General features: G+C 47.8%; 2 protein-coding genes and 1 long non-coding RNA gene across 11 annotated transcripts; 2 read left to right on the forward strand and 1 right to left on the reverse strand.

Annotated features, from left to right (window-relative positions):
- The first annotated feature begins 11,250 nt into the window (after positions 1–11,250).
- Positions 11,251–95,290, forward strand: SLC38A10 (solute carrier family 38 member 10). Of its 9 annotated transcripts, none has more exons than XM_077458707.1 (18): positions 11,251–11,398; positions 14,726–15,321; positions 18,647–18,764; positions 27,821–27,866; positions 30,010–30,103; positions 31,202–31,345; positions 36,677–36,801; positions 49,063–49,165; positions 53,083–53,265; positions 55,585–55,696; positions 65,193–65,299; positions 72,598–72,757; positions 81,964–82,131; positions 83,236–83,814; positions 85,368–85,457; positions 87,441–87,464; positions 88,556–88,705; positions 91,405–95,290. In XM_077458707.1, the coding sequence occupies exons 2-18, from the start codon at positions 15,232–15,234 to the stop codon at positions 92,397–92,399; spliced, it is 3,288 nt and encodes a 1,095-aa protein (XP_077314833.1). In that variant the 5' UTR covers positions 11,251–11,398; positions 14,726–15,231; the 3' UTR covers positions 92,400–95,290. The 9 variants fall into 9 exon arrangements, with proteins under 9 accessions (XP_077314833.1, XP_077314835.1, XP_077314838.1 ...); XM_077458709.1 differs by having other exon boundaries at positions 85,371–85,457; XM_077458712.1 differs by having other exon boundaries at positions 83,236–83,673.
- Positions 95,291–98,680: 3,390 nt separating this feature from the next.
- On the reverse strand, positions 98,681–104,629 carry LOC143935096 (uncharacterized). The gene is made up of 3 exons (XR_013263458.1): positions 104,488–104,629; positions 102,744–102,854; positions 98,681–98,708 (listed from the first exon to the last, which is right to left on the reverse strand). It is a non-coding gene; the product is annotated as an uncharacterized LOC143935096 (long non-coding RNA).
- A 170-nt stretch (positions 104,630–104,799) lies between these two features.
- Positions 104,800–121,383, forward strand: TEPSIN (TEPSIN adaptor related protein complex 4 accessory protein; the record flags this gene model as incomplete). The annotated part of the gene is given in 14 exon segments (XM_077458717.1): positions 104,800–104,927; positions 107,221–107,293; positions 108,572–108,648; positions 108,650–108,664; positions 108,746–108,839; positions 112,283–112,350; positions 114,054–114,132; positions 114,367–114,438; positions 115,545–115,599; positions 115,601–115,743; positions 116,268–116,445; positions 117,549–117,662; positions 119,388–119,466; positions 120,978–121,383. Coding segments are annotated over 14 exon segments (1,200 nt in total). The 5' UTR covers positions 104,800–104,891.
- Between the last annotated feature and the right edge of the window lie 969 nt (positions 121,384–122,352).

Genomic DNA, 122,352 nt, shown 5'->3' on the forward strand with positions numbered 1-122,352 from the left:
TGCCTGGATACTGACTACTCTCTTGCCTGCTCCCTGCCTCCACCTGAACCATGACCACTTGCAGTATCTCTCTCTTGTTTCGACAGCATAGTCCCTGTGACCCTTTGTCGGGGTGATCCTTAGGGTCACAACCTGTGTCATCTTGGGTCACTGGCCTATTACTCTATGCAGGGTGACCTGGTGAAGACCACGTTATCCTCTGACCGCAGTGACCGGTTATTTACTACTCTCTTGACTGCGGACTGCCTCAAAATCTGCCTTGAGACTGACTTGCCTGCTACTGACTCGACCTCTACTTGGACACGGACTACTCTCTTGCTCCTCTGCCTGAATACCAACTACCCTCTTGCTTGCCATCTGCCTTGATCTCTGCCTGGATACCAACTACTCTCTTACCTGCTGTCTTCCTTAACCTCTGCTTAGATACCAACTATTCTCTTTCTCGCCACCTGCCCTGACCTCTGCCTGGATACTGACTACTCTCTTGCCTGCTGCCTGCCGCCACCTGAACCATGACCACTTGCAGTATCTCTCTCTTGTTTCGACAGCATAGTCCCCATGATCCTTTGTTGGGGTGATCCTTAGGGTCACAACATGTGTCATCTTGGGTCACTGGCCTATTACTCTATGCAGGGTGACCTGGTGAAGACCACGTTGTCACTGAGCCTTGGGAGAGGTCGCGTCACCTGCCAGGGGTGTCAACTATAACAGCATGCCACCTCCTTTTCGAGTTTGGGCTTAGCGCCTGGCACAGCAGGTGGCTTTAGCGCTCCCTGTAAGCCCCAACACCAGTGGACACTGGATATTTGGAGATGGAAAAGCCGGAAAGGTTGGGGAGATTTAAAGAGACCCTGTCGCTTCACCTTGAATGGACAAGATGACAAGGTCTCTTCATTTACATTCCTCTCCAGAAAGCAGAAGCATCACTCCCAATGTGGGGGGGGGGGGGGGGGCTCCATTTTGCTCTGTAACCTCCATGGCCGTTCCAGCTTCGCACCGCTTGCTGGAAGTCATTACCAATGTCTCCGGTGACGGCAGCCACCATCCTTCCCCCCGCCAGGCACCGCGGTGTCCTCTCCGCTAGAATCCGTGTCCTCTTTGTCCCCATTTCCCGGCTCCACACAGGGGGAACCCATGAGACCGGATTTCCCGCAGATCCTCAGAAATTCACGGGGAGCGGCCCCCGAGCGCGCCATTAGCGGGAGCTCAATTTCACACCGAACGAATAATTTTATGCAGAGAAATGTCTGGAAGTTGATGCAGAAGCGATGTGAAATCTTTTGGGGTGGGGGGCTGGGGAGGAGGAGGCGAGGGGGGGGGGAGCCTTTTGAGAAACATAATTGAGTAAATGAAGTCTAAGTGTTCATTATACAGATGAGTGCCTTTGTCACCGTGTCATTTGCATACTTACAATTTCGGTCTCCTATTGATTTCTCCTCAGAAGTCGGATCACTGCAAAGCCATTTTCTGAAAGCGCCAATGATTAATAATAAAACCGCGTTATCTGGCTCATTAGACATCAGGAATTTGGAAGAGCTCCGGGCTCCGGCGATCGCTTGACCCTTCGGCTGCCGGAGAAACGTTTAGACTTCAAATAAATGAGGGCTCCGCTCTAAATAAGAAACTATGGAAAAAAAATCAGTGTCCCCATAAAACGCGTAGATGTCAGGATCCCAAAATGCATCCAATTAACCCCTTCCGTCCTGGGAACTTTCACCCCCTTCCTGCCCAATTTCAGCTTTCAGAGCTGTCACACTTTGAATTTGCGCGGTCATGCAACGCTGTACCTATATGACGTTTTTATCATTTTTTGAGACAGCTTTCCTTTGGTGGTATTTGATCACCACTGGGGGGTTTTTTTTTTTGGTAAACAAATGAAAAAAGACGAAAGATGTTGAAAAAATAAATATTCTTTCTTAGTTTCTGTTATAAAATTTAGTAAATAAGTAATTTTCTCCTTCACTGATGTGCACTGATAGGCTGCACTGATGGGTACTGATGAGATGGTTCTGATATGCATAGATAATGAGGCACTGTTAGGCACTGATGGGCACTGATGTGGGGGCACTATTGTCCAGCATTGATAGGTGGCACTGATATGCAGTATTGATGGGCACTGATAGGCGTCACTGGTATGGAGGCACTGACAGGCATCCCTGATGGACACTGAAAAGCATCACTGATGGGCACTGACAGGCATCACTTATGGGCACTAGCAGGCTGCATGATGGGCATTGATGAGGTGGCACTGATGAGCATTGATGAGGAGGCACTAATATGCAGCATTGATGGGCACTGATAGGCAGCACTTATGGGTACTGATATGCAGCTCTGATGGGCACTGATTGGCGGCACTGATAGGTAGCACTTATGGACAATTATAGGCTGCACTGATGGGTACTGATGAGATGGCACTGATATGCAGCACTCATGGGCACTGATAAGGAGGCACTGATGTGCACAGAAAAGGAGGCACTGATGGGCACTGATGAGGAAGTACTATTATGCAGTATTGATAGGCGGCATGATATGCAGTACTGATGGGCACTGATAGGCAGCACTTATGGACACTGATAGGCAGCACAGATAGGTGGCACTGATGAGGAGGCACTGACAGGCATCACTGATGGACATGGAAAGGCATCACTGATGGGCACTGACAGGCTGCACTGATGGGAATTGATGAGGTGGCACTAATGAGCATTGATGAGGAAGCACTAACATGCAGCATTGATGGGCACTGATAGGCAGCACTTATAGGTACTGATATGCAGCACTGATGGGCAGTGATAGGTGGCACTGATATGCAGCACTGATGGGCACTGATAGGCAGCACTTATGGGCACTGATAGGCAGCACTTATGGGCAGTAATGGCCACTGATAGGTTGCACTGATGAGTTGGCACTGACACGCGTAACTGATAGGCACTGAAAAGCAACACTGATGGATACTGACAGGCAGCACTGATGGGCACTGAAGGGCAGCACTGATGATCAGTTCCCCGGTTGTCAGTGCAGATTTCCCCGCTGAAGAATGCCACTTACCGACTCTCCTCTCCTCAAATGCTGTCAGTGTGAGAAGGGAAATGCAGATCGCTGGTATTTCCTGTGTACACTGTGATTGGACACAGCTGATCACATGGTAAAGAGCCTACCTCACAGGCCCTTTACTGTGATTGGTGATGCGCTGTGTTCACAGCAAAAATGGGAGGACTTCCTCCAGAAGATCATACTAGCCTGCTGACTACCTCAAGCTTTGCCCAGACACTGACCACCCTACTGCCTACCTCGTCCTCTGCCTGGGTATGACTACTCTCTTGCCTGCTGCTCGTCTCAACCTCGACACCAACTGCTATCTTTCCTGCCACCTGCCTTGACTCCTGCCTGGATACTGACTACTTATTTTCTGCCTGGACCTCTTCTAATGCACATGGTGAGAAGCTCACAGTGTGCGGTGAAATCGGAGGAAGCCATTCCAGTCCAGGAGAGGAGCCGGTACAACCGTGCAAGACTGAAGGGGAGGCCGGAGTACATGCATGCAGGGATGGAAGAAGGGAGAGGATGGAGGGGGGGCGGGAGGGATAGGTGCCCTGGGCGCAGTGGTTTACCGGAGGCTCCTTCCTTCTGTTGCAATGCTGACAGGAGTAGTGACAGCGATTTTGGCAAGCGAGTGATTGACAGAATGAGAGTGACTGCCGGGTCCCCTAAGCTTGCACATCATGAGCAGGGCAAGGGAATATTGCCCTTGGCGCTGGATGGCCTTGTGTCGGCACTGTATGGTCAGTGATGTGTCAGTGTGACCCTTCCAGGTATTCATTACCTCTCACAGGGATCATAGAACCCCCCGATAATGCCTTCATCTGTTTTTCTCTCCAGAAGGTCTGCTCTATCTTTGTTCAGGCATCTTCCAGGGTCCCCCTCTACTTTCCAAACTGATAACTAATAACGAGATGATACCATTGTGTAAATCCAGATGCCTGTGCAATTCTTCGCTGTTCTCACAAATGTCTGATACAGATTGCAGCCTCTTACATTGGCACTTGCTAGAAAGTTACAATGTACAGTCTGGTCACTGGGGGAGGGGAGACTAAGGAAATGCTTCCTCCTCCTTCTACAAAGTTGCAATGTACAGTCTGATCACTGGGGGAGGGGAGACTGAGGAAATGCTTCCTCCTCCTTCTACAAAGTTACAATGTACAGTCTGATCACTGGGGGAGGGGAGACTGAGGAAATGCCTCCTCCTCCTTCTACAAAGTTACAATGTACAGTCTGATCACTGGGGGAGGGGAGACTGAGGAAATGCTTCCTCCTTCTTCTACAAAGTTACAATGTACAGTCTGATCACTGGGGGAGGGGAGACTGAGGAAATGCTTCCTCCTCCTTCTACAAAGTTACAATGTACAGTCTGATCACTGGGGGAGGGGAGACTGAGGAAATGCTTCCGCCTGCCTGCAGCACACTGATGACATCATCTCGCCCTAGGTAGGGTCACTAAAGCCGCGTACACACGTAGCCGTCTGTCCGACGTACTTAGTCTGGCGGACTTCCCGCCAGACTGTCCGTCGGACTTTACGAACGGGCTACTTGCCCACACACGGCACTTTTTCAGCGGACTAATACGGCGTACTAAGTCCGCCGTACTATCCGCCCTACTTTTGAAATGAACGGACTCGCCCACACACGCGGAGGAAAGTCCGCTCATTTCGAGCGCGTCTCCAGGTAGGCGGGGCCCGTGAAGGAGACGTCGCTGGCCCCGCCGCCTGGTATGGACTTAAAGGGGAACCCCAACGCCGAAAAAAATCGGCGTGGGGGTCCCCCCAAGTCCACAACAGACCCTTGTCCGAGCACGCTACCCGGCCGGCCAGGAAAGGGGGGACGAGCAAGCGCCCCCCCCCCCTGAGCCGTACCAGGCCGCGTGCCCTCAACATGGGGGGTGCCTTGGGGAAGGGGGGCCGTGCGGCCCCCCACCCCAAAGCACCTTGTCCCCGTGTTGATGAGGACAAGGGCCTCTTCCCGACAACCCTGGCCGTTGGTTATCGGGGTCTGCGGGCGGGGGGCTTATCGTATTCCGGGAGCCCCCTTTAATAAGGGGGCCCCCGGATCCCGGCCCCCCACCCTATGTGAATGAGTATGGGGTACAATGTGCCCCTACCCATTCACCTGTAAAATAAAAGTACAAAAAAAAACACAACACACAAGATAAAATAATTTATTGCACAGCTCCGGGGGTCTTCTGTCTTCGGGGGTCTTCTCGCCGGACTCCTCCGCTATCTTCTTGTAGCTCTTTTACTAGCGGAGGAGCCCGGCATTCTTCTTCGTCGCCGCCCTCTTCTTCCGACTTCGGGGGTCTTGTCCCCCTCTTCGCTTCTTCTGCCGGGGCCACCGCGCCTTCTTATAGCTCTTTTACAGGTGGTGGCCCGGTCTTCTGAACCGAAGAGGGGGACAAGACCCCCGAAGTCGGAAGAAGAGGGCGGCGAGGAAGAAGAATGCCGGGTTCCTCCGCTAGTAAAAGAGCTACAAGAAGATAGCGGAGGAGTCCGGCGAGAAGACCCCCGAAGACGGAAGACCCCCGGAGCTGTGCAATAAATTATTTTATCTTGTGTGTTGTGTTTTTTTTTGTACTTTATTTTACAGGTGAATGGGTAGGGGTACATTGTACCCCATACTCATTCACATAGGGTGGGGGGCCGGTATCCGGGGCCCCCTTATTAAAGGGGGCTCCCGGATTCCGATAAGCCCCCCGCCCGCAGACCCCGACAACCAACGGCCAGGGTTGTCGGGAAGAGGCCCTTGTCCTCATCAACATGGGGACAAGGTGCTTTGGGGTGGGGGGCCGCGCGGCCCCCCCTTCCCCAAGGCACCCCCATGTTGAGGCCACGCAGCCTGGTACGGCTCAGGAGGGGGGGGCGCGAGCGCTCCCCCTTTCCTGGCCGGCCGGGTAGCGTGCTCGGACAAGGGTCTGTTGTGGACTTGGGGGGGACCCCCACGCCGATTTTTTTCGGCGTTGGGTTTCCCCTTTAAGTCCATACCAGGCGGCGGGGCCAGCGACGTCTCCTTCGCGGGCCCCGGCTACCTGGAGACGCGCTCGAAATGAGCGGACTTTTCTCCGGGCGGGAAAAGTCTGTTCATTTCAAAAGTACGGCGGACTGGCATACACACGGCCGGATTGTCCGCCGAAATGCGAGTCCGGCGGGAAGATTGGTGTGCAACACGGCGTTCTAAGTCCGCCGTACTTTCGGGTCAAAAAAGTATGCCGGAGGCTACACACGGGGGGATTGTTTGGCGGACTTGAGTTTGCCGGACTTTTCCACCCGCTTGTTTGATCATGTGTACGCGGCATTAGTGGAGTTTTTCTCACAGAACAGATCAGGAATCAGTGTAGATATATCTAGGTGTTTACAGGTTTTTGATTTTTTTAACAATGGGGGGGAGGGGCTTGGCTTAGCAGGCAATATAAGAACCCAACGTCTGGCTGGGCTCAGTGGTATTAGGAGAAATACTTCTGCAAACAGACAGATTGTACATTGAGGAAGATATTTGCATAAATAGAAGGAGGATGCCAGGAATTAGATGGTGTGTAATTGTGGACATCCTGCTTGTATACTCGATGCACCCCACCCTTATCAAACGCAATAAGGGCCCTTCCCACAGGCCGAATGCAATGTACGTGCCATTCCGGAACAATCACCGCTGCCAGGCAGACGTTTAATTGTATGAGTAATCCTCAACATTTCTGACAAACACTGGGTTTATTCATTAAGGCAATGTGCAATAACGCACAGCCACCCATCGGAAGTTGCCTTTCCATGTTTTGACTGTACCTGAGATCTGATTGGTTGCTGTGTGTGGCGCATCCGTGCCCATTACCATTGCGGTTTGTGGTGCTTCCTGCTGTTTCACCAGATGAAAAAAAAAAAAAATGAAGACTTCATTTATAACCTGAAGGTGACCATCTTCATCCCTTGGTGTTTTCCAAAGGTAGTGCAATGCTAGGCAGAAGCCATAATGATGCTCCTCGCGCTGTTTGTCTGTGTCCTAGTTTGAATATTTCCAAATAATACAAATAGGACAGTCATTATAGAGTTTGATCACTTGTGATTTGGCCCTAAAAAAATTTCATCTTTGGGTTTTCCTCAGGTGGTGCAATGACAGCTGGAAGCCATATTGATGTTCCTCAATGGTTTCTCGTTGGTTGCCTGCATCTTAGTGTAGACAGTTCCTAGACTGGAGTAAACTTTTGAAAAGTTGAAAAGTTTGGCCAACAATTTGGAAATTTTTCAACCATTGCTGACTTTTGGTTGGTGTTTTCCGAAGGTAGCGCAAGGCCAGCTGGAAGCCACATTGATGTTCCTCATGTTGGTTGCCTGTTTCCTAGTTTGGTTTGTTGTCAGTTCCAGATTTATACAAGTAGGACATTCGTTAGACCAAAGTAAATTTTTGAAGGGTTTGACTGGTTGTGACTTGGCTGGAAAATTGTGAATTCTGAATTTACGAACCAACGCTGACTAGACTGGCATTTCCCAAAGGTAGTGCAATGTTAGGTGAAAGCCTTATTGATGTTTCTCATGTCGGTTGCCCGTGGTCTTGTTTTGGAAAGTTTCAGATAATACAAATAGGACAGACATTAGAGAGAGCGAAACTTCTGTAAAGTGTGATCATTTGTGGTTTAGTCTAAAAATTTGCAAACCCAGAAATTCAGCATTTTTGAACCACTGCCGACTTTGGTTTGGTGTTTTCCGAAGGTGGTGCAATGCCAGTTGGAAGCCATATTGATGTTCCACAATGGTTCCTCGTTCGTTGCTTGCATCTAAATGTTGACAGTTCCAGATAATTTAAATGGGACAGTCGTTAGACTGGAGTAAACTTTTGAAAAGTTAAAAAGTTTGGCCAAAAATGTGGAAATTTTTCAACCATTGCTGACTTTTGGTTGGTGTTTTCCGAAGGTAGAGCAAGGCCAGCTGGAAGCCACATTGATGTTCCTCATGTTGGTTGCCTATTTCCTAGTTTGGTTTGTTGTCAGTTCCAGATTTATACAAGTAGGACATTCATTAGACCAAAGTACATTTTTGAAAAAGGTTGTGACTTTGGCTGAAAAATTGTGAATTCTGAATTTACGAACCAACTCTGACTAGACTGGCATTTCCCAAAGGTAGTGCAATGCTAGGTGAAAGCCTTGTTGATGTTTCTCATGTTGGTTGCCCGTGGTCTCGTTTTGGAAAGTTTCCGATTTTTGGCTAAATATTCCGGAACCACAAAACTCAGAATTTTGGAACCATTTCCAACTTTGGGTTGGTGTCTTCCAAAGGTAGCACAACAGCAGCTGGAAGCCATATTAATGTTCCTCATGTTGGCTACCTGTGTCCCAGTTTGGCTTACCGTCAGTCCAAATAGGATGGACATTAGAGAGGCCTAAACTGTTGAAAAGTTTGATTGGTTGTCGTTTGGTCAAAAATTTGTGAACCCCTAAATTCAGATATTTTAAACTGTTGCCAGCTTTAGATTGGCATTTTCCCAAGGTAGTGCAATGCTAGTTGGAAGCCATAATGTTGTTCCTTATATTGGTTGCCTGAGTCCTAGTTTAAGGTTGAATTTTTGTTTATTGTTACAGTTCAGGTAACAGTTTAATACAATAAGAATTGAGAGGGGAAGGGGGGTACAGAATAAAAAAAGTTGGGGAGGGGGGAAGGGGTAGGGAGTGCATTGTATACAAAACAACTTACAGGCATCTGCAGAATTCGCATATCAAATCATACAGTTATACCCATACAAGAAGGAAATTATCATAAAACCACCCCCGTGGTTTCATCTATACAAGGACCCTGTTTGGGAGGCCCAAGGGGCCTGTAAGCCTATAATGGTAACCTATTCGGCATGGGACGGGTTAGCTGTTTGTGTGACCTCTTGGGTCACCTAGGTAGGGAAGGGCAAGGTGTAGGTAAGGGGGACTCAACAAGGAAGGTCTCTTGGCTTGTCCACCCGGGGGTCTGCTCTGAGTCCTTTGGTCTGGGGGACCATCTCGAACAGTCTGCCCACGCTCCACATTTACAAGGCCCCGTTTTCACAAAGCCACACTATTAAGAAAGGGGGGCCGATGAGGAGTGAAGGAGCCAGGGATACCAGAGGGACATATACTTATCCCATTTGTCAGTTTGTTTGGCGTGTAGTTCTTCCATGTTGAGTCCTAGTTTAGACAGTTCCTGATTAGGGACGAGCCCATGGCTTGAGTCGAATGTAAGTTAGACTCAAACATCGGGTGTTCGTTTGTTCTAAAACGAACCGAACATATGGGGCATTCGCGGAAAATTTGAGTATCGCGGACCACCCCCAAAATCCACTGCGAGATTATATGAGTAGGTCAGTTCGTCAGACCGTAGAGTACATTTTTGAAAGGTTCAATCAGTCGTTGCTTGGCTGAAAATTTGTGAAACCCCAAAATTCTTGGAGTTTTTGAACCATTGCCAACTTTTGTTTGGTGTTTCGCCAATAGCAGCACAATGCCAGCTGGAAGCCATATTGATGTTCCTCACAGTAGTTGCCTGGATTCTTGGTTGGATAGTTTACTTAAATGGGATGATCATAAAAGAGGAGTAACCTTTTGAAAAATTTGATTGGTTGTGGTTTAACCGAAAACTCATGAACCCTGAGGCTGGGTTCACATATAAGATACTCTATATATTACAGAACAGTAAGATAATAATTATATCATTAACCCTTTAAAGAGGAAGTAAACCCTTTCAAACCACTTTGACCTACAGGTAAGCCTAGATTAAGGCTTACCTGTAGGTCCAAGCAATATCTCCTAAACCTATATGGTTTAGGAGATATTTGCCCGAAAATGGGCACCGCTGTCTACGGCGCATGCGCCGTAGACAGCGGCGCGCAGGCGCACTAAACGCGGCAAGTCCAAGAATGGAGCCGCCTAATTTGTCGACTCCCGTGCGCATGCGCGGGAGTGACGTCATCGCGGCTTCGCCGAATGACAGCGGCGGAGCTGCGAGACGCGACTCCCGTGCGCATGCGCTGGAGTGACGTCATCGCGGCTTTGCCGCTGTCATTCGGCGGAGCTGCGAGACGCCACCAGCAAGATGGATGCGGCGGACTACAGGGGACAGCGGCGACTTCGCTGGCTCCTGTGTCAGGTAAGTGACACATAATGAGCTACTATGCGATGCATAGTAGTCCATTATGCTTTACCTTTGCAGGGAAAAAAAGAGGAAGTAAACCCATCAGGGTTTACTTCCTCTTTAAAGTCCACGTTTTTCAATGAGTTAGCGTGACTCAAAATGTGCGCTACCAAACGGTGGAGCAGAATGTTAAAGGGTTAAAACTGATCTCCAGGTCAAAAAAAAAAAACACAAATATTTTTTTCAAAAGCTACATAGGTTATAAATTTACTCTGTGCACCAAATGCCTTTGAAAAACCCAAATATTGCCTTGTAAAGATGCCAAAGCTGTGGGAGGAGCCCCACAGGCTCCACCCACTGGAGAAAACTACAGGAGTAGGCGGTGACAAAACCAGTCCCCCTGCACAAAAAAGAGAGAGAGCAGAGCTGTGGGAGGGGCCTAGCAAGCTCCACCCCCTACAGGAGGGGGTGGAGACAAGACTAGCTCCTCTGCACAAGGAGCAAGAGAGCAGAGCTCTGGGAGGGGACCAGCAGGCTCCACCCACTGCAGGAGGGGGGCGGAGACAAGACCATTCCCGTGCACAAGGAAAGAGAGCAGAGCTGTGGGAGGGGCCAGTAGGCTCCACCCACTGCAGGAGGGGGGCAGAGACAAGACCATTCCCCTGCACAAGGAGAGAAGGCAGCAGTGGTCGGTCTTTATTACAGGAAGTCTCACACTGGATTACTGCACAGATCTGGGAAAAGATTGGCCAATGGAATTATTATCCCGGAATTCAGATTTAATAGTAAAATTTAATGCGAAAACATAAAGGGAATTCATTTAATAATGTGAAAATGTAATATAAATATAATAAAAAGAAATTAACTTCTATATATCAGTAACAATAATACTGTGATTAGGAATACAGAAATAATAATAATACACAGTGCTGGTCATGTGATGATAATAAATAATATAAAATAATATCATGTGATTCTGCTGGTAATAAACGTGGCAAGACATATCAGGGGATTCCCCTCTAGCAGTGTATTTTGTTGGTCCTCCAGTCGTGCGGTGTCGCTGTGACACTCTTCCCTCTCCCCCTCCCCTCCAGTGAACGCTCTGTCCTCTCCCCTCATCTCGCTGGTGTAGTTCACTTCCTGGATACGGACTGTGGCGGAGAGAACCCGGAAGTGGAGAGAAGCTGCCCGACGGAGATACGGGGCTGGGGAGGGAGAGTGGAGACCGGAGCGGGGTGGAGAGACCGGGAAGTGAGAAGAAGGATCCGCCGTAGGTGAGGGGAGAGCGGTGACAGCGCGGCCCTTCTACCGCCACGTCACGTCTGTGTTTACCAGAGACACGTCATCCGCCCGGGGCATGCCGGGAGATGAGACTGACAGCCCGGAGCATGGAGCTACCGGAGACCTGTAATCACCGAGAACCGGAGCCCTGACCGGGGGGGACACCGAGTGTGCAGACCGAACCCTCCACCACCCCACCGGGACCATCTGACTAGTACTCTGCCTACTAACTATCCCCCCCCACTAGTCTCCTCTGCCCCCCCCCCTCCGGCTAGTCTCCTCTGCCCCCCCCCCCTCCGGCTAGTCTCCTCTGCCTCCCCCCCCTCCGGCTAGTCTCCTCTGCCCCCCCCCCTCCGGCTAGTCTCCTCTGCCCCCCCCCCTCCGGCTAGTCTCCTCTGCCCCCCCCCCTCCGGCTAGTCTCCTCTGCCCCCCCCCCCCCCGGCTAGTCTCCTCTGCCCCCCCCCCCTCCGGCTAGTCTCCTCTGCCCCCCCCTCCGGCTAGTCTCCTCTGCCCCCCCCCCCCCCGGCTAGTCTCCTCTGCCCCCCCCCCCGGCTAGTCTCCTCTGCCCCCCCCCCCCGGCTAGTCTCCTCTGCCCCCCCCCCCCCCGGCTAGTCTCCTCTGCCCCCCCCCCCCGGCTAGTCTCCTCTGCCCCCCCCGGCTAGTCTCCTCTGCCCCCCCCCCCCGGCTAGTCTCCTCTGCCCCCCCCCCCCCCCCCCCCCCGGCTAGTCTCCTCTGCCCCCCCCCCCCCCCCCCCGGCTAGTCTCCTCTGCCCCCCCCCCCCCCCCGGCTAGTCTCCTCTGCCCCCCCCCCCCCCCCGGCTAGTCTCCTCTGCCCCCCCCCCCCCCCGGCTAGTCTCCTCTGCCCCCCCCCCCCCCCCGGCTAGTCTCCTCTGCCCCCCCCCCCCCCGGCTAGTCTCCTCTGCCCCCCCCCCCCCCCCGGCTAGTCTCCTCTGCCCCCCCCCCCCCCGGCTAGTCTCCTCTGCCCCCCCCCCCCCCCCCGGCTAGTCTCCTCTGCCCCCCCCCCCCCCCCGGCTAGTCTCCTCTGCCCCGCCCCCTCCGGCTAGTCTCCTCTGCCCCCCCCCCCTCCGGCTAGTCTCCTCTGCCCGCCCCCTCCGGCTAGTCTCCTCTGCCCCGCCCCCTCCGGCTAGTCTCCTCTGCCCCCCCCCCCTCCGGCTAGTCTCCTCTGCCCCCCCCCCCCGGCTAGTCTCCTCTGCCCCCCCCCGGCTAGTCTCCTCTGCCCCCCCCCCGGCTAGTCTCCTCTGCCCCCCCCCCCGGCTAGTTTCCTCTGCCCCCCCCCCCCGGCTAGTTTCCTCTGCCCCCCCCCGGCTAGTTTCCTCTGCCCCCCCCCCCCCCGGCTAGTTTCCTCTGCCCCCCCCCCCCGGCTAGTTTCCTCCTGCCCCCCCCCCTCCGGCTAGTCTCCTCTGCCCCCCCCCCTCCGGCTAGTCTCCTCTGCCCCCCCCCCTCCGGCTAGTCTCCTCTGCCCCCCCCCCTCCGGCTAGTCTCCTCTGCCCCCCCCCTCCGGCTAGTCTCCTCTGCCCCCCCCCCCCGGCTAGTCTCCTCTGCCCCCCCCTCCGGCTAGTCTCCTCTGCCCCCCCCCCTCCGGCTAGTCTCCTCTGCCCCCCCCCTCCGGCTAGTCTCCTCTGCCCCCCCCCTCCGGCTAGTCTCCTCTGCCCCCCCCCTCCGGCTAGTCTCCTCTGCCCCCCCCCCTCCGGCTAGTCTCCTCTGCCCCCCCCCCCTCCGGCTAGTCTCCTCTGCCCCCCCCCCTCCGGCTAGTCTCCTCTGCCCCCCCCCTCCGGCTAGTCTCCTCTGCCCCCCCCCCTCCGGCTAGTCTCCTCTGCCCCCCCCCTCCGGCTAGTCTCCTCTGCCGCCCCCCTGACTAGTCTCCTCTGCCGCCCCCCCCGACTAGTCTCCTCTGCCGCCCCCCCCCCGACTAGTCTCCTCTGCCGCCCCCCCCCGACTAGTCTCCTCTGCCGCCCCCCCGACTAGTCTCCTCTGCCGCCCCCCCCCGACTAGTCTCCTCTGCCGCCCCCCCCCCGACTAGTCTCCTCTACCGCCCCCCCCCCCCGACTAGTCTCCTCTGCCGCCCCCCCCCAACTAGTCTCCTCTACCGCCCCCCCCCCCGACTAGTCTCCTCTGCCGCCCCCCCCCCCCCCGACTAGTCTCCTCTGCCGCCCCTCCCCCCCCGACTAGTCTCCTCTGCCTCCCCCCCCGACTAGTCTCCTCTGCCGCCCCCCCCCGACTAGTCTCCTCTGCCGCCCCCCCCCCGACTAGTCTCCTCTGCCGCCCCCCCCCGACTAGTCTCCTCTGCCGCCCCCCCCCGACTAGTCTCCTCTGCCGCCCCCCCCCCGACTAGTCTCCTCTGCCGCCCCCCCCCCGACTAGTCTCCTCTGCCGCCCCCCCCCCGACTAGTCTCCTCTGCCGCCCCCCCCCCGACTAGTCTCCTCTGCCGCCCCCCCCCCCCCCCGACTAGTCTCCTCTTCCGCCCCCCCCCGACTAGTCTCCTCTGCCGCCCCCCCCCCCCGACTAGTCTCCTCTGACGCCCCCCCCCCCCGACTAGTCTCCTCTGCCGCCCCCCCCCCGACTAGTCTCCTCTGCCGTCCCCCCCCCGACTAGTCTCCTCTGCCGTCCCCCCCCCCCCGACTAGTCTCCTCTGCCGTCCCCCCCCCCCGACTAGTCTCCTCTGCCGCCGCCCCCCCCCGACTAGTCTCCTCTGCCGCCGCCCCCCCCGACTAGTCTCCTCTGCCGCCGCCCCCCCCCGACTAGTCTCCTCTGCCGCCGCCCCCCCCCGACTAGTCTCCTCTGCCGCCCCCCCCCCGACTAGTCTCCTCTGCCGCCCCCCCCCCCGACTAGTCTCCTCTGCCGCCCCCCCCCCCGACTAGTCTCCTCTGCCGCGCCCCCCCCCCCGACTAGTCTCCTCTGCCGCGCCCCCCCCGACTAGTCTCCTCTGCCGCGCCCCCCCCCGACTAGTCTCCTCTGCCGCCCCCCCCCCCGACTAGTCTCCTCTGCCGCCCCCCCCGACTAGTCTCCGCTGCCCCCCCCGACTAGCCTCCTCTGCCGCCCCCCCCCCTCGACTAGCCTCCTCTGCCCCCCCCCTCGACTAGTGGACTAGTCTCCTCTGTCCCCCCCCCCTCCTAGCTAGTCTCCTTTACCTTCCTGAGTAGTATTTTCTAGCTGCTTACTAGTATTCTTTACCCCTGGCAAGTACCCTTCAGCTCCTTACTTATTCCTCCTCTACCTCCTGACTAGTACCCTTTGTCTTCTAATTTGTACCCTCTGTCTTCTGACCAGTACCCTCTTCATAATTTTTCTCTTAATTTCCAGATCCCCTGAGAGGACCAATCAGGATTCTGCTAATCTGCGGGGCCCCTCCTTTTCCAGGATCAGAGGAAGGTGGCCCCCGAGGACGCTGTGAGCTGAACTTTATACAGATGGAGGGGAACTAGTCACCTGACCCGGATGATTGTCATATGAAGAAGGAATACAAAGTATCATTCGCTGCTCAGGAGTTACAAGTTACATCTCTTCAACTTCAACTTTACACCCCTCCCCCACAAAGATCCAAAACCGCCGTATCAGATCTCATCCAAGTTACAGATTTGTCCGCTTTCACCTTTCAGATATCGGACTACCCATTTCTGTGCCGGCAGGAAGTTTTCTGTTTTTATCTCTAAGTTGCTGGTTTTTTTTTTTTGGACTCATTTTAAAAGAAAAATTCTATATTTTGTATTTTTGTAACGTCCGATGTAATTTTTATTTTTGTACAATTTAATATATATCTCTATTTTGTATAATACAATTTATTTATACGTATCCACAAAGCGACAAAGATGGCGGCTTCTTACTGGGGACTCATCATGAACATTGTGAACAGCATAGTGGGGGTCAGCGTGCTGACCATGCCGTTCTGCTTTAAAGAGGTGAGTGTGACTGTTGTCAGATGATTGGCTCTGTCATATCGGAGGGAGGGGGGAGGAGTCACATTGTAGCCAATCAGCGATCACACAATTACTTATTTTTCCTCCTGAGGCTGGCGTGTACACACCCCTTCATTGCCAGGCCATTTATCAGTGCTGCGATAGTTTGACAATTACACTGTCATAAAACACAACAGATCATTTTATATCATCATTTAGGTGTCATGCACACAGGGCATTTAAAAAAAAAATGCCAGCAAAAAATGTTAACCTGCTTTTTTTTTTTAGCCGCAATTTTAAATAACGTTTACAGACATTTAGCCGCATTAGCGCTTGTACATTAAAAACACTCCCTAAAATGTAAAAATGGCAAACGCAGCTAAAAGCTTGTAAGGGCACGTTTAGCAGCATTGTGCAGTTCAGAGGCAGTTATAAATAATAGAAAAACCAGACTCCCCTAAATGCAGCTGCAAAGACAGTCCCAATCATTGGTGATAAGTGGTAAACCACCCCCCACCACCTCAACAGAAAACAACCCCACAATCATTATTGGTGATCAGAGGTACATTAACCCCCCCCCCCCCCACCAAAAAAAAGATCAGAGGTACATTAACACCCCACTCCTCTCACCAAAAAAAGATCAGAGGTACATTAATACCCCCCTCCTCTCACCAAAAAAGATCAGAGGTACATTAACACCCCCCTCCTCCCACCAAAAAAAGATCAGAGGTACATTAACACCCCCCCCCACCAAAAAAAAAAAGATCAGAGGTACATTAACACCCCCCTCCTCCCACCAAAAAAAGATCAGAGGTACATTAACACCCCCCCCACCAAAAAAAAAAAAGATCAGAGGTACATTAACTCCCCCCTCCTCTCACCAAAAAAGATCAGAGGTACATTAACACCCCCCTCCTCTCACCAAAAAAGATCAGAGGTACATTAACACCCCCCTCCTCCCACCAAAAAAAGATCAGAGGTACATTAACACCCCCCCCACCAAAAAAAAAAAAGATCAGAGGTACATTAACTCCCCCCTCCTCTCACCAAAAAAGATCAGAGGTACATTAACACCCCCCTCCTCCCACCAAAAAAAGATCAGAGGTACATTAACACCCCCCCCACCAAAAAAAAAAAGATCAGAGGTACATTAACTTCCCCCTCCTCTCACCAAAAAAGATCAGAGGTACATTAACTCCCCCCTCCTCTCACCAAAAAAGATCAGAGGTACATTAACACCCCCCCAACAAAAAATCTGAGGTACATTAACACCCCCCCAAAAAAAAAAGATCAGGTGCACGTTAACAGCCCTCTCCCCCCACCAAAATAAATTTCAGAGGTACATTCACCGCGCCCCCCCCCCACACCAAAAAAAGATCAGGGGTACATTAACACCCCCCTCCCCCCACCAAAAAAACATCAGAGGTACAGTAACGCCCCCCCCCCACCAAAAAAAGATCAGGGGTACCTTAACACCCCCCACCAAAAAAAATCAGAGATACATTAACACCTCCTCCCTTCCCCCCACCAAAAAGAATATCAGAGGTATGTTAACCCCCCCCCCAATAAAGATCAGAGGTACATTAAATCCAGAACAGCCCAGAAACAATAGCGCACATTTTGCTTTTCTTTTTTTAAATCCTGACCAAAATATCCTGACCTTTACTTGACCAAAACACTAACCCTGGCACTGAGCTTGAGCTAGGTGTTTTTTAAAATATATATAATTTTTTCTTTTAAGGCCCCTTTCACACATGCGGACGGTATGTCCGTATTTCATCCATCCATTTGCGGATGAAATACGGACATACATTCATCCCTATGGGATAGCGGGTGTCTGCGGATGAACATCCTATTTTTCTATCCGTCTGCAGAGCGGATCGGATGAACACGGACAGACGGTCCGTGCTCATCCGATCCCCATAGAGGAGAGCGGAGAGCTGACAGGGCGGTCCCTGCACAGTGTGCGGAGACCGCCCTGTCCGCAGCCAGCTCAGCGGGGACAACGGAGCGATCCCCGCTGAGCGAGCGGATCTTCACGGGGCGGATCATTACTGATCCGCCCCCGTGTGAAAGAGGCCTAACACACTTGTTTGTTTATCTCTCTCTGCAAAGTACTTTTTCTCTAATTTTGTATTTTATTATTATTTTTTCACAGTTGTTTATCTCTCTCTGTCTGCAAAATATCTGCCTCCTTTTTTTCATTTTTATTTTTTTTTACGAACTTTTTTATTTCGGAAAAAATGGTGGTACAAAGATGTGTTGCATTTCAAAAAAGATTGAACAGATATATACAATATATACATGTAAAAAAAAAAAGGAATTTTGAAATAAAACATTTGTTAGAAAATGGATACAAAATAGGTTGTAAAGACAGGAATATTGTTGGTATAAATTTGCACAGACAGTAATAAACTTGAAATTTAGTATAAAATATTTTAAGATGGAGTAAAACTTCGGATTGCGAGTAACGCGGTATACAAGCGTTTCGTAATACGAGCCTATTTAACAAAAAATACTGACTCGATTTGCAAGCGTTGTCTCGCAAAAGACGAGCAGGATTCAAGCCGTTGGAGTGTGCAATACAGCAGGTTGCCAGAGGTGAGGGGGGCGCCGGTGGCGCTCGGAGACGCTTGGATAAACTCTGAGACACTCCATTCCCAAGTGTCTCCGACACCTCCACACCTCTAGCCAATCAGAGGCTACCACAGCGATCCGGGTACCCCCAAACTGGGAGCTTTGGGTCCCTCCGAGACCCCGGTCTCTGTGCTGGAAGCACGCTGTGCGGCGCATTCCCAGCACAAAGGCAGATACGCATATATGCCCCCCCCCCCCCGGGGCAAAGAGCCCAGTCCAGTGAGGCTGCATATAGTGCATAAAATGGGTTAGTGCAGGGATATGCAATTAGCTGACCACCATATTTTGCAGAACTACAAGTCCCATGAGGCATAGCAAGACTCTGACAGCCACAAGCATGAGAGGCAGAGGGATGATGGGACTTGTAGTTTTGCAACAGCTGTAGGTCCGCTAATTGCATATCCCTGGGTTAGTGGGAGTATACTGTGTATAAAACCTAAATCTATTTTCCATAGGTTTAGCATTATACGGCAGTGCATGCAGTTTTCTTCTTCTTTTTTTGTAAGGGTTAATGGCGGGATCTCCAGGTAAGAAATTTTGACAAAAAAAATGTGCTGAAGAAAACTCTTTGCAGTGGACAAGATACCAAACATTGAGAAATAGCCCTAGTGGACAGACACTGTAACTGCACTTTATTTCTTCCCATCTCCCGAGCCGCCACCTTTGATTTGTGTTGCTGTTTCTGTTGCAGTGCGGTGTTGTGATGGGCACTCTGCTCCTCATATTGTGCTGCTGGATGACCCACCAGTCCTGTATGTTCCTCGTCAAATCAGCCAGTCTGAGCAAACGCAGGACCTACGCGGGGCTCGGTAAGTACATCGCATTTCTCCAAGAAGAAAACTTGTTCAAAACATTCCGGCTCTGCAACATTTTCTGCATTTTTTGTTTTGCACGCATGTAAAAAAAAATCTTAATTTCTGGCCATAAAATTACTTCTCACCTCCTGAGCATTCTACATTTTCTCAAAAGCAGAGGCCCCGGAGAATGGAAAGATTGTAGTTTGTCATTTTTGAATGTTGCTAAATATTTCTGCAGTTGTTTATCAAACAGATTTTCAGGAGAAACTATAATATAATTAATTTTAGTGGAAACACGCAGAATATTATGTATAGTTTTTTGGTAAAATAACCTTCACCCCCCCCAAAGAAAATCGGTGCCCTCTGTCCCCTCCACCTCTCCCCAACTGTAGTGTCCTCTGCCCCACCACCCAAAGAAAAGCAGTGTCCTTTGTCCACCTCTCCCCAACTGTAGTGTCCTCTGCCCCACCCCCAAATAAAAGCAGTGTCCTTTGTCCCCCTCCACCTCTCCCCAACTAGTGTCCTCTGCCCCTTCACCCAAAGAAAAGAAGTGTCCTTTGTCCCCTCCACCTCTCCCCAACGGTAGTTTCCTCTGCCCCCCCCCCCCCCAAAGAAAAGCAGTGTCCTTTGCCCCCTTCACCTCTCCCCAACTGTAGTGTCCTCTGCCCCCCCCAAAAGAAAAGCAGTGTCCTTTGTCCCCTCCACCTCTCCCCAACTGTAGTGTCCTCTGCCCCCCCCCACCCCAAAAGAAAGCAGTGTCCTTTGTCCCCTCCCCAACTGTAGTGTCCTCTGCCCCCCCCCCCCCCCCCCGCCCGAAAGAGAAGCAGTGTCCTTTGTCCCCTCCACTTCTCCCCCCAACTGTAGTGTCCTCTGCCCTCTCCCCCCCCCCCCCCCCCAATAGAATAGCAGTGCCTTCATGCTGGCCCCTGCTGTAAATCAATGCTGTATCCCAGGCTACTATAGTGACGGCTGGGATCCTCCGGGTGCTGTGCCAAGTGCGTGCCCTCTTGCATGGTGAAAACAGGGGGCATCACTACCATTTACAAAACACCTGTCATTATTCTCAATGAATGCAAAGTGTTCTCTGATTGGAAGTCATCGCTACTCCTCGAAGGTCGTACTCTCCTACCTGACAGCAGATCGAGAGAGTGGGAGGCAGCACAGCACTGGACGGAAGACTGGAGCTTCTGGAGTTAACGTTTCATATTTTCAAGCTGGCGATTGGTTGCTAGGATTGCCCAGCATTCTTACAGCCAATCATCTGCTGGTTAACTTGAAAGGTTAAAGGAGTTGTAAAGTCTTGAGGTTTTTCACCTTAATGCATTCTATGCATTAAGATGAAAAAAAAACCTTCTGTGCTGCAGCAACCCCCCCAGACCCCCGCCCCCCCCCCCTTTTTCTTTTTTCTTACCTGAACCCGATCTTTCCACCGTCGAGGACGAGCTCAGCAGCTACAGCTGCTCTCTCAGGGTTCTTATTGGATAGATAGTAGCGGGAGCTATTGGCCCTCGCTACTGTCAATCAAATCCAGTGACGGGGAGGGCTAATTCCTGCTTTCTATGTCAATGGACGCAGCAGCAGGACTCGGAAGCAGGCCCGCATGAGTGCCCCCATGGGAAGTGGTTCTCAGTGGGAGGCACTCGATGAAAAGGAGGAGCCAGGAGCGCCGCGGGGGGACCTTTACCATTGCTTTAACTGAGGCAGCTCCAGTACTTTGGTGCCTCTCGCTCTCCAGTGAAGATGAGAGCATGGGGGGAGGGTGGGACAGTCTGTTGAGAAGGACCGACAATGCAGGGACATTGGCACACTATTACCCGTGCACCCTGTGATAGCACACATTAAACTCAAAATCTTTTCCAATGCACGGACGTGTTCGTCATCTACCCGTCAGCTGCCCATGGTCAACAGTTGCCGACCCTGCTGTAAATCAATGCTGCAGCCTGGGCTACTATAGTGATGGCCGGAATCCTCCGGGTCCTGTGCCAAGTGGGTGCCCTTTTGCATAGTAACAACAGGGGGCATCGCTTGGCATTGCTACCATTTACGGAACGCCTTTCATTCTTCTCAATGAATGCAAAATGTTCTCTGAGTGGACGTCATCGCCACTCCTCTCCACCTCACAGTTGCTCGGCACAGCACCCAGAAGAACGGTGCGGACTACTACAGCAATTTACAGCTTGTGGGTATCTCCTATGCATACATATGGTGGGCCGTACTACAAGTATGCAAAACGTATCACAGAGCAGTTCAGCTTAAACCCTCTCTGGTCTCCTGTAGGTAGAATGGTGAGAGCATTTCACAGGGTCACTGGAGGTGTACTTCCTTGTGTTTTGTTGAGACAGGAAGTGAGGGGGCGATCTCCTCATGGAGACATCAGTAAAAACCCAACAGATGTTCTAACACTTCACTGCTGTATCCATAACGAATGTTTATGCAGAGGGTTAGCTGTAATGATGCTGCTGCACAGAGCTGTGTATAATGATGTCTGCATTATTTGATTGGCTCCTTTTGATTAGGAAGAATAATAACATTTCTCAGATATTTGAGGTTAAAGAAAACCGCGTAAAATCTGACAAGGCCGAGTCCTTTCTATGGGAAGGTTAGTGAAGGCCGATTCACACGGGACACATTTGTGGTGTTGTTCTGGTGGTGAATATGATGGCACAGTGGTCAGCATTTATTGCTGCGTTGAGGTCCTGGGTTCAGGTCCCACCAGGGAGCCGCCCCCCCCTCTCCCCTGCTTGGAATCTTCCCATCACTCCCCATTTCCCCCTAAATTCAAATCCGCACATGAAGATTAAAGAAGGACTCTGGACTAGTGTGAAAAGACTTTGTTTAAAGAGAACTCTTTTCCTTCCAATGTGAGAATGAAATTGGTCAAATGCATTTTTGTTCAGACAATGCAAGGGACCCCCCCCCCCCCCCCTTTTTTTTATTTTTTTATTAAAAAAAAAAAAGGAAAAGAGAGAATGACTTGCCCACTAATTTTATAGTCATTTGTATCTCAGATGCTCATCAAATTTGTACATCTTATGTCAGTGATCATCTCTCTGCATTCACTTCTAAGCTGGAGAGCAGTGAAGGAGAGCGATTTTGTAGCAGACAGAGCTATGCTGCTTGTGAGGCTCATTGAGGCGGCTGCCCCCGGCAGCGCTTATGGAGGCCTGATGCATCCATGTTCAGCCCCAGGGCCACGCAGTGTCATTGGATGTTTAGGTGGCCTCCTATACCGTAGTAATCAATGATGCTGTGCAGCCCCACTGCTGGCATCCTAGCAACCAGTGACCGTGTGCAGCACTGGGGCTGCGCACTCACTGCTTGCTAAGATTCTGGCAGTGGGGCTGCGCACTCACTGGTTGCTAGTATGCCGGCAGTGGGGCTGCACACTGTCACTGGTTGCTAAGATGCCAGCAGTGGGGCAGCACACTGTCACTGGTTGCTCGGATACTGCAGCCCCACTGCTGGCATCCTAGCAATCAGTGACAGCGTGCAGCCCTACTGCCGGCCTCCTAGCAACCAGTGACGGCGTGCAGCCCTACTGCCGGCCTCCTAGCAACCAGTGACGGCGTGCAGCCCTACTGCCGGCCTCCTAGCAACCAGTGACGGCGTGCAGCCCTACTGCCGGCCTCCTAGCAACCAGTGACGGCGTGCAGCCCTACTGCCGGCCTCCTAGCAACCAGTGACGGCGTGCAGCCCTTCTGCCGGCATCCTAGCAACCAGTGACGGCGTGCAGCCCTACTTCCGGCATCCTAGCAACCAGTGACGGCGTGCAGCCTTACTGCCGGCATCCTAGCAACCAGTGACGGCGTGCAGCCTTACTGCCGGCATCCTAGCAACCAGTGACGGCGTGCAGCCTTACTGCCGGCATCCTAGCAACCAGTGACGGCGTGCAGCCTTACTGCCGGCATCCTAGCAACCAGTGACGGCGTGCAGCCTTACTGCCGGCATCCTAGCAACCAGTGACGACGTGCAGCCCCACTGCCGACATCCCAGTGACAGCATGCAGCCCCACTGCCGGCATCCTAGAAACCAGTGACGGTGTGCATCCCCACTTCTGGCATCCTGGCAACCAGTGACGGCGCGCAGCCCCACCGCCGGCATCCTGGCAACCAGTGACGGCGCGCAGCCCCACCGCCGGCATCCTGGCAACCAGTGACGGCGCGCAGCCCCACCGCCGGCATCCTGGCAACCAGTGACGGCGCGCAGCCCCACCGCCGGCATCCTGGCAACCAGTGACGGCGCGCAGCCCCACCGCCGGCATCCTGGCAACCAGCGACGGCACGCAGCCCCACCGCCGGCATCCTAGCAACCAAAGATGCTGTGCAGCATCATCCCAAGCATTTTAGCAGCCCGTGACACTGTGCAGCCCCCCCGCATTGTAGCAGCTAATGACGGTGTGTAGCATGGCCACCGGCATCCCAACAAGCAATGGTGGAGGGCAGCAAAAATGGCCACCTCAGTGTACATGCACTGCCCTAGGCACATATTTTAGGTATGTATTTAATTTGTGTATTGTATTGTCTTTTGTTTACTAAAACTCATTAAAGTGTATTTTTTCCTAAAAAAATAAAAAAAAATAAAAATAAAAAAAATATGCGTTTTGCTGAACCTATCTGCCAAAAAATTGCAACAACAACCGTTTTATTCTACAGGGTCTCTGCTTACAATATATGTATTAATAATTTGTCATTTCCTAGCAAAAAAAAATGCTGTTTTCTTCTTTTTTTTTTTTTTTTTTTTTTACATGCATGAAAGAAATATCAGAATTGGCCTGGACTGGAAGTGGTTAACCATGCCCATGCCAACTCCATGCAGATAGCCTCCTGGCTGGGATAAGAAGGCAGAAGCTGTAACCACAAAGCCGTTGTACTGCCCTACCGCCCTTTACTTTTGGCCTCCAGCTCTGCAGTGATTTTTCGGGAAGAGTTGAGGAGCCGGTTACAAGGGGGAAGGTTCTGGGAATCTGTCTGCAGACTCCTTTTCTGTCTGCATTGCCAACCAATATGAGTTCTTTTGTCAATTATAAAATGATCTTTCTGTAGACGGGAATGAAAGGGTCACCTTATGATGGGATTACACAATGTAATGTGGGGTGGGGGTGGGGGGGGGGGTCATTATGGGGAATTCTTAGGAAAGGAATGATCTGATTTTTTATATTTCTTGTACGACTAGCGGAGGGTAAATGGGGAGGTATTGGCTGGATAAATACTGGATATTCACTGATTGTGCCATTTGGCCCCCCACCGGAGAGGCCGCGGGAAGCTGAAATGGTATTGGAAGAGCTCGCCCCCTCCTCCCCCTTCTCCCTGCGCTCTTTTAATTTTTTCTTTGCTTTACCTGCAGAAAAACATCTAATAGGAAGAATATTTCCTCTCTAATATCCATTATTTTCCTTTATAATCCTAAAAAAAATGTAACATTTCTTATTTACTTTAAACCACTTGCCGACCGCCAAACTGTAAATATGTCATTAGACATTAAATACTGGGGTTATGGTGCAGTTGGATACCATAACCCTTTTTTATTTTTATTTTTATTTAATTTTTTTTACATATTTATTTTGTTTTTCCCCCTCAGGCAGCCAGCATTCCCATAAAAGTGATCTCAACGGCGGATTCGGAATCACTTTTATAAGCTGCAAGAGAAGCGAATATTGCAATATTAAAAAAAAGTAGAATACATATTGGCCTATACGAAGGAAGAACATTATTTTTATTTATTTATTTTTTTCTTTGGGGGGTATTTTATTATAGCAAAAAGTGAAAAATAACTTTTTTTTTTTTTTTTTTATAGCCCAAAAAAATAAAAACCACAGAGGTTAGCAAATACCACCAAAAAAAAATATCTATTTGTGTGAAAAAAAGGACATAAGTTTTGTTTGGGTACAGCGTCGCACAAACACGCAATTGTCAGTTAAAGTGATGCAGTGCCCTATCGCAAAAAATTGCCTGGTCATTTAAGGGGGTAAATCCTTCTGGTACTTAAGTGGATAAAAAATCTAATGGAAAAAAAAAAAAAAAGTTTAAACCGCCCCGGTCCCCGCGCGCTCGCGAGCAGCAGTGAACGCATACGTAGGTCATGCCCACATATGTAAAGGGTGTTTGCGCCACACATGTAAGGTATCGCTGCAAACTCTGGAGCGAGATCAATAATTCTATCAATAGACCTTCTATGTAACTCTAAACGGTTAAAATGTAGATTTAAAAAAAAAAAAATGTTGGCTATGGGGATTTTGCGTGCAATTTTAAAGTGTAACATGTTCGGGATCTAATTACTTGGCTTAAAATTATCTTTCATATTCTACAAAACATGAAACACAAACAATTGTGGTATATATTTTGTGTATGGTGTGTTTTTTTTTTTTTTTTTTTTATTAATTAAAGTATATTTTTTCCAAAATAATTACATTTGCAAAACTGCTGTGCAAAAGCCGCAGAGCTGGAGGCCAAAAGCCGCAGAGCTGAAGGCCAAAAGTAAAGGGCGGTAGGGCAGTACAACGGCTTTGTGGTTACAGCTTCTGCCTTCTTATCCCAGCCAGGAGGCTATCTGCATGGAGTTGGCATGGTTAACCACATCCAGTCCAGGCCAATTCTGATATTTCTCTCATACATGTAAAAATCAGAATTTTTTATTTTTTTGCTAGGAAATGACATAAATTATTAATACATATATTGTAAGCAGAGACCCTGTAGAATAAAACGGTTGTTGTTGCAATTTTTTTGGCAGATAGGTTTTTTTTTTTGTTTTGTTTTTAGGAAAAAATACACTTTAATGAGTTTTAGTAAACAAAAGACAATACACAAATGAAATACCTAAAATATCTGCCTAGAGCAGTGCTGGGAGACGCTTGTACACTGAGGTGGCCATTTTTGCTGCCCTCCACCATTGCTTGTTGGGATGCTGGCGGCCATGCTACACACTGTCATTAGTTGCTACAATGCGGGGGGGGGGGGCTGCACAGTGTCACGGGCTGCTAAAATGCTTGAGATGATGCTGCACAGCATCTTTGGTTGCTAGGATGCCGGCGGTGGGGCTGCTCACCGTCGCTGGTTGCCAGGACGCCGGCGGTGGGGCTGCTCACCGTCGCTGGTTGCCAGGACGCCGGCGGTGGGGCTGCTCACCGTCGCTGGTTGCCAGGACGCCGGCGGTGGGGCTTCTCGCCGTCGCTGGTTGCCAGGACGCCGGCGGTGGGGCTGCGCGCCGTCACTGGTTGCCAGGACGCCGGCGGTGGGGCTGCGCGCCGTCACTGGTTGCCAGGACGCCGGCGGTGGGGCTGCGCGCCGTCACTGGTTGCCAGGACGCCGGCGGTGGGGCTGCGCGCCGTCACTGGTTGCCAGGACGCCGGCGGTGGGGCTGCGCGCCGTCACTGGTTGCCAGGACGCCGACGGTGGGGCTGCGCGCCGTCACTGGTTGCCAGGACGCCGGCGGTTGGGCTGCGCCAGGAGTGGAACTGGTTGCCAGGAGGCCGGCGGTGGTGCTGGAATTCCACTTTTTCAATGAATTCAAAGATTTCTCTGACTGGATGCGGCGGAGAGGCAGGGCAATAACTTGATGCTTTCTAACTTGTCCAATCAGAGAAAGCTTTGCATGCAGAAAATGCAAAGAGATCGCTGAATGGGGCTTGTGCTAAGTGGCCGACCTCCTGTGTTCACAATGCATCTGGCCAGTTGCTCAACACAGAACTTGGTAGGTAGTGGAGATTGCTGTAGTAGTAGTAGTAGTAGTAATGGTGTAGTAGGGATCTCATAGTGGTGTAGAAGGAGTGTAGAGGGGCATTTAGTAGGGGTGTAGGAGGAGTCTAGTAGGGGTGTAGGAGGAGTCTAGTAGGGGTGTAGGAGGAGTCTAGTAGGGGTGTAGGAGGAGTCTAGTAGGGGTGTAGGAGGAGTCTAGTAGGGGTGTAGGAGGAGTCTAGTAGGGGTGTAGTAGGCATCTAGTAGTGGTGTAGAAGGGGTATAGTAGGGATCTAGTAGGGGTGTAGTAGGGATCTAGTAGGGGTGTAGTAGGGTTGTAGAAGGGGGGCTTCTAGAGGAGTCCCACAGGTGTGGTATATAGATACGTGAACCCTTGTTGAGAATGACATGGGCACTTTAAAAAAGGCTCCTGCCACTGTAGTCCAGAAGAGAGAAGACTTGGGACTTGACGGGTCACATGACCACATATCTCCTAGGGTGATTAGCTATGGAGGGGTTGGGGATTCATTGGCTAGTCTTCTGTGGCCCCTAGTAAGGTGTATGGTAGGTAGGTCTGTAAATCAGAGCAGCTTTTTTAACACAGAGGAACTCTTGAAATAACTATCTGGGTTTATGGAACACCCCCCCCCCCCCCCATATTATATCTACAGCTCATTGTCTATTAGTGTAATGGTTATTGGGAAGAATTCCCAGATGTTGCTCGTTGGACTTGCCTGGAGCCATGGTTGGGAAAGGCTGCATTAGACTGTAAGCTCCTTTTTGGGGGATGGAAGTGATGTGTGTTGGGGTGTATAATATGTCCAGGTTATATTAATGCTTAAAATAAATTATATTAGAATCCCCTTCCTATACTTATGTCCCCCCCCCCCCCTCCTCCTATACTTATGTCCCCCCCCCCTCCTTCTATACTTATGTCCCCCCCCCCCCTCCTCCTATACTTATGTCCCCCCCCCCTCCTCCTATACTTATGTCCCCCCCTCCTCCTCCTCCTGTACTTATATCCCCCCCCCTCCTCCTATACTTATGTCCCCCCACCCTCCCGTATGGCTGAGTTTCTGCCTAGAAGCTTCCCTTAGTGCCACACGGTCAGAACAGAGAGAAGACCACCATACCGCACTTCACTGCCCAGCTTTGATCTATAGATAGCGCCATTTATTACCGCAGCGGTCCTGTGTGCAGCGGTCGGCACGGCTGTAATCAGGAATCCCACATCTGATGCAGAGCGACTCTATAAAAGCACAATAATAGTTCTGTGTGAGGACGGGGGAAGGGAATATGGCCCCTCTTTTCCAGCTTTCCTCTAATCCTTTCCCTGTATTTTATTTCTTATTGTAACAAATATTTAATGTTCTCCTTTTTCTTTTTCTTTCTTTGTAGCCTTTCACGCCTATGGAAAAGCTGGGAAAATGCTGGTGGAGACGAGGTGAGCGCTGAGATTCGCTGTCATGGGAGACGCATGGGGTCACACCTTAGGCCGGCCAGAGACGGAGAGTATTTCTTTTCTGCGGGGGGGGCTTGGGGGGGGGGGGGGGGGGCAGAAATCATGCCCACCAGGGGAACACGGTGATTGTTGCAAAAGACTAAAACAGCCACTGGCAATAATCCCATGTAAAATTTGGCAGGCTGGTTGTACCCAAGTCGATCTATTAAGTACATTCAGCCTGCCCATAAATGGTTTGAATCTCGGCTGGCTGCTTCTGAACCGGCCTAGATTCTAACCATCTATGGGCCAGTCTTAGGAATCGGCTCCAATTGTGGGCAGAGTGATAGGCCAGAGCCTGGTGTAGCAGCTGGGTCGATGGTAATGAAATCCACAGAGTGAATACAGAGGTGTGGAATATAAAGCCTGCCATACATGGATCAAAATTCGGGTGGTTCTCTCCTGTGACCCAGAATCGGCCAACAGGGGGCTAAAGTCTGCTGCTGGTTGACGTCACAGAGCTGGGTCAGGCTCTGCAGGGATCCCAACAATATCGGGATCCACCCAGATGCCTGACCAGCAGGTGGCTCCACCTCCACCTTGTAGTATACTGGCCACCTTGTTAGGTACGCCTGTTCATGTTCAATTGCTTGATAACACAAGTTGCTAATCAGCCAATCACATGGCAGCAACTCAATGCATTTAGGCATCTTGAGGCGGTGAAGACGACTTGCTGAAGTTCAAACTGAGCATCAGAATTGGGAGGAAAGGAGATTTAAGTGACTTTGAACAAGGCATGGTTGTTGGTACCAGACAGGGGCCGGTCTGAGTATTTCTGGGATTTTCACACACAACCGTCTCTCGGGTTTACAGAGAATGGTGGGAAGAAGAGAAAATATCCAGTGAGTGGCGGGTATGTGAAAATGCCTTGTTGATGTCAGAGGAGAATGGGCAGACTGGTTCCAGATAGAAAGGCAACAGTAACTCAAATAACCACTAGTTGCACCCAAGGAATGCAAAATACCATCTCTGAACGCACAACACATAGAACCTTGAAGCAGATGGGCCACAGCAGCAGAAGACCGCACCGGGTGCCACTCCTGTCAGCTAAGAACAGGAAACTGAGATTACAATTGGCAGAGGATCACCAAAATTGGTCAATAGAAGATTGGAGAAGCGTTGCCTGGTCTGATGAGTCCAGATTTCAGATGGTGGGTCAGAATTTGGTGTCATGGATCCATCCTGCCTTGTATCCCTGGTTCAGGCTGGTGGTGGTGTTGTAATGGTGTGGGGGGGATATTTTCTTGGCCCCTGAGTACCAATTGATCATGGTTTAAACACCACGGCCTGCCTGAGTATTGTTGCTGACCATGTCCATCTCTTTACGACTACAGTGTCCTCCTCTTCTGATGGATCCTTCCAGCAGGATAATGCACCACGTCACAAAGCTCCAATCATCTCACCACTGGACAATGAGGTCCCTGTCCTCCAATGGGTCTCCACACTCACCACATCTCATCCAATAGAGCACCTTTGGGATGTGGTGGAACGGGAGATCGGCGTCATGGATGTGCAGCCGACAAATCTGCAGCAACTGTGTGATGCCTTCATGTCCCTATGAGGCAAAATCTCTGAGGAATGTTTCCAATGCCTTGGTGCATCTATTCCACCGAGAATGAAGGCAAAAGGGGGTCCAACCCGCTACTAGCAAGGGGGACCTAATAAAGTGGCCGGTGAGTGTATATTAGACTTACAATAGGCTACACCTCTCTGCGCACAGCTGAGAGCCTCAGCCAGCCTCCCCCCTCCACAGCCCGGCACTCCAGTGAGCGCTGGAGGGGAAGAGCAGAGAGCGGTGACTGCCAGTCGTGGCTCTCTGATCAGACCAGACTGAGGGCTGGGCAGTCATGTGATCGCCCCGTTTTCAGGCTTAGAGGTGGTGGGGAAGAGCTACACCATGGAGATGAGTATGAAGGTTTGTTTTTGTTTTTTTCTATGCCCTTACTTCTCCTTTTATGGCAATAATGTAGCAGAGGTCCTCTTGGGAGACATTTCCTTTAATCTTATTGGTTGTATCATTTTATTCTTTTGTGCATTGCTCAGACAATGTTTGCTGCTGATTTAATCCTGTCTCTATTTCTCACAGTATGATTGGACTGATGCTGGGGACCTGCATCGCCTTCTATGCTGTCATCGGAGACCTCGGTTCCTCTTTCTTTGCCCGTTTGCTTGGCCTTCAGGTACATTTTTTTTTTTTTTAAAGGAAAATAAAAAGTTCTTCATTAAAGTGATTGTAAACCTCAGACACAAAATATGAAAAAAGCATATCCCTCTGTAGTGTGTATTTGTCTCAGTCCAGAGCACTAAGTGTAATTTCTGTCTGTTGCCTCCTTTCTCTATATAAAAGGGTGACAGGGGAGTGATCTCCAGCACACAGCCCACGATTGACAGCCTCAGCTCTGTTCCTGTGTGCTGCGTTTACAGGGAGTACAAAAAAAAAAAAAGGAATCGCTTTCAATGAAGATTATAACAAAGAAAATGTAACAAATGGCTTCAGCTGGTGGTATTTGGGTGCAGAGATCTCTCTTCTGTACTCCTACTAAGATCAAAGAAGCTGCTTATTGATTTAGTTTGCATTCGGCAACCCAAAGCTGCTGTCTGTGCCGGGACAAAGTCATTTGGAGCCCAGGGCAAGCGTGCAAAACTGCACCCCCCCCCCCTCTCCCAAGATGTTTGAGCAGTGTGTGTCAGCAAAAATCCTCCCCCGTCCCCCTTAAAAATTGAGCACTAATCTGCATGCTTACCCCCTTAGTATACATTCCCCCTCCTCCCAGTACAACCCCCCCCAGTCCCAATTTATACCCTCCAAAGAAAAAATTCACCTCTTCCCTCCTAGCACAAATCCCCTATCCCTAAAATGTCCCTTTCGAACACAAAAATCCCCTAATTTTCCCTGCTGGTACACGTCCCCCCCCCACCATATGTCCTCTTCTAGCACAAATCCCTCCTCTTAGCACACATGCCCCTCCCCATCCCCTGCCAAATCACCACCCCTAGCACACACACAAATTTCCCCGCTTAAAACCATGCTTATCCCCTGCTGTGCCCAAAATTCTTCTTCCCAACACAAATTCCCACCCCCAATCTCCTTGCAGTCCCCCCCCCCCCCCCCTCTTCCTTCTCACCCAGCTCACATGATGCCACACTATGTCTACCCCTTGTCCCAGCCTACTGTAATAATTGGCTGATCTTATAAGCAAGTACTGATGTTTTGAGAAGTCTGGTTTTGTCTTTTTGCCATTATTCTGTTATGGTTTTTCTATATCTTGTGATTGTAGGTGACAGAGGGATTCCGTATCTTCCTCCTCTTTGCCGTGTCGCTGTGCATTGTTCTCCCGCTTAGTCTTCAACGCAACATGATGGCCTCCATCCAGTCATTCAGTGCTATGGCTCTCATTTTCTACACAGTCTTCATGTTTGTGGTGAGTGTGAAATGTAAACATCTGTCACGCTAAACGTGCCTTCGTATCCTTTACTTATTAGTTCCATGTGAACCTCAGCCTAAAAAATATCCCACCTGAAAGTATTACCCGTCTCTGCGAAGGCTTCATCGCATACAAATCTCCAGTACAAGCCATCATCTCCTCCACTCCTAACAGTGAATTGTCAAATAGAAGTTAAAGTCTAAAGCCCCATACACGCTATCAGTTTTTCCTTCAGATTTACCAAAACCGTATAATATGAGGTCAAACCTTAGGAGTTTCAATTTGTATGCAATCAGGCAGGCCCTTGCACTACTTGAAGGACCTGAAGGAAAAAAAAAATCAGCAGAAAATCTGATAGTGTGTAAGGTGCATAACTCCATGTTTAAACCTTTCATGCCTAAGCCTATTTCTGACATTTTGTTGCTTACAAGTTAAAATCCGTATTCTTTGGGAGAAAATTACTTAGAACCCCCAAACACACACACACACACACACACACACACACACACACACACACACACACACACACACACACACACACACACTATATATAATTTTATTTATTTTTAGCAGAGACCTTAGAGAATAAAATAGCGATCGTTGCAATATTTTGTCACACGGTATTTGCGCAGCGGTCTTTCAAACGCAATTTTTTTGGGGGAAAAAGACACTTTCATGAATTTAAAAAAAAACTGTAAACAGTAAAGTTAGCCCAGTTTTTTTTTTGTATGATGTGAAAGATGATGTTACGCCGCGGAAATAGATACCGAACGTGTCATGCTTTGAAATTGTGAAATAGAGACAAACTGCGGTACCTAAAAATCTCCATAGAGGACTCTTTAAAAAACAATGTAACGGTTACCAGGTCAGAGATACAGAGTAGGTATTTTGGTAGAATTATTGCTCTCACTCTGATTGTGGCGATACCTCACATGTGGTATTTGAACACCGTTTACATATGCCCGTGCGCCAGGAATTCAGCTACTTTGTAAAAAGTGAAGGCACACTGCGTTAAAAGCCATTGTATGCCCACAAAAAAAAAAAAAAAGGCTGTAAGGCAAAGGCATAATGAGCTAGTATGCACAGGACATCTCCTGGACTTGACTCTATTCTTTAGATTAGGCAGGTTTATTGCACTGCTGGAGAAACACTCTGGGGTTCTGAGAGGAGAGAAACACACAGAGCAGCTATGCTTGCCCCTCTCGTCTGCTGCCCATTCACAGAAGCCTTTTGTATTTTTTGGAATGTTTTCACAAAATACCAAGACTTGTGTAATTGGGCAGGAGGAGGGGAGGGGGCGGGCATAGCAGCTGACTCTACTGTTGGGGATGCAGAGATCAAAAGGATCAGCGTCACTCCCAGCCAGCGCTGTCTCCTGGGAGTATTATAAAGCTGTCAGATATAAATAATAGAACTAAGCCCAGGAGATGTCATGCACCCCGCTGGACTTAACCACTTGCCGACTACCTTACTGGGAATGTACGTCATGTTCTTGATGTTAAATGCCAGGGTTATGGCTGCAGCTAAATGCCATAACCACAGTATAGTTTTTCCCCTTAGGCGGCCGGCTTTCCGATTAAAAGTGATTCAAGTGGTGGATTTTCCACAAGATTACTTTTAGAGGAGTCGGGAGAGGTGACACCCCCCCCCCCCCCCCCGCCACTTCCAGGTCATTTACGGACTTACCAGAGCCCTCAGTAATGCCCGAAAGCGATCCGATATGATCGTTTTCTGGGCAGGAAGTCGAGAGAGGGCGAGGAGGGCAAGATGTCGCCCACTCGGCTCTATGCCCTTGGAGGACCAGAGCGACCTCTGACATCACTTCCGGTTCTCAGGCAAAAACAAAAACATTTTTATTAGTCAAATTGTCAGAAAATTTTATTTATTTATCTTTTGCTTTTAAAGGTAACTGAGAGATCTGGGGTCTTTTTGACCCCAGATCTCTCAATAAAGAGGACCTGTCATGCTTATTTCTATTACAAGTGATTGTTTGCAAAGAATAAAAAAAAAAAAATTTAGAGGGACAGTGTAAAAATAAAAAGTTTCATTATTATATAAGAAAAAATATTTTTGGCCGGTGAGGGTGTGTGTGTAATATTAATAAAAAAAAATAAATAATAATATATATAATTATTATTATATATATTTTTTTTTGTGTGTGTGTATATATATATATGTATATATATATATATATATATATATATATATATATATATATATATATATATATATATATATACATAGTAATATACGCACGCAATGTGGCATTGTTGTTGCATAACGATCGATTTTTAAACGGACAGGCAGGGTAGCTGGGGTCAATCACGGTAAAGTTGGGATCAAAGTTCAGTTTATATTGCTAAATGCGGCTCCAAGACAAATGTTTTAGGGCTAAAAATAGAAATCTGTTATCTGTGATGACTTGAAATGCTAAGGCCACAGGTGGCAACGATCAATACATTTAACTGGATTTTACCACCACGTGTTGTGTTAATTTTTTTTAAAGTGTTTGCAAAAAAAAGAAAAAATCTGGGCCTGAAGGTTATGTAAAACCCCCCCCAAACATGATTTATTTTCTGAAACCAGACACCCCAAAGAATAAAATAGCGGTAGTTCCAATTTTTTATGTCCCATGATATTACGCAACAGTTAATGAAACCCAAAATTTCAGTTAAAAAAATACAGTTAAGTTTGGGGAACGCAAACACAATATATATTACCCAATTATTTGGTAAGTTATAAAACACGTGGCCTAAAGTGAATCTAAAGCGTAGAGTCCTAATAGCTCCACATCCCTGACAAGGTGAGCAGAAAGGGGGAAATAAACAGGGAACTGGGACACCTCAGGTGCTGGTAATCTGACGCAAATAAATATTGAATAATGAGCGACAACAATAATAATTAAACGTTATCTTTAGTCCCGGTGTTCTGTTGAATAGTGCCCTCTGTCAAAAAATGCCCGCTCTGGGCTGCGCATGCACAGTACAGAACAGCACAACAGCTGGTTTCCAGATCAGCTGTCGTGACGGCGCATGCTCGATGCATTGGAGACAATAGCAGATGAGCGCCGAGGGACTGAAGCATTCTCCGATTCTGCCTCTCACTTGGGGGGCGTGTTCAGTGTGGTAAAGGGCACGTTTTTTTGTGTTGATTGGTGGGTTCAGTGCTGCAAAGGGACAATGTTATTCTCCAATTCTGCCTCACACTTGCGTGGGATGTTTAGTGTGTTGATGGTCAATTTTTTTATTTTTTATTTTTTAAGGCAGAATCGGTGCTTTCCAGGGCGTATGAATCAGAGAATAACATTGTCCCTTTGCAGCACTGAATCCCCCCATCAGCACAAAAAACCCCCCCTTCAGAACACTGAACAATCCCCGCAAGTACGAGGCAAAATCGGAGAATACTTCTGTGCCTTGACGCTCATAACAGATGATCGGGAAATAAGCTGTTGTGCCGTTCTGTACTGCGCATGCGCAGCCCGGAGCAGGCATTTTTCGATAGATGGGACTAATCGACAGAACACCGGTTCACATTGATACGGTGCAGGATTTTCAGGGATTCCTATGCGTTTCCCACACCGCATCACATTCACACTCCATACATGCGAAACGCTGCGGGTGTCAAAGTTTAAGTAAATGACACCCAAAAAACAGTTTGCAAAACACAGTGTGATTGGCCGAATCGGCTTGCATTTGGGTGTTCATGTGATCTGATTCCAGTGCCACATGCAATTCCTATCCGAATCACATGTGGTTTCCTGCACAGCTCCTGTGTGAACCGCCACATAAGGCTTAATTTTAGATGTGCGGTTAGGGGTGCGGCAAAAAATGTGAGTTTGAGACGTGTTTCTGCCACTCGCCAAATGACATGCATCTAAATCTACCCTAACAAATATTTCTTTTGCCCAAAAGGGAGAGTAAAAAAAAAAAAAAAAAAAAAAATGGCTAAAGAGCTCAATAGAAGCCCATTATATAGAACAAGCACAATAAAATTCACCCGAGAGTATTTACCAAAGACATCCGCCTATCCTAACCACAAACATTGCCTACAAGTAAATCCCAGAATAAGATCTAGATCTAACATAAGTACAAGATTGTGCAATATCCCATAATATAATGTTTATTACTGAGGTGGAGGTAAAAACACTCCCCAACTCTTTCCGCTTCTTCTTCAGGAAGCTGGTAGAGCTTTTGATAGGTGATTGTGGGGCATTTGCTTGAGCGTGTGGTGTTTGGCAGCTTTGCTGCCCACCGATCGCTACATGTCGGGGTAAACTTTGCCATGGACTTATGGGATGTTATCCTAAGTAAATACATATTATCCATGCCCATACAGCACTTAAACCTAAAACTGTGGGACATTCAGTGCTTCAATTCCTTTGCGCCATTTACTTGTATATGATGATAAAGCAGATCAGGGCTCGGTTGTTGGTGCTGCTAGGCTGGTGACGGCCTTCCCTGGGTGTTTTGTCCCATCACTCAGGGCCTGGTGACAGTAAGCAGATCAGGGGTAGTGGCTGCTGGGCTGGTGGTGGCCCTCGCTGGGTGTTTTGTCCCATCACTCAGGGCCTGGTGACTGTAAGCAGATCAGGGGTTGGGGCTGCTGGGCTGGTGATGGCCCTCGCTGGGTGTTTTGTCCCATCACTCGGGGCCTGGTGACTGTAAGCAGATCAGGGGTTGGGGCTGCTGGGCTGGTGGTGGCCCTCGCTGGGTGTTTTGTCCTATTACTCTGGGCCTGGTGTTGGTAAGCAGATCAGAGCTTATTGGTTGGGGCTGGTGACGGCCATTACTGGGTGTTTTGTCCCAGCAGTCAGGGCCTGGTGACTGTAAGAAGATTAGGGCTCATTGGTTGGGGCTGCTGGGCTGGTGGTGGCCCTCGCTGGGTGTTTTGTCCCATCACTCAGGGCCTGGTGACAGTAAGCAGATCAGGGGTAGTGGCTGTTGGGCTGGTGGTGGCCCTCGCTGGGTGTTTTGTCCTATTACTCGGGGGCCTGGTGTTGGTAAGCAGATCAGGGCTTATTGGTCGGGGCTGGTGACGGCCATTACTGGGTGTTTTGTCCCAGCAGTCAGGGCCTGGTGACTGTAAGAAGATTAGGGCTCATTGGTTGGGGCTGCTGGGTGCTCTGTGCCCCGCACTTTGTAGGGATTTTTCCTAACTTCCTGTTGTGTCTCTGGAACAGGAAGTGAAGGGGAGTCTGTTCAACAGGAAATGAGATTTGAAGTATTTTTCCTCTATCCGAAGCTAATCTCTAGTTTCTGTACAGTGTCTTTTCTGAGAATCTAGATTTTCTTTCCTTCATCACTTCCTTCATGTCTCCCCTGTCTGCAGATCATTCTCTCCTCATTCAAACACGGCCTCTTCAGTGGGCAATGGGTGAACCAGGTCAGCTACACTCGCTTCGAAGGAATGTTCCGCTGCATTCCCATCTTCGGCATGTCCTTTGCCTGCCAGTCGTAAGTATCTCTGTTTTTGTTGATGGGTGTCATAAGAGTCCTTTCTATTGGAAAGAATTCACATCAGGAAAGGGAGATTCAGCAGAAAGAGCCAATCAGTTTCCTTGCAGTGCTCATGTGCCAACAATGGAAATGCTGATAGGAGGAGAGAGCAGAACATTAGCTCGTTTGGACAGTGACATGAGAAGACATGTACTATCACAGGCTGGGGGAGGGAAAAGACCTGCAAGTGTTGCTGAACAGCAGTAGAAAACAAAAATCAGTCTCCTTCCCCGCCAGCCAGGGCTGTGCTGTGTAGCAGAGCTGTGTAAATCTCAGGGCTGGATGTACAGAAATATACATTTTTTTAGGTAAAACATCTCTCTAATGTGTGTTTTGTCTTCACGTTTGGAGTAAATGTAACCTGTTATGACTGAAGCATATAGGCTCCCATTTTCCCTCTAGAGATGCCAGTGGTCTGGTTGTCAGACTTTTTTGTTTTGACTTTGAATCAATAAACTGGTAGAAGAATGCAGCCTGTGGAATCATAGTGACGTGACCACTCCAGATTTGCCTTCATTTTGCAGGTTTTTTACTCTAATGTTGAAGCCAGGGGATTGGCATGACAGCCAGGCACCTTTACTTGCAGGTGTTCCATGCATCCCCATACATGCAGTCCCATTCATTTCTACTGGGACACAGCCGCTGATCCCAATTTGACAGCCAGAAAAATGTGCCACTGGCAGCCGAGCAAACTGGAAATGAGGTTATGACGTCGCTTCCAGGTTACTACATCACAGACTCGATAAATGCCGATTCCAGCTTTGTTCGGGACTCCGGCCAGTCGGCGGCCTTGCCAGATGGTCGCTTGGGTCTCCCGGTGGGAGCGGAGAGGGGGTGGGGGGCGTTCCCTCCCGCTCCTTGTGATAACGGCTGCTGAGCTGCGTCGGCCATTATCATTAGAAAGCCAACCGCTTGCTGTAAAAAAAAAAAAAAAAAACGCTGCCGGGCTGAAGCCGGCAGCTGCAACCGCTTCCTTGAAGCGACGTACAGGTACATTATTTCGTGTGAAAAAGTTAAACTGACAATTGTGCATTTGTGCGACGCTGTACCTTAATAAAATTTATGTCAATTTTTTTCCCCACAAAAAAAAACTTTCTTATTGGTGGTATTTGATCACCTCCTGCGGTTTTTATTTTTTGTGCTTATAAACAGAAAAGGGCTGACAATTAAAAAAAATTAAAAATAAATATGTATGTGTGTGTGTGTGTATGTGTGTGTGTGTATATATATATATATATATATATATATATATATATATATATATATATATATATATATATATATATATATATATATTTTTTTTTTTTTTTTTACTTTCTGCTATAAAACATATCCGATTTAAAAAATTTAATTTCTTCATAAATTTAGGCCAATATGTATTCTGCTACATGTTTTTGGTTACCGTATATACTCGAGTATAGGTCGATCCGAATATAAGCCGAGGCCCCTAATTTACCACAAAAAAATGGGAAAACTTATTGACTCGTGTATAAGCCGAGGGTGAGACATGCCTGTCCATCCCTGTGTCCAGCCTACCTGTGTCCAGCCTACCTGTGTCCAGCCTACCTGTGTCCAGCCTACCTGTGTCCAGCCTACCTGTGTCCAGTGCCTCTTTGTCCTTCTGCAGCCTGTGTCCTTCTGCAGCAATCTGCATGTAAAAACATACGGCGGCCATGCCAGGATCGCCGCACCTCTTCTCCTCGTCTGTGACAGACGGCGACCATTCCACTGTTCAAAAGCCGCGCCTCCGTCTGTGATAGGTGGAACACTCAATTTCCCAGCAGTCAGTGTTCCGCCTATCACGGACATCCTCTCATCTTCGTCCGTAGTATGAGGATGAGCGGATGTCCGTGATAGGCGGACCACTGACTGCTGGGAAATTGAGTGTTCCGCCTATCACAGACAGGGAGGCGCGGCTTTTGAATGGTGGAATGGCCGCCGTCTGTCTGCATGACACGCTGATCGGGTAGGCAGACGGCGGTGACTCGAGTATAAGCCGAGGGGGGCACTTTCAGCCTAAAAAAAGGGGCTGAAAATCTCGGCTTATACTCGAGCATATACGGTAAAACAAATCACAATAAGCGTATGTTGATTGGTTTGCGCAAAAGTTTTAGCGTCTCTAAACTGTGGGATATTTTTATGGAATTGTTTTATTTATTTTTTACAAGCGATGGCGGCGATCAGCGACTTATAGTGAGACTACAATATTGCGGCAGACAAACCGGACACCTAACTGACACTTTTTGGGTGACAAGTGACAGTATTACAATTATCATTGCTAATACTGTACACTGTCGTTATACTAATGACACTGGCAGGGAAGGAGTTAACATCTAAGGGCGATCAAAGGGTCAAATGTGTGCCTAGCAATGTGTTTTCTCACTGTGGGGGAGGTGCTTTTTTAGTAAGGAAAGGCATGTGGCAGTGCTGGCGGGGAGTTGTGGTTGAGTGGCAGCGCTGGCGGGGAGTTGTGGTTGAGTGGCAGCGCTGGCGGGGAGTTGTGGTTGAGTGGCAGCGCTGGCGGGGAGTTGTGGTTGAGTGGCAGCGCTGGCGGGGAGTTGTGGTTGAGTGGCAGCGCTGGCGGGGAGTTGTGGTTGAGTGGCAGCGCTGGCGGGGAGTTGTGGTTGAGTGGCAGCGCTGGCGGGGAGTTGTGGTTGAGTGGCAGCGCTGGCTGGGAGTTGTGGGTGAGTGGCAGCGCTGGCGGGGAGTTGTGGTTGAGTGGCAGCGCTGGCGGGGAGTTGTGGGTGAGTGGCAGCGCTGGCGGGGAGTTGTGGTTGAGTGGCAGCGCTGGCGGGGAGTTGTGGTTGAGTGGCAGCGCTGGCGGGGAGTTGTGGTTGAGTGGCAGCGCTGGCGGGGAGTTGTGGTTGAGTGGCAGCGCTGGCGGGGAGTTGTGGTTGAGTGGCAGCGCTGGCGGGGAGTTGTGGTTGAGTGGCAGCGCTGGCGGGGAGTTGTGGTTGAGTGGCAGCGCTGGCGGGGAGTTGTGGGTGAGTGGCAGCGCTGGCGGGGAGTTGTGGGTGAGTGGCAGCGCTGGCGGGGAGTTGTGGGTGAGTGGCAGCGCTGGCGGGGAGTTGTGGGTGAGTGGCAGCGCTGGCGGGGAGTTGTGGGTGAGTGGCAGCGCTGGCGGGGAGTTGTGGGTGAGTGGCAGCGCTGGCGGGGAGTTGTGGGTGAGTGGCAGCGCTGGCGGGGGGTGGGATCAGCCAACTTAGGTGCTCTTGGTCAAGGATCTGAGAACTGTAGTGGGGACTTTTAATGGCAACTCTAACCACAGGTAGTGTTACTCACTGTGACTCCGACATTGTGGTGTCTTGCAACAGTAACACCTATGCCGAAAACAGGAGGTAGGGACTCCTCCAGCCTCTCCCACTTCCCTTTCCTCACCAGTCAGCTGACCTCTAGTCTCTGCCCCCCCCCAGCCATGCTGTGAAATGAATGGGCGGCTGCGAAGAGGTTGAGTGGGGGGCCCGGGCACCAGGAACAGTGGAAGGGCGGGGGAGAGGTTCGGGCTTCTGTAACAGCCCAGGATTCATGACCCCTGGCAAATCGTTATTCGACCCCCAGGTTGAGAACCAGGTGCACTTTAAACTAGATACATCCCCTATTACATTGCTGACATTTGGAGACGCGTGAATAAAGATTCCATGTTTGTGTCAACCCAGACCAGTGACGAGAGGTCATATCTTCACTTTCATCTCATTGGGTTTGTGGCCGACCAAAGTCTTAGAATTTTCCAACACAACGACACAACCTGCGGCATTCAGAAATGTCAACCATACGTCCATTTAAAGTGACGGTCAATCATTCGTCTGGTCCCGCGGGCCCCAGTTGTGCTATAGCCGTTGACGTACGCCGCTAACCCCCGAACCGATGACACATATCACCCATCTGCTCTCCTGAACCCTGGCCGGTCAGCAGTAGGGCTTTCCTAGAACAGCAGCCATAAAACTATTGCCGCAGGAAGGCTCTTTTATAGGATCTAGCCGTGACCGAGGTGCAGGCCAGTTTCCTCTCGGCTGCTGTGGCAGAGATCAGGTTGCGTGGCCTGGCATGTAACACTCCATCCTGTCACAGAGGGAGGGGGTCTCATCACATGGGGGGCCTGGAACTGTGACTGTAACCAGATCATGGGGGCTGCTGGATGCTCTGTGTCCCTCAGCACCTTCACTAAGTGTTCATGATTATGGAAATCCCGCTGACAACACTTACTCACCAAGTACAGCCTGCGGAATGAGGTGTAAACAAAACAGGATTCTGTGCCCACCCGGCCCCCCTCATTTCACGGTGATAACATATGAGCACAGCAGCTTCAGAAAGCCAATAAACCCCAAATTGTAATTTCATCCATAGAAAAAGAATATATTATCTAAAAACTGTGACTGTCGTTGAGCTATTTTTAAAGTCTATCTCCTCCTTTGTCAAAAAATAATACATGTAGGACAGAAATGTGCATTTATTTTATTTTTTTCTTTGCAAATGAGCCTGCAAACCATTGCAGTCATGATCAATGGTTGGGGTCCACTTAGAGCCATTTCACACCCTAAATATGGGTCTATAGGATATAACCTGGTCTTAAAGTGGTTCTAAAGGCTGAAGGTTTTTTAGCCCCCCCCCCAATATATATGAGCCCCATAGCGATCCAATAATATGCAGGAGAGCCTCAGCTCCTCAGGGACTCTCCCTCCTCATTGGCTAAGACAGAAGCGGGAGCCATTGTCGATCACACCCAGTGAGCCAGTGAGGAGTAAGGGGTGGCAGGGCCAAGCCACGGCTCTGTTATGTGAATGGACATGCAGAGCAGCGGCTTGGAAGCAAGCACCCTTATCGCAAGCTGCGTGCTCTGGGGGCACTTGGCAGGAGGGAGGGCCCAGGAGCGCCGGTGGGGACCCGAGAAGAGGAGGATGTGGGCTGCTCTGTGCAAAACTGCTGCACAGCGCAGGTAAGTGTAACATATTTGTTATTTAAAAAAAATACCTTTAATGCATTCGCTACATTAGGGTAAACAAACTTTTGATTTCAGCTTCTCCCCCTTCCACTTATATACCTGAGCCTGATCTCGATCCAGCACTGTGCAAAAGAGCAGTGGCTCTCTTGGCTCTCTCCCTCCTCATAGGCTTAGAGACAGCAGTAGAAACCATTGGCTCCCGCTGCTGTCAATCACAGCAAGGGAGGAGGGAGCGGGGGGGTGGGGCTGAGCAGGGCATGCGACCATGCACAAGTGCCTCCATAGCAAGCAGCAGGGAGGCGGGTGCCAGTGGGGGGACACAAAAAGAAGAGGATAGGGGCTGCTCTGTGCAAAACCATTACAGAGTAGGTAAGTATAAATGGCTTGTTTTTTTTTAATAAAAATAAATAAAACAAAGCACACAAAGTGATACTAAGCACACTCTGTGTAATGTACATCCTCCCTTCTATTTATTTCTGTATGTGGATGACGACTAAATATTATAATTATAATGTACATATTTTAATTTAAAAAAAAAATCTACCGTGTATACTCGATTATAAGCCGACTTTTTCAGTACATTTTTTATGCTGAAAAAGCCCCCCTCGGCTTATACTCGAGTTAGTTTCTCCGGCTGTGTCATGCAGTCTTAACCAGTGTTAATTTAGTCAACAAAAATGACTAAAACATTTTAGTCGTCTGAATACTATTTTAGTCGACTAAAATACGACAAAAACAATTGAGATGACTATAATGGGACTAAAACTAAAATGGCATTTTAGTCAAAAGACTAAAACTAAATTTGAAATTTGACTTCAAAATGAACACTGGTCTGTAGTGTATGTTCATACCTCAATACCATAATTAATAACGTATTCGATTTTTCACTTCTGCAGTATATAATGAGCTTGGAAATTGTAGAGAAATGTTAACTAATGCATTACAATTTAATTACACTAATTAGATTGTAGACAACTAAAGTGAGATTTAGTCGACTAAAACTAAAACAATTGCAGAAGACTAAAATGGGACTAAAACTAAAATGATATTTTAGTCCTAAGACTAAAACTAAATCGATATTTGCTGCCAAAATTAACACTGGTCTTAACTGTTCGGCGGCCGTCCACTGTAACAAAGCCCTCGCCTCCTCCTAGTCCGTGATAGACGGAACACGGATACAATGCTGGGAAACTGAATTGGTGTTCCGTCTATCACAGACGAGGTTTTGTTACAGTGGACGGCTGCCGAACAGTTAAGACTGCATGACACAGCGGGAGACACCCGCTGTTTTGGTTATCAAAGGTGCAGGTGGGCGCAGTGAGGCTACAGATGGACACTGATGATACAGGTGGGCGCAGTGAGGCTGCAGGTGGGCGCAGTGAGGCTACAAATGGACACTGATGATACAGGTGGGCGCAGTGAGGCTGCAGATGGACACTGATGATACAGGTGGGCGCAGTGAGGCTGCAGGTGGACACTGATGATACAGGTGGGCGGAGTGAGGCTGCAGGTGGGCGCAGTGAGGCTACAGATGGACACTGATGATACAGGTGGGCGGAGTGAGGCTGCAGGTGGGCGCAGTGAGGCTACAGATGGACACTGATGATACAGGTGGGCGCAGTGAGGCTACAGATGGACACTGATGATACAGGTGGGCGCAGTGAGGCTGCAGATGGACACTGATGATACAGGTGGGCGCAGTGAGGCTACAGATGGACACTGATGATACAGGTGGGCGCAGTGAGGCTGCAGATGGACACTGATGATACAGGTGGGCGCAGTGAGTCTGCAGATGGGCACAGTGAGGCTACAGATGGACACTGATGATACAGGTGGGCGCAGTGAGTCTGCAGGTGGGCGCAGTGAATGAATGAATAATTTGTATAGCGCACAAAGCGAACTGAATCGCATCGAGGCGCTGTGAGGAGCTTTGTTGTCCAGCTTCTAGAAGAGGAAGGTCTTGAGTTTTTTCCTGAAGACCTAGAGGTTTTCTTCCAAGCGGATGTTGGCTGGTAGAGCGTTCCATAGCCGTGGTCCTTGGACAGCGAATCTCCGTTCCCCCTTTGATTTGTACCGGGATTTGGGAACGAGGAGGAGGTTTTGATTAGAGGATCGAAGACTGCGGTTGGGCGTGTAGTGTTTTATTTTCTCGAATGGGTATTGAGGAGCGTATCCATGCATGCATTTGTGGGTGAGGCAGAGGGTCTTGAATGTGATTCAATTCTTTACGGTTAGCCAGTGTAGGCTCCTCAGGCTAGGGGAGATTGATTCCCAGGGTTTTTTCCCTGTTATCAGCCTTGCCGCTGTGTTTTGGAGAAGTTGTAAGCGCGCAAGTTGATATTGGGGTAATCCTAAGTAAAGGGAGTTTGCGTAATCAAGTCGCAAATTAATGACGGTTCCAACTACCACTGCTTTGTCCTTCTGTGGGATGAACGGGATTAGTCTGCATAGCAGGCGTAGAAGATGGTGAGAGCCACTGACTACTGCTCCTATTTGGGCATCCATTGCCATTTGCAAGTCAAAGATGACCCCGAGACTCTTTGCCTTGGTCTTTGCAATGATGGTCTGCCCAAAAATGATGGGTGGTGTCCAGGGGATCTTGGTTTGGGACTTATGGTTTGCGTGTAGGCTGCAGATGGACACTGATGATACAGGTGGGCACAGTGAGGCTGCAGATGGACACTGATGATACAGATGGGCACAGTGAGGCTGTAGATGGACGCAGTGAGGCTGCAGATGGACACTGATGATACAGGTGGACGCAGTGAGGCTGCAGATGGACACTGATACAGGTGGATGCAGTGAGGCTGCAGATGGACACTGATGATACAGGTGGACGCAGTGAGGCTGCAGATGGACACTGATACAGGTGGGCGCAGTGAGGCTGTAGATGGACGCAGTGAGGTTGCAGATGGACACTGATGATACAGGTGGACGCAGTGAGGCTGCAGATGGACACTGATGATACAGGTGGACGCAGTGAGGCTGCAGATGGACACTGATGATACAGGTGGACGCAGTGAGGCTGCAGATGGACACTGATACATGTGGGCGCAGTGAGGCTGTAGATGGACGCAGTGAGGCTGCAGATGGACACTGATGATACAGGTGGGCGCAGTGAGGCTGCAGATGGACACTGATACAGGTGGGCGCAGTGAGGCTGTAGATGGGCGCAGTGAGGCTGTAGATGGACACTGATGATACAGGGGGGCACAGTGAGGCTGCAGATGGCCATTGTTTACCGCTTAGCTGCTGCATTTCCCACCCTAAGCTTATACACGAGCCAATAAGTTTTCCCAGTTTTTTGTGGTAAAACTAGGTGGGTCGGCTTAAACGGTAAGTCCCTTTTTTCCTAATGGATATCCAGCTGTCACATGACCCTGCTCTCTCCCAGCCTGTCTGCAGGGAAACATAAGCAGGAGGAGCTTCTAGTCCTCTGCTGCTGGTCACAAAAAAAAAATATTCAAGATGTTCAATGTGAACAAAAAAAAATGAAAAATACAGCCTTATCAATATATATCCTTATACATATCAATAAACTGTTTTAAATGGTCATGCAAATATATATTTGAAACCAAATCATTATTATTTTTTTGCAATAACATGGTGTGCTGTGTCACGCCCCTCCAGCCCATATCTTAGAATAAGAGGGAGGTGAAGCCACCATTATTCTACATGTAATATCCCCCCCCCCCCATATTGTCTTTAGCTGGGCGTGGAGGAGGAGGGAGAGAGTGGGCTGTCATTTACCACAAAGTACGCCCACATGTGTGACTCAATAGTATACTAAAAATGCTATAAAACTATCCCACTTTTGCGCAAACCAATCAATATTCGCTTATTGTCCTTTTTTATTTTTTTTTATTGATTATTTTTTTTTTAACCAAAAATATGTGGAAGAATACGTATCGGCCTAAACTGAGGGGGAAAAAAACTTTTTTGATATATATATATTTTTTTGGCGATATTTATTATAGCAAAAGTAAAAAAAATAATGCTTTTTTTTTTTTTTTTCCAAAATTGTCGCTTTTTTTTTTTTTGTTTATAGTGCAAAAAATAAAAACCACAGAGGTGATCAAATACCACCAAAAGAAAGCTCTATTTGTGGGAAAAAAAGGACGTCAGTTTTGTTTGGGAGCCACGTCGCACGTCCGCGCAATTGTCAGTTAAAGAGGAAGTAAACCCTGATGAGTTTACTTCCTCTTTCATTCCCTGCAAAGGCAAAGCATAATGGACTTCTATGCATCGCATCGCATCGCATAGTAGCCCATTATGTGTCACTTACCTGACACAGGAGCCAGCGAAGTCGCCGCTGTCCTCTGTAGTCCGCCGCATCCATCTTGCTGGTGGCGTCTCGCAGCTCCGCCGCTGTCATTCGGCGGAGCCGCGATGACGTCACTCCTGCGCATGCGCACGGGAGCCGACACGCGCGGCAGATCCATTGTTGGAAATGCCGCGCTCAGTGCGCCTGCGCGTCGCTGTCTACGGCGCATGCGCCGTAGACAGCGGTGCCTGTCTTCAGGCAAATATCTCCTAAACCATATAGGTTTAGGAGATATTTCTTGGACCTACAGGTAAGCCTTAATCTAGGCTTACCTGTAGGTCAAAGTGGTTTGTAAGGGTTTACAACCACTTTAAAGCGACGCAGTGCCGAATTGCAAAAAGTGCTCTGGTCTTTGGCCAGCCAAATGGTCCGGGGCTGAAGTGGTTAATGTTACTTAAAAAAAATAAAAAAAAAAATAAAACCTTCGGCCTATAGAAGCACTGTAATATAAATTCCAGTTTTGAGCGGAGTGTACAGATTTTGCAGCACAGTCCTGGTATATTCCGAGTAACCAAAGAGAACGAAAAGTGTCCCCATAGAAAATAATGAGGCTTTTTTTTTTTATTTAGGTGTTGCTTTTTTCACCTTTTACAATGTCCAGAGATGTTAATCCGGAGGAATTCATTAAACCGGAGAAATCTCGGAGATGTAATTTGCAGCCAGGTCTGGTGCAGCCGCTCTCTCTCTCTCTCTCTCGCTCTCTCTATATTCGGAAGGCACTTAACACAGCGCAGCCTCGGTGTCCCTCCACCCCTCCAGTCATCTGTCAGCGCCTGTGCTGGCCTCTCACATCCAGCGGCAGCTCATACATTTTCTCACACTCCGATAATGAAATGTTAACATTAACATGCTGCGGCTAATGCTCCATCGCAGCGGAGGAGAGGAGAGGGGGTGGGGGAAATGGGACCAAACTGGAAAATGTTTTTCTTGCAGGCAGTTCCTGAATACATCGGGTCTCTTTGTCATCTAAAATCCTAACCTGAGGCTCTAGGTACCATAACAGATCAACACCCCCCCCCCCCCCCCCCGGGGTACATGGGATGATGCTCTAGGTACCATAACAGATCAACACCGCTCCCCCCCCCGGGTACATGGGATGATGCTCTAGGTACCATAATAGATTAACACCGCTCCCCCCCCGGGGTACATGGGATGATGCTCTAGGTACCATAACAGATCGCCTCGGCTCCCCCCCGGGGTACATGGGATGATGCTCTAGGTACCATAACTGATCCCCACCGCTCCCCCCCCCCCCCGGGGTACATGGGATGACGCTCTAGGTACCATAACAGGTCACCACCGCTCCCCCTCCCCCCCCCCCCGGGTACATGGGGTGATGCTCTAGGTACCATAACAGATCAACACCGCTCCCCCCCGGGGTACATGGGATGATGTTCTAGGTACCATAACAGATCGCCACCGCCCCCCCCCCCCCCCCCCCGGGTACTTGGGATGATGCTCTAGGTACCATAACAGATCAACAACGCTCCCCCCCGGGGTACATGGGATGATGCTCTAGGTACCATAACAGATCGCCACCACTCCCCCCCGGGGTACATGGGATGATGCTCTAGGTACCATAACAGATCGCCACCGCTCCCCCCCACCGCCCCCCCCCCCCCCCACCGCCCGGGGTACATGAGATGATGCTCTAGGTACCATAACAGATCGCCACCGCTCCTGCCTGCCCGTGCCATTCTGCCGACGTACATCGGCGCGCCCTGGTCGGGAACCGGATAATTATCATATTCACTTGTTTTTTACATTTTTTTTTTTTTTTTTTTTACATTTCTTCGGCTACTTTCTTTCTGTCTTAGGCAAATGATGTCCTGCATCCCAGGTGTCTTCTGGAGGAGAGGCAGGGTTTTCTCAGCTAAGCACACCCTCCTGCCCTGCATGCATGAGCTAAGGGCAGATAGATTCCAGGGAAGAAAATGCTACTTAAATCCTCTAGATCAGTGTTTCTTAACCCCAGTCCTCGAGGTGCCCCAACAGGTCATGTTTTCAGGCTTTCCATTATTTTGCACAGGTGATTTGATCAGTTTCACTGCCTTAGTAATTACCACAGCTGTTTCCTGAATCCTGAAAACATGACCTGTTTCACACGGAGGCCGTTTTTCAGGCGCTACAGCGCTAAAAATAGCGTCTGTAGCCTGAAAAAAGCGGCTCCTTTCACTCCAGTGTGAAAGCCGGAGGGCTTTCACAGTGGAGCGGTGCGCTGGCAGGACGGTGAAAAAAGTCCTGCTAGCCGCATCTTTGGAGCGGTGTATTCACCGCTCCTAAACCACTCCTACCCATTAAAATCAATGGGGCAGCGTGGCTATACTGCCGGCAAAGCGCCGCTGTAGCGGCGCTTTGCGAGCAGTTTTAACCCTTTTTCAGCTGCTGGCAGGGGGTAAAACAGCCCCTCTAGCGGCCAAATACTGCTGCTAAAATGACGGTAAAGTTATCGCAGACGCCCACACGGCGCCAGTGTGAAAGGGGCCTTAAGGACTGGAGTTGAGAAACGCTGATCTAGTGCTTTCTATATAGTATGGGCACAGTTTGTCTGTTTTGCTATTTGCACCCTTTCAGGAAGATCACTCTGCAACAATAAGAACGCTCTGAGCTCCCCCACTTTTATCTGGCAAGTTTTGTGATTCCCGCCACCCCTGCCAAGACAGCACAATTAAGTCTTTGATCTCCCCGCAGACTACACTGTAGCAAAATGAATGCAGTCTGGTTCTGGGCCCATCCTCTCCCTCTCCCAGTCTAAGTGCTGCTATGCAGATCCAACCGGCTTGTACTGCAGTAGTTGTGCTTACTGCATAATGGGGTTGCTGCATACCCCAAGTTTGTGTTTCTATTATGAGGGGGAGAAACGCCAACATTCTACTTATGTTTTCCTCTGGGAATGTTGTTGAGAAGGTTTGTATGGACTTGACCTTTAAATCCAATGTATTTTCTCTTCTTCTAGCCAAGTCCTCCCCACATATGACAGTCTGGATGAACCTTCTGTAAAAACCATGAGTTCCATCTTCGCCCGTTCTCTGATTGTCGTCACCACATTCTATGTCCTGGTAAGTAGAAATAAAATATTTCATGTCCCTTTTTTTTTTCCACAATCGGCCCTAATCCGATTTTCTGATTGTATTGAGACTCGGTGATGTCCGCTATTCCCTCTGGACAGAATGAAGGGTACATCTAAGGGACCTTAATTTCAGCCACACCAAAGCTGTAAAGCATATCTAAACCCGAAAGCAGAAATGTCCAAGATTGTAGCTAACCAGTTCTCAGATGTGGTGGTTGCATTTGTTTTTCTTTTTTTCAGCCGAAGCTGAAAAATACCGCTTGCTGACCCTTATCTGGCACTTTTTGTGTACAAGTTTAAATCCATGTTCTTCGCTAGAAAATTTATTATAACCCCCCCCCCCCCCAAACATATATATTTATATTAAATATATATGTGTGTGTGTGTATGTGTATATATATATATATATATATATATATATATATATATATATATATATATATATATATATATATATATATATATATATATATATATTTTTTTTTTTTTTTTTTTTTTTTTTTAGCAGAGACCAATGGTGATAAAACTGAATTTTTTTTTTTTTTCATGTCTCGCGGTATTTGCACAGCGGTTTTGCAAATGCAGTTGTTTTTTTTTTGGGGAAAGAATACACTTTAAAGTCTCTCAAGGTTTTTCATTTTATTTTTCAATGATTTTTATTGAAAGTTTTTCTTACAAAACAGAAAGCAAGGTAACGAGAAACCATTTAGGATTTTACCAACAATACATAAATACAATAATGGTCATTTTGAGTATATAGGTACAATCACTTATCGTTGCATAGTAAAGCAAAAACAACCTTGATTATTGATGTTAGTTCTTTAAGTAATAATAATTAAAGCATATACTGTGTTGGTATTCAATCTAAGGTTTTTCACTTTAATGCATTGTATGTATTAAGGTGAAAAACCTTAATCTGTGGTGCAGCAGCCCCCCCCTTTTACTTAGCTGAACCTTATCGTTCCAGCGACGAGAACGAGCCCAGCAGCTCCAGCTGTTGTCTCGGGTCCTCATTGGAGAGATTAATAGCAGTGGGAGCCATTGGCTGTCAATCAAATCCAGTGACGCGCGTGCGGGGGAGGGGGGGGGGCATGCGAGTTCGGCTGTCTGTGTCAAAAGACGCAACAGCAGGACATGGGACCACGCCCGCACGAGTGCTCTTTGTGGGTGCTTTCGATACGAAGGAGGAGCCAGGAGCTCCGCCGGGGGACCCCAGAAAAGGACGATCGGGGCCGCTCTGTGCCAAAACCCTTGCACAGAGGAGGTAATAACTTGTTTGTTTTTAAGGAAAAACAAACCCTTACAATCACTTTAAGGAATAAAAAAAAAAAAAAATATTTACCCCAATTTTTTTTTGTATAATGTGAAAGATGTACACCAAGTAAATGGATACCAAACATCTCACGCTTAAAAATTGCGCACAATGGCACCAAACTTCGGTACTTAAAAATCTCCATAGGCTACGCTTTAACATTTTTTTTTTTTTTTACAGGTTACCAGTTTAGACTTACAGAGGAGGTCTTGTGCTAGAATTATTGCTCTCGCTTTAATGTTCACAGCGATACCGCACATGTGTGGTCTGAAAGCTGTTTACTTATACAGGCGCGACCCACATATGCATTCACTTCTGTGTGCGAGCACGAGGGGATGAGGGCCCTTTAAACTTTTTATTTTATTTATTTTTATTTTTTTTCCTTTGTTATTGTTTCTTTTCTTTTTACACTTTCCCTTTTTAGTTTTTTAGTTTTTTTTTTTGTTTGTTTGTTTTTTTAGCACTTTTATTCCTATTACAAGGAATGTAAAAGGAATGTAAACATCCTTTGTAATGAGAATAAGGCGTGACAGGTCCTCTTTACAGAGAGATTGGGGGTCTGTAAATCCCCACATCTCTCCTCTATGCTGGAAAGCCTGAGATCAAAAAATATAAATCTCGGGCTCTCCAGCAAAAAAGATGGCAATGTTTACATCTACCGGCATCGGAAGTGATGACGCCGCCGTTGGATTCATCTGCCGGCATCGGAAGTGATGACGTCGCCGTTGGATTCATCTGCCGGCATCGGAAATGATGATGTTGCCGTTGGATTCATCTGCCGGCATCGGAAGTGATGACGTTGCCGTTGGATTCATCTGCCGGCATCGGAAATGATGATGTTGCCGTTGGATTCATCTGCCGGCATCGGAAGTGATGACGTCGCTGGTGGATTCAGTCGCTGGCTCACCGATCGCATGGGAGAAACCGGAGAGGCACCGAAGGGCAGCAGGAGCCTCCTGAAAAAACAATCAAGCGGCTAAACAGCCGCTACGATGGATTTTACATGTGATGGAATCGCCGGCTGAAAAAAAAAAAAAAAAAGATACCCGAATGATGCCTGTAGCTACAACCACAATCCTGATAGCTCCACTTAAAGTCCAGGTTGTCATATGACGTCCTATGGGCGGTAAGTGGTTAAATCAGAGTTAATTCCTTATAGAAATCCAGTGTCCCCATAACTCTCTCTGTACTGAACTGAAATATCAAACCATGTTATCGGCTATTGGTTATGAAAACAAGGAGAGATGCTTGTGGTCCTAATCATGAGGGCAGTCCAAGGTGACAACGCTGCTCCTCCATAGATACAGTGAGTGAGCGTTGTCACCCTAGGACAGGAAGTGTGTTTACTGGCAGGATCACCAGGTAATTATGAAGGGGGGGAAAAAAGTCTTTAATCACTTTCCGACCACACTATAGCCGTAAAACAGCTACAACATGGGCTTCCAGTGCCAGGAGGGCGTCAATGGACCTCCTTTCATGATTTCGGCACGTTCTTTTAACATCGAGTTCTTCAGACTCTGCTGATCACAGAGCAGGGTAAAAGGCCAATCACAGCGGCCCTTTACCACATGATCAGCTGTCAGCCATTGACAGCTGATCACAGAAGTAAAAAGAAGCCGGTTGTCTGCTTTTTTTTTTCTCTTCATGCTGACAGTGTGAGGAGAAAGGAAGAAAACTGGTAACCGGTTTCTGTTACAGGGACATCGGTCCCACACAGTGCCCATCAGTGTTGCCAATCGGTGCCCTTTAGTGCTGCTTATCAGAGCACATCAGTTCCACCTCATGAGTGCCTCGTCACCAGGGCTGCCGATCGGTGCCTCGTCACCAGGGCTGCCGATCGGTGCCTCGTCAGTGCCAGCTCTTGGTGCCCTTAGGTGCCGCCTATCAGAGCCCATCAGGGCCACCTGTCAGAGCTGCCTCATCAGTTCCACCTCATCAGTGCCCATCAGTACAGCCTATCTGTGCCAGCCTCATCAGCGCACATCAGTGAAGGATAAAAATTACCGAATTTCAATTTTTTTTAGAACAAACTATAAAAAACTTTTTTTTTTTTCTGTTTCTTTTTTTCTTTTCTAAATTTGCGGCCTTTTTTTGTTTCTTTAGCAAAAAAAAAAAAAAACCCCAGTGGTGATTAAATAGCACCAAAAGAAAGCTCTATTTGTGTAAAATAAAATTATAAGAATTTTGTTTGGGTACAGTGTAGTATGACCGTGCAATTGTCATTCAAAATGTGAGAGTGATGAAAACTGGCCTGGGCAGGAAGTGGGTATAAGTGCCCAGTAAGCAAGTCGTCAAAAAAGAAAACTAATGCAGCCACCATCTCCAAAGACAGGTATTCTGCAATATTTGACATTTTTATTCTTGAGGAAAGATACACATATGCATATAAATAATGAATATGTGCCGCTGTGTCCCCAAGCGAGTGAAGCATGATGGACATAATTGGACCTGTGAAGCTCATAGTCAGAGTATTTGCTTCAACTTGATGCAGAGAACACTCTCTGTGGAACACAGCAAAATGATTAAACCTGCCCTGGGGTTAGGCTTTTAATATGAGTCCCCTGACTTTGGAGCCTTTTCTTGCATTTTTCCAGGTCGGTTTCTTCGGTTACGTAAGTTTCACAGAAACTATCGCCGGCAACGTCCTGGTCAACTTCCCGTCCAATGTGGTGACTGAGATGATCCGAGTGGGCTTCATGATGTCAGTGGCAGTTGGGTTTCCAATGATGATCCTTCCCTGCCGGCAGGCACTGAGCACGCTCCTGTTCGAGCAGCAGGTGGGTGTAACTATTAAAGTGTAACTCCAGCCCCTGCATATACTGGGCATGATTGCACACCCCTTCTCCCCCTGCATACAAAATTGAGACAATGTTTTATCTGTGTTTCGATACCCTAGGGCAAAGTAGTGTCCATTAAGCTGTGTACTGGGGCAAGGTAACGTCTGCTGAGTCTTTTTCTTTGGGGGGGGGGGGTGGCTAGTAGTGTCCATGGAGTCATTCTCTAAGGTTAGGTCAAGGTAGCATCCATTGAGCCATACCCTGGGGTTGGATTAATACCCTGGGGAGAGGTAGCATCCATTGAGGCATACCCTGGGGAGAGGTAGGATCCATTGAGGCATACCCTGGGGAGAGGTAGCATCCATTGAGGCATACCCAGGGGAGAGAGGTAGCATCCATTGAGGCATACCCAGGGGAGAGAGGTAGCATCCATTGAGGCATACCCAGGGGAGAGAGGTAGCATCCATTGAGGCATACCCAGGGGAGAGAGGTAGGATCCATTGAGGCATACCCTGTGGAGAGGTAGCATCCATTGAGGCATACCCTGTGGAGAGGTAGCATCCATTGAGGCATACCCTGTGGAGAGGTAGCATCCATTGAGGCATACCCAGGGGAGAGAGGTAGCATCCATTGAGGCATACCCAGGGGAGAGAGGTAGCATCCATTGAGGCATACCCAGGGGAGAGAGGTAGCATCCATTGAGGCATACCCTGGGGAGAGGTAGCATCCATTGAGGCATACCCTGGGGAGAGGTAGCATCCATTGAGGCATACCCTGGGGAGAGGTAGCATCCATTGAGGCATGCCTTGTGGCCAGATGCATACCCTGGGGTGAGGTAGCATCCATTGAGGTTTATCCTGGGACAAGGTAGCATCCACTGAGGTATACCCTGGGGGGAGGTAGCATCCACTGAGGTTTACCCTGGGGGGAGGTAGCATCCACTGAGGTATACCCTGGGAGGAGGTAGCATCCACTGAGGTATACCCTGGGGGGAGGTAGCATCCACTGAGGTATACCCTGGGAGGAGGTAGCATCCACTGAGGTTTACCCTGGGGGGAGGTAGCATCCACTGAGGTTTACCCTGGGGGGAGGTAGCATCCACTGAGGTTTACCCTGGGGGGAGGTAGCATCCACTGAGGTTTACCCTGGGGGGAGGTAACATCCACTGAGGTTTACCCTGGGGGGAGGTAGCATCCACTGAGGTTTACCCTGGGGGAGGTAGCATCCACTGAGGTTTACCCTGGGGGGAGGGAGCATCCACTGAGGTTTACCCTGGGGGGAGGGAGCATCCACTGAGGTTTACCCTGGGGGGAGGTAGCATCCACTGAGGTTTACCCTGGGGGGAGGTAGCATCCACTGAGGTTTACCCTGGGGGGAGGTAGCATCCACTGAGGTTTACCCTGGGGGGAGGTAGCATCCACTGAGGTTTACCCTGGGGGGAGGTAGCATCCACTGAGGTTTACCCTGGGGGGAGGTAGCATCCACTGAGGTTTACCCTGGGGGGAGGTAGCATCCACTGAGGTTTACCCTGGGGGGAGGTAGCATCCACTGAGGTTTACCCTGGGGGGAGGTAGCATCCACTGAGGTTTACCCTGGGGGGAGGTAGCATCCACTGAGGTTTACCCTGGGGGGAGGTAGCATCCACTGAGGTTTACCCTGGGGGGAGGTAGCATCCACTGAGGTTTACCCTGGGGGGAGGTAGCATCCACTGAGGTTTACCCTGGGGGGAGGTAGCATCCACTGAGGTTTACCCTGGGGGAAGGTAGCATCCACTGAGGTATACCCTGGGGGGAGGTAGCATCCACTGAGGTATACCCTGGGGGGAGGTAGCATCCACTGAGGTATACCCTGGGGGGAGGTAGCATCCACTGAGGTATACCCTGGGGGGAGGTAGCATCCACTGAGGTTTACCCTGGGGGAAGGTAGCATCCACTGAGCCATACCCTGGGGGGAGGTAGCATCCATTGAGTCCGGACTGCCTGAACTATGAAGAGACACCCAATGACATTGGGGCCAAAGATGGCTGCGCAGGAGACAGGCTGTGACTGTGGTAAAGCAGGAGACTGTGACGGCGCTGGATTTATTGGACAAATTTGTTTCGGAAGTAAGCACAACACTGCCATTACAGGTAAGATGGGAAAAAAACAGAAGTGGAGTGGGGTAGGAGCTCATGATTAGACAGCGACCCCGGTGACAAATAACGGTGCAGCTATTCCATATTTCGGTGACGGTGCTGATTTGCCCCCCACCCTCCTTATTCCGCTAATAATCGGGGGAACCTTTTTAACGCACATTATACAATGTTTCCCTTTCTCACAGCAAAAAGATGGCACGTTTGCTGCTGGAGGGTACATGCCACCCCTACGGTTCAAAGTTTTGACGTTAGTCGTGGTGTTCGGAACCATGATGGGCGGAATTCTGATACCAAATGGTAAGTGGTTGTAAACCATCGCACATCCCCAGTGAAGTGACTGGCCTCAGGTGATACACAGAGATGAAACAAATCCTACATAAGTCGTACCTGTTTATCTGCAGCCCTTTCTCCTCCAGATGTGTTTAAAGTACACAGATCAAAGTTTATGTCTCAGCTCCAGGAGGCAAGGGGGCGAGGGTCTAACTCGCGCACTGCACAGCATAGAGCAGGGAGCTGAGTGTAATCTCCCCTCTGAGGGGACTCTTGCTAAAGCATAGGAAATAGTTACTTGCCATTTGGCTGCAACGTAATGGAGACATGTCCCAGCACGGCTGCAGTCTCCTCTCCTCCTCTGATGTGTGTTCAAACAAAGCCGCCACGCACACGCATGAGACTGATGTCAGAGGGCGGGGGAAGGGGCGGGGTTTAAGTGGTCAGCACCGTGTGCGGACTCGGCGTCCTTGCAAACACACGGTACATAGACAATCGGGCTCACACCTGAAAAAGCTTAAAGCTGATACTCTGGGAAACAGACAGTGTCTATCAGAGCAGCTGAAGCAAGGCTGCCACAGGACACAGAAGCACTGGTGCAAGTGACGGGTTTACACAGGCATTTGCAGTACAGGAAAAGACTTATTGTTTAGCATTAGATCCATTCTATGCTGTCACTGTTTTTCCTACTATTGTTCAAGTAAATAGAACAGTTTTTGTGCTTTGCACTATGGCTTCAAGGCTTACTACTAAGGCACCATAACCACCCCCAGGCGCTGGGAACTCCAGTCATGCCTCCACATTGTCATCCTCTCCGGAGATACCTGACATGGCAAGCCAGGGTGAGTCTTTGGAACCGGCTGGTGGTGCAACTGCTTTTCACACTTCAGCCCCTGTGTATGTAACTGAAAATGTATTTTCCTCTGCCCTGCAAGGTTTAGAAGGAAGATTAGCTGCTTTAATCACATCCTCCATTGAGGGGGATAGGAAGCCTGCTAGATCCCTCTCTCCCACTCCAAACACTTTACCAGGGGAACAGTGGTCACAGGATGAGGTATTGCCCTCAAACGATTGGGAAAAAATAACAGATTATTCCTCTGCGGAGGTAACAACAGCTGATGTTTTGGCTTCACAATCTGAGGTACAAATCCTTACGGAAATGGTTCGCTCCACTTTCATGCTACCCCTAACAGAGTCAGCTGACAGTCTGGTTTCTTCTTTGGGTTCTTTGCATACTTCAAAACCGGTGCATGCGTCTCCTGTCCACGCATTACTAGAGAAACTTATTTATACCGAATGGAATCATCCGGATTAGCATTTTCTCCCTCGAAAGAGATTCTCAGTTCTCTATCCCATGGAGGAAAAATTCACCAAAAAATGGAAAGTTCCAGCAGTAGATGCTGCGATTTCCAGCGTGAATAAAAGTTTGAAAAAAGAACTAGAACTAAGCCAAAACTAAGTTTGGGACATTATATGAGGCAATAATAAATTAAGTACCTCCATCCCTGATATCTTGAACAAGAGGGAGCAATTTGTGGGACTTTATATGAAGCACATTACTGAATCAAAATGGACCAATCAAGATAAACGGTTATTTATTGCAAAATGGTATACATACATAAAGGAGAGAGTTTCAAAATGATACAATAAATTGAGATAAAGTCTGAACAATTCATAATATATACAAAGTATCTCAACATAATATTCAGTGTCGGCGTATAAAAATAGTTCATAATATAAAACAATTATCTCAACATGATTAAATAGTAGTAGACCTTAAGCATCTAGACCAAATTGCAATGGTATCATATAGACGTAGTAACAATAAAAGATTGGTTCATTATAATAAAATTGTAACATAGTTCAAACGGTAGATATGGAAACTGTGACATGGCATCGTAAAGGAGCTCTACGCGTTTCGTGGTTACATTATCACTCATCAGGAGAAGATGCATAGTTAAGAAGTATCTGTAAAAAATGCCAAAATTGTATGATGTTAGAAAAAAGATTTAAAACACAGGAGAAAGAGGGGGAACATAGAAGGTCCCACACACTCTCACCTCTATGTAGTAAGTTGATAGGACTGCTGATGATATCAATGGTAAAGGGCACTTTAAAAGGCGTTATCCCCAGGAGCTGAGACGGTAACATCAGAGGCACGGGCAATGGCACCGGCAACCAATTTGGACAGAAAGAGGAATGACCAGTGTACAGCTGAGAAAATGGCGTTTGATAATGTGCATATTGAATATTGTAGCTGATTCCCAGAGATATCTATGGAATCCAATATAAAAGATTATATAGTAAAGTGAATAAAAGTTTAACTTGTCCAGTGGACAATGCGCAAATGTTAAAGGATCCAGCAGATAAAAAGTTGGAATTTCTGTTAAGATCCAGCAGATAAAAAGTTGGAATTTCTGTTAAAATTCTCTTTTTCTTTAACAGGTACTGTTGCTCAGCCTGCAATTGCAGCTATAGGCATCTGTCAGTCCAGTTCACAGAGGCCTTTAATGAGCTCCCTGCACAACAGGCCCGTGAGTTGGCCAACTTGCCAAAAGCATTATGTTTTGCCATAGATGCTCTAATGGATTCTATTTACCAGGCGTCTCACCTTGCACTTGTGCTAGTACACGTGCGTAGGACCCTTTAGCTAAAGAGTTGGTCTGCTGAAGCACCCTGCAAAAATCTGTCTAGCTTCCCATTTCGTGGGGAGCGACTATTTGGCGATGATTTGGATAAATACATCCAGACGATTTCCAGTGGAAAAAGTACTCTTTTGCCAGTCAAAAGAAAGTATAAACGTCCTTCATTTAAAAGGACTTTCTCTCCTGCGCCAAGCGCATCTGCCTCTAGGCAGTGGTGACGGCTTCCACCGTCAGATTCCAGAGGAAAATCGCTGGGTCAGGCTCAAAGGAAGACCGGGAGCCGCAAAACCGCAAAGCAGAATACTAAGGCCTCTTCATTAGGAAGGGGTCTCCCCTCTACAAGGTGGGGGGGGGGGACCTCTGCATTTTGCAGAAGTCTGGCAGAGAAAAACTCATGACAGATGGGCGCCCTCCACAGTGACTCTAGGATACAAACTAGAGTTTCGGGAGTTTCCTTCATCTCATTTTCTGAGATCAAATGTTCCCAAGGAGAAGACAATCCCTGTTTCAAGCATTAGACTGATTATTGACTATTGATCATTGGGGTAATCGTACAGATCCCCACAGAAGAACAGGGTTTGCAATTCTATTCAAACCTGTTTATGGTACCAAAACCGAATGGAGATGTCAGACCCATTCTGGATCTAAGAAATCTAAATCAGTTCCTGAAAATCCGCTCATTCCGCATGGGGTCGATCAGGTCAGTGGTCTCCATCCTACAAGGGGGAGAACTTCTGGCGTCCATCGACATCAGGGATGCATATCTGCATATCCCTATAATTCCCGTTCACCAAAGGTTTCTGCGATTCGAAGTAGAACAGCAGCACTTTTTCAGTTTGCGGCCTTACCCTTCGAGCAAGCCACAGCACCACGGGTATTCACAAAAATACTGGCCTCACCTCTAGCCACTTTAAGGGCACAGGGCATAACAGTTTTGGCGTACCTAGACCTAGACGATCTATTGTTCCTAGACCAGTCAGTGACTCGCTTAAAACAAAGCGTACGCATTACAACCAGTTACCTGGAAAGTCTCGATTGGATCCTCAACCTAGAGAAGTCTTCCTTTAAAACCAGTAAGAAGGCTGGATTATTTAGGCCTGATCATAGATACAGCCCAGAAAGGGGTGTTTTTGCCTTCAGCAAAGATCAGCTCCATACGAGAGCTAGTACGGATGCCCAGGTCAAAGGCAAATCCTTCAATTCGTCTTTGCATGAGGTTGTTAGGAAAGAAGTTCCCTATGCCCAGTTCCATTCAAGAATGTTGCAAAACAGTATCCTCTCTGCTTAGTAGAAGACAGTCCAAGCCTTGGACTTGCCAATGCGGCTGTCCCCAAGAGTGTCCCAAAGCCTTAATTGGTGGTTACGAAGCCAGAATCTGCTGAAAGGGAAATCCTTCAGACCAATTATCTGGAAAGTAGTAATGACAGATGCCAGCCTTTCAGGCTAGGGAGCGGTACTAGAAAAGACTGTCCAGGGACAGTGGTCAAAACTCGAAAAAGCCCTGCCTATCAACATCCTAGCGATTCAAGCAGTGTGTCTGGCTCTGAAAACCTGGACTTCCAAGTTAAAGAATTGTCCTGTCAGGATCCAATCCGACAACGCCACGGTTGTGGCCTATATCAATCACCATGGGGGCACCAAGAGTCTCTCAGCTCAGAGAGAGGGGAACTATATTCTAACTTGGGCAGAAAGGATTGTCCCATGCCTAGCGGCAGTTTTCATTCCGGGAGTAGAATATTGGCAGGCGGACTATCTAAGTCGCCAATATTTATTCCCGAGGGGAATGGTCTCTTCACCCCAATGTTTTTCAGGCTCTTTGCCAAAGATGGGGAACTCCGGACATAGATCTTCTAGCGTCCAGATTCAACATGAAGTTAGTCAACTTTGTGTCCAGAATAAGCGATCCGGTGGATCAGTTTTCACTGATCTATGCTTTTCCCCTGATTCAGTTGCTGCCTCGACTTCTTTGCAGCATCAAGATGGAAAGAAAGCCGGTAATTCTGGTAAGGCCAGCCTGGCCCAGAAGGTCATGGTACGCAGAGATCGTAAAGATGGCAGTGGAGGGTCCTTGGCCTCTCCCACTAAGGCCAGACCTGCTCTCGAAGGGGCCAATATTCCATCCTACTTTATGAACGCTAAAATTAACGGCTTAGCTATTGAAACTCGCATTCTGAAGAAGCGAGGGCTTTCCAGGTCTGTTATCTCAACTTTAATCAATGCAGGGAAACCAGTTTCCAGAGCTTTATATTATAGAGTTTGGAAAACTTATGTCTCTTGGTGTGAATCCAAGGGTTCGCACCCTCGGAGATATATTATGGGCAGAATCCTTGCCTTTCTACAATTGGGCGTAGAGATGAAGTTGGCCCTAAGTACTATTAAGGGCCAAGTCTCAGCCTTATCGGTTTTATTTCAAAGACCGCTTGCTAAGCACTCTTCGTCCAAGGTTTTAAGCAAGGGGTGATGCAGATTAACCTGCCAGTTAAATCACCTTTAACCCCTTGGGACTTGAATTTACTTTTGTCAGTGTTACAAAAACAGCCATTTGAACCATTACAGCATATTCCCTTAGTCCTTCTGATTAGGAAGCTGATATTTTTGGTTGCTATATCCTCAGCAAGGAGGGTTTCAGAATTGGCTGCTCATTCTTCTAAAGACCCATATTTGTTTATTCATGAGGACAGAGTGGTGTTACGCCCCCGTCCAGGATTTTTTCCAAAAGTGGTTTCAGGTTTTCATCTGAATAAAGATATTGTTCTGCCATTGTTTTTCCCAAAACCATGTTCCAGGGAAGAAAAGTCATTACATTGTCTTGATGTAGTGAGAGCGGTGAAAATCTATTTAAAGAGCACTGCTCAGATTCGTAAGACTGATGTCTAATAATATTAATAATAATAATAATATTATTATACAAGATTTATATAGCGCCGACAGTTTATGCAGCGCTTTACAACATTAGGACAGATGGTACAATTACAGTACAATACGGGGGGGGGGGGGGGGGGAATCAGAGGGCCCTGCTCGTTAGATCTTACAATCTATTCTGCCAGAGTGTCCTAAGGAAGGACAGGCAGCGTCGAAGTCCTATGTTGCTAAATGGATTTGGCAAGTTATAATTCAGACTTATGATTTAAAGAGGAAGTAAACCCAGATGGGTTTACTTCCTCTTTGATTCCCTGCAAAGGTAAAGCTTAATGGACTACTATGCATCGCATAGTAGTCCATTATGTGTCACTTACCTGACACAGGAGCCAGCAATGTCACTGATGTCCCCTTGTGTACGGAGCCTCCATCTTCTCGGTGGGTCTCGCTGCTCCGGCGCTGTCATTCGACGAAGCCGCAATGACGTCACTCCAGCGCATGCGCACGGGAGCCGCCAGTCGCGGCATATCGTCGTTGACAGCGGCACGCTCAGTGCGCCTGCGCGCCGATGTCTACGGCACATGCGCTGTAGACAGCGGTGCCTGTGTTTTGGCAAATATCTCCAACTTCCAGTATTGGGTGTGCCAGTGTCAACACCTGAAGGTAGCTATAACCCACCAATTAAATACTTGAGGCTCTGTGTCCTATGATTTACTCCAAGAAAAGGACTTTACAGGTAAGCTGTTATAAATATCCTATTTTTGCTTAAACAGGTTAGTCAGTATAGGTGTTTGGAGGGGTAGATTAGTCAGCTTTAGCCCAGAATACTACTCCAATGTGCCCCTAGGTCTATTGCTTTAATTATCAATATGTCCAGAAAGGAGAAATTCTTTTTGTATATGTAGGAAAGGTGATCTGTTCCACCACCCCACACACCGCCCCGCCTGTGTTTTGCAGGGAAGGTCTATTCACAAATCACATGGAGAGCTGATTACTTTTCCACAGCTGGTTCAGACATAATGGATGTTTTTGAATGAAAGTAATTCTGCTGAATGGAAAGAAATCAATGTTCCATTGTTCGTTTGGCCAGGAAATCTCTATCTTACCCCTAAATCTCAGGAGTGGTCCTGGGGTCGGGTCCTCAAGGTTTCTCCTCTGCCAGGCCCTAAAAAGGAACAGAACCGTCCGATCTGAGGCTTTGTCTAAACAATAATAAGCCTGTTGTCGTTTCCACAATGTGCTTCGGAGGTTCCTCCAGTGCCGCAAAATGCAATTATTATAAACTACTTGTGGGGGGATTAATGGGTAAGTCCTACACAGTTGTACAGACTCCCCCCTACTGCACTGAAATGGCTTCCTCTGATTTCAATGCACACTGTGAGCTTCTCACAATATGCATTAGAAGCTGCAGCAAGTCAGATAGAGCCCACACCATTTCTTGGCTGGAGGATGTCCAGGTGTGGGCAACTGCAGTCCTTCAGCTGTTGTGGAACTTCTAGTCCCATGAGAAATTGCAAGAATGATAGTTGCGAGCATGACATAAGAGAAAAATACCTGTCCTAGGGGGGACAACGCTCTACACTGCAGGGGTCTCAAACTGACGGCCCTCCAGCTGTTGCAAAACTACAAGTCCCATGAGGCATTTCAACGCTGACAGTCACAGCCATGACTCCCACAGGCAGAGGCATGATGGGACTTGTAGTTCCACAACAGCTGGAGGGAAACATTTGCTCATCCCTGATCTAGTCCTTTCCAAGCCTGACTCAATGGTCTCGGGATGCATGACACAAGAGCGTTCACCTTTTCTTCTATGGATGCCCCAAACAATCAGAAAGGGAATGCATCAGAGAAAATTACTTTCCCCCAGTCTTCAGCAGTCCAATCTCTGTACCTTTTGCAGGTAATCAGTCTGTCTGGTGTTTTTCCTGGAGAGAGGTGGCTTCTTTGCTGCCCTTCTAGACACCAGGCTATCCTCCAGAAGTCTTGTCCTCTTTGTGTGTGCCGATGCCCTCACACCTGCCTGCTGCCATTCCTGAGTAAGCTCTGCAATGGTGGTAAACCCCCAACCCAACCCCCCGGCCCCCCCGATCCCGCAGCTGAATCAACTGTAGAAGACGGTCCTGGCGCTTGCTGGACTTTCTTGGGCGCCCTGAAGCCTTCTTCACAAATGCAGTGGAAATATTTTTTATTTTTTATTTTTTTTATGGGATGAAGTTAATTTTCATGGCAAAGAGGGACTTGGCAATTCATTGCAATTCATCTGTTCACTCTTCATAACATTCTGGAGTATACTAAAATTTCCATCATAAAAACGGAGGCAGCAGACTTTTGTGAAAATGTTATATTTGTGTCATTCTCAAAACTTTTGGCCATTATTCTTTACCATGCATCCTTGGAGGAACACGTAGCTACAATACTAACATGGAAGAGGTCTTATAAAAGAAGAAACATACCCAAATCCACTGCTTCGCTCAAGACTCGCCCCTCTTGGACATGGACAATCTGGGTGCTGGCCAGTGTAGTCTCCACTCCCCCCGTCAGAATATGGAAAAATGTATCAGCCGCACTCCACTCTTGGCTCCTCTTGCCTTATTTGTTAGTTAACAGAATGACTGACTGTATACAGCAATGTCCCTACTTGGGAATCAATCTTTCTCGATGCGTTTCACCACTACTGGCTGCATCAGACAAGGTCGTTTCCCAGGTGGATACATTGCTGTAGGCAGTCATTCTGTTGATGACCAATAAATATGGCAAGAAGAGCGCGGGTGATGCACTTTTTTTTTTTTCCTAATTCGGATGAGAGGTCTTTTCTTACCAATATGGCGGTTTACCCTTTTATTTACCTTTATTTAATCTGTTGAAGAAATACCGACTGAGATTAACCACTTCAGCCCCAGAAGATTTTACCCCTTCCTGGCCAGAGCAACTGCGTCGCTTTAACCGACAATTGCGAGGTCGTGCGACACTGTACCCAAACAAAATTGACGTAATATATATTTTTTTGATCGCCCCTGCATTTTTTTTTTTTTGCGCTATAAACAAAAGAGTGACAATTTTGAAAATAAAAAAAAAAAAACACAATTTTTTTTACAATTTGCAATAATAAATATTCCCCAAAAATATATAAAAAGACATTTTTTTTTCCCTCAGTTTAGGCAGATATGTATTCTTCTATATATTTTTGATAAAAAAAAAATCGCAATAAGCGTATGTTGATTTGTTTGCGCAAGAGTTAGAGCGTCTACAAAATAGGGGGGGGGGGGGGGGGGATCGTTTTATGGCATTTTTATTATAAATTCTTTTTTTTTTTTCTTTTTTTTATTAGTAATGGCGGTGATCTTTAATTTTATTTTTTTTATTCATTTTTTTATCGTGACTGCGACATTATGGCGGACACTTTTGACACTTTTTTTTTTAGGACCATTGTCATTTATACAGCGATCAGTGCTATAAAAATGCATTGATTACTGTGTAAATGACACTGGCAGGGAAGGGGTTAACCGCTAGGGGGCAATGAAGGGGTTAAGTATGTCTTAGGGAGTGATTCTAACTGTGGGGGGATGGGCTTTCTAGGACATGACCGCGATCACTGCTCCCGATCACAGGGAGTAGTAGATCTCTGTCATGACACAAGGCAGAACGGGGAAATGCCTTGTTTACATCTCCTCGTTCTACCTCTCCACACCGCAATCGTGGGCCGCCGGAGAACATTGAGTTCCTGGGAACCGTGGCAATTTAAAGTGGCGTACCTGTATGCCCATTTGCCTGCCTGTTCCATTCTGCCAGCGTATACAGCGGTCAGCAAGCAGTTAAAATTGTCGCTGTTGTGAATTTGGTGCATGTGGTGGTATTTCTAATGGAAGTGTTGCACGGCCTACATTAATTTGACGTACGGCTTCTAACAGCCCCCGCACTGCCAGAAATGTGTGGGAAATGTCTTATTGAAAGCCCCGACTTGTGTTTTTAATTTTTTTATTATTGTGATACTGAAAAGTAATTTTTTTTGCATTTCTCAGTGGAAACCATTCTGGGTCTGACTGGAGCAACCATGGGAAGTCTCATTTGCTTCATCCTTCCAGCCCTCATTTATAAGAAGATCCATAACAAGGGCCTGACCTCACAGGTATGTAGAGCTTACAATGGAAATTTTACCCAATTTTACATGGTCTTCTCTCCTGCCTGCCTCCCCCTCCCTCTTGCACATTAGTAAAAAAATAAATGATTGAAAAGCAAAACATTTTTTTTTTTTTTTTTTTTTTACTTCCTCTCGCCAACCTAGGCCAGAACGATGCCACGTCGCCAAATGCACAGATACCCTGCAAGGCTAGGTTCACCTTCAGGAACAAGTTAAACCTGTTTTTTTTTTTAAGGTGTAACATGTTCCTAAGCACACTTGCACCACCCCCCGAGCCCCATCCCATATAAGAGCGGGCAGGGGTTCCTCTCCCCAGCAGCCGCTGTCAGCATTTTAAAGTGGTTGTAAACCCTTACAAACCACTTTGACCTACAGGTAAGCCTAGATTAAGGCTTACCTGTAGGTCCAAGCAATATCTCCTAAACCTATATGGTTTAGGAGATATTTGCCCGAAAACGGGCACTGCTGTCTACGGCGCATGCGCCGTAGACAGTGGTGCGCAGGCGCACTGAGCGCGGCATTTCCAAAAGTGGAGCTGCCGTCGCGTGTCGGCTCCCGTGCGCATGCGCGGGAGTGACGTCATCGCGGCTTCGCCGAATGACAGCGGCGGAGCTGCGCGACCCCCACCAACAAGATGGATGCGGCGGACTACAGGGGACAGCGGTGACTTCGCTGGCTCCTGTGTCAGGTAAGTGACACATAATGGGCTACTATGCGATGCATACTAGTCCATTATGCTTTGCCTTTGCAGGGAATGAAAGGGGAAGTAAACTCATCAGGGTTTACTTCCTCTTTAAAATCAGTGCGGTTCTGCAGAGCTCCAAGGGATCTGTGAATGAATGAACTACCAGTTCAGTCTGCTACTGGTGCAAGCGGACTTGTAATTATCAATGGATAATGAGTATGATACTCTGTGTACTTTTAGATCATTGATACTTCCTCGAGCCTTCTAACTGAGTATAGAGGTACAGGCAGGAGAATTGGAGGGGGAGTATGCAGAGGCCTGTCATTGCACCCTCCATCTACTGTTTGTGAGTGCAATGCTTTGCAGGGTTCTATGGAGAAAAAAGAATTAATGCACATTTTACCTGGTAAAATGCTTTTTTTTTATTTTTTTTTATTTTTTTTTTATATATATTGGAAACCAATTTCAATAAAATATTGCACTGTGGGGTTGATTTACTAAAGGTAAATTCACTTTGCACTACAAATGCACTTGGAAGTGCAGTCGCTGAGGGGAAACTCTGCTGATTTATATCATCTAATCGTGTACAAACAAAATGCTGTTTTTTTTTTATTTTCCATGCATGTCCCCCTCAGATCTACAGCGACTGCACTTCTAAGTGCACTTGCCGTGCAAAGTGGATTTGCCTTGAGGACCCTTTCACACTGGGGTGGTGGATGCGCCGCCGGTAAAACGCAGCTATTTCTAGCGGCGCTTTACCATCAGTTTCGGTGCCCTATTCGGCCGCTAGTGGGACATTCAAACCCCCCCCCCCCAGCAGCCGAGAATGGGTTAAAGCAACCACAAAGCGCTGGCGGTATAGCCGCGCTGCACCGTTGATTTCAGTGGGCAGGAGCGGTGTATGCACCACTCCAAAGATGCTGCTAGCAGGACTTTTTTTAGCGTCCTGCCAGCTTGGGGATTTCACATTGGAGACACAGCAGCGGCTCTTTTAGGGTGCTTTCCAGGCGCTATTTGTGAAGGGGTGGGGGCCTTCCCCTCTGAGAGCAGATGCCTAGAGACTGGCACCAGCATATACAGCATGCATGAGATGGGTTGTCACTGCCGCTACCAGCATGGAGCCGTTGTGCGTTCCAAGCCTTACTTTCGATTTTTCCACCTGGACATGATGTCACGCAGGACCCGGTAGTGATGGTCCCATGCGCTGACGTATGTTTTGCCCAAAATTACGTCTTCAGGAAGTGAAATCTGGGGGGGGGGGGCATAGCCTCAAAAAGCAAAAAAGCACTTTTTGACGCCTTTTATTATTTTTATGTCATAAGTAAATTACAATATTTATATTTTTCATGGCAGAGGTATGAAGTATATGGCAAGCTCCGATGTGATCAGCAGTATACAGTAAAACCTTGGATTGCGAGCATAATTCGTTCCAGAAACATGCTTGTAAGCCAAAACGCTTGTATATCAAAGCGAATTTCACCATAAGAAATAATGGAAACTCATAACGATTCGTTCCACAACCATTTATTCATAAGTCCTTCAGTTTATAGTCCATATAAAAAGGTTATAGTAATGTGATCAGGTTGTGTAACCATAAAACATCCATCCACAAATTGAAACTTCCACAGGGGGATTAGACGCAAAATCCAGCAGGAGCTCCAGAGTATAAAAGAGAAGAGAGATGCCTGTAAGTGGAGCAATATGTTGCTAAATGTTGTACCTTCATTAAATGTAACCATATTGCTACACTTAGAGGCGCCCCTCTTCTCTCTTATACTCATTTGTGACATGACACTACTCGTATATCAAGACATCGCTTACATATCAAGTCAAAATTTATTTAAAAATGTTGCTTGTCTTGCAAAACGCTCTCAAACCAAGTTACTCTCAAACCAAGGTTTTACTGTATAAAGAGAAGCCATACACAGAGCAGTGTCCTGCAGGGCCACCATGTACCCCCCAGGACCTGTGCAGTCCAGATGTTACAGCTGTACCGCCAACGCCTTATAATTCTGCCAACAAGTAGTTAATTACAGAAAACAGGAAGCCTCGACTGGCGCGGTGAAGAGGAGGAGATCGGCAGTCCAGGCAGGCCAGAGGAAGTTGAAAAGGGCAAATTAGCAAAGCTGTGAAGAGATGAGAACCTGTGAAGGTCCTATTAATCCTTCGTTGTCCTCGGTTTCATGCGGCAGCGTGGCCAGCGGGTCACCCCGAGGACACTCACACCTGTGACTGTAGACGGGGGGGGGGGGGGCGCAATTTTTTCGTTCTGCGTGCCACACCGGATTTAAACCAGTTGCTATTGTGAAGCAGGCAGTATTTACATACTATTATCAGAAGGGAGAGAAGGTAGTAAGTCCTCACTGTAGGAACGGTGGGCAGAGCAGGTAAAATCCTTCTCTCATTTATTGTGCTGTAAGTTATTTTTTTTGTTATGAAAAGATGGACATGGTACCTAAATTTGAACTCCATGCAAGCCGCTCAGATGTGTCACAGGACTTGGGGTCTCAGCAGAGACCTGCAGCACACCTACACACATGAGGGGTGATTTATTTCGCATGTAGGAAGACGGAGCAGGTATAGAAGTCCCAGATCTCAGCATGTGTGGTACACCACCGCCTGTGTTCAGATGTGCAGCAGGGCTCTGCTGAAGCCCAGCTTAGCAAAAATTTAAATAACACTCCTAAAGCCACATCGGTATAAACTTAATTGGAGGAGAGAAAGGGCCACAGGGCCCTAATTTGGAATTTACAGTGAAAGATGGACAATGATATAGTACAAAAATATATTTTATTAACAAGTCGTATTAAACAGGTAAAAAAATAATTAAAAACATATGATAGACATATGGTAATGAGTATCTAGTTTAACCCTTTCATGACTAAGCCTATTTTTGGAATTTGGTGTTTACAAGTTAAAATCCATATTTTTTGCTAGAAAATTACTTGGAACCCCCAAACATTATATATATTTTTTTAGCAGAGACTCTAGAGAATAAAACGGCGATTGTTGCAATATTTTATGTCACACGGTATTTGCGCAGTGGTGTTTTAAACGCAACTTTTTGGGAAAAGGGACACTTTCATGAATAAAAAAAAAAAAAAAAACAGTAAAATTAGCCCAATTTTTTTGCGTAATGTGAAGGATAATGTTACGCCGAGTAAATAGATACCAAACATGTCACACTTTATAATTGCACGCACTTGTAGATTGATGACAAAGTACGGTACCTAAAAATCTCAATAGGCGACGCTTTAAAAATTTTTTACGGTTACCAGGTTAGCGTTACAGAGGAGGTCTAGTGCTAGAATTATTGCTCTCGCTCTGACGATCGCGGCGATAGGTGGTGACAGGTCCTCTTTATCGAGGGATCGGGGGTCTAAAAGACCCCCCCACCCCTCCTTTACACTTCAATGTATTCAGATCGCCGAAAACGGCGATTGTGAATACCGGATATTTTTTTAAAACCGGCGCCATTGGCAGCCGAGTAAACGGGAAGTGACATCATGACGTCGCTTCCGTGTTTACGATGAGGAGACTGGAACGAAGCCGATTACGGCTTTGTTCCAGTTCCTCCGCAGCAGCCGGAGGCGTCGGATCTCTGATCGGTGCTCCCGATCGAGCGGGAGCACCGGTAACAGCGGCGAGAGGGGGGGACGTCCCCTCCCGCTCCTCCGGCATAACAGCCGAGCGGCTTTTAGCCGCATCGGTTGTTATGCCTGGATAGCCAATCGCCTGCTGCAAAAAACGGTACCGGGATGATGCCTGCAGGTGCGGGCATCATCCCGGTATAACCCCCGGAAGCCGAGTACGCATATCTGCGTACGCTCGGCGGGAAAGGGTTAAACAAGAGAGTTGACACCAAATAAACAGCAGTGAGCTCCTGTGCGTTAACGCGTTTCGCTGTTTTGCTTCGTCAGGACACACTTGGGGTTAGTTGGAACAGGTCTTGTCAGCATAGAAATATCTCCACATGGAGAACTCCAAGATGATCACCCAGGAATCACTGTGGTAAAGCAGGTGGCAGTTTCTTACTAATACCAGCGACCTCGTATAAGGCCAATGGCATAAAGATAGGTAGATATGAATATAGACTCCTATAGTTCACTGGGGGAGGAAGGAGATACACCGCGAGTATCCAGATAATTAAAGGGGGAGAGTAATAGAGAGGAGAGGGGTAGAACAAACACCCTTTCACCTGTTTTTAGTCCATAGAAACAGGGGCTTCAACAATACTCCATATGGACGGATATATATTCCTTCCAAACTGGATATATTGAACTCTCCTATACCTGCCCACAGTCAGTATAACTATAATAGGCTCCATAGGTATATTTAAACAGGCCATAGTAAGATGAGGTTCAGTGTCTCCCCCAGGAACAAACAAACCACCTAGCCCGGCTTCAACGCATTTGTGCGCACACCTGAGATGGAGGTGCTCGAGGGGAGCTGGCCAACGTTTCGGGGGACTAAAAGTGGTTCTATAGGTTAAAGTTTTTTTTTTTTTTTTTTTTACCATCATGCATTCTATACGTGAAAGTAAAAAAAACATCTCTGTGCGGCAGCCTCCCCAGCCCCCTTTATACTTGCCAGAACCCCATCGTGATCCAGCGATGTGCATGAAAGCCTTGGCTCTCTGTGGACCCTCCCTCCTCATTGGTTTAGAAAGCAGCAGTGGCCATTGGCTTCCACTGCTGTCAATCACAGCCAGTGAGCCATTTAGGAGAGAGAGAGGGGGTGGGGCCGAACTGCGGCTCTGTGTGTGAATGGAGACTTGCAGGTGGGAAGAGGGCCTGGCAGGCTCCACCTACTACAGGAGGGGGGGCGGAGTCGAGACCAGTCCCACTGCACAAGGAGAGAGGGCAGCAGTGGGCGGTCTTTATTACAGGAAGTCTCACACTGGATTATGCACAGATCTGGAAGTAGATTCTAGAAGAAGACGCAAGATAGATGGATTTAGATGAAATTTTGTTATTCTGGAATTTATCTAAAAAATGCAATTTAATTAAAGGGCAGAATATTGTTTTAAATTAAAAGCCGTTAAAGACACAAGTGGTAGAAGTCTTTTCTCTGGTATATATATGAGGTAAGTATTCCTCTGCTACATTACTGTGGGGGAGGCTGATGGATACGATATGCTCCTGGGTCAGCTTACGCCATATGTAATGATTTGCTCCATCGTGAGGTAAGTCTCCGGCATAATGGAGTCTCTCTGAATTGCCCCACTGAACTCAGGAAGCCCTTTACACCCAGTAAAGTTTTCCTGCAGCAGCTGGTGCGGTGTCTCCATCGGCCCGGGTGCCTGTATGGTACAGTGACCTGAATCTCCCTTCTATGCACAGCTGAGCGGAGGAGGGAGATTATGGAGCAATACGGAGGAAAGGGCAGCCGTATGATGTGTCGGGGAAAAGTGGGTCAGGTCAGTAGAATCCCAGGCCAGATCCTGCCGCAGGACGGCGTAATGTTCATTCCACCCACATCTCCACCTTACAGGGATCTGGGACGGGCAGAAAGGAGAGCAGAGATGTTAACCCTGTAAGAGGTCTGGGAGGTCGTATCTCCTCATTTACTTGGTGAACCTTTAATGACACCTTTTCCTCCAGCTCTCCCGAGTAACCTCTTCCCTAGCTTTAAATCGATCTGAGTGGACAGGATCAGCAATCATTTCACCATTGACCACAAGGGGACATTTCCTTACTGACAAGCAATGCAAGGAGACATTTCCTTACGGACCACCAATGTAAGGGTAAATCTTCTTACTGACCTCCAATGTAAGGAAACATCCCCTTACTGACCTCCAATGTAAGGAAACATCCCCTTACTGACCACCAATGTAAGGAGACATCTCCTTACTGACCTCCAATGTAAGGAGACGTCTCCTTACTGACCTCCAATGTAAGGAGACGTCTCCTTACTGACCTCCAATGTAAGGAGACGTCTCCTTACTGACCTCCAATGTAAGGAGACGTCTCCTTACTGACCTCCAATGCAAGGAAACGTCTCCTTACTGACCTCCAATGCAAGGAAACGTCTCCTTACTGACCTCCAATGCAAGGAAACGTCTCCTTACTGACCTCCAATGTAAGGAAACGTCTCCTTACTGACCTCCAATGTAAGGAAACGTCTCCTTACTGACCTCCAATGCAAGGAAACGTCTCCTTACTGACCTCCAATGCAAGGAAACGTCTCCTTACTGACCTCCAATGTAAGGAAACGTCTCCTTACTGACCTCCAATGTAAGGAAACGTCTCCTTACTGACCTCCAATGTAAGGGGACGTCTCCTTACTGCCCGCCAATGTAAGGGGACGTCTCCTTACTGACCGCCAATCTATGCACATACAGGTGTCCTGCATTCATGCACTACAGGAGGAAAACGGAGGTCCCAAAACTTTGCCAGGAAGTATTCTATACATGCAGAGATGTGCCAGAGGGCTTTATCGGGAGCCAGGAAACTGGGTGAAACCCTTCAAGATACTTGTGTCAGAATGGCAGCGCAGGAAGGAGGGGGGGGGGGTAGCTAAGGACTGATATATATTTGCTATGAATGTACTTGGTGAAGGATGTGGCTGCATGTGACTCGTCTTCTCTGTTCATGCGCAGTTCATTCTGGGAGTCGGCCTGGTGATTCTGGTGATCAGCACATACGCTACCATGATGGTTCCCCAGGAACCATTGCCACAAGTCAAGTCCGAGGTGCTGGGGAGAGAAGGAATTCAAGATGGGAAGGTGGAGCTGGAGCAAAACATTCCCAAAATATCAGGTAATTCCTCAGAAGGAGATGAACTCTACTGGTGCAGCTTACCACCGAGCATGATGGCGGGCATCATTCAGATCACAATTGAGGTGATTGTAGCCGTATTGGTGCACTTGTAACAAAAACAAGGTCTCTCTGTGATACATTTTTTATTTGGACTAACATCTACATTTTTTAGGGCATGCATTCATGGTGTTCCCCATTCTTCAAGGTAGGTATTAACCAGTTCCTGCCCAGCCAGCATTGTACTATAGGCCTGGTGGGAACTGGTTAATACCCACCTTCCTTGAAGAAGGGGGTACACGACATATGACGTCCTCCCGGGATGCACTGTGGCACAATCTGTCACCTGTTGTGGCCACCAGATACAGCGGTTGATATATCAGTGTACCGGGCCCCTGATGGTATCATGTGATCACTGTGGATAATCAGAACAGATCATATGTCAATTGTACACAATGGGCTTTGGTTCATGCTATTCATTGTGTACTGTTGTGTTGATCTCTGTGATTGGTCACCGTGATCACTTGGTACAGAGAGGGCCAATTGCAGACCATTTGTACCATGTGATTAGCTATAGCCAATCACAACTAATCACATTAGTAAACCCTGAATAAATATTTTTTTTTATTCAAATGGTTGCTTGTAACAGTGAAAAGTAAACTAATTATTAGGGCTGTTACTGATTAAAATTTTCGTGTTCGATTAATTGATTTTTTTTAATTGATTTTTTATTTAATCGATTAATTATAACACACATACAGTTTTTAGAATTTTTTTTTTATTATTAAACTTTAAGAAAATATCCACATCTGCCCTTATCTCCTGCCATACCGTAATGTCCACATCTCAGATTGTCCGCTCTGTCCGGAATAGACAGCAGGCAGACCCGTCAGCAGAGTAGACGGCACAAGCAGGCGGGTGATGATGACGTCAGCGCGCCGCTACTAGGCCGCCGCCAGGTGGACCAAGATGGCCGCCTCTCTGGAGCTAGGCCGAAGCCGCGGCCTTTCCTATGGGCGAGACCACGGAGCTCAATCCGTGGACCCTCCTCGATCAAAATTATTTTGATCGATCGAAGAAATTAACGATTAATCGAGCAATTAATGGATAATTTCTGCAGCCCTACTAATTATGTATAGAAAGCAATCCTGGGAAGTTAAGTTTTGCAACAGAAGTTCCAGTTTGGAATCGGATGACTTGCGGCATGCAGAGGTCATTATGTCAATGCTGCATCTCTTCCGTCTTCACGTCGGCCTGCACATGTTTTGGAATAGAAGGGGGGGGGGGGAGGGGAGTGATTTACAAAGTGATGTGAATAATGTACACTTCACGCCCCACCAATCACTCAGTGAGCTGCACATGAGCCAACAGGATGCTGCTGATTGGCCAGTTTTCAGCTGGTGTTTTTGATGCAAGGGGCATTTTCCTAAGCTTACCCTTACCTGTTTACTCCCAACATGCTTTATAGGCTCAATAATCCTTGAGCAAGATGGTGCTGTAACACATGTTTTTCCTATTGTTGTGCATAAGCATTTTTATTTATTTTTTGTTTATTCTTGCATAGCACGGTGCATCATTAGACATAACCAGCAGCTGCGGGTCTCATATACAATTGTATTATTTACATTTCACCCACAAGGGGGCTATAAATATCCAGGGCTTCTTTAAAGGCCCCCTTTTTTTTCATGGCTATTCTATAACATGGGGAATGTTTTTTTTTTTATTTATTTTTTTTTTTTTTTCCTGCTTGTGGAGATTGAGATCTGTAGATTAATTCTAATGACTCTTCAGGCTGTTGATAGAACAAGGACAGCGAGGCAGTGTGAGCGGCACTGACAATGTTTCTGCTGGTAGTATGGCCGTGTCTGATCTGAGCCGGGCAGCTGCTTCCTGACATTGTGCAGAGAGGAGCGAGGAAGCCGAGGTCATTGCCGCTACCTGCGTATCTTGTGATAGCTCTCCTCCAAGTGTCCACCGGGGAAATATCACTTGCGTCCTGTTTTTCCAACCCACGGAAGTTTTATCTCAGGCTAGTAATCGGTTATTTGTAAGAAGAATTGCCTGTGTTATAAAGTGCAATCCAAACACAAGTGTGCAAAACAGTCCAGAAAGCACAAAGGTCTTCAGAGAAGCAAAACGACTGACGTACAAGTCCTTAAAATGGTTCTAAAGCCTTTAAGTGATTGTAAACACTTCTTTTTTTAATTTTTTTTTAAAACATGTCATACTTACCTCCACTGTGCAGCTCGTTTTGCACAGTGTGGCCCCGATGCTCGACTTCTGGGGTCCCCCGCACCAGATAACCCCCTAGGAAAAGCGCTCTCCTGGGGGGGGGGGGGTTACCTTGCGGGTGCGCTCCCGAGTCCAGCATTTGCGTCAATAGACACGAATGCCGGATTCGGGCCCAGTGCCCGCATCATTGGATTTGATTGATAGCAGCGGGAGCCAATGGCTGCGCTGCTATCGATCTATCCAATCAAGAGCCAGGACCCTGTGGAGAGAGGGAGATCGTGTCTCCGCCAACAGAAATACAGGGCTCGGGTGAGTAAATCGAGTGGGCTGGGGGGGCCAGTAACTGGCAGGTGTTTTTTCACCTTTGAAACCCCTTTAAGGTTTTGTATTCTATGCATTAAGGTGAAAAACCCTTCCTTCCTGCAGAATCCAACCCCCCCAGTCCCCCTTATTCTTACCTGGGCCCTGATCCAGTGCTGTGCACGAGAGCAGCGGCTCTCATTGCTGTCTCCCTCCTCCCTGGGCAGATTGAAAGCAGCCTCCCACTACTGTCAATGAAATGCTGTGCCAAGCAAGCAGGGGGGCAGGGCTGAGCCACCCGCTGTATGTCAATAGACGTAGAAAGGCCAGCTCAGGAGCGAGCACATATTGGTGCGCCTATGGGGGCAATTGCTAAAGAAGAGTAGTGTGTTGCGCCACTGGGGGACACCAGAAGAAGAGGGGCCTGGAGCGCACTTGTGGGAGGGCCCTCAGAATAGGAGGAGCTTAGAACGCTGGCGTGGGACCCTAGTAGAGGAGCCTTGAATGTTGGCATGGGACCCTAGAAGAGGAGGAGCTTGGAGCGCTATAGGGGGACTCCGGAAGAGCAGGATCCTGGAGCGCCGGCAGGGGACCCCAGAAGAGCAGGAGCCTAGAGGGCTGGCGGGCAGACCCCAGAAAGGGAGGAGCCTGGAGCATGGACGGAGGACCCCAAAAGAGGAGCCTGGAGTGTGGGCAGGGTACCCCAGAAGAGCCTGGAGCACAGGGGGGGAACCCAGAAGAGGAGGAGCCTAAAGCACTGGCAGGGATCCCCAAGAGGAGGAGCCTGGAACGCTGGCATGGGAACCTAGAAAAAGAGGAGCCTGGAGCACTGGCGTGGGAACCTAGAAGAGGAGCGCTGGCGTGGGACCCTAAAATAGGAGGAGCTTGGAGCACTATAGATGGACCCCAGAAGATGAGGAGTCTGGAGCGCCGGTGGGGGACCCCAGAAGAGGAGGAGTCTGGAGGGCTAGCGGGCAGACCCTAGAAAAGGAGGAGCCTGAAGCGCAGGTGTAGGACCCCAGAAGAGGAGCGTGGGCAGAGGACCCCAGAAGAGGAGCCTGGAGCGCGGGCGACCCCAGAAGAGGAGGAGCCTAAAGCACTGGCAGGGATTCCCAGAAGAGGAGGAGCCTGGAGCACAAGTGGGGGATCCCAGAAGCGCAGGAGCTTGGAGCGCTATAGGTGAACTCCAGAAGAGCAGGAGCGCCAGTGGGGGACCCCAGAAGAGGAGGAGCTTGGAGCGCTATAGGGGGACTCCAGAAGAGGAGGAGCTTGGAGTGCCGACCAGGGATCCCAGAAGGGGAGCCTGGAGCACCGGTGGGTTACCCCAAAAGAGGAGGAATGGGGATGCTCTAAGGCAAAAACATTACAGAGAGCAGATAAGTATGACATGTTTGTTTTCATTTTATTATTTCTTTTTTTATTATGAAGCTTTAACGTTGCTTTAAAGTGATTGTAAACCCTTATGCAATATTTTTCTGCTCTGTAATAGTTTTGCACAGAGCAGCCCCGATCCTCCTCCTTGCTCTGGGGCCACTTGCACAGGGGCTGGCTCTGTGTATCTATGCAGCTCGACTCGACCCCCCCCCCCTTCCATCCTCGCTGGCTGAGATTGAGAGCAATGGGAGCCAATGGCTCTGAGTTTGGGGCGGAAGAGAGCTACTGCTCTCATGCACAACACTGGATCAAGCTCGCAAAAGAATATGTGAGGGAGCTGCACTCAGAAGTTTTTTTTACCTTAATGCAGAGAATGCATTGGGGTAAAAAACCTAAAGCTTTAAAAACCACTTGAAGCCATAATTTCTTTTACAAAAGTTTTATTATTAATTAACAAGTTTACATTCCAATACAATAGGCTTTCATTCAGATTACAGTTCAGGTGTTTCACAGTATAGTGTTAATTAAAGCAGGCTGTTGCCCAAGTAATGCCAACATTTCCTGTGTCCGGGCTAACCCGGGTTTTCACGTGACTGCAACAGAAGCGTGTCGTACAATACATAGACAGCCCATAGTAATCATCTACAGTAAATTGGTAAGACGAAAAAAGAAGAGGGAGAGAAGAAGATGTTCTAAGAGTCAAGAGCTGATTAAAAGAGATTGTAGAATGAAAAGCAGGGGAGGAGTAGTGAGGGTCAAAAAAAAAAAAGAGAAGGAAGAGGAGTCGAGGAAGAGAGAGGGGAGGGAGGGAAGAGAATGGGTTCACAGGGTGTGCCCAACCGGTCCTTACATTGACAATATAGCAACATCGAATCTAGGCGAATAATGGTATCTGATCCAGGGTTGCCAGACATGTAGGAACTTGGCATGAGTGTCAGAACAGAAGACAATTTTTCATTGACCATAACATCATTCAGTCGGTTCTTGACTGCCTCGAAACTCAGGGCTGGGGTTCTCCATGCTCTGGCTATTGTCAACTTAGTCGCAGTAAAGAGATGTTGCGCCAACTGTCACTCTGGGCGTAATAGCGCAGTGATTGGTTTGCCAAGGAGTGCCTCAAACGGATCTCTTTTAAGATTTACTCGAAGTAGGCTATGGAGCAATGCATACACCCTGACCCATAGTCTGCACACCCACGGGCACGTCCACCAAATATGGGCCATAGTGCCCTCTTGGGCACATTCCCTGAAACAAAGAGGGGAACAGGTTGGGACAAAGCGAGCCAGGCGCATCGGGGTATAATACCACCGGTATAACACCTTGTATGCATTTTCCAGAATTACTACCTTGCGCGAGCAGTTGGATATGGCTAGGGTCATTGCCTGCCAATCCTCCGGATCCAGCTTCTTCCCCAACTCTCTCTCCCATTGCAAATGATAAGACCGCACTGGAGGTCTCCTCTTAGAGATCAGAGCTGAGTATATCATAGATATCAGACCAGGAGAGTGGGGCCTGGATCTACAGATGCTCTCAAACGGTGGCAACCTGTATGGGGCGTCTTGAGATCTAATGAGACTCCGGAGGAAATGACGGATCTGTAGATACCTGAAATACTCTCGCAGAGGTATGTCATGTGACGAGCGTAAAACATCATATGTTAAGATCCTAGTGGGAGTAAGCAAGGAGTGTACGTCCCCGAATCCATTCATGGTCCACCACTTGAATTGCGCTGGGTTATCAAGGCCCGGGGGGAAAAGTGGGCAACATAAAAGTCGCAGCAGCAGGAGATGGGGAGAAGCCAGCCCCGCCGAGTACTTCACCGAGTCCCAAACTCGTAGCGTATGAATCATACAAGGCCCTGTAATCTTAGGGCGGTGCATAGGTGGGAACGGGGTCAGTCTCGAGCACATCAATAGTAGCCCATAGTGGGAGTTGATACGTCTCGTGAAGGTGAGAGAGCGGAGCAATGGTAGAAGCTACGTAGTAGTCTCTTATATTCGGGACCGAGAGGCCCCCATTACTTCTGTTGGCGAACATGATTTGTTTATTAATACGGGGGCGAGACGATCCCCAGATAAATTGCAGGATCCTACGCTGATGGTTATTGAGAACATGTGAAGGAATTGGGATAGGAAGAACCCTAAAATAGTATAGTAGCTTTGGTTGAAGCCATAATTTCTGAACTGGGGTGCTGTTTGGGTTCCATGGGGAGCCACAAACCCTAGATGCAGTTTACCCTGGATCAGCCTCATGTGCTGCCACGGTGCAGGCAGCTACCAGCACCATAACAACCAATGAAGCTCTAGGGCTATGACGCACGATGTGCATCACGGCAGCCTGTGGCACTAGTCCAGAGCAGATGCCATGCAGGGTCGTCCCAACCATTCAGGAGACAGCGGTGTGCACCCCGTCCAGAAACTAACAGACGAATACAAAATATTGACAGCACAATGCTAAGCTAATGCTGAATCCAATATTCACATCAATGCCACGGTATACAACTAATTCTGATCATTAACCGATATGCTTCGCCAGTGCTGCCCTCTTCCGATATTGGAAGTCTTACTGCTGAACAAAATGAAAACAAGAGTACGCAACGCATCTGTGATTTGGGGGGGGGGGGGGCTCTGATTTGCTGAGATGATTTTTCTACAGCAGTGTGAGGTCATCTAGGGCCCTCCACCTCTGACTGGTAGTCTCTTCAGATCTGGAGCTAGATTTTGTGATGTCACTACTGGAGAGGAACGGAGTTAACGATGTCGCCTTCAAACATATTTATTAGTCACTATAGATAGCTTATGGAGACCACCGCGACTGCACCCTCCCTGCTAACACATGACTCTGCTGCTATATACAACTCATACCACTTCACAAACCTCGACCCTCTCCCATAGGCATCTCTAATAATGAGAGCATCAAAGGCAGCGCTTCCTTTAAAGTCTTAACGGGCAGAGAAAAAAAAAATGTAATTTATTGGATCGGAAAATAAGAATATTCTGCAAATCAGGAGACCGGGCTCCACTGTGCCCTATTCTACCTTCCTTCTTTCCTTTATTTTCTTACTTTTCTTTCTCTGCTTTTCTTTTTATCGCTCGCTCTTACGCTCTCCCTCTTTATCTTTCTTAGGGATGCACTGTTTTTTTGTACAAGTACCAATACTTTTTTCCTTTATTTTTATTTATTTTTTTAAGTACTCGTCGATACCAATTACCGATACTTACCACAACTGTTTTGTTTTCACTTAAGCTGCCACCAATGATGAAAAGCATTGAAAAGTTATTTACAAATTAAATTTATTTTTATTTTTTTATTTTGTGCTTTTTCAATGTGAAAATTGTAAAATATATGTTGATATATATGTGTAAAAATATTCACTAACAAAGCAAACAAAAAAAGTTTTTTTTAATTTTTTATCATTTATAAAATAGACGAGAACAAAAAAAAAAAAAAAGCAGGAAAATAATTAAATGGAGGAGAATATGGCGTTATTTAAGTCTGATTAGAGTAAATTAAGGGTTTATAAGGGGGTTAAACAGAGGACAATTCGTTCATCCCTTTGATCTGCAGATGAAGAGACAGAAAGATTCAAAAAGAAACAATGTTTCTTTTTATTTTAGTGTTTCAGTGGCTGAGCCATCTGCTTATTTTTTTATTTTTTTTTTTGACAGCTCCAATTACTGGACTTCTTTAACACTTCAGCTGTCAACAGGGGAGACCCCGCTGACAGCTCAAAGAACCCAGCCTGAAAGTATCGGTTTCAGGTATCGGTGCATTTGCACGAGTACCGATACTTGTGCAAATACTCGGTATCGGCACCGATACTAGTATCGGTGCAACCCTAATCTCTTTTTCTGTTTACACCCCATCCCTGTCATTTCTCATCCCTCTTTGTGCACCCCCCTTTCTCATCACTTTCCCTGTGGACTCCCTCCATCTGTCCTATCACATCCCTCTCTCAGTGCACCCCCTTCTCTCCTTTCTCATCCCTCTCTCTTTGCACCCCCCTTCTCTCCTCTCTCATCCCTCCCTCTTTGCACCCCCCATCTCTCCTCTCTCATCCCTCCCTCTTTGCACCCCCCATCTCTCTTCTCTCTCTGTGCACCCCCCATTTCTCTTCTCTCCTCCCTCTCTCAGTGCACCCCTCATTTCTCTTCTCTCACCCCTCTCTCAGTACACTCCCATCTCTCTTCTCTCATGCCTCTCTCAGTGCACCCCCATCTCTCTTCTCTCATGCCTCTCTCAGTGCACCCCCATCTCTCTTCTCTCATCCCTCTCTCTTTGCACCCCCATCTCTCTTCTCTCGTCCCTCTCTCTCTTCTCTCGTCCCTCTCTCTCTCTTCTCTCGTCCCTCTCTCTCTTCTCTGGTCCCTCTCTCTCTTCTCTGGTCCCTCTCTCTCTTCTCTGGTCCCTCTCTCTCTTCTCTGGTCCCTCTCTCTCTTCTCTGGTCCCTCTCTCTCTTCTCTGGTCCCTCTCTCTCTTCTCTGGTCCCTCTCTCTTCCCTCTCTGGTCCCTCTCTCTTCTCTCTCTTCTCTTATCCCTCTCTCTTTGCACCCCCCATCTCTCTTCTCTTGTCCCTCTCTTTGCACCCCATCTCTCTTCTCTCGTCCCTCTCTCTTTGCACCCCCATCTCTCTTCTCTCGTCCCTCTCTCTTTGCACCCCCATCTCTCTTCTCTCGTCCCTCTCTCTTTGCACCCCCATCTCTCTTCTCTTGTCCCTCTCTCTTTGCACCCCCATCTGTCTTCTCTCATCCCTCTCTCTTTGCGCCCCCATCTCTCAGCCCTCTCAGTGCACCCCCATCTCTGAGATCTCTCTCTGTTCACCCCCATTTCTCATCCCTTTCCCTGTTGACACCACCCAATCTCTCATCCTCTCTCTCTGTGTATGCTCTCCCTGTCCCTGTTTCGCCCTTTGGCTTTATCTCTGTTTGATGCCCAAGAATATATTACAACCTCTGACAGACTTTCCTCATTACAGACATATTTCTGCAAGGATAACTTGTGCCCTCATCCTACAATCCATGGGGGAATAAAGACAAATGATTAACAGACATTGTCCGCTACTCTCGGTCATTGTCCTTCAGAACGCTTCTGTTAGAATGGGGTTAAACAGATCAGTTCTGCATGTTATGTTGTTAAATATATACATACACATAACAGAACAACCAGGCCGTTATGCCTTGTTCACATAGCACCCCCTGCTGCAGATGTAGAGAAATACACATAGTGGTACATAGCCGTCAGTTACAGAAAGTGTTTTTGGCATCTCCATGTTATTTATCAGATGGTCTGTTCTGTGTTCTCAGTCCAGAAACCTGTTGTGGAGGAGCCCGCTGATGACCGCGACAAACCCAAGTTACCTCCGAAGAAGGATGAAGTGGAACAGCCACAGATTAAGGGCCCCATTGAAGTCCCCCAGCCGGTGGAGGAGAAAAGGAAGCAGGAAGAGGTCCAGCTGGACCGACCTGACAAAGGTATGCCGGACCAGGGCAGGAAATGGGGATTTAGGTGGAACATATACTTATATACAAGACTAGCTACAATGAAAAAGTCTTTACACGCACATGAACTTTAATGACATCCCAGTCTTAGTCCGTAGGGTTCAATATTGAGTTGGCCCACCCTTTGCAGCCATAACAGCTTCAACTCTTCTGGGAAGGCCGTCCACAAGGTTTAGGAGGGTGTATATGGGAATATTTGATCATTCTTCCAGAAGCGCATTTGTGAGGTCGGGCACTGATCATGGACGAGAAGGACTGGCTCACAGTCTCCGCTCTAAGTCATCCCAAAGGCGTTCTATGGGGTTGGGGTCAGGACTCTGTGCCGGCCAGTCAAGTTCCTCCACCCCAAACTCGCTCAACCATGTCTGTATTGACCTTGCTTTGTGTGCTGTGTCGACACTGACCATTTGCACCAGTACTCATGAAAATGCTCCGATATATATAAAACCTTTGCAGTGCGATTTGAGCCTATACAAAATGAATGGGCTCAAATCACACTGCAAAGATTTGCGGTGCATTTCCTGTCCGAATCAAATGCGTATCCCCCCCCCCCCACCACTTCTGTGTGAACCCAGGCTTGTCATTGTGACTTCAGCCTGGGTTCATACAGAAGTGGTATGGAAAACCGCTGTGATTCGGACAGGAATCGCACCAAATTCCTGTTCAAAATGCATGCTATTCTTTGCAGTACGATTTGAGCCTATTCGTTTTGTACGGGCTCAAATCGCACTGCAAAGGTATTGGTTTTAGGTATCGGAGCATTTGCATAAGTATGAGTACTAGTGCAAATGCTCAGTATCGGCCCCGATACCGGTGCAACCCTAAATAGAAGACTCCTTTCCAAAGTATCTGCTTCTATAGTTTTGTCCAGTGCTGAATACTAGTGGAAAGGTAAGTGAGTAGAATAATTTCTGAAATCGCACCACAAAAGGTATCGGTACTCAGTATCCGGCAAGTACTTGATCGAAATTATCGGTACCCATACTGACCAGCAAAAAAACAGTATCGGTGCAACCCTACTTCTAATGCTTTTTTTTTTTTTTTTTGTTTCTAAATTCTCCTGTCTCCTTGACCCAGGCATTGCCGTCCCTGTTGGAGAGGCACACCGTCATGAGCCCCCAGTTCCACGGGACGGAATAGCGGTTGATGAAGGGATGGACCGCGAGGAGTCTGAGGAGAAGATAGCCCCAGGGGCCAAGGTGGATGCTGGTCTGAAGGATGATAAACCAGAGAGCAAAATTGAAGAGCAATTTCCACCCCAAAAGGAAGACCATGGACCCCCACCTCAGCAGCCTCCCCAGGAGGAAGGGGTAGTGAAAAAAGATCCAGAGAAGGTACCTGTAGTTAAGGAACAGGAGGTCGCACCACCGAAGAAAGATCTACAAGGAGACAAAGCTGAGAACGAAGTGGAGGAGTCCAAGAAGAATGCAGAAGCAGCACCAGGAAACAACATAGACTTGGCAGAGGCGGAAAAAGCTCTAGAGAACCAGCTCAAGAATGGCGATGGGGGGGCAGGTGAGAAAGATGGAATTGATCTGGCCCTGGCAGAGAAATTTCTAGAAAAGCAGCTCCAGAATGCCGATGTTGCAGCCGTAGAGAAAGAAAAAATTGACCTGGCATTGGCTGAGAAAGTCCTGAAAAAACAGGTTCAAGAAGGTAAAGAGAAAGTGTAAAAGAAATATGAACCATGTCACCTTATTTATTTATATATTTTTTTTCAAAATTTGCCCTTTTGTGTTTGCTGAGAATATTGTGATATGCTAAAAGTAGACCTGTTGTCTTCCCGCAAGTCCTAATATTGAGAGAGAGCTCCAATTTTATCCAAATTTCCCATAATTCATTCTAGCTGACAATTTTTTTTACACACCCTAGAGCAGCCTTTCTCAACCAGGTTCCTCCAGAGGTCACTAGGGGTTCCTTGAGCAATAGGTAGTGGCAGACCTCCCGACTGACAGTATCTGCTTCCTCTCCTTTGTTGAAACCAATTACTACCCATTCCCGGTGTTCTGTTGAAGTGCCCCCATCAAATAGTGCCCACGCATGCACAGGACGGAGCCGCACTTCAGCTGATTTGACGATCAGCTGGAGTGACAGGACTAGGGCGCAAGCGCACATCATAGGAGGCATCTCTCGATGGGAAATTACCATTTCACGGCCACAATTGAAACTTATACAAACAGCGGGGGGGAGACAGTAGTTCTCACACTGTGCCTCAATGTTGCGGAGCGGCTTTACAGTGTGATGATGGTTCGGTTTTGTCTGCATTGCAGGGCAGGTTTGTTGTGTTGAACGTCCAGTGTTACCTGTGTGAAAGGCCAGGTTGCAACACAGACAAAACCAGATCTTCAACACAGCCAGTAGCCACCCTCCAGCAGCAGCGATGCACAATCTGAGAACTACGGTCCCCCCCCCCCTGTTTGTATAGGTTTAAATTGTGGCTGTGAAATGGTATCTCCCATCGAGAGATACCTCCTATGATGTGCGCCTGCACCCTGGTTACGTCAGCCCAGCTGATCGGCAAATCAGCTGTTGTGCTGTTCCATACAGCACATGCGCACTACATCCCGGGCACTATTCGAAGAGACGCACTTCTCGACAGAACACCTGGAAACTTGCATTTCAAAAATATAACCTTTTGAAACTGCAGCAGCTATCTTGAACTCTCCTTTATTTCCTGTCTGAATGACCTCAGTTATAATCAATCTCCCCTCCTGCTGATCCATCCTGATGTTGACTATCCACAGCTATTTGCTTTCTCTGCCATCAGTCCTTTTTTTTCAGAGCAATATTTGAAAGAACACATCGCCGTCATCCCTTTAGACAGGCATGCTCAAGCCACTGTGGCCTGCAGGGAGAAACATGTACGTCTAAAGGGATGCCAGGGATGTGTTCTTTTATATAACGTCCTTGGGGTAAAAAAAAAAAAAAGATCGGAGGCAGGGTGCTGTGATGTTTACAAGATCCTGCCAGTCCCTCGCACTAAAGTTAGAACAAAAACCAACAGACGGACTGGGGTGAGGGGTATTTCTTGTGTGCATTATACCTCAGTTTTAAAATGAATGGTAACACATACATCTTACATTGCAGTACACAGTGGTAAAGGGTTACCACAATCACGTCGATGTGACCGGATCCAAAACGTTGCATTCTTTTTGAAATATGATAAAACATTGTAGTGTTATAAATCTAACCTCCCGCTGTCTTTCCAGAAGACCAGGAGGCACAAGCGCCTGGCGACGCACAACCTGAGCATCGTGAAGTCAGGAACGCTGAAGAGAAGGCAGTTGGGAGTCAAGAAGGTTAGTGCTTTTCTGTATGTCTTCCCTTCCGTGACACAGCCAGCCAGCGAGAAGGCTTATGTGGAGCATTTTCAAGCTGCTCTGCTCAGCCTCGCCGCTTTGCACTCCACTAAGTCGTGTGTTACAGATATGCTCTAGTTTATAAATATCATTTTTCTTGTGCTGTGCATCTGTAGCTTTTAAAGTGAACCTGTGTCTTGCTTACACAGTTTAAAAGAAACCGGTTCACGTTAAAGCGGGAGTCCACCGGGACTCCGCGTTTTTTATTTATTTATTTTTTTTTTTATTTTTTTTTTTTAAAAGCCAGCAGCTACAAATACTGCAGCTGCTGACTTTTAAAATAGTGACACTTACCTGTCCAGCGCGCCCGCGATGTCGGCACCCGAAGCCGATCTGTAGATCGTTTCTCGGGTGCTGCCGCCGCCATCTTGGGTATGGGAATCAGGAAATGGAGCCTTTCGGCTTCATTTCCCGGTTCCCTACTGCGCATTTGCGAATCGCGCTGCGCAATAAGGACGGTCCCCGCTGCCTTTGGGATCTGTGTGTTTCCCAGCAGGCAGCGGGGCACTTGCGGAAAGGGGCGGGCACTTGCGGAAAGGGCCGTAATCTACGCCCCTTTCCGCAGAGAGCTATCCCGGAAGTGGGTGCAGAATACCTGTACTGTACAGGTATCTGCACCCCCCTCCCCCCTGAAAGGTGCCAATTGTGGCGCCGGAGGGGGGGAGGGTTCTGATGAGCGGAAGGTCCACTTTAGGGTGGACCTCCGCTTTAAGGCTGGATCTCATAGCATCTTGTACAATATATGGCCAGAACACCTATTTATGAGCTTGTTGGTTATCACATCCTAAAACCTTGGCTTTGCCCTTTTTCCTGTGACTATAACAACCTCCACTCTTCCAGGAAGGCTTTCCTCAAGATTTTAGAGGGTATCTGTGGGAATTTGTGCCCATTCCTGAGGTTAGGTACTGATGTCGGATGAGAAGTCTTGGCTCGCATGTTGGGCCTCACATTGGGCACAAAAAAAAGTCTTGGTTCACATGTTGGACCTGACATTGGGCAGAAAAAAAAGACCTGGTTCACATGTTTGACCTCACATTGGGCACAAAAAAAGACCTGACTCACATGTTGGGCCTCACATTGGGTACCAAAAAAGACCTGACTCACCAATGGCTTTCCAGTTGATCCCAGAGGTGTTCAGTGGGGATAGGTCCCAGGGCTTTGTATAGGAAACTCTGGTTCCTCCAAACCAAACTGGTCACACCATTGGGGAGGGGGGGGGGGGGGGGGGAACAGTCCTGCTGAAACAGAAAAGGGTCTTCACCAAACTGTTACCACAAGATTGAAAGCGCACAATTGTCTACAATATCTTTGTATGATGTTGAATTATCAGTACTTTTCACTGGAAACACCTGAACCTACTAATTTGTATGGTGTCCATATGCTTGTTATAGGTAGGTTTGATGGTCAGGTGTCACCTGCTTTTGGCCTTATTGTGTCTTCCCCTTGCTCCCCAGCTGCTCCATTTGCAGCTTGGTGTGAGACAAAGCCCTGCATAAGCTCCAAGCTGACCCTAGTCAGAGCTTCCACAGGACTGATGTTTCTCTTCCTGTGACATGACTAGGCCAGCTCTGTCACATGGGAGAAAAGGGAGTGAGTCACATGCTCCCCTATACCTGGAAGTACTGGGTATAGTTCTTTGCTCCCAAAGGTAAACCGAGAACTGGGAGAGCAAGCAAAAGTGTGTGTAAGCTGCTGCAACTTGCTGGGGAGGTGGGCAGTCAGCAGACTTTGTCACCAGATCTTCTGATATGCATTTCATAGTGTCAGACATCTTGGCTTCTGTTCAGGAATAGGATCCCAATTTCTATTTGTCCTGCAAACAGAACCAGGAGTGATGGCGGTCTATTCTGTGCTTTGTTGTAACCTGCTTATCTCTCTCTCCTCTCGTCTCATCTGTCCATGTTGTCATCGGGATGCTCACAGCTGAGCTCAGGAGGCTAGAGCAACGTAAGCATGGCGTGTAACACGATGCATGTGTAGCTGTAGACATGGGTGCTATCATTTACTAATACTGTTCAGAGATGTGGCATGCAGTACTCCATAGCAACCAATAAGATAGAAGCTTTCATTAGTATAGAGCAATTAGAATGATGAAAACTGCTCTGATTGGTTGCTTTGCATTTTTTCTTGTTGCACATTGCATTATGCCTATCCATTTACTAGAGACCAATGACATCTTCATATTCATGACAACACAGCCTATCCGTTTACTAGAGACCAGTGACATCACTTAGACCCTTAATTTTCATGAGAACGCAGCCTTTCCAATCAATCGAGACCAGAGACCTCCCCAGGACTCTTCATATTCATGAGAACGCAGCCTATCCAATCATTGGAGACCAGTGACATCTCTGAGACCCCTCATATTCATGAGAACGGAGCCTATACATCACTAGAGACCAGTGACATCACTGAGACCCTTCATATTCATGAAAACGCAGCCTATCCAATCATTAAAGACCAGTGACATCACGAGATCCCTTATATTCATGAGAACGGAGCCTATTCATCACCAGAGACCATTGACATCAGAGACCCCTCATATTCATGAGAACGGAGCCTATACATCACTAGAGACCAGTGCCATCACTTAGACTCTTCATATTCATGAGAAAACAGCCTATCCATTCACTAGAGACCAGCGACATCACACTGAGACCCTTCCTATTCATGAGAACTCAGCCTATCCAATCATTAGAGACCAGTGACATCACGAGACCCCTTATATTCATGAGAACGCAGCCTATCCATCACTAGAGACCGGTGACATCACCAAGACACTTCATATTCATGAGAACGCAGCCTATCCATTCACTAGAGATCGATGACATCACCAAGACACTTCATATTCATGAGACACTTGCCCTTCATCCGACACTTCTCGTCCTAACATCGTTTTCTAACACTTTCAGCTTTTCATCATTCGTAACTGTATAAAATTACTGGCCCATAAATATAAAAGAAATACAATGAATGTTATTAAACTCTAATGGGATGAGTTTGAATTCTTAGCGTTTGTGTTCTTTGTGAATTCACAGATGCCGGGAAGGCGGAGATGCTGGATCACGCCATCTTGTTACAAGTCATTAAAGAACAACAGGTGCAGCAGAAACGTCTTCTGGATCAGCAGGAGAAGCTATTGGCCGTCATCAAGGAGCAGCACATGGAGATCCACCAGGAGCAGCAAGGTGAGGCCATTGGGAGCCGTTAGAGGAGGGAGATGCACCCAGAGATTCTAGGCTATCGCACATTTGTTCGTTTTTGCTGGAACCTGATGGACATTTGAAGCGGAACTGCCACCCAAAAGTGGAACTTCCGCTTTAACTCCTCCTCCCTGACTCCTGTTTGTGAAATTGAGCTTTTGGGAAGGAGGAGGGGGTCACGCAAGTACCCAATTTTGACAAGTACCTGCTCCCACTTCCGTTCTGGTCACCTTAGGTCAGTGATGGCAAACCTTGGCACCCCAGATGTTTTGGAACTACATTTCCCATGATGCTCATGCACTCTGCAGTGTAGTAGAGCATCATGGGAAATGTAGTTCCAAAACATCTGGGGTGCCGAGGTTCACCATCACTGCCTTAGGGGATCGGAAGTTCTCCTCCCTAGCGTTTTGCCTGTAGAAGCAGCTCAATGTTGTCCAATGTGTTCATGCACATTAGGACATTTATAGGTGTATTTTACCCACTTCAATATCGTGCACTTTTACCCCCTACCTGCCCAGGCCAGCTTTCAGCGCTGTCACACTTTGAGTGACAATTGCGCAGTCATGTAACACTGTACTCATACGACATTTTTGTATCTTTTATTTTTTTTTATTTTTTTATTTTTTTTGGACAGATAGAGCTTTCTGTTGGTGGCATTTAATCACCACTGGGGGGACCTGAGAAGAGGAGGATCGGGCTGCCCATAAACCATTACAGAGCAGGTAAAGATACCGTGATTGTTATTTTAACAAAAAAAAATAGACTTTACAGTCATTACCAATAACGTCCTGTCAGAACAATGAAACCCTCGTCCAGGTGTCATTTTGACATAGACAATATTAATTGTTCTGATTGGACGTCATAGATGTTAGTGATTTGTAAAGTCTAGTTTGTTTTTAGTTAAAATAACAAACATGTCATACTTACCTGCTCTGTCCGATCACAGTGTAAATAGCAAGTGCCGGTGTTCTGCCGAAAACTCCAACTTGCCAAAATCTCCAACCAAGTCATTTCCGGTGACTCTCCGGCAGCAAAATTTGGAGATTTTGACATGTTGCCTGTTTTCACAGAACACCCACAGCGTATACAATACGGTACACAACGAGTTGGCTATTTTGACAGAACACCGTGTAAGGAGGGGAAAAAAAGTTGTCGCCGCGTTGAGGGAGGCCATGTTGGTTAGTATGTCCTCTCATTTCATGGTGTACCGTAGTGTATACGCTGCCGGTGTTCTGTGAAACAGGTTACTTGTCGAAATCTCCAATTATTGCTGCTGGAGAGTCACCGGTAGTGATGTGGTTGGAGATCCTGGCAAGTCTTCGGCAGAACACCGGTTATCGGCATTCCTCTATTCACGCTGACAGCTCCCCTGACGTGTGGGGGGGGGGGGGTTGGGTTCTGCGTTGATGATCCTTGCATCAGTGCAGTCCGATCAGCAGTGCCCATTAGTGATGCCCATCAGTGCACATAAAGGCTGCCCATCAGCGCCGCCCATCAATGCTGGATATTAGTGCCTCTTCATCAGTGCAGCCCCATCAGCGGACATCAGTGAAGGAGATAAATTACTTATTTACAAAATTTTGTAACAAATTAAGAAAAACTTTTTATTTTTTTTCATTTGTTTAGCAAAAAAAAAAAAACTCAGTGGTATAATTAATGATTAATTACCACCAAAGGGAAGCTCGATTTGTGTGAAAAAAAAATGTCATATGGTACAGTGTTACATGACTGCGCAATTGTCATTCAAAGTGTGACAGCGCTGAAAGCTGGAAATTGGCCTGGGCAGGAAGGGGGTTACAGCGTCTGGTATTGAAAGGCTTAAAGGAGTTGTAAAGGCAGAAGGTTTTTTTATCTTAATGCAATTCTGTGTGTAGCAGCCACCCCCCCCCCCCCCCCCGCCCCCAGCACACCTCCAATTACCTACCTGATCCCCTTCTCTCTCCAGTGATGTCCACGATCCCCTCAGCCATCCAGGACACTCCTCCTCCTGATTGGCTGAGACAGAACAGTGGCACCATTGGCTCTCACAGCTGTCAATCGAAGTCAGTCAGCCAGCCAAGCGGGGGAGGGAGCAGGCGGGGCCAGGTCAGGGCTCCGTATCTGAATGTATACACAAAGCTCTAACTCTGCTTAGGTGCCCCCTTGTAGCAAGCTGCTGGCTGTGCGGACACTCAAAGGAGGGAGGGGCCAGGAGCAGCAAAGAGGGACCCTAGAAGAGGAGGATCCGGGCTTCTCTGTGCAAAACCAGCAGCACAGAGGAGGTAAGTATAACATGTTTGTTATTTAACCACTTCAGCCCCAGGGGATTTTACCCCCTTCCTTACCAGAGCACTTTTTGCGATTTGGCACTGCGTCGCTTTAACTGACAATTGCGCAGTCATGCGGCGTTGCATCCAGCGCCCCCTAGACGACCGGGAAATAAAAGGACGTCATATGATGCCCACCCAGGATGGGAGATCCCATCTGTGGGCGTCTTATGACCATACGCCGGGGTTGAAGTGGTTAAAAAAAAACAAGCCTTTACAATCACTTTAATAATTAGCAGAGGTTTCTTCAGAACCTAATGTTGTTTGAAGGGTTCCCCCTTGCTACAGAGGTTCAGAAAGGCGGGTTTAGTGTTTTGTTTTATCAGAATGTACCAATCGCAATGTCACCCACACGGCTCCCTTATAATATGTTTTTAGGTGACAAGCCGGAGGGCCTCGCCCCAGAACATCCGCGGAGTAAAGAAGAGATGAAAGCTGGGAGAGCAGAAGATAAAGATCCTGTCAATGATAAGGAGGCGGCGCCAAACCAACAAAGGGAAGAGCAGAGAAAAGACATGGAGAGAGCCGCCTTACCCGCACCTGAGATGAAAGCAGCCCAGGAAAATGTTGTCCTGCAGAACAATAATGATCTGAATGTCTTAAAAAAGGCTCCAGAGCCTGAGGCGGTGAAGAAGACAGAAGACCATCTCCCTGTTCAGAGGGTTGGTGTTCCACAGCAAAAAGCAGAAGCCAAACCTCCAGCTGAGCAGGTGATCCATATACAGAAGCCAGCGCAGGAAGAGGAGGGGGCAAGGAAGCAGCAAAACCAGGACAAGAGCATTCTCAAAAACCAAGATGGTGACCTTAATGCAAAAGTGAACGAGGCCTTGGCTGGACCACCGGAGCAGAAGCTTGTTGTAGAACAGCGTGGCCCGGGTGATAAGGTGGCAAAAATAACAGCTGGAGGCTTGGAGCAGCCGAAGGCCCAACCTCAAGAGGGAGCTAAAGAGGTCAAAGTTCAAAGAGTGGACCAAGATCTGCAAAGACCAAATCCGAACCTTAAGGAGCTGAATAATAATCCAGTTGAAGAAGAAGCAGTGGAGGTACCAAGGAAAGAGCCTGCAGTACCGGCAGAAGCTGGGGACAACAAGATGGAAGACGGCAAAGACGGGGCAGTGCCAGACAACGAACAAGGCAAACCGAACCGAGACCTGAAGCTGCAGAACGATTTGGATCTCCGGAGAAGAAAGAGAGACCTTGCCAATGAAGCGATGGATAGCGACGGGTCTCATATCATCGGCTTCAACCACGCCCCCGACCCCAGAGTCAACGACCTCCACGCCGCACTTGAGGCTCATCTCAACGCCGAAGCCGGAATGCAGGTGGTCTACAGCCGACAAATCAAACAGCTGACCGAGAAGAAGAAGAGATGACAGCCGATTGGACGGGGGGGGGTTGTCGATGGAACTGTGGAGACCAAAGTGGGTAACGGCTTGAAGAAGCCACAAAGCTGCACTACCTGAGCAGCCATAAGAACCAAACAAAGCCAAATCCTGCCAGTACTTGTATTCCGCCCTCACTTCCGTCACACTCCTGGTTTAGTCACATGACCAAAATAACGGAACTGCGTGTTGCCTCAGTTTTTTTTTTTTTTCTGTTTTAAATGGGACCTTTTATTATAGGAATATGGACACTGTCACAGGTAATGTGCCTTTTAAAGAGACTCTGTCACTTGTGGCAGGCTTTCCTGGAAGAGCATCCCCCCAAATCCACGTCCTTGCTGCTCCATTACAACCCTCAGTGCTTCTGGGTATGGGGGTGCATGTGACCCCCCTCCCACAATGCAGTGAGCAGCCAATCACCAGGCCCAAACTGTATCACATGAGGGGGGGGGGCCAAAAAAAGAGATTACCTTTGTAAAATGTCCGACACCAGCCAACATGAAGGTTACATAGGGTTTGGACTCCCTGCCTCGAGAGGGGAATATTTTGGGTGGGGGAGGCAGAAAATAAGAGCAAGTTCATTTACACTATTGCCTGTGGTTGGGGGTGTGTGCACATCGGATGAGCTGCAATCATCCATGTACCCCAAAAACCTCTGCATGCAGCAGTGTAAATTCACTTCACTTGAGTTGCAGGGGAAGGCGCCCTCCTAGAATGACTAATTGCCCCATCTAAGCTACGGCGTTGTATGGCCCGGGGTTTCCAGTGCAAAACTCTAAAGTCTAAACCAATCTTACAGTAAAACTAAAGTTTAGACATAGTAATGGAGGGTTGAACCCCCCCCTGTCAAGGTGTTTTTAAAAAAAAAATGTTTGCAATGTGTCACCATTGGGGAGATGTCCCTCCACTTCCCGTCCCATAGCCAAACAGAAAGTGAAGGAAAATCCCTCCCAAAGTGAGGGAATCCCAGAACTAATGTCCCCATTGGAGGATTCCCCCTCTATCCCTGTCCTGGTGACAACCCAAAATTTTTTATATATATTTTTTTTTTTCACTTTTGTTAACAGAGGGTTGACTCTCCCTAACGGGGACACAGACGGCAATAAAATCCTGACAGGGGCTCTGATACCACTCCAGCCCATCCAACACAAAAAAAAAGCTTTGCATTCAGTTATACTTTAAAGCGGAGGTCCACCCTAAAGTGGACCTTCCGCTCATCAGAACCCTCCCCCCCCCCTCCGGCGCCACAATTGGCACCTTTCAGGGGGGAGGGGGGTGCAGATACCTGTACAGTACAGGTATCTGCACCCACTTCCGGGATAGCGCTCTGCGGAAAGGGGCGTAGATTACGCCCCTTTCCGCAAGTGCCCGCCCCTTTTCCGCAAGTGCCCGCCCCTTTTCCGCAAGTGCCCCGCTGCCTGCTGGGAAACACACAGATCCCAGAGGCAGCGGGGACCGTCCTTATTGCGCAGCGCAACTCGCGCATGCGCAGTAGGGAACCGGGAAATGAAGCCGAAAGGCTCCATTTCCTGATTCCCATACCCAAGATGGCGGCGGTAGGACCTGAGAGACGATCTAGAGATCGGCTTCGGGTGCCGACATCGCGGGCGCGCTGGACAGGTAAGTGTCACTATTTTAAAAGTCAGCAGCTGCAGTATTTGTAGCTGCTGGCTTTAAAAAAAAAAAAAAACGCCGACTCCTGCTTTAAGGCTCCATGCACACTGGACATTAAAATAACGTTATAAAAACGCCAGTAGCTTTGCAGTGAGTCTTTCAGCGTTTTTTACCGTTTTTGCAATAGCGGGTTTTTTTATTAATTTTTTTTCCAGTGGATCCAAAACGTTTAACGCTGGTGAGCTACATTTTTGAGCGTTTATCAGCGTTTGGTGTTTTTTTTGTGGTCAGAATAACGACACCTGAACGCGATTTTTGTGGCGTTCAGAAAACAGCCCGTAAACTCCACTGCTGATAAACATCGAAAAACATCCGTGTGTGCATAGACAGGATAACACAGAGGGGCGTTTATGGCCTTTAAAAAAAAAAAAAAAAAAGCCAAAACTCCCAAAAACTGCCATTTATGAGCTTCAGTGTGCATGGAGCCTCAAAGCGCAGGCTCCATGAACCTCCGTCCTCACTTCACCACTTGGCCCCTGTTCACACCGGTGCGGCTTCAAAAATCACGCGATTTTCGAAAGACGCCCATCAGTGTGATTTGCACCCCTTGTAGGAATGAGGCCTTCAAAACAAGGAAAAGTGGTATTCTCTCCCATCTTCCTGTCCTGACAAAGTCCCCTTAAAAGAAACACGGCTCACCCTTCGATATGCTGCAAAATATCACACTGTGTGTCCGCACACACATGTCTCAGGTACTTGGGGAAAATAAATGGTTCAACTTTTTACAAAAAAAAACTGAAAATAAAACTGGTGGCTGAGAGGATTAGCGGACGGTCGGTGACCACTATGGACAGAATTCACCACTCGCGTTCTCAGAAATTTGCACTTCCTGTGCACACAGAGAGGGAAGGCCACAGGCAAGAACTGAAACTCTTTTACTGCACCGAACCGCAATCCGCTCTGTTTTATGAGACCAAACGTTTATGTTTATTAGGATTTCTCTTTTCTTTATTATCTCATTGCTCTTGGACCTTTGCAGCGACGGAGTTCTTCCTCCCAGACTCTGTGCCTTTTAAATGTCGGCTCTCCTGACCCCCTTCTTCACCACCCACATCACCGGTTCCACAACTGAGCCGTAATTGCTGAAACTGTCCAGTAGAGGGCGAGCATTGTGCACACAGGAACTTTTTCCCTGGGTTTGGTGACATTAACTGACATCAATGCTACACAAGCCAATCTGTTATTAAAGAATTACCTTTTCACCTTCACTTTGCACCCCAGTGATGATTTTCAAACCTAAAAGAAATGTCATGTGTTGGCAACAGTAATCCGTTTATAGAGGGCCTTCTCTTTTGTAATTCCTTTTTTTTTATTTAGCAAAAGTCATATGAAATACAAAAGCTGGGTGGCACAGTGGTGTAGTGGGTAGCACTCTCAGTAAAAAAGGGTCGCTGGTTCGAATCCCAACCACAACACTACCTGCCTGGAGTTTGCATGTTCTCCCTGTATCTGCGTGGGTTTTCTTCCGGGTACTCCGGTTTCCTCCCACAATCCAAAGACATGCAGGTAGCTTAATTTGCTTCTGTCCAAATTGGCCCTAGTGTATGAATGTGAGTTTGGGACCTTGGATTGTGGGCTCCTTGAGGATAGGGGCCAATTTGAGTGTGCGATGTATGTGTGAAGTGCTTCATAAATTGATGGCAATATATAGGTACCTTAAAATAAATGGGGACGACACTCACTCAGGTGGAACTGGATGGACTGGTGTCTTTATCTAACCTTACTATGTAAAAGCTGACCAGATACATATAAGTCGGTGTCCGTACAAAATTGACAATAAGACCCCTTTTACACTGGGGCGCTCTAGCGTTAAAAAAAAAAAAAAGTGCCTGTGAAGCGCTTGAAAGAAGCCTCATCTGCAATCCCAATGTGAAAGCCCGAGTGCTTTAAAAGCCCTTTCACACTGCCAGTGCCTGAAAAACACTCGTAAAGTGCCCCTTAAACTAGCAGCGCTTTTCGAGTGCTATTGGGGTGCTTTTAAGCCCAGCTAGTGGCCAAATAAAGAGTTAAAAGCGCCCACAAAACGCTGCTGCCAAAAGCGCTTTTCAGGCGTTTTGCAGGCACTTCCCATTTGATTTCAATGGGAAGGGGTGCTTTAGGAGCGTTGTATTCACCGCTCCAAAAGTGCTGCAAAGAAGCTGCTTGCAGGACTTTTTTTGACGCCCTGCTAGCGCAACGCCTCAGTGTGAAAGCACTCGGGCTTTTGCATTGGGATTGCAGTTGCGGCTTCTTTCAAGCGCTTTACAGGCGCTTTTTTTAACGCTAAAGCGCCTGAAAAACGCCCCAGTGTGAAAGGGGTCTAACTGCCAGAGCAGTAATCAAAGACACCTTTATTCTCTTGTTTCCTGTCGGGAGCTCACTGCTTTAGCTAGAAGTCTGCTCAGAACTGGAAGTGAAATGACAGCCAGCCTGTCGCACAGTATTCCGCATCGCCTGCATGCTTACTCTGCTGTGAGTTTCATTGATGAGAAAAGGGGTGCTGGGGGACCCGCAAATCTTATTACAAGACTGTGGTTGTAAAGAAGGTAGAACCTCCCGCTGAGCAGCTCTTTGGTAGTGTGGAATTGTCCTTAAAGCCGAGTCCCACCCAAAAGTGGAACTTCCGCTTTAACCACTTCCCACCCGCCCACTGCATATGCACAGCCGGCTGGGTGCCCTCTGCTTCTGAGTGGACATTTAGGAACGTCCCTCAGAAGGAGCGGGATCGTGCACGCATCGGGTCCCAGGAGATTGCGGGGACCAGTTAGGACGGACAGCGGGACTCGCGTAGGGAACCGGGAAGTGAAGCTGTAATGCTTCCCTTCCTGATTCCCTCACCGAGGATGGCGGCGGCAGCTGCCGAGAGATTGATCGGCTTCGGCTGCCGACATCGCTGGACCCTGGACAAGTAAGGGTCCATTTTGTTAAAAGTCAGCAGCTTCAGGATTTGTAGCTGCTGGCTTTTAATTTTTTATTTTTTTTTTACTCCTCCTTTAAAGCTGTTCTTCAGCTAAGTTGCTTGGAAGCACCCAGTGCCTCAGCATGTATAGCTGTAGGGTTCAGAGACCTCAGCTACCACATATAGGACAGCTATAGCATAGGGGAAGCCCAGCCAAACTAGCTCAGGCTGGACTTCTCCTTTTAACTATTCCAGCCCTGGAAGATTTGGCTGCTCAATGACCAGGCCATTTTTTGTGATGCGGCACTGCGATGCTTTAACTGACAATTGTGCGGTCGTGCAATGTTGCACCCAAACAAAATTGATATCATCACCCCCAATAGAGCTTTTTTTGGTGGTATTTGATTACCTCTGCAAAGACGGTTTTGAAAAAATAATTAATTTATGCTATAAAACATACCCAATAAAAATGTATTCATTACGTTAGGCCAATATGTATTCTGCTACATATTTTTGGTTTAAAAAAAAAAAAAAAAACGTATATTGATTGGTTTGTACAAAAGTTATCACTTCTACTAACCAGGGGATAGATTTCTTGAATTGTTTTTTTAGCTGGATTGCAACATTGCAGTGAACACATCTGAAACGAAGTGACGCTTTTTGGGGACCAGTGTTAAACAATATGCACTGTCACTGTACTAATGACACTGGCAGGGAAGGGGTTAACATCAGGGGCAGTTAAATGTGCTCACTGGGGGTGCTTTAAGGGGAAGACAGAAATTGTGTTCCTGCTCAGCTAGATCTCCACCTTCCCCTCTCACAAAACTGTGGTCTGCCTCTCCTGAAAACGACTGGTATGCCCCGGCGGACAATGTGTCCACGGGGCCAGCTGATTGGCTCCTGCTGTGTCCAATCACAGCAGGAGTGGGCCGTCGGCGACTCACACGTCCCAGTGCGTGAAATCTCATACCTGTATAGGTGGGGGCCATCCTGCTGCAATATAGCCCCATGGGGCAGTCCATAACAGGTTAAAGGAGATCTCCGGCCACAGCATACACTCTCATGCTATAACATCAGCATTGTAATAAAGGCCACAAACGATACTCGTCATTGACAATCCAATAGAAGATTACTGGAAAAATACCCTTTCATGCTGTGAGTGCTACCTCTTTCCACAACTTCCTGGATTCCCAGCATGCTTTGCAGCTTCTCCATGTCTAAAGACTACATATCCCATGGTACCTTGCTGACTCTGCCTCCTGAAACACCTTCCCTCAGAAGGTGGGCTCTGTGAAATGTATGACACGGCGGTGACTCTTCACAGGGCGCGGTGACTCCATATCCCAGAATTCCAGGGAAGGAAGTGTGTGGGATCTTCACAAACTTCCAGCTGGTTCAGAGTGATAGGAGGAGGCTGGAAAGGATCAGAATACATTGTATCCAATGAAATAAGATTCTAAATCCTCACCAGAGATGCACTTTAACTATATACATTTTTATTTTAGGAAGAATAACTTTTGTTTCTTTCAGTGATAATAATCTGAGCAGACCGCAGTATACAGCAGGGTGGTCTTTGTACAGAGAACGGGGAGCAATACGTTGAATATATGATGGTGACCAGATTATCACACAGCAATGGGATTTATCTGTACAGCCAATCGGGATTCAGGAAATGTAGTGAATACAGTGCCGGGGGGGTGAGAGAAGACGGATGGAAGAAGATTTGGTCATCTTGTTTTCCTCTTTGCCTGTAATAATGGAAGAGATAGAGATCTGTGAGCTCCAGCCTGTATACACCTATATACATAAAAAATAATATATACATACGCATATATTAAAATGGCAGCAGCATAAGGGTTAAAAATGAATATGCCCCCCCCCCCCCCACAGTCATGTGACCTCAGCTCCAGCTCAATCCTCCTTCCTCTGTGGCTGGTGGTGATGAACTCTCCCCGGCCGACAACGCCGTGCACAGCGGAGGGATGATGTCACTGATCTGTAAGACTCGGCAGCGTTGTCGGCCATCCACAGGACAAGCAGACTAGGTGGAGTTTTACAGTCACATGACCACAGAGAAATAATTTAAAGGGCTCTTTCAGTGAAGAAAAAAAAAAAAACAGGCAGCCGACGTTCATCACCATCCCCCAGTCACCTACCAGACTTATTACATTATACCTTGACACACTGACACACACACACACACACACACAGTATTTTTTTTTATTTACTGCAAAGTCTAACAGGCTGCTCCACCTGTCAAACACACCCATTGACCCCATCGACCGGGGGGGGGGGGGTCAAGCACACCCATTAAGATCGACGGGGGGGGGGGGGGGGGTCAAGCACACCCATTGAGATCGACGGGGGGGGGGGGGGTCAAGCACACCCACTGAGATCGACGGGGGGGGGTCAAGCACACCCACTGAGATCGGGGAGGGGTCAAGCACACCCATTGAGATCGGGGGGGGGGGGGTCAAGCACACCCATTGAGATCGGGGGGGGGGGGTCAAGCACACCCATTGAGATCGACGGGGGGGGGTCGGTCAAGCACACCCATTGAGATCGACGGGGGGGTCAAGCACACCCATTGAGATCGACGGGGGGGGGGGGTCAAGCACACCCATTGAGATCGACGGGGGGGGGGTCAAGCACACCCATTGAGATCGACGGGGGGGTCAAGCACACCCATTGAGATCGACGGGGGGGCGGGGGGGTCAAGCACACCCATTGAGATCGACGGGGGGGTCAAGCACACCCATTGATCGATTGGCTCACAGTTGCTCTATGACCCCCCCCCCCCCAATCACGTGCCTCACAGTTGCGGCACACTCCTGCAACGTAAAACGGCAAAGCATTGGCGCCCCCGGCAGTTTGGCTCAGCGTACAATCAATCAGAACAACGTGACTATAATAATATAAAAACAGAGGAGCTCTGTAGTTGCATATTGCAGCTCTATGCGGGCGTATTCCACAGAACCTTCAACCTGGCCACATACACATCATTTTTCTGACTCCACTTTTGTAAGGAAAAAAAAATAATAATAATCTAGCGTATACAATTACTACACAAGTCATATTGTAATTGAATGTTATTAGAAATGACCTTTCCATTTCAATCTGCAGCTGCTGTTTTCTGTAAAATGCAATATGGCCACCTGGGGGTGCTCTGTACACAGATAGTATATGGATTGACCCCCCCCCCCCCCCCCCCCCCCCCCAGAAATGTCATTTCCTGCTTGTGCGATTGGCTCACTGATTTTCCCAGAAGTCTGCACCAAGATACAAGTCAGATTTTAGGCATCCCCTGCAATAGGAATTTCAGTTTTGGCGAGATACTCCGGCAAGGGTTAAATACTTCTAAAGGGCTGCAGACTCTGCAGCTTTCCTCATCAGAACACAGAGTGTATCAGGTGATTTATAATGAACCAGACCCTCCCATTCAGAACAAACAGCTATTTCTTCAGAATAACAAAAAAGGAAGAAATCTGCTACAAAGTTTGTTACAATCCCTGTGATGTACAGAGATCACCTGGAGGGGGAGGGGGTTCTTTTCTCCTCCGCAAAAGACTTTAAAGCCTAGCTCCAGGTTTACGGTCACTTTTTATATTAGCTGGTTTACACCAAGCTGACCAAACGAACGAGTTCCATTACTAATCTCTGCTCCCGTTGTCAGAGTATTTGACCCCCTGCTGAATTTGTACGTTTGCCCACTGACAAAGAAAAGATCAGTCTATAAATTTTAATGGTCGGTTTATTTTAACAGTGAGAGACAGAAGAACAACAAAAATATCCAGAAAAACGGATTTCAAAAAAACGTATAAATTGATTTGCATTTTAACGAGTGAAATAAGTATTTGACCCCTTCTTAAAACATGACTTCGTACTTGGTTGCCGATCACAGGAGGTCAGACGTTCCTTGTAGTTGGCCCCCCAGGTCTGGGCACATCTCAGGAGGGATTTTGTCCCCACTCCAGACCGACAGTTATTTTGTGTTTCTTCCATTTGCAAATAAATCGCACCAAGTGTGGTCACCCTTCTCACCAAGCTGCTTGGCGATGGTCTTGTAGCCCATTCCAGCCTTATGCAGGTCTACAATCTTCTCCCTGACATCTTCGGACAGCTCTTTGGTCTTGGTCGTGGTGGAGAGAGATTGGAATCTGATTGCTTCTGTGGACAGGTGTCTTTTATACAGGTAACAAGCTGAGATTTATGAGCACTCCCTTTGAGAGTGCTCCTAATCTCAGCTCATTACCGGCATAGAAGACACCTGGGAGACAGAAATCTTGCTGATTGATAGGGGATCAAATACTTATTTCACTCATTAAGGCCGGGTTCACACTGCGCTGCGATGCGGGAACGCCGCGAATCCGCGGCGTTTTCCCGCATCGCATTACTCCTGCCGGCAGTTCACACTGCCCTATGCGGACGGCTGGGAGTGTCAATGATATGTTAATGACACCCCCAGATCCGTCCGCATATCGCAGTGCGATCTGCCGACTCGCACAGGAATCGGATCGCATCGTGTGAACACCCATGCGATCCGATTCTGTTGCGGACCAAAAAAAGGGTCCCGTGCGAGTTTGCTGCGGGAGCGATGCGAATTCAGCCATACTATCTGTATGGCTGAACTCGCATCGCTACGGAGATCGGATGTGATTTGCAGTGCGAATCACATCCAGATCTCCCCCCGCAGCGGTGTGAACCCACCCTAAAGTGGACCTTCCGCTCATTGGATTCCTCCCCCCCCCCTCCGGCGCCACAATTGGCACCTTTCAGGGGGGAGGGGGTGCAGGTACCTGTACAGTACAGGTATCTGCACCCACTTCCGGGATAGCTCTCTGCGGAAAGGGGAGTAGATTACGCCCCTTTCCGCAAGTGCCCCGCTGCCTGCTGGGAAACACACAGATCCCAGAGGCAGCGAGGACCGTCCTTATTGAGCAGCGCAGCTCGCGCATGCGCAGTAGGGAACCGGGAAATTAAGCCGAAAGGCTCCACTTCCTGATTCCCATACCCAAGATGGCGGCGGCAGCACCCGCGAGACGATCGAGAGATCGGCTTCGGGTGCCGACATCGCGGGCGCGCTGGACAGGTAAGTGTCACTATTTTAAAAGTCAGCAGCTGCAGTATTTGTAGCTGCTGGCTTTTAAAAAAATAAAAATAAAAAAAACGCGGAGTCCCGGCGAACTCCCGCTTTAAAATGCAAATCAATTTATAACTTTTTTGAAATGCGTTTTTCTGGATGTTTTTGTTGTCATTTTGTCTCTCATTGTTATAATCAACCGACCGTTAAAAATATAGACTGATCGTTTCTTTGTTAGTGGGCAAAAGTACAAAATCAGCAGGGGGTCAAATACTTTTTTCCTTCACTGTACAGTGTCTATAGCCTCAGCCACATGCAGTATACAGCGCTGTGCGGGATGGACACTTCCCTTCCACTTCCCCAAACAAAATCACTGTTCATCCATTCACAGGAAACTTTGTATTATTAAGAATGAAGAATGATTAGCTGAGGTGGAGATAATGACATCATCCACCCACCTCGCCTCAGCCAATCAGAGGAAGTCTTGTAATCATCCATAAAAATACAAAGCTTTCTGTGAATGGATGAGCAGCACTCATGAAGTCTCCCACTGCTGGAACACAGCGCTGTATACTGGATGTGGCGGATGCTGTATACGCTGTATACTGCCGGAGTAGCAATTAGTAAAGGAAATAGTTTGTTTGGGCCTCCATCCCCCGTTCTGTACCCGCCCAGCCCCGCCAGACTCCGGCATCGAACTCACAGCTTTGGTGAGGCATCGCTTTAACTCTTCAAACTCCTTTCCACATGCTCCTCTCTGTAGCTCCACCTTCCCGGTGACTTCGCTGGCCACACACTTCCCATAAGCTGCTGCCTGGAGGAAAAAAAAAAATAAGATACGTGAAAGAATTTCCTGACTGTAACATGTGACTGGAGGAGACTGAGGAAATGCTCCCTCCTCCTTCTACAAAGTTACAATGTACAGTCTGATCACTGGGGAAGGGGAGACTGAGGAAATGCTTCCTGCTCCTTCTACAAAGTTACAATGTACAGTCTGATCACTGGGGGAGGGGAGACTGAGGAAATGCTTCCTTCTACAAAGTTACAATGTACAGTCTGATCACTGGGGGAGAGGAGACTGAGGAAATGCTCCTGCTACAAAGTTACAATGTACAGTCTGATCATTGGGGAGAGGAGACTGAGGAAATGCTTCCTCCTCCTCCTTCTACAAAGTTACAATGTACAGTCTGATCACTGGGGGAGGGGAGACTGAGGAAATGCTTCCTTCTACAAAGTTACAATGTACAGTCTGATCACTGGGGAGAGGAGACTGAGGAAATGCTTCCTCCTCCTTCTAGCAGGGGGGGGGGGGGGGGGGGGGGCTGGCTCTGTGTGATATCATGTATTTGGGGATATGTCCGGGATTTATTTGTACAAATTGCAATTTTACTTGCAGATCCCGTGTAAGGAGGAGCTCTGGAGAAAATAATAAATCTGCAGCTGGATAATACAAAACGCATCACAGATACAACAAATGTGAGGAAATTCCAGATACAAAAACCACAGAGGAAAAGTGGGAGTGCTTTAAAAAGTGATTCAATTATGGGCATCAGCCTCCGTATTCCAACGGGCAACAAATATAAAATAAAGCCAAAAGCTGGGTGGCTGAATATGAGCATAAAAAGGCGCATTAAAGAGAAAAAAAATAAAACGTCCTTTAAAAAAAATATAAGGTAGAGGGGTCATTGTTGACATTCCAATGCTACAAGTAAGTCAATAAGAAATGTAGGAGTGCATTCAGGGCAGCAAAAAAATGCTGTAAGAGAAACACACAGATCTTGTCTTCCTGCTTCCTGTGCAATTTGTTTCATTCAAAATTAGTTTTGACTAAAATTCGACAAATTCGTTAATTCGGAAATATTCGAATTAACGAAAACCCGTTTAAAAAAAATAAATAAATAAATAAATAAATAAAAAATCCGTAAATTTGAAAATCCAAAAATAAGAATGAAAACTTGAAAATTCCAAAGAAAGAAAATCCGAACTAATAACAAAGTAATAATAATAATTATTACTAATTAAATTCTAAGTATTGGAATTTCCTTCAAATTTGGCTGTTAGTGAACGTAAACGAATACGAATTTATCTAAAATTACAATTTATCCGAAATAACAAATGCCGCATCTAAAACGACTGCAACGTAACTAAGTAATATTAATAAAACCTTTTTAATTTAGTTAATTAAACGTAATTTGTTCCGTTCCATTTGTTTACATACGGAATTCGTTATTTTGGATAATGCGTAACTTCACGTGTGTGTATACACACACACACACAGTATCTCGCAAAAGTAAGTACACCCCTCACATTTCTGTAAACTTGTCTACAATGTAAAGTAGTGAGTGTACAGCTTGTATAACGGTGTAAATTTACCGCCCCCTCAAAATAACTCAACACACAGCCATTAATGTCTAAACCGCTGGCAACAAAAGTGAGTACACCCTCACCTGACCCCCGCACTCCGCCATGAGCCCGGACAGACCCCCGACCCTCCCCGGAGTCACCACCTTCCCGGACATCACTCTTCTACGGACGCCGCCATGTTGCCAACCAGTGGGGGGGGGGGGGGGGGAAGCTGCCAACCACTTCCTGATTGCCCCTCCATGGCTACGCCCACCAAGGGGGAGGAGAAACCGGCGAGAGGGAAAACAAGGTCTCGATTGGTTGAGGGTTGGAATATGAGCGCGGTGATTGGCTGAGGGAGGCGATACCAACGAGGTTATTGGCTGGAGGGTTAAGGAACCTCATTGAGGGTGTTGCTTGGCTGGTAGGGGAGGAGACTGTGTTGTGATTGGGTGGCGGTGGCTGGCCCTGTCAGAGAGGCCACAAGAGAGTCTGTCAGGGGAGGAGGATGGCGGTGTTGGACCGGCTGGCATTCCTTCACCAGGTACCGGGGCGGATCCGGGGGGTGCGGGGAGCTGAGTACCCAGTATGGGGTCCCACAGATATGAAGAGGGATCAGTGTAGACCCCCCCCCCCCATACCTCAGGGGCCCCTCACCAGCCTGATAGAGCCCATCCCCCCCAAATGCCCCCCAGTGTCTGTGTTCTTTTAGTTTGTGAAGGGTTTAAAATCTCATTTATATTTCCTGCCTGTGACCCCAATGGGAGATTTCCCCTCACTTCCTGTCCTGGTGACACCTGAGGGGAGCGGTTGTCATGGTGACAGAAGCCCCTCCCCCCTTCCTCTGTGTGTTATGAATGGAGAGGAGCCGGAAATTTCCTCTTTTCTGTCCGATGACTCCGGGTCAGGGGGACCACCGGGACACACCGGATCACCGATTCCGGGACCTTCCCCTGTCCCACCCCAGTCATACATCAGCTCACCCCCTTCATGCCGCTTTACAGGGGCCCTATAAGAGGGTCTTATGGGAGAACTAAAGACAAAACTTTTCCATTTTGAATAGAGTGAGTTAAACCCCCTGTCAGGTGTCCCCATTGGGGGAGATTTTCATCCACTTCCTGCCCCATACACACAACAGGAAGTGAGAGGGAAGCCCTGGGTTGTCCCCAATGGAAGATTTCCCCTCTATTACTTTTTCTGGTGACAACACAAAATGGGGAATTTTCTTTTACTTTCACTTTAATCGGGGGGAGGGGGGAGACCAAGACCATGATGCTTTGCTTCTGGAGTGCAGCAAAAATTATACCCTCCATCGCTTTTCAGGGGCTTGGAAGTCCTCACTGCATGTGTAATGGAGCCCCAACATTGACCCCCCCCCCACACACACACACACTGCCCCCCCCAAACACTAACTGCCCCCAACAATGACCCCCCCCCCCCACACACACACACTGACCCCCCCCCAAACACTAACTGCCCTGACAGGAACACTGATCTCCCATCACTAACTGTCCCCCCAACAATGACCCCCCCTCAACCCTGACCCCAAAACTGACACACTGTCCCCCCATCCCCCCACCAAAACACAGATTCCCTCTGGCACTAACTGCCGTAACACTGATTTCCCCCCCCCCCACTCTAACCCTGCCCCCAACCCTGACCCTGCCTCCACAACTGACACCCTGACCCCCCAACACCGATTCCACCCCCCCCCCCGGCACTAACTGCCCTAACACTGATTTCAACCCCCCCCCCCAACACTGACCCTGCTCCCAACAATGATCCCGCTGAACCCTGACCCAACACTGATTCACTGACCCCCCCCAACCCAAAACAATACCCCCCATCACTCTAACCCTGACCCTACCAACAAAACTGACACACTGATTCCCCCCCCAACACCGATCCCCTCGGCACTAACTGTCCTAACACTGATTCTCCCACCCCCCCATCACTAACTGCCCTAACACCGATCCCCCTGCCACTAACTGCCCTAAAACTGGTCCCCCCCCAACACTGACCTCCCTCAACTCTGATCCTGCCCCAACACTGACACTAACATTGATCTCCCCAACACTGACCCCCCCCCCCCTCTGCACTGACCCCCCCATCCCTAACTGCCCCAAAAACTGACCCCCTGACCCCCCCTGCACTGATCCCCCCCCCCAACACTGACACTAACACTGAACCTCCCCCCCCCTCAGCACTGACCCTGCTCCTAACACTGGCCCCCCATCCCTAACTGCCCCCAACACTGACTCCCTAACACTAACTTCCCTAACTCTGCCCCCCCAGCACTGATCTCCCCCCCCCCCCCCCCAACACTGACATTAACGCTGATCCCCCCCCAGCACTGATCCTAACACTGATCCCCCAAACAAACACTGCCCCCCAACACTGATCTCCAGTCCTGCCCCCCCCCCCAACACTGTCTCTCTCAACACCGGCCCTTAAATCCTGATTGAACTATTTCCTTATTATTCTCAGCCTTGTCTTCAGATACAATGTATCATTCTTTCCTCACATGTACACATGTGGGGGGTACAGCTGGGGGGGGGGGGGGAAGCGCTCCGTCCTCCCACATATCTGTGTACTGCTGCCTGGAAGGGGTTCATCTAAATGTAAAGTGTACCTGTCACCTGCAGACATCTCCGCCCCCTGCTGGAGGATTCTGTTATAGCACACAGTATTGGGGACACTGGCTGCATGGCAAGAATAAGGGGACATCTCCCCAGTGAGGATCTAACAATCCTTCATGCGGTCCAGGAGGTTTCATCCGGTTCTGGGATTCCCGTCATCTCATTCCTCTAATACTCTGTGATCTCTTCTATTCCCAGCTTCCTGTGCTGCTGAAGGGGACCTCCGATGACGACACCCCCTGCCCGGGGTACCTGTATGAAGAGATTGCCAGTATCCTTTCCTTTTATGAAGTGTGTGTGTGTGGAGGGATCTGATATGGATCAGCGCTCCCCGAGTATCTGAAGATTGGGGTTCAGGTGTTCAATAGCAAAGGCCTTATTGGGGACACATCAGTACAGAGTCAGTGTGGGGGAGGGGAGGGCAGTAAAAATATGAAAGCTTTGTATTTGGCTTCATTTGAGATATGGAGGAAGAATGGTTGGCATAAAAGTTGCTCTGAACTTGCCAGAAGGGCCATCCACGAAAGCCTAAAGTGACATCATCTGTGAAACTCGGGGTTCTACACCCACGGTGTTTTTATAGCACCACCGTCATCATGCCACCCACAGGGGGGCACATCAACAAGATCACCTTGTGCCTCCTGCCGCTGACCAGACAAATGCAGCCTCAACCCGAAAGAAAGCTATTATCACTTAGGGAAATTCATGCCTACAACTAGGGACCAGCCTAGCGAACCAGGCACGATCAAACGCAGGAGGAACGTATCCCTTCCCCCAGTATGGTCCAGGGTCCAACTCAGAGACCAGTAGCTATAGCAGTAGAGAGGTTCCCACAGACCAGCTGGATAGGTACACCAGCAGTCAACCTGGCAGATGATGCAGGCTCACCCCAAGTGCAGGGTCTAAGCACGAACCGATGTTCACCAGCGCCCCTGACTGTGGGAATGGGTTTAGCTGCCATGTCATGGTCCTCAGGATCTTCCCACCAGGAGTTGAGCAAGCCAGGGTTCAGTAGTAGATATAGCAGGTTGGGATCAAGCAGAAGAGTAATCAGTAAACAAGCCAAAGTTTGGTAACAAGTGGTTGCAGGTTGGGATCAAGCAGAAGCGTAGTTAGTAAACAAGCCAAAGGGTCAGGAACAAGTGTTTGCAAGTTGGGGGTCAAGCAGAGGAGTAGTCAGTAAACAAGCCAATGGGTCAGTAAAAAGTGATTGCAAGTTGGGATCAAGCAGAAGAGTAGTCAGTAAACAAGCCAAAGTTTGGTAACAAGTGGTTGCAGGTTGGGATCAAGCAGAAGCGTAGTCAGTGATCATGCAGAAGCGTAGTCGGTAAACAAGCCAACGGTCGGGAACAAGTGGTTGCAAGCTGGGATCAAGTAGAAGAGTAGTCAGTAAACAGATGATAATCCTGACTCTGATAAACTCTTCTGTGAATCAAAATCCTAATTTCTGATGAAAAAGTTTCCCAGATACATTGTCGCATATTGGATGAATGTCGCCGTATTTGAAAAGATTTGCTTTGTTTTTGGCTTCCTTAACCCCCACCCCCAGGAATCTCCCACGAGTCCGCCGGCAGCGGGCAGTGCCTCCTGGAATACCTGCTAAACCGCCTACAGAACAACTCCTGCCCGCGTGAAGTTAAAGGTAGGTTTACCTGGAACCTCCGGGGGGGGGGGGGGACTGTGGTGCTGCTTAGACTCTTCCTGAACTCTGTCTGCTCTCCAGGTGCTGAAGATCCTCCTGTATCTGTGCGCTCACAGCACCGACCTGTTCCTCCAGGACCTCCGGCGCAATGCGGCTTACATCCAGGAGGCGGCAGGTACGGCCAATCCCACCACACCCCATATTTTATATCCAAAACCAGGACTGAAACTGCAAACTGAAGAAAAAATAAAAGCGGAATTAAACCCAAAACCAGAAATCTCATATATAGCAGTTTACCAATCATTAGAAGTGGCGACTGCGTTCGTTTTTAAATTTTTTTGGCTTTTTTCCCCCTCTGTTGTCACCTGGTGATCTGGCCAGTAACACACCTCCTGTATTAGAGAGCCCCCCCCCCAATCTGGATGAAGGGGCACAGCAGACAGCAGCATCTTCAGTCTGGGGGGAGGGGATTGTGAGATGGACTAACGGATTTAGATACACTAACACACACACACGTGTTAAACTGGCAACCCTCCAGCTGTAGTGGAACTACAAGTCTGACAGTTACAAGCAGGACTCCCACAGGCAGGGGCATGATGGGACTTGTAGTTCCGCAGCAGCCGGAGGGCAGATAGTTTTGAAGCCAAACTCCAGCTCGCACTTTATCATCAGTAATGCCTCGTACACACGATCGGATTGTTGGCCAACAAAACCGCGCAATTTTGTCTGAAGGGCGTTGGCCCAAACTTGTCTTGCATACACACACGGCCACACAATTGTTGGCCAACAATCAAGAATGTAGTGACATACTATGTTTTTTTTTTTCCAGCTCTTTAGTGCACCCGGTGGGCTCCTTGTGCTAATTTCGTGTTCGTTGAAGTTTGGTGAGCGTTGATTCGCGCTTTCTTTTTTGTGCTTTTCATTTCGCGCTTTTCAGTTTGTTTCTGAATGGCCGTTCGTCAACCAGACATGTTGCGGAATCGGAGGAGATAACGTGTTATTTATTATTGGCCTTGGAGTTTTTGCTTTTGACATTATAAAAACCGAAGGCAACCGCCAGATCCAAGAATTGGTAGTCGGTAAAGATCTAAGAATTTGTGATTGGTAAAGATCTAAGAATTGGTAATTGGTAAAGATCTAAGAATTGGTAATTGGTAAAGATCTGAGAATTGGTAAAGATCTGAGAATTGGTAATTGGTATCTAGGAATTGGTAAGTTCTAAGAGAATTGGTAATTGGTATCTAGGAATTGGTAAAGTTCTAAGAGAATTGGTAATTGGTATCTAGGAATTGGTAAAGAATTGGTAATTGGTAAAGATCTGAGAATTGGTAATTGGTAAAGATCTAAGAATTGGGTAATTGGTAAAGATCTGAGAATTGGTAATTGGTATCTAGGAATTGGTAAAGTTCTAAGAGAATTGGTAATTGGTAAAGATCTAAGAATTGGTAATTGGTATCTAGGAATTGGTAAAGATCTAAGAACTGATAATTGGTAATTGGTATCTAGGAATTGGTAAAGAATTGGTAATTGGTAAAGATCTGAGAATTGGTAATTGGTATCTAGGAATTGGTAAAGATCTGAGAATTGGTAAAGATCTGAGAATTGGTAAAGATCTGAGAATTGGTAAAGATCTAGGAATTGGTAAAGTTCCAAGAACTGATAATTGGTATCTAGGAATTGGTAAAGAATTGGTAATTGGTAAAGATCTGAGAATTGGTAATTGGTAAAGATCTAAGAATTGGTAATTGGTAAAGATCTGAGAATTGGTAATTGGTATCTAGGAATTGGTAAAGATCTAAGAACTGATAATTGGTAATTGGTATCTAGGAATTGGTAAAGAATTGGTAATTGGTAAAGATCTGAGAATTGGTAATTGGTATCTAGGAATTGGTAAAGATCTGAGAATTGGTAAAGATCTGAGAATTGGTAAAGATCTAGGAATTGGTAAAGTTCCAAGAACTGATAATTGGTATCTAGGAATTGGTAAAGAATTGGTAATTGGTAAAGATCTGAGAATTGGTAATTGGTAAAGATCTAAGAATTGGTAATTGGTAAAGATCTGAGAATTGGTAATTGGTATCTAGGAATTGGTAAAGTTCTAAGAGAATTGGTAATTGGTAAAGATCTAAGAATTGGTAATTGGTATCTAGGAATTGGTAAAGATCTAAGAACTGATAATTGGTAATTGGTATCTAGGAATTGGTAAAGAATTGGTAATTGGTAAAGATCTGAGAATTGGTAATTGGTATCTAGGAATTGGTAAAGATCTGAGAATTGGTAAAGATCTGAGAATTGGTAAAGATCTGAGAATTGGTAAAGATCTAGGAATTGGTAAAGTTCCAAGAACTGATAATTGGTATCTAGGAATTGGTAAAGAATTGGTAATTGGTAAAGATCTGAGAATTGGTAATTGGTAAAGATCTAAGAATTGGTAATTGGTAAAGATCTGAGAATTGGTAATTGGTATCTAGGAATTGGTAAAGATCTAAGAACTGATAATTGGTAATTGGTATCTAGGAATTGGTAAAGAATTGGTAATTGGTAAAGATCTGAGAATTGGTAATTGGTATCTAGGAATTGGTAAAGATCTGAGAATTGGTAAAGATCTGAGAATTGGTAAAGATCTAGGAATTGGTAAAGTTCCAAGAACTGATAATTGGTATCTAGGAATTGGTAAAGAATTGGTAATTGGTAAAGATCTGAGAATTGGTAATTGGTAAAGATCTAAGAATTGGTAATTGGTAAAGATCTGAGAATTGGTAATTGGTATCTAGGAATTGGTAAAGTTCTAAGAGAATTGGTAATTGGTAAAGATCTAAGAATTGGTAATTGGTATCTAGGAATTGGTAAAGATCTAAGAACTGATAATTGGTAATTGGTATCTAGGAATTGGTAAAGAATTGGTAATTGGTAAAGATCTGAGAATTGGTAATTGGTAAAGATCTGAGAATTGGTAATTGGTATCTAGGAATTGGTAAAGATCTGAGAATTGGTAAAGATCTAGGAATTGGTAAAGTTCTAAGAACTGGTAAAGATCCAAGAACTGATAATTGGTATCTAGGAATTGGTAAAGAATTGGTAATTGGTAAAGATCTGAGAATTGGTAATTGGTAAAGATCTAAGAATTGGTAATTGGTAAAGATCTGAGAATTGGTGTCTAGGAATTGGTAAAGATCCAAGAACTGATAATTGGTAATTGGTATCTAGGAATTGGTAAAGATCTAAGAATTGGTAAGCTGTAATAGAAATGAATGTCTGCTTTTGGGGTTAATACCGCTTTAACGCCGGGTTTCCTAGTTTCTGACTGGCAGAGGGCTTCTCACCCCACTGACTTTGAAAAAGTGTTGCTGTGGCCACACAGCAACTTGCTATGGGGGGGGGGGGGGGGCACTGGTCAAGGAGGAGGAGCCAGGAGGAGGAGCCAGGAGTGGCAGGGTGGACCCGAGAAGAGGAGGATTGGGGCTGCTCTGTGCAAAACCCATTACAGAGCCGGGAAGTCTGACATGTTTTGTTATTTTTGTTTTTTAAATCTGAACCTTTTGATGTCATTTTAATGCATAGAATCAGATGTTCTGCTGTGTTACTATTATTCCTTATTTATTCTCATTACTGTTGCAGCCGTTAGCGGTCCTCCAGACCCCCTTCATGGCATCAGCCTGTACCAGAAAGTTCGATCTTCAGCTCAGGTAAGTCCATGTCGTAGGTGCCCCCGGTGTGCGGAGAATGTAGTAAAGTGTCATTTTGTGCAGCAAATAAAACAGGTCTGTGAACAGCCCGCTAGGGGGAGCTGCTGTGCATGAATGATATCCGGACCCCTCACCATGTACAGCATTGTGGTTGTCGTCAAAGGGGCAGTCCAGAACACCCCACCCCTCTTACATCAGATGTCACCAGCCCCCCCACCACCATCAGAAGTCAAGAGTCCCTCCACCCTCCCTTACAGTGCACCCTCCGTACACCTTGTGCTGCTGAAGAAGCTTGGGACGCAACTGGGAAGCAGAAAGTGCAGGGTCTGTAGGAGGACCAGAGAGGAGGGCTGAAGTCTGCTTAATTCTGAGAACAGGGGAGGCAGAGATGAGGGGGGTGTTGTGGCTGCACAGAGAGGCACAGGATCTTTAGGAGTTATGTCCTCCTTTCTGCTGCCGGCTACTAAGATGGGGGACGGGGGGGGGACAGAGATGATCCTCTCTGCGGCTGGACATAGAAGAGCAGGATCTGAGGGAGGAGTTCTATCTGCCAACTGCTGAGACGAGGGGGGCTGCAGGAGAGGTGTGAGGGCCAGATTTGGCCAGCAGGCCATGTGTTTGACACGCAGTGTACAGCAATGGGTTTAATCTTTGCCATTAAAAAGCTGTCCTTAAAACAGAACTCTACCACCCCACCCGATCATCCATGGCTCTCTGTACTCCCCGCTCTACAATATAAATTAACTTTACACACAGAATATTGATAGTATTATTTATAAATGTGCAACAATTGTTTATGGAGGGGAGCGCAGCTGTGGAACCTAAAGGGTTAATCTTCTGCATTGTGTAAAAAGGCTATTTTGATCCTGTCTTCTCTGATCCTCCCTTTCTTCCACTGTCCCTAATCCACCTCCTGATAGTACAGAGCCTTGGGGGGGCACTCTGCACATGCTCAGTTTTGTTAAATTTTTTTATTTATTTTTTGCTTGGCAGAGTGTATGCGTTCAGTACAGGTCCAGACAGAGGGTCAGGGGTCCTGCAGCCGCATAGGACAGTCAGAGGAGAATATAAGCTCCTCCTACAAGCTTTAACCAGACACTGATAGAAGTCTCACAAGACTGCTATATATATATATATATATATATGTGTGTGTATATGTGTGTGTGTGTGTGTGTGTGTGTGTGTATATAATATATACTGATGATAGGAAAAGGTGTCATCAGTGTGCTGCAGGCAGGAGGAAGCGATTCGCCACACACATGTTTAGGACGGAGCTTCCCTTTAATGCAATCCTTTCAGCAGAGATGCATGGCAGTCATTTGTGTCATCTGTGGATGTTCATCAGAGTTGCTGAGAACTGTCTGTGTTGCTTGCTGCCCAGTTACTATCTTCATCCTGCACTGGTCATGCCTTGGTACAGGCCGGGTCTGATGCTGCTGTACGGACAGGGGTGCTCAAGCTGATGTTGTGGAACTACAAGTCCCATCATGCCTCTGCCGTTGGGAGTCGTGCTTATAACTGTCAACGGCTCGCAATGCCTCATGGGACTTGTAGTTCCGCAACTGCTGGAGGGGCCACCAGGCTGAGCGCCCTGCTGTACAACAACAGTTGGCATTTCAGAAGTGTGCCCCTCCCTCTCCCATCCTCTCCAGTACAATGTAGATCTTCATGTGCTGCTTTTTTGTGCTTTTTCTCTTCTCCAGGAACTCGTCGGCAGTTTGTTCACCGATGTGTCACCGCACAGCTCCACCGCGCCGCCTGCTAAAGAGAAACCCCCAACAGGTAACCCACAGGAACCCCATGTGACACCAAAGTCTGCCTGTCTGTTGTATCTTCTAAGGAAGCCCTTCTCAGCCAGGCTTCAGAGGGCACTAGGAGCTCATGGAGGAATGACAGTGGGGCTGTGGAGGAAAGATCTAGATCTTGCTGGGCGTCCTCCTGCCAGGAAATGGAGGGCTCTATCTGACTTGAATAAAAAAAAATTTTTTTTTACTGAACTGCATTTCTCATTTATAGGAATGGGTTCCCAGGTGTGTCACCCCCATACCCTGCAAGGATTTGGATATTCTCAGGATAAACCCGGTTCAGGTAGATCCTCCTTTCCCCGTGTTGAATTGCATTGTTCCTCTCCTGTATTTACTGACAGCCAGAGAATCTGTATTCTATGTAATCCATTTGCTGACAGACCCAGAATCTGTATTTTATGTAATCTATTTACTGACAGCTTGAGAATCTGTATTCTACGTAATCCATTTACTGACAGCTTGAGAATCTGTATTCTATGTAATCCATTTACTGACAGCTTGAGAATCTGTATTCTATGTAATCTATTTACTGACAGCCTGAGAATCTATATTCTATATACTATATAAATATATTTACTGACAACCCCAGAATCTGTATTCTATATAATATATTTACTGAGAATCTGTATGTTATGTAATCCATTTACTGACAGCCCCAGAATCTGTATTCTATGTAATCTATTTACTGACAGCCCAAGAATCTACATTCTATATAATATATTTACTGACACACTGAGAATCTGTATTCTATGTAATCCATTTACTTGACAGCCCAAGAATCGGTATTCTATGTCATGTCTCTATGGAGCTGGCTTTTTTATGCACAGGGGGGCACAGTCATGCTTTGTACATAGGGAGAGGGAGAACAGTCATGTCTTTATGGAGCTGGCTTTGTACATAGGGGGGGCGCAGTCATGCTTTGTACATAGGGGGGGCACAGTCATGCTTTGTACATAGGGGGGGGCACAGTCATGCTTTGTACATAGGGGGGGGCGCAGTCATGCTTTGTACATAGGGGGGGCGCAGTCATGCTTTGTACATAGGGGGGGCGCAGTCATGCCTTGTACATAGGGGGGTGGCATTGTACACAGGGAGAGGGTACAAACACTGTCATGCTTAGTACACAGGGGGGCAACATTCATGCTTTGTACACGGGGGGGGTCACAGTCATGTCTTTATGGAGCTGGCTTTGTACACAGTCATGGAGGAACAGAAAAGGTTCTTCCCCAGACTCTTCCCCAGACTGTTTCCACAAAGGTTGGAAGAGCACAATTGTCTCCAATGTCTTAGTATGATGGAGGATTACCGGGACCCCTCACTGGAGACCCCCGAACCCCATCATCTGGAGTATGTAGTATAATACTAATAATAATGTTCTTGTATATTTAGGGAGGACCAGTGAAGCTCTGCTCAGCGGTTTACAGAGGGCGGCGGTAGCGGTGACCCCAGGCAGTGGTCGGAGCCGGTTCTCAGTCTCCTTCCCCCGGTGACCAAGCCGATAACTCGTACAAACCTGTAGTGGTGCCGTTAGGCGTTGGACAACCTCCTGCCGAAAAACCTGTATCTAAAGGCGCACGCAGCAACAGAGGTAAACTGTTCTATAAGTCAATGTGTGTTTATTTTTTTATTTTTTTTTTTATTTTTATTTTTTTCTTTATTTGCAATTTCAGTGTTTTTTTATGCCATGGCAGAGCAGAATGTGAAGAAATCGATGTAGATCACCCTACAGCCGGTGAGAAAACCCGACCATTCACTGGTCCAGAACAGCCTGCAGCCAATTAGACTATCGCAGCATTCACTGGCTCAGCATCATGTAGCCAATGGGTGTATTTGATTTTTTTCATAGTATGCCCAGAGCCAATCAGATTATTGGACCATATCTTATCTGAGTAATCCTTGAGCCAATCAGAGTATCAGAAAATGCATAGGCTAATAAGAATAGAACAGCTGGAAGAAAGAAGTAATTATCTTTCACATGGGGGGGGGTTTAACAGCCACTTAACCTGAATAAATAGAGTGTGATCCATGCCGGTAGTCCGCTTCCTTCTCCCCCTATGGGGTGTTTTGTTTTTTTTTGTTTTGTTTTTTTCACACAGTATTTACATCTTGCAGGTTGTCACCGCTCGGGGGTGCCCGGCGGGGGCTGGGACGACAGCGACAGCGGCCACAGCTCACAGGACTCTGTCCAGGACAAGTCCTCCCGCAGTCTCTCCTCTGATGCCGCCAGCAAAACAGGCAGTGACTGCCAATCCCGAAGCAGCAACAGAGAGGGGGCGGACACCACTGACAGGTAAGGTGACATTCACTGCTTGGAGAATAGAAATCTTCTTCTCTCACTTTTATTTGTAAGCCTAGAAAAGTTACAATTGAGGAAAAGAAGAACACCGCAGCTGCCCAGGATTCACAATTTATCAGAAGGACCTCGGCAGAGAAACCACTGCTTCCACACAGAGAAAAGAGTCCTTCTCTGCAGAATCCCAGCAGGGGGATGGGCTTTTCTACTCTTAAAAAAAAAAAAATATAAAAAATAAAATCGAAAGACATTTTGTGTCCTGTTCTCTCATCTCTGCTCCCCTTGCTTCCAGTCCCAGTTCTGCTCGTGCTCCATTTATCCCAGCTTCCCTTGATTGGTATACAGACAGGTTGTTGGTTTTATTTTTGCTTCACTATCACATTTATATTTATTTATATAAGAATGTATTGTAAAATAAAAAAAATAACCAAAAAAAATAGAAAATAAATAAACTACTGACACACTCCACTGTCACATGACGTTAAAAAAAGTATCGGTAATCGGTACCAGCGAGTACTTGGAAAAAAGTATCGGTACTTGTACTCGGTCTTCAAAAGTGGTATCTCTGTGTGTGTGTGTGTGTGTGTGTGTGTGTGTGTGTGTGTGTGTCTGTCTGCGGGTGTATATAAACAGGGGGTCCCCGAGTTGTGAGCAGGTTAGGGACTGTCGGAATTTGTTCGTAATTCGGACGTGCATGTGCAGAACGGCATTTTCCAATGTGCCCGGCAGCGGCACCTGCCGTTCGTAAGTAGGAGTTGCTCAGAAGTATGTATGTATGTATGTATGTATGTGTACACACACACGTGTGTGTGTGTATGTATATGTGTGTGTGTGTGTGTGTGTGTGTGTGTGTGTGTGTGTGTGTGTGTGTGTGTGTGTGTGTGTATATATTACACACTCTATATAACCGTTCCTTCTCATTGAAGGTGGAATTTTTATTTTTATTTTTAATTTTTTCCCCAGACTTGACATTTGCACTTGGCATTCTGATGAAAGGGCAGTATGTACCCCTCCCCCACCTCCCTGGTCTCAGTCTGTAGGGTATGTACCAGTTGATGCCTCATCGATCGGACTGACCTCTTTCTCCTCTCCCTGCACAGAGTGGAGCCGTCTCACCCCGGCGATTGTCTACAAGAGGCTCAGCTGGTTCTGACGGTGACCCGGGGGGACAGATCGTTCCTGACACAAGACGAGGTGCAGCACTTCATCAGGGGGTGAGTGGTGACCCTGCCGGGACGGAGTTCCTCTGACAGATTCATCTTGACAGGAAATCCGCGCACACACACTACAGTCAAGGTTAAAGTCGCTGCACAGAGAATTAAAGGGAACTTGTCTTTTTTTTTTTTTTTTTAAGAAATGTACATTTTTTAACCCCTTCTAGCTCAGCCATGTTGTCGCTTTAGGGAGGTTCGTTCAGGTGACCACTGTACGGAGCACTGACACTGATAGGCTCAGCAATGGCATGCAATGCCAAGCTACTGCTACAAAGCAAACAAAATATTGGCATTAAAAAGGGGATCAACTCCAGAGATAAAACGATAATTCTCCCGCTCTACAAGACTCTGGTCCGGCCGCACCTGGAGTATACTGTCCAGTTCTGGGCACCAGTCCTCAGGAAGGATGTACTGGAAATGGAGCGACTACAAAGAAGGGCAACAAAGCTAATAAAGTGTCTGGAGGATATTAGTTATGAGGAAAGGTTGTGAGCTCTGAACTTATTCTCTCTGGAGAAGAGACGCTTGAGAGGGGATAGGATTTCAATATACAAATACCGTCCTGGTGACCCCACAATAGGGAGAAAACTTTTTTGCAAAACGGAGTTTAACAAGACAAGTCGCCACTTGTTAAAATGAGAAGAGAATTGGTTTAACCCTAAACTACGTAGAGGGTTCTTTACTGTAAGAGTGGCAAGGATGTGGAATTCCCTTCCACAGGCGGTGGTCTCAGCGGGGGCATCGATCGTTTCAAGAAACTATTAGATAAGGACCTAATACAGCAACATACAGGGATATACAATGTAATACTGACAAATAATCACACACATAGGTTGGACTTAATGGACTTGTGTCTTTTTTTTTTTTCAACCTCGTCTACTATGTAACTATTCATCCTGTACCGTGCCCCATCAGTTCAAAAGGGGAGGCTGGGCACCTGCCATGCAGAAGGAATGGCTGTACTGATTTATTGTTCCCCCTGTAGCAGTGCCAGCTTCCCCTCGCTCGCCCCCCCCTCTGGCTGCGCTGCAGGGTGATCCGTTCATGTGTCTGTCCCCCTTCTCTACCACTGTCCGGGCATCCCTGCCCCCTATGATTGGCTGTCACAGTGGTCACACAATCAGGAGCCAGTCTCACCAGCCATCGATCTTGAGTGTGTTTGACAGCTCAGTCACTCATTACACATATGTGCAGAGGGCTAAGAGGGGGGACTTTTGACGTTCTACGCGCTGCACATACCCTTCACTGAGCAGCACGGGTATAAGATGCAGAAACCATCGGTCTGATCACACAAAATCGCTTCTAATTTTGCATTTATAAATGTATAAATTGGGGTCGGCCATGTTTACGATTACATTTGCAGGATGTGTGTTCTGATTGGTAGTGCTGCACAGTGATTGCACTGTACTAATTCTCTCTCTCTCCCGATCTGTCGGAACCAATAAAGGTGGCCTGTCTTGTAAATTATTTTATCGCAGCCAGTCGTAATGTTTGTGTTTTAATATTGCGTGGTTGCTGACAGTAAATCTACCATGGACCCCGCTGGTGAGATAATGCCCCCTCCCTAGAGACTGAGAACCAGGGAGCTGGGGGGGGGGTTCAAACACTGCACCACACCCCTTTCCCCTCCCCTCCCTAGAAACTGACGTTTTATTACAAGGTGGAGTTGGCCTGTAATTAGTCAAACGTGCTTTCATAAATGTGATCTTGTTCTACTTCCCTCAGATGCTCTCTCCTGAACTGTGAGGTCGTCTTTGAGATGTTAAATCGCTCGCTGGAAGATGAAAACGCTTGTGTGAAACTGGTGAGGAGAATACGGGGAACTACACCTCGTACACATCAGAGGCCCCCCCCCCATTACATCAGATTTCCCCCCTCTTCACATCAGGGGATCCCCCTATCACTTCAGAGGTCCCCTCTATCACATCTAATGCCCACCCCTTCACATCAGAGATCCCATTACATCAGAGATCCCTCCCCCGTTACATCAGAGGTGCCTCCCCCCTTCACATCAGAGCTCCCATTACATCAGAACCCCCCCCCATTACATCAGGGGTTTCCCCATCACATCAGAGGTGCCCCCCCCATTACATCAGAAGTCCCCTATCACATCAGATGCCCCCCCCCCCCCGTCACATCAGAGGTCCCCTATCACATCAGATGTCCCGTCCCCCCGCTCACATCAGAGCTCCCCCCATTACATCAGAGCCCCCCCTATTCACATCAGGGGATCCCCCCCGTCACATCAGAGATCCCCCCCGTCACATCAGAGCTCCCCCCCATTACATCAGAGCCCCCCCCCGTCACATCAGAGGTCCCCTATCACATCAGATGTCCCCCCCCCGTCACATCAGAGCTCCCCCCCCCATTACATCAGAGCCCCCCCATTACATCAGATTTCCCCCTCTTCACATCAGGGGATCCCCCCGTCACATCAGAGCTCCCCCCCCCCATTACATCAGATTTCCCCCCTCTTCACATCAGGGGATCCCCTCTAACACATCAGATGTCCCCCCCCCTTCACATCAGCGCTCCCATTACATCAGATGCCCCCCCCCATTACATCAGAGATCCCTCCCCCATTACATCAGAGGTGCCCCCCCATTACATCAGAGATCCCCATTACATCAGAGCTCCCTCCCCCATTACATCAGAGGTGCCCCCCCCCTTCACATCAGAGCTCCCATTACATCAGAGATCCCCCCCCCATTACATCAGGGGCTCCCCCATCACATCAGAGGTGCCCCCCCATTACATCAGAAGTCCCCTATCACATCAGATGTCCCCGTTCCCCCCCTTCACATCAGAGCTCCCATCACATCAGATGTCGTCCGTCCCTCTATCACATCAGAGCTCAACTTTGTTTCTGAAGCCCCTCATCATGTCAGAGGTCTTCCCCCTGACATCAGGTTTCTCCCTTCAGGTCAAAGGCCCCAATGACATCAGAGTCACCCCTATACATGGGTTACATCACATCAGAGCCTCCCCATCAGCACAGATAAGCACAATGAATGAGCGCATGAATGGAGCTGCACATCGCTGTTCTGGAAAGGTGAATCAATTTTATTCTTTTTAGCACATCAGAGAACGCTCCACACCAGCACTACCCACAGACTCATTTCACCCCCCAGTCGGGGCATCTACGCTTAAGCCCCAGAAGGTGGCGTAACATTCAAGAGGTGCTAGTGTGAAGTGTTCTCTAAAGTGTTAAAAACACTAAAGTTTCTAGCTTTGCGCTGCTTCATTCATCCACACTGACTGTTGTGTGTTAGAAATGTTGGGTCAATCTATAACCCGGCTTGTATTTTCTTGCAGCGCTCCATGTGTGCCATCGCTTCCCTCATGACCTCTGACTTGTTGTCACATGACCACATGTTGGCCGTAGTGAGATGCAACCTGCAAAAACTAAGCGGAGGACCCACGGGCCGGTGATGGACAAAGCCAGAAAGGTGAGGCTCATAGTTTTTACTAAAGCTGTGTGTATTTTTTTTATAAACATGATGAAGACAAACATATCACAGGGTGACAACGGATCCCTTTCCAGAAAGATCCAAAAACGCATTGCCAGCCTTGCACCGCTGCAAGCTGCTCCTCCCTCTGCACCGATCTCACCAGTTCCCGGTCGGGGATCGCAGAGTCATAACCTCATCACTACTCACACTCCCCGGGACTAGATGTCCTGTCTGTTCTAGGGATATCATACATGCATACTGCATCGCATGTACAGGCAGCACAAAATAAATACACAAGGACACGCCTCTGCTCCTCCTTCAAGGGAAGTGATTGTTAGCTGCGTCTGAAATCGTGCCTGGTCTGTTTCCCTTGCAGATGAGACACAGGAAGAGGTTCACTTTAATCCCATCCCCCCGCAGCTTCTTTTTCACTCCCCAACTGCTGGGAGTAAGAAATAGCCTGTGTAAGCTCTAGTTGAATTTCCTGCTGGAGCTTACACGGTGCTGAAACTCACTCACTGCACCAATACTGTCACATAGAATGAGTCATATTCTCCTAGGGTTGCCACCCATCCGGGATTCACCTGGACAGTCCGGGTTTGGAATCGTGTGTCTGGATTTTAGATCTCCTAAACCCAGACACCTTATTGAGGATGCATTGCAGTTCCCCAAGTAACTGAGTACCACAATCGGGACAGCACACGGGGCCCCACCCCCATGCATGGACAATAGAGGAGAGAGGGCTTGATTTCCTCTTGCTCCTTCTGCCCTTACCCTGTGTCTGCCCACCCACACTCCATTCCACGGCATTCAATGCTTGGAGAAACGGATGCGTGGGCTGGAAATTTGAAGCTCAGCAGCCGGCAGATACATAGTAGATGAAAGGTGTCAATGCTTGAGCCTCCATCCTTGGGTGAGTGAGCTCAACATCCAATGCCTGAATTCTCTCTCCCCCCCCCCCCTTTCCTTCTCTCTCCTGCCTCTGAGAGAGTGTGTGCACTAAGATAAGGGGGACTCTGATGTAAGGGGTGCCCTGTGGACTCTGATGTAAGGGGGGGTTCTGGGATCCATGATTTGGGGGGAAATGCTGGGAACTCTAAAGTAAGTGAGAACTTTGAAGGGCAGACCCCCCCCCCCCCCCTTACATCAGAGTTCCCTCTTTACACCAGAGTCCACAGCGTTCCCTAAAATAAATTGCTGAATACAGGTACTGAATACAGAAATCGCACGGAGTAGAG

This window comes from Lithobates pipiens, unplaced genomic scaffold (genome assembly GCF_037356315.1).
Source record: "Lithobates pipiens isolate NorthernLeopardFrog02 unplaced genomic scaffold, aLitPip1_a1.2 Scaffold_28, whole genome shotgun sequence".
Lineage (NCBI taxonomy): Eukaryota > Metazoa > Chordata > Amphibia > Anura > Ranidae > Lithobates > Lithobates pipiens.

Excerpts from the sequence above, each read along its gene's own strand:
- SLC38A10 (XM_077458707.1), top strand. The coding sequence starts at position 15,232 with ATGGCGGCTTCTTACTGGGGACTCATCATGAACATTGTGAACAGCATA. Across the intron at positions 30,104-31,201 it reads CCCGTTTGCTTGGCCTTCAG|GTGACAGAGGGATTCCGTAT; the intron begins GTACATTTTTTT and ends TTGTGATTGTAG. Across the intron at positions 53,266-55,584 it reads CGCTCCTGTTCGAGCAGCAG|CAAAAAGATGGCACGTTTGC; the intron begins GTGGGTGTAACT and ends CCTTTCTCACAG.